This window comes from Silurus meridionalis, chromosome 16, assembly GCF_014805685.1.
Source record: "Silurus meridionalis isolate SWU-2019-XX chromosome 16, ASM1480568v1, whole genome shotgun sequence".
In the NCBI taxonomy this organism is placed as follows: Eukaryota; Metazoa; Chordata; class Actinopteri; order Siluriformes; family Siluridae; genus Silurus; species Silurus meridionalis.
Genome location: NC_060899.1, coordinates 12,296,384 through 12,422,479, shown reverse-complemented (window position 1 = coordinate 12,422,479; position 126,096 = coordinate 12,296,384). Strand labels below are relative to the sequence as shown.

Genomic DNA, 126,096 nt, shown 5'->3' with positions numbered 1-126,096 from the left:
ATTAAAATGACCCAAACTCAAGTAAAAGTGTATTTTCTTTGACTCAATGAATCCACTTATATGTTTTTAAATATAGCACTATATTATATAAATATATACTAATACAAATATAGCAATATAGTTTCTTTATTTGAAGAATGCAAAATATCTGCCTTTAAATCACACACAGAATGTAGACACTGATATAAATGTGTACCCCTTTCAACAAGAAATGTAATTGGGAAAGGTGACATAATAACAGCTTTATTGCTAATCTTGTAAATGTCAGCTAGAATGAGGATGGCATTGATACAGACTATTTGCATGCTAATAGCCAGCTATTACAATACTAATGGATTTATAGATTTACAACTGCATGTGGTGACTTTAGCTTCAGGGCTTTTTTTTTTTAATATATGATTGCAGAGAAATGTAGTGACAGTGTTTTTATTTTATTATTGGATTGTAAATAAGTGAAGTCAAAAGTATACGGTGAAAGAAAAATTCAAGTAAAGTGGAGATATTTACTAGCCCGGCTTTTTTAACCTCCCACCTCGGCAACTAGCATACCAACCTAGCATTGTTACAGTATGTGTTACTCACCAAGCAAGATTAAATATATCTATGTATTAGCCAACAAGCAAAAATTAACATAATCCATTATTAAAGACCAGCATTAATAAATATTTCAAAATAATACACATTACATAAAAACTACTTTATTATTGCTAGCTGCTAGTTAGTCAGTGTGATAGTTTCAGCAGAGACTCAACGTTGTCCACACAATTTCTCTTACTGCCTGAAGCACACATTCTGTGTTTATATTGTGTTTCATTTTAAATGATTTTAGTTAATGAAAAACAATAGAATTGTAAGCAATCAGTGTAAAACAATATGTTTAGAAAATTAATTAAAATGTAAAATGATAGGTAAAATAAGATATGATCAAATATTATGCTAAATTGTGAAGTAATTTTGGAATTAGGACAGATGGAACAAAGCACACACCAGGGCAATCCAGAATCAGCAAAGTGTTTGTCTATTGCTGTTTTCCTGAATTCTTAATGAATTACATTAGCTTAAATAAATGTAACTTCTACAGTTTTGTGTGAGAATAAATATTAAACCACATTTTGTGACAGTTGCATGCATGTTATCAGCATCTTTCATCTCCTTTTGAGATGTGAAGGTCTGTGGTGCTTCTGTGTGTCTATGTCAGCCAATCTATCAAATGCTTTGCTTCCTTTCAGCAAAAATATGCACATTAGCAATAAGCAGCAAACCTTGGCGTGTTCTATTTTAAGTGCAAAGTGGGGTAAAGACTAAACCACAACTGTTTACAACAGTATTGGTGACATTTCAGTCAAAACCACATGCGTCACTACACCTAAATAACGTGCTTAATACTTGATGCCCTTTAGGCTAGGATTGTTTATTTATATATGCTGAAACTTACATATTGGTGTCTTTTGAATTGTAATAAATGAGTAAAACAGCTTACTGTTTTGAATCTGTATAGCAGATCATTGCTTGCATACTGAGGCCAAAAAGTACCTCATTATATGCCAGATGATGGCAAAGTGAACAACCATCAATGAACAAAACAACAGTTAAAAAAACTAAGTAAATATAGATTTCTTATTTTTTTCTTAGCCATCCCTGACTTGCATAAAATGTCACAGAAATAAATGTCTGAGTCCTCTTATATTGGCTCAATGAATGCTTGGTGCTATTAAAAGCATGACCAGCTGGAGTGACGCAACCTGGTCAGTATGTAGCAGAGGCTGTTTTGAACCCAGGGGAGATGCTAACTCTCCTCAGGAAATCATCTGTGGTCTGTAAATAGAGTAAACTTTGAAAAACAAGAGAGAAAAATAAACAATGACTAAACCAACAGCTTCTGTACACCTACAAAGCATGGACTGTATTGGTGATTTTCTAGTACTATAAATGTAATTGATCAGCCATGACATTGATCATGGCTTGATCTCTGATGTCAGTTTTGCCCTGGAGCTTTGACACAAGCAAAAAAAGCATTACAAGTAATTTCAAGAGTGGTAAGAGAATTAGCCATTTAAAATAATGCGTATTAGTATCCAAATCAAATCAAATCAAATCAAATTTTATTTGTCACATACACATACATACAGGGTACGACATGCAGCGAAATGCTTTTAACAACGGTCTGGCATGAGGGAATAAAATAGGGTAAAAAGGGGAATAAAAATATAAATATAATAACAAAATTTAAAGAAAAATATAGTAAGAAAAAGAAGGCAGATAAATAAAGATATAAAGATATCTAAATATATATGTATATATACATACATATACATATATACATATATATACACCAATTGTCTGTATTTATTGCTTAGTTAATAATGAGCTATCAGTAACTACTTACAGTAGTATTTATTATAGTTAATAATAGTGCCAGCATTGTATAGTATTATATAGTTACTGGAGAGTTACTGAATATTATAGTGTTGTAAAAGTGTTACCATTTACACAAAGCAAAAAGAAATAGGATTTTGTTTAATATATATATATATATATATATATATATATATATATATATATATATATATATATATATATATATATTACATTATGTTACTCTTGATCTTAGTAAACCATCATTTAAATTCTGTGTGTCATTACTGACAAACAAAAGGCACTTTAAACAGAGTCTGGACATTATTCTATTAATTGTTACCTACTTCTAATCTTAACCGTAAAAACTACAGCAGTTGGAGACCAAACACTCCTTTAGTACGGTAGCCTTTAAGAATGGAACAATTAAAAAAATGCATTCATGTAGTACACATGCAGTTAGGTGATATTAGTGTGTCAGTGTGCTCTCTATAGGTTCACATATAGGTCATCTCGGGTCAGTCCATCTTTCTAGTCCTCACCTGTGCTGTCACAGATGGTTTGCCTATGCAACTCTGTCGGAAACACGTCCATCGTGCGAAGAAAAACTGAAAAGAATTATCCTGAAAACACCACTATGCCGTATGTATCAGATGCTCTTTTTAAACCTTAACTGAGAGGCTTTGGCTTTGGCTGAGGTTCCCACACCCTCCCGTATTACTCACAGACATATGATCTGAGCAGCCGGACCCTGGCCTTTAACATCGTCCAGAACAAGGGATCACAATATACACATATTGCACATAACAAGAGCAAAGGTCATACTGTGGCATTAGCGTTTACACACAACCTCTACCAATCACATATGGAAGAACTGTCTTTGGAGGTTTTGAATGAATCCTCTCTTTACAAATGACAAATTATGAAGTCATTCTTCAATATTTGCTGAACATTTGTGACCGTCTTCACTGAAGCTGGTTGTTTTACGAACTGAGCTAATGGAAAGATAATAGAATAGCATTTTATGTATCTTGATACAGTATCTTATTCTCAGTTCAAATGTTGCTCAATCTAGTGGATAAAATAGTACAAACAATGTAAGACTAAATTCAAATCATTTGGTTTGCAATAACAATACCTTATAATCTATGATCTAACTATATATCATAATCTAGCTATAATATTCAATTCAATTCAATTCATTTTTATTTGTATAGCGCTTTTAACAATGAACATTGTCTCAAAGCAGCTTCACACAGATAATGTGGTGATTAAACGTAAATATGTTCTTTGTAAGTAAGTTTGTCCCTGATGAGCAACTGTGGCAAGGAAAAACTCCCCGAGATAGCATAAGGAAGAAACCTTGAGAGGAACCAGACTCAAGAGGGAACCCATCCTCATCTGGGTTGCACCAAATGTCCATTTGAAGCAGATATACAAAGTTGCGGGGTACAGTGATGATGATCAGAAGCAAACTGCACTCCCGAGTCAGTGCAGCAGACCGCCGACACCAACTACAGTCCAATCCGTCCTCAAAGCACCCGTTCTACTCGAATTACATGGAACCACCCAAGGTGTTGATGAGATACCGTCCCAAGCTGCACAGAAGTGTGAAGATCCACGGAGGGGAGAGGGGCAGGAACAGTGGTCACTGGAGCCTCAGGAGCATGTTTAACTCGACCGAGAGAGAGAGAGAGAGAGAGAAGGATATGGATTATTAAGTGTCCCTATTGGTGTATGAAAGTTAATGTCACTGTGCAGTTTGGACTCCGGCAGGACTCGCTATGGCAGCATAACTAAAAGGGAGAACCAGAAGGTAACACAGACATTAGGGATCTCTGGGATAAGAGACGACCCACCACACCACCGTCAACAAACCTGAGTGAGCGTGTGAATGTGAGGGGCGACAGCATACAAATATACCAGTTCACCAAACACTCTATATCCATGCTCCTCAGATCTGAGCCTTTACCTAAGAAAAATCTACTGATAAAAGGCTTGACTAAATAAATAAGTTTTCAACCTCGACTTGAACACTGAGACTGTGTCCGAGTTCCGAACACTGGTTGGAAGGCTGTTCCATAACTGTGGGGCTTTATAAGAGAAAGATCTGCCCCCTGCTGTAGTCTTCATTATTTGAGGAACCAACAGATAGCCAGCACCTTTTGGTCATACTGGTACAGAAGTTCACTCAGATACTGCGGTGCGAGACCGTTAAGTGCTTTATACGTCAGTAGTAATATTTTATAATCAATGCGAGATTTGATTGGGAGCCAGTGTAGACTGATTAAAACAGGGGTGATGTGGTCGTATTTCCTAGATCTAGTGAGGACTCTTGCTGCTGCATTCTGGACTAACTGAAGCTTATTTATGCACTTACTCGCACACCCAGACAGTAAAGCGTTACAGTAGTCTAATCTAGAAGTAACAAAAGCATGAACTAGTTTTTCTGCATCCTGTAAGGACATCATATTTCAAATTTTAGCAATAATATATAATTTAATGAATGACAAATGAGTGGTTTTGGGCCACCAGGTCCACCAAAAGAGCTTAATAATCCTTGGCATTGATTGTACACACCTGCACATCTGTTTTGAAACATAAACAAATGTAAACTGTACACAGCAAAATCTACCTTTTTAATCAGGTAACCACTATATAAATAGGCTATTTAGCTAGAAAAGCATAAGAAGATAAAACACAATGTTGAAAAGTGTTGTTTACTTACAGATAACAAGGTCAGAAACATAAGATAAGAAACATCAAACATCACATATAGCTCATCCTACATTTATATATACAGTATATGCAGTATATGTTCTCTTTTTGCAGTCATGAGCTGCATGGTATACTAAGCAGCCCTGCACAGTAAGTGGGAGGTTTGCATCTGTGATCAGTTTTTATCACGGTATGAGTTTCAGTTCCAGTTTCTGATGTTTTCACTTCTCCTCTTTTAGAACAGCGTTATGATATCATGCTCTTATTTGCTCTTTTTGGAAGATTTGATCCTTTTAGAACATGTTTTTGATCAGTTATCCGGGTTAAAAAAAGAAAAAAAAAAGATTAATATTTTCTGGAAATGAACTGCCTAACTCATTTCTATCAACCTTTTGTTAGACGCAGTCTACAACCCTAAAGTTGGGACGGTATCCAAAATAGCAACAAAATAAATAAATAAATAAATAAATGTGTAATTTGTCAATTCTTTCACCCTGTGCTATGTCGAAAGCATAACAACACATCATTCTATGCTTTACCTTGCACATTTTATTGAAGTTTTTTAAACGTACATTTTCTGCTTACACAACTCTTGCACCGGTAATCTGGGAGGTATGTGGTTTGGTATTGTCTTCAGCATCTGGACAATAGCCTGTTGCTATAAAATTTGTACATGTCCTTTTGTATTAATGATGCCCACACACTTAGTTACCATTTACAATTTACCAATGATGTAATTATAGTAAATGGACATTTGGTGCCACCCAGATAAGGATGGGTTCCCTTCTAAATATGGTTTCTTCCTCATGCCATCTAAGGGCTTTTTCCTCGCCACAGTTGCCATTGGCTCGCTCATTAGGAATAAACTTACAATTGTACTCATCTGACAACAGATTACAGTTACACTGTTCTTCTTTCCACCCCTTAAAAACACTTGATAGCTTTGACAAATAGATTCTGCTCTGCATAGTAATACATTAACTTGCATTATCTGAGTATTCCTAAACCCATGCTAAAACATCTGGTAAAGACATGATTTCCTTTAAACTCTGAAGGATTAGAGATCATGTGCATATACATGTAGATTTCAAGCATTGTCCTTTACCCACTGAATTTTACTGGAATCGTTTAACATATTAACTCTATTGTGTACTATATAAAAATCCCTTATATCGTACAATTCTCTTATGAGGAACATTTTTGTGCTGGATGATCAGATGTTGCATCAGTTGGCAAATCCACAAACCTTGACCCATTCTTGCTCATAAAGGCTTCTTATATAGTATAACACACCTGGCTTTCCTTTTTAACATGACCTGTTTAATATCATCTTGTTTTTTTTTCATTTTGGTCCAAAATGTCCCCTATCACCTTCCTTTGGAATATGTTTAAGACATACAGTAAGTGGAAGGAAGTGGGGGAAGTGGTACTGCAGTGGTTAAGCTGTTTAACCTTCTGATTGAAAGATTGTGAGTTCGTTTTACAGTATTGCCACTGCTGGGCCCTTGAGCAAGGCTGTTAACCCTAAACTGCTCAGTATGTAAAGTATATGTAAACACTCTGGATTAGGGCATCTGCAAAAAGCTGTAAATGTAAATATGCCTTAAAAATAGTATTGCCTTTTATATACAGTACTGTTCCAGTTTTAAATCGGGTTTTATGTATAGCTGTCAGGGATCCACACCCTCACTTGAACCACACATTCCTCCTAGCAGCTCCCCGTCCTACTAATCATGCACACCTGACTTTATAAAAAAAATTTAAATAAATAAGTGATTGTGTAAATTGTGTAAAAGTGTCTGGAATATGACTGATGTGAAACCTCTCTAAATACTTTTTCCTGAATTTAATTTTTGGAAAATTATTTCTCTAGCACTTACATCACTCTCGCTATTATTATTTATCATTTTTTTAAACATTAAAAATTACCCCTAATATTTCCCCTTTATTATCATAATATAATGATTTCAACCTTCACAGCTAGAAATGTATTTTCTGGTTTTGTGCATTTTAATGTTTTTTAATACATTTAAATTTCCAGTTACTCAATGTAAAAGTTTGATAAATTAAAAGATCAAGAATTAAAAAGAGGATTTTTTTTTTACACTAAGCCATTTGAAGCTAATCAAAACGCACAATTACTCACCTTTTGACATTGTTTATAGGTTGAGCCGACTCATTGGCCGAGATATTGTGTGTTACACTACACAAATCACGCTAGAGGGAGCACAAATCTGACTCTTCAGCTGTCCCCTATCATCTGAAACCTACCAACTGGGGAAATGAAGGCTAGCTCGTGCTTGCTTTGAGATATATAAAGCCAGCCAGCTGTATCTTTTGTTCTGCTGCTCATGGCAGAAAAAGATTTCAGGAAAGTACTATTTTCACTTTTTCATATATACAAGCTTCCAGACTTCTGTGATCAGCTAGTGTCCCTTTGAGAATATAATATGAAGTCCGTTCCACCCAGAAAGTATACTTTAAGGTCCTTGGTTCTTGAATATGGATAACTGCTGGTATCAATGGGAGTTAGTTAGTTATATTTTGCTATTAACCCATTACTAACTATAATTCTGCCTCATATTAATGCATTCTTACTGCGGTCCTGATCAAAGTCTTGTAAAACTGAAAAAAAAAAAAAACGTTCCATCCATCAACCTAGCTTGAATCCTAATGGCCTCACAGGTACTCATTGGAGAGCGCCAGGGAAATTAAGGGCATCATACTATTATTACCAATCATCCATAAGCTTTTGCATGTGGAGAATGGTAGATAGCCTTTTACGTTGCTGTGTGTGACAGCAAGATTTGGAGAGAAACATGTATTAGGCCATACCTTCACTGGTTGGCATGGAAGAGCTGGCTGGTCGGGTTGATTTGGCAGGTAAAAAAAAATGCACACACATTTGCAGCACACTGAGGTCAATGAGGGACTGATTCGTAAATGCAACAAACAGGTTTTATTGACCAATGAAACATTATATCACAGAGTATGGGCAAAACAATGAATAGGTTTGTATAAATGAAGTAATCAGTGCTGTGAGAAATCAAATAATCAATAGAACTGACTATTATTAAAGCTTGTCAAGAGTAAATTTAGCCTTAATTACCATGTAGGGGTCAAATAAATGAAACAAGTTCTTTAAGAAAGAATATGAATTAAACTATTAACCCATTTCTCACTTGTGCGCTCGTTCCTGCTTCGGCACACTGCCCTTCAAAATGCCCCCCAATAAGGTTTGTGTATGCAGTTGCATACAGCACATTAGATATAATTATTAAATAATGATTTATTATTTATTAGACCTCCTACATTTTACCTAATACATTAAGCAACATCATTTGCCACATACTTAATGTTGCTGTTGTTCATGTATAAACTCACAAGTACTCACGCGTGTTGGTTTGCAGGAAATATATTTAATAAGGACAAGCATTGCAAACTAAAGGAAATATGTTCCAGAATTGAAAAATTCAAAACATTTATTATAGCAATACAAATGTCCATAGATGCAGAAATCGGGCAAGCACACATTGCTTTATTAGTACAAATGACACTTATTTTTGATTAGTTTGAATAATATATTTTTATAGAAAGTTTTTATTTTAAAAAGTTATTTAGTCAGTTATCATGCGAGTTTTTCATTATTCACCATATCTTACACAGAAAAAAAAATCACACACAAAGCAAAATTGAGGCAAGATTTCGAGAAAAAGCTCCATAAATATTCCATGAACCTGATTATAGTTAACACTCACATTGCATAAGTAACCTGACTTCTTTTCTCTGTTTGTCGTCCTTTTCGTTTGAATTTCAGACACTGCTTCAGCAGTTGGTCACTGTTCAACAGATATACTAGTGGGTTAATGGCACTGTTCAGACACGCAAGCCCATCACTTATCTGTTTCGCAATGTAGATGCTGGAGAACCATGGCTTACAGACATTATTTATTTTTGAGATGCGAGTCATCAGGTTGAGATTTCTGAAGATGTGGATGGGGATAAAGCATATGGAAAAGAGCACGGCCAGGATCACCACCAGCCTGAGGCACTTCAGCTTCAGCTTGGCATCGCCGATGCCTTTCTTAGTGGCTAGACTCACAGCCATGTGGCCGTAGCAGCACACGATGATCACCAAAGGGATTGCAAATCCAATCACTGTCTGTGTAATGCTGTACCTCAAGTAAGCCTCAGTGCTGTTGTCTGTAGTCGAGTCGTAGCATTTTGTTCTATTCTTCACTGTTTTGTCAAAAAACACATCAGGCAGGCATTGAAGCAGCACTACAGTCCAGACCAATGCAGATATTCCTATGGAGTGGTGTACTTTTATCCTGCCTCTCCCTCTCAGAGTGTGCACTATGCCCAGATACCTGTATACGCTGATGCATGTGAGAAATCCAATGCTCCCGTAGAGATTGACATTGAACAGGAATCTTGTTATCTTGCAGAAAGGCTGTCCAAAGATCCAGTTTTGTTTCTGAGCTTGATAAGTCACCAGAAAGGGCAAAGTCAGCAAGTACAAAATGTCAGCAATGCACAAGTTTAAAGCAAATATTCTAATGTTTCCCAGCTTCTTCCAGTTTCTCAAAATAGATTTTAGACCCCAGCAGTTACCAAGAAGTCCAAATATAAAAACAGCCACAAATACAACAGTTAAGAAGATTTTTGGAAAATCGAAATTAACATTCTTGCACTTATCGTAAAAAAATGGTATGCCCATTATTTGGCAGCTTGAAAAAGAGCTACTGTTTCTTGAAGGCATTCAGATTTTCTGCACATTCATTTAGCCAGGATGCATGGTGGGGCTCTGTCGCTTTTTTTTTTCTTTTCTGTCAGGCACATTAAGGCAACCCACCAAACAGGAAATTGAGTATGCAGAAGCAGGTGCTTCGAGTAGCACATGAAAATAACTATGTTAGTGTTCGAGAATGTGGTTTTACCAAAGAATGAATAAAATATTAGCAGCTACTAAGCCACTTTGATATAATATTTCCATCTGATGCCATTTTATATATGTATATACTATTACAATTTAGAAGCAGAAACTGTTTTTCTGATGACGTACTTTTACCCTATAAATTTTACATTTGAAAAACTCAGCTAAAGAGTATGTGTGGATTGATTGAAGAAACGAAAAAATGACTAACAATTTCTCTCTGTTCCCTCCCCTGGTTTCGATATGTGTGTACTGACGAGAAATGTGTGAATGTGTGAGTAACAAGCATGATCACACCTCTATGTAGCAACCCAAAGCTTTAACCATGGAGCCAGTTGTACATTACAACAAATCTATATTAAGGCAGAAAATATAATGCAAAAGTACGTTCTTAAAAAATCCACTTCAATGAAATCAATTGTTCAACGGGTTTTTGTTGCATATTTCTCTATATCATTTTCTGGTTTATGATTTTAGACTTAACAAATCAACCCCTATCCCATGTGGTTACAAATTAACAACTTAAAGCATCTACACTACTGTATATGTTGAAAAGGAGTATCTGTCCATCATACCAGTATGCAGTTCCTCTCCAAAATGTTGCTACTGATTTGGAAGCACACAATTGTATAGATTGTCTTTGTATGCAATAGTATTACGGTTTCAATTCTCTGGAAGTAAAAAGCCGATACCTATTTCAGCATGAAGAACTTCAATGTCCTGCACAGAGCCCTGGCCTCAACCTTACTGATCACCTTCACCCCAGACCTCGTCACCCAGCATCTCACTCATGCACGATAGAATAAACACAAATCCCCACAGTCACATTCCGGAAATCTAGCAGAAAGCCTTCCTCAGTCTGGAAGTATTTATTTAAAAATCATCTAACTGTTACGTTTAGATGTCCATAAACATTTTGCCATATAGAGTATTTCAGCGAAGTATTGAATTTGGACAAGGCAGTGGCAAAATTAATTTGAAAATCTGTTGATGACTCACCTGAAAATCTAAACAATTATCCTTTATCAATATCATTATCAATAACTTTGATTGATTTGGGAAACTCCCTTCATCCTTCAGCCTTGGATTACAGACAGGATGTATTTTGATCTTAAAAATAGAAAAATGCTGTTTTGTTTGAACAGATTTTTTTCGAACCACAAAAATATTTTAAGCAACAGGCTGCCATAGAGAAAAGAACAGCAGTGAGTCACTTCCTCTAATATCATTGAAAGTTTGTTATACATTCATAAGCCCTTTGAATCTGAAATGACTGTGATTAGCATTGCAAAAATGCTTTTGAAAACTTTCCCCAGAGAATCACAAAATTCACTAGTGCATCTTTATGACTGTTACTGGAACATTTTGTAAACTTACCATTTAGCAATGGTTAACATATTTTAGCATCCAGCAATATTTATCTTTTTTAGGTAGAATTTTAACTATCTGAAAATTTCAGTCTTGTTTTTATTCTCTTCTGTTACAGTCATAATTTGCAAGCAGTTCAGCATCAAGCTCAAAGCACAACCTCAGGAAAAGAGAAAATAAAAGAAGCTTGTTTAAAGTAGTAGTTTATGGACATGTAGTTTAATAATGTTGTGAAGACACATAAATTATAAACCGATATATATAATGTAATAAGTGCATTTACAAATATGTACAGGAAATAACATAAGCAAAAGGAATGGGTTTTAAAAAACAACAGTTAAGGTTTCTTTAAAAATTGGTTATACAATACTTCATCTAAGCCCTGTGTGTCGGACTGAACATAAATATCTCTGAGCCAGGTTTTATATCTTCATTGGCTTAGTATTGTGAAGGTACAGGAAACCATCTAAAGATAACTTTTCTATACGGATAAGTAATGTACTGTTAATATTTCACAGAAGAAAAGTATCTTTGTGCAATCAAATAAGAAAGACGATTCTGGTGTCTGGATGATATGAAATATCAAAATATCAAATATATTTGAAATGACATTCTACACTGCCATTACCTCTTCAGTCAATCTTAGAGAAAGTAAATGTACAAGCTTTAATCATTAAATTACACAGGAAGCTGTAAGCGCTTAAGACAAGTAGCTGCCTTCATATAAACCTTAGGAAAGTTTGTAATATCTGTAAAGCCAAACCTCTCAAAACCACATAAAAATTCTATATACACAGGGTATAAGTGAAGAATCAGGCCAGCTTACTACCTCCTTGAACAAGGCAACAATGTAAAAGTGTATATGATTGCAAACTCTTTATACAAAATGGCATCATTACAGGGTTGGATCAGCAGTAGGGTCTTAAAGGCGCCCAGGTGGTTTGCCAAATAACTTTAAACTGCATAGATTCTAAGTATATATTTTAAGTTGATTAGGCTTTTTACACTAACACAGCAGTGAGTTAACAGAACCCAAGCTGATGAGTATAAGTCACAAAATATAAAAAGAATTCTGAAATATTAATGGTGTGTCAGGCTGAATTTGTACCAGTTGAATAGCCAGGACGGTCCTAACTGTAGAGAGAAGTAGATGGAAAAAAACACACCGAGTGTGTTCCTGAAAAGAAGAAAGAAGCCAAAGAATGTTCATTTTGCTTAATGGGTTGAAATGAAAAACTAAATTCAAACTGGCCAAAAAAAAGGACCCAACATGCTTTGCCATTGAGTTGGAGCTTGTTAAAGACCTGGTGGGGTTTGGTGAAAGTGTTTGCAAGGTGAAAAGCAAGAAAGAAGCTTATGTTCTGCATAGCACCTGCCCAGTGGCCCAGGATTTACTAATTTGTCTCTGGAAATTAAAAGAAAGAAATGTATAATACTGTGGTATTTGCAAAGTGCTATTCTTCATAGGCTTTAGACAGGCGTTTTGTGTGTCTCAGTGCATTAGAGTCTCTATCCTAGTAAAGCAAGCAACCTGTGGGTTCCACTAGATGTATGTGGGCAGCTGTAATGGCAAGCACAAGACTTGATCATCATGACAGCTTGGTGAAGCAGGCGGCCCCCTGGACAGCGGAAGGTGACCTGGGCAGTGCGGGTCCGATAAGGCGTGCAACATCGGCCGTCAGTGCAGTGCCCGCAGTAACGAGGACGGTAATATTGCATGCTGTAGCAGCCTTCGTGGAACAGCCGCGTGGGAACATTCCACCTGTAGCTCGATTGACATCTTCTAGGCTGCTAATAAAAAAAAAAATCATCAACCTGCAAATATTTCGAGTGTTTGTTAGCACTGATGTTAAATAGATTATAGCTCACCATTTGTGTTTGAGGTGGCAAATGCAGGCATGGTCTGATTGTACACAGTCTGATCTGCCGCTCAAATCTGCAGGCTCTATTCCGGTTGCTCACTCGTGTGGAGATCCCTGGGCCACAGGTATGTGAACAGGCGCTCCATTCGGTGCTCTGATAGGTACAGTTTATTCTAGGGCTCCTTTGGTAACCAGAAAATGCAGGCAACACTTGGGCCTCACTGTAAGCTGTAACCATAATACATTCAATACATAATTAATCAGAGTTTATCATCTACTAACAAAAAACTGAATTGTGGCCCAGAGAATAAATCACTAATTTGACATGATCAACAACATGACATTTTATGTTTTAAGACAGTCACTGTTTAAGTGAACAAAAAAACATTGTTGCCCAATGTGTGTCACCTTAGACTGACTGTTTACACAGTAAATAACTCTGAATGTCTACTTTTGCCTGTGAAGGCTGCATTTGTTGTTAAAAAAAACAACATTAATTCATTTTGAAGCTGAGAAAAAAGGGAACATTGATCAAAGCCATCGCACAAGCATTGAGCGCAGCCAAAACAACAATTTGGCATCTTCAGGAAAAGAAAGAAACTACTGGTACACTAACAACCAGACATTAAAACAGGTCAGCCAAGGAAAACAACAATGGTTGATGATAGAAACTTTGTGAGAGCTGTGAAGACCCCAAAATCAACAGGCAGTGACATTAACAAAAGCCTTCTAAGGGCAGGGGTGAAAATATCACAGTCCAAAGAGGAGAAGACAATGAAAAGAAGCCAAGATTAACTTCTACCAAGGTGATGGAAAGGCCAAATGTGGGAAGTGTGGAGATAGTATAAGTGGAGTTAGAATCGTGGCTTGGAATTGCATGGCAGCTTTTGGAATTAGATCACAAACCTTTAGTGATATATTGACTCATGATGGTAGTAGCAATGCAGTAAGACGTCTATGCAAACAGTCTGTCTACCAAATATACAAAGAAACCCCTCTACATAAAGAACAACTCAAAGAAGCTGGCAGGAAATGTTGCAATAAAGAAGAACGCAACTGAAAGTCATTGGGCTGCCAGTTTGATAAAAATTCTGCATGCAAAAATTTAAATATTAAGTGTCATTTAGTTTAAGTCTATCAGTTTCTGTACTTTTGAATACATAAAATCGGCTGGTCTGCCACCAGTGGTGCCATGTTCTAAGATGTTTAACACATTGAGAAAGAAATTTTAATCTAATGTCTCCATTGTTGGATCACAAACCAAAATAACTTAATTGGGTAGCTAAAACAAAAGAATTGGCCAATCGAATACTTTTGGAGGGTACTGTAAATAAATAATGAAAATAAAAGATGTAGTCCGCAGCCTAAAATATACTCAGGAATGTGTTGATGTATTCAAAAGCAAAGAGTAAATTTAACTTCTGAAATGAAATGAGAATAATGTTTTCCTGTAAAAAAAAAAAAAAGTTTATTTTTTACATTATTTAAGAAAAGCTCAAATTAGATTGAACATTTGGTCAAAATTGGACAGTAAACTTAACCCATTCTTTTGTTGTAGTTTTTGCCAGAGTTAATGATTTGCATAAAGGCTAAAACATAATGTAAAAATACAAATGGATAGGGTTTTGATGTAATTCTGCATGAATACGTCCTTTCAAAACATTCATGTGTAGTGTAAAACTTCCAGAATAATGCTGGGCTGATAACTGGGATCAAAAAAGGGAGAATGGAAGGTTTATTAACCCAATCTTCCCTGCATTGCATGCAATAAAACTGTAAAATGTGCCATTGCTCTTGTCCTGACTTTGTGACACTGCTGAAATTTCCAGATGGCCCTATAATGACCAGAGTCCTGCCCGCCCCCTAATGTCCTCTCTACGGCTGGCCCGTTTTCGACATTAATTGGTGGCTTGCATAAACACAAGTATGAATCATGGAAAGTTTCTGGAAGCATTTGCTATTTGGGCGGTTCAGCTCCATCTTGGCAAAACATTTTCAACGAAAACCCTCAGATCCCACAATAAAGAAGCTCAGACTGGAATGTGTCTAACCGTTTTAACCACAGATAAACCATGCAATTGTGGTTTGTGAACCAACTGGGATAAACGAACAACATTTTATGATTTATGAAAAAAAATAAAACACCACAGAGTAAGTGTTTTGTCTCTTTGACATAAAAAAAAGGTGAAAAATAGTAAAATATGCAGCTTTAGTTCAGTGGAAGTATCTAAAACAATATATTATCAATTATCAATAATTGTATAAATTTTTTTACCAGTAAAATAAATTCTCTATTCTGATTGGTCAAAATCGGGCTGATTAATTACTTGATACAGCAAGCTGCAAATACTAATACTAATTGTTTAAGTACTATAGAAAATAGAAACTAATACTATGGTTTCTATGGTAGCTTGTACAGAAAATATTTTAATGAATAATTCACATAAACCAATTGAAAAATCCTGTAATTTTTCTCAAAAACTTTTTTAGTAACATGAAAAGCTGCCTTTTTTGTCTCAGTAATAACTAATTTATTTGTTTATTTATTTACTTATTAAATTCAATTCTGTTGCAGGATCTATCGATTCTAGTGGCTAACCCATAGCACAATATTCATCTTTATACATGATCATGGGGAAAGGACAGTAAACTAGCTTGATGTTCCCTCACCTGTTGGAGCATCCTGTAGCACATTGTTGTCCAAGTTCTCACACACCCACTCCTTACAGCACTTTCCTGGCAGCTGGACCCTTTGCGGATATGGGCAGTCTGAGCTGGGTAGACGCACATCCTCAGGGCACAGGGGCACACAGGTCACTCCTCCACCTGCACATTTGCACTGGGTGTGGCAGGATGGCTGGAACACCTCTCCTTCGTGATAAGACACACCATTCAGCTCACAGCCCAGCATGTCTTGACCTGCATATCAAAAACAAGGTGTATTATGATGCAAAATATTGAGCACAAAAACACATAATGAAATGCATCAAGTGGCAAAATTTGCACAGTCAAGCACCACTTAAATTTTTTTCAGGAAATTAAAAATTCATCTTATTTTGTAAAATGCATATAAAAATTGACTTAATACAATTCCCATTCTTAAATCTGATTGATCCAAAGGTGTGATTGAATTTCTGTAATAGCATTTAATTTCCATAGAATCTTTTTACACTCCACATAAATTGTTGCAATTGATGATGTTATTAATTGATAATGATGATTTTTTTTTGTGAGGAGACATTATTATTTTAGATTTTATACCATTTTATTATTATTTTTGGAAGGAGTCTCCAGTCAAAGGAAAAGCTGTTCTTGTAAGTATACAGGTATAGGAATCATGGAAAAATTTCAGGAGGTTTTTTTAAATTGTATTTAATAACATTATGTAAATGGTTATATGAATTGCCTTTCTGTAACTGGAAATGGGAAAAAGTATAATGCTTGCTTCTCATTATAAATAGATGGTGAGCATTGACAAATTGATTAAACAGGAATTAAACACACCCATTTTTCTATAACATCATATATTCATAAAAATCACAGACTGTATTAAGTCAAAGTCTACTTGAATTTAGAATTTATTAAATGATTTTTAAAGAATATACCAGGCATAAAAACTAGAGAGGTTTTTTGGTAAGCTGCAATTAATAAATATGATCTAATTTAATTAATGGTTCATAACCTCACTTATTTTAGCAAAATAATACAGTATAATACAATACTGCTGCTGTGGTGATATAATATATATACTTTTTTATAACCTGAATGTATTTTTTTTTTATTATATTTTTATTGCAATGTTGGATTGTATGATTATTCAGCTCATGCAGTTTTACCCTCAGTCTCAACAGTGTTTAGGAAGTAAAAGTGAGAATGTTGTTGCCAGTGCAGGTAAATCCTCACACAGTAGCCCTGTTTGTCCTCCTCCTTGTAACTATGCTCACTAATTCTGTTTACAAGTCCTGCTTTGGATGGACACTGAGACATGCTGTTCAGCACAAGGCAGGAAATCTCACTACTCACTGACACACTCGCCCGGATCTCCAGGGAAGCTGGCGCTGTAATCACATTCCAGGCCACGCTTCTTGTCACACACAAGTATGTCTGTGCAGGCTTCGCCCTTCTGCTGAGCACACACTTGGCAGCATCCACATCCATCCAGGACAAGAGCGACGCCATCAGGGCAGGCTGGAACAGAGCTGGGACACTTGCAAGGCTTGACACATTGTTGACAACATACCTGAAGCAGAAGAGAGGAAGTGGTTTGCTCTAAAAACTCAAGCAGTGTATAAAGGTCATACACAGACACAGCTTAAACAAGGTCTGTTATCTGTAAGTCAAGAGGCATGAACTTCAGAAATGCCCAAAAAGATGTTTATTACTTAAGTGTCAACCATCTGAGCTCAGTTCATCAAAAATAAACAACAACAAAAAAATTGAGAGAAACAATTAGGATGAAAAGGCAAAAAAATCTAAAAAAAAAGAAAAAAATCCAGTTTCCATCACAAGCAATACAAATATTTCATCAATTAGAAATAATAAAAAATTGGAAATAGATCCCACTAGATCTGGTGTCTAGGATTAAAGTTTAAAAGATTTACCATTTGCACTATTCTAAAAGCACACATTAAGCACTAAGCAGAATTTTTAACAACACAATTATTTATGGATAAAACAGATATCTAATTGATAAAACATAAAAGAAAGATATTTTTTTTATCATACTTCCACTGTTTAATCCCAAATGAACTGGCAAAAAATGAACCAAGCAGCATGAATGAATTACCTCAACACCTCAGACCTCCCAGATAGTGTATCAGGTGGAGAGAAAGCTTCTCACCTGGGAGCACAGGTACAACAGTGCCAGCAGAGTGTATGTGTTTTGCACTTTTTTGTCCATCCCACTGTCCCAAACGCAGTATGCTGTGCTACTAGTGCTGCTGTTTGCTCACTGGATGTCTCTGCGAACACTCACTTTTATAATGTCCACCCCCTTTCTCTGATGTCACGGCCTGTCTGTGGTGTAAACAGTGGCTGGCCAGTAATCAGAAAATGTTTCAAATTCCACATCCCTGCTGGCCAGGTCTGCTCTCCACTGCTCTCCTCCTCACAGCTACACTTAAACACCCACCAAAAAAATTGTGAAGCAAAAGCAGAGCGCAGCAACACGATTTGTCCTTGGCTGCCATACCACGTTCCTGCTAAATTAGTCTGATAAGATGGTGAGGCTTCAAAGAATCGGTCTAACGTTTGGCACTTAGCAAATGCTTCTGATTAGGCCAGGAGCATTTCCTAAGTGCTCTGGAATGTGAGTTTAAGCCAGTGTTATGCTAACAACTAACATATTTCAATCAAAAGAGCAACATTTATAAGGAGTGAAAGTGAAGACAAAGGACAACAGATGTGCACAACCAGACGAACTGTAATTTATTTCAAATGATTTCCCATCATACCGAACATGATATTTCTGCTTTACAAGAAATTCAAAACAGTTACTGTAATGTTTGAGCTGGTAAAACAAGGCGGAATGACTCAGTAGGGAACATTTATGCATTTTGGAATAGTTTCTTTTTAATGTTAGCAAGGAGGCACATTTTCCATAAGTATGCGAGTCAAATGCCAACCCTTCGATTTCCTCCCCTTCTAGAATTCTTCACACATTTTGCTCAAATTGAGTGCCCAGGCAAACAACTATCTAAAAATTTATGTTGACTGGCACAAAACACTGCTCTAAATATAGACATAGACGGCAGAAATTCACCTTACATTAATCCAGATGGGATGCATGTGGACTGCCAGTTACAGCAAAAGTCAAGAACGTGGTCTAGTCCCAAAACTTTGGTCTTCTCAGTTCTCAGGTTTATTTTGCTGTACTTTCCAAAACTCACAAGTTTGGAATGTACCAGAATAGTGGAGAGTTACTGTGAGGGGCAGTCTTGGCATTAAGACATCTTAATTCAAAAAGCAGACCATTCCTTGGGAAGCATTTTGTCCTTTTATGTTATGGAACTTTTGACTCACCGTTTAGACAGAAAAAACATACAAAGCTGAAAGACAAAGAAGTTCAAATATTATTTGTCCTATGGATTTCAACCATAGACACATTAAAACCAGAATAGACTGTGAAACATATGTTGGACCATATGTTTATACCAATGAAGTAATTTGGTATAAATGAAAAAAACACTGATCATATATGTTTTGTCATATGAACCCAGCGGAAATCCACACTGTGGTTACACACTCTCAGAAAACTTATCCTCTTGGTAATGTGTTGATGACATCAAACATGCAGGATTTGTGCTTTTAATGTCTAATCCAAAGACTATTTAAAGGCCATGAACTTTCCTACGTAGAACTTACAAGCCACAAAACATGCAACCTAGCTTGTGGAAAAGAAAAGGACAATTTGGTTTGTTTCTGGAAGTTTATTGTCCAAGTTCAAGTCCAGGACCAGCCAGATGATTATTAAATAGGGTAATGGCTAAGTCAAGATAAAATCCAAAAGAAAATGTGAAGAAAAAGTAAAGACTGGGAAACATGAAATGTTTTTTAGGCCAAGTCTTGACCTTAACTCATTAGCTTCATTCATGCTTTCCATTAATGATTAGGCTATGTGTTTGAGAAGAACATTTACAGCATAGGGCAAAAATCCTTATCCAGTGCAAGTAGTAGAGAATTAAGGGCCTTGCTTAAGAGCCCAGCAGTGGCAGCTTGGTGGTGTTGGAATTTAAAACCATAACCTCCCAATCGAAAGTCCAATGTTTTATACACTGAGCTACACAAAAGTCCATTATCAAAAAAGACAGCACAAATAGTTTTTAGCACTACTTTTAACCAGAATACTAATACTAAGACAAGTCCAAGTCAATCCAGAAAACCTCTCAAGATCAGATTTAAACCCAAGATCAGACTCAAGACTAAACTGGCGTACCTCAAATGAACAAGTTACAAGGAAAGTAAAATATGCCCAGACAGTCACTTATATCACTCTGTAGATTAAGAGTTATTAGAATAAAACAGTGATTCATTATAGTATCAGACAGTAACCTGGTTGTGATTAGAAACACTACTAGAATAAAACATTGCCTGAAGTAATGAATGAAAACCTGTGCTACCTGTGCTACAATCACAAGCAAAGAACAATGAGTTGTTATATACTAATGAACCCACCACATGTAATTTTCACATTGTTAAGACATATCAACAATACAGTGAGGAATTCTTGATCTAGATTTGCTGTAACATTCTTTATACAAAGAATGGTACAAAGTACAGTATTGTGTTGTAAGGATGTGTGCATACATGCTTTGAGTCTCATACAAAAAAATATCATGCCTTTGTATATTTTTTTTTTTACATTTTCTCAGTCTTTTTCATCAATTTTACACCCAACCCTCAGTTCCCACAACCTCTGATTAAGAGGACCACTTTGATTAATCGGTCTGTAAGACCAGACAAAATACAAGTCAGTCCTTTCTAGACACTAGCTTATTCACTCCTAAAGTATTATAAACAAGACTCTCAATTTGCGTGTGAAAACAGAAGAATGTGATTATCCTCATATTTGCAACACTTTTGTACCAAAGTTAATAAGGAGAGTTAAATTAAAAACAGATCCCTGTCCGTTATTTTTAATATAAATCTGAAGTGACAGCTTGAAGTCACAAGAAGTTCTTAGGTTACATATGAAAGCTTCAGCAGTAAGGTAATGTCAGTTAACTTACATATTTGCTGTGCAAATTTAAGCGAATATTGAATCTTGGATGCATCCCTGAAAGTGTTGCGTGAGGATCACTTTTAAAGTTTTCACATTCTGAAGGTTCACACTGTGCCTCTTTGTGCTTCCGTTGGCGAAAACTCTAAGTTAATTGTGGTGGCAGGGTACACTGGACAACTTCCTTGATTTGCCTCTTAATGTGGCTCACGATTCTTCGTTTTTCCCCTGGTGTTCTCCCCTTGAAATTCCCTTCTTCATTTTCCTATTTAAAGACAAATTTCTGATGTTTTTCCCCCAAAAGTCTGCATGAAGCTAAATAACATGACCTGATTAATAGAGGAAACCCACTTACATGCATTGTCATGCTCAATCTTCCAAAATCGTCTCTATATTTTATCAACCAACATCTGTAAAGCCCAAAATATTTGCTTTTGGAAAACTTTCCCTTTCATTGACGTCTGAAGGATGGAAAGTACCTGGGAAGGCTGCATGGCAATGCTCATATTACTGAAGTTGGATAATAAAGTAAAGTAAGCAAAGGAAGTATCTTACATATGATTTGTATGCCTTTGTTTTGTTGAATGGCAATCAGTGCTGCATTACATGATTAAGCAGATGCATTAGCTACAACTAAACATGAAAAGACTTCTAGGTGATTTCCAGCGTCTTTTTTTTCGTAAGCAAGAATTCTTTTAAAAACGCATTTAATCCCAGCTGTATCCCAGATGTGCACAGCTATGTGGACACTCCATTTTCCAATATAGTGAGATACTTGCCAAACTTTCGTCGACAACCTGTAGTGCAGACAGGAAACAGTACTGGGATTCCTCACATTCTATTAAGAGGTGTGAAAAGGCCGCAGACGCATCACAGGAAAGCCCTAGATGTGTGATTAGGACTAGTGTCTCGGGTAAGGGTCAGGTGATGACGCAGACATGCAAATGTACCTGCTCTCTGCAGGATGGCATGCACACCCAGACGCCTATCTGCATTGACAGCTTTATAGATGTGGCATCACTGCAACCAGGAAATATGGGTGTGAAAATAGGGTGTAACAATTTCCATACAAACTGTGATGTCCTCATGCCAGCCATATAGGGTGATTTCTTCTTTATTCCCTTTTTATATGATTGTTTTAGTCTGTTCATGCATTGCTAGGGTTGTGTCCATTGGATCTACAATATACATGTGGACGCCAAATTCCAACGTAGACAAGGACCGAAAAACCAGTCTGGCCGTAAATCGAGTGTATGATCATGAGTATGATGCGTTCCAACGCAGACATAAAGAGGCACTGTGAACAAATAAAAAATTTTTTTTACATAGTACAAATAAAGTAAATAAAAATAAGCGATAAATAAGAAGTAAATTAGATTACAGAAGTATTTACTCACCATCACTCCACCAAAAGTCGAGTGGTCATAGGTCTGCGTCTGACTGTATATGAGGGTCAGATCAATGACATAAAGTAACAACTGGAAAAATTTCATTTGCTGGAGAAAACCTTTTTACGTGCCAAAACATTTAAAAAAATTGGGATTACATTGGCTGATGATGTTCCTTTGTGACACCTATATATATATATATATATATATATATATATATATATACTGATGAAAAAATCCACTCCATTACCAATGAACTAATCCTTTTCTTTAGCCAGTAAGTAATGACCAATAACCACGTTTGTTAAATGACTAGTTATGGACTTGTATGCTATTGCAAACTATTTATAAGGCTATTCTTTTATTTTTGTTTATAACACCTTTACACTTGTTTGTCATAATGATTAACTTGTTAGCTAGGAATCAAAGTACTAGTAGCTTGTATAGGTCAAAATGCACACTTTATAAATTCCCAGTACACTGTGTGAATGTGTAGCTGTGTTCTAAAGTAAAGATTTGCTGTTTTTTTTTAATAAGAAACAAATGCTGTAAATGCAATAATAAAAGAGACATTAAAGACTGCATTGAAGAATTTAGTCTTTATTGTTTAATAGTTCTACAAGGAAACAGACATCTTGAATAATCACAGTTCATTTGCAAACAATTTGAATATTATGTTTTATGTGTAACAAATGTAAACATTAAGTAAAAGTTAAAGTACTCCTTCAGGTCATTTTAACAACAATGTACATAAACAGGGAACACGTTTTATATTTATTTCATACTTGTAAGCTCACACAGTAAATTAGTACCTTTTATTCCTAGCTAATAAGGTCATCATTATAAGAGAAACAAAGGGATATAAGACAAAAATAAGAGAATAACCAATAATGGCCTTTTAAATAGTTTCCAAACATCCATAACTAGTCATTAACAAAAATTTATTAATTCAATTCAATTCGAAAACTTTTTATTTGTATAGCGCTTTTAACAATGAACATTTTCTCAAAGCAAATTTAAACAGATAATGTGGTGATAAAGAATGAATCAGATGTTCTTTATAAGTGTAAGCTTGTCATTACATACTCAGATGAATCGAAATTTTAATTTCTTTTGGAAACCATGAACACCATGTTTTCCAGACTAATGAGGATAGGGACCATCTGGCAAGCTGCATCTTTAAAGGGGGAAGATTCTCAGCTTAAACATTTGATCTGTTTTTTGTTTTTGTTTTGTCCTGGAAGTTCATTTTTATTATTAAGTAAAAAAAAAAAGTGTTTTTAGGGCATTATGTGGTCAGAAATTGTAGTTATTCTAAAGGCAGGGCGTTTGTTAAGGATTGGTAAATTAAAGATTTTGTTAGATCAATAGACATTATAGAGACTTGATAAATAAATGTAAACATATTTATATTGTATTTATAACCATAAAAATTGATTGGGAAAATTGAATAACCTCTATAAAAAAAAAACATAACTTTTTTTTTTTTACTGCTTTTTGGATTCATTTTGGCCACTTGGCAAATAGTTTTTATTTCTCCATGTTTAAGAGAATACCTCTGAAGCTTTGAATTGTCAAAAATCCTCCATAAAGGTTCATAGAGATCCAAGGCAGGAGATTGGCTAGGTCATGCAAGGCCATCTTGAGTTATTTTGGCTGTATGTTTGGGCTCGTTGTCCTTTTAAAAAAAAGCCCAGCTTCCCTCCAGATTGCATTTCTTGGCTGAGAAGATTCTATTTTCCTTTAATATGACCCAGTATGTTTTCATTCATGTTTCCTTTAATGATGTGTAACTCCCCTGTACTCTTTGCAGAGAAGCAGCCCTATACTACTACTGCTCTACTGCAACATTCTTGTCTTCTTTCCAAAACAGTCTCCAGAATATGGTGCACTTGGAGTTCTCACTAACACTAACGTTTCTGCACACACTTCCACCACTCTCTTTAGGTTTCACTGGTCCATCTCCTACCATATTCAATACAAAACCCATCTTCTCACCCATAAAGGCTTACATGGCTATATCTCAGGGTATCTGACTGAACTGGAAAATACAACTCAAAACCTTTTCATTTCTCTTCACTGCTATCATTGCAACCTTTTTTTGTAACTGAGTATCTCCAACACCTTTCACCATCTCATGCGTCACCTTAATCTTAATGAAGGTGTTTTATACTTGTCACGTACTTTACAGCACAGTGAAATTCTTTCTTCGCATATCGCAGCAATGTTAGGATGCTGGGTTCAGAGCTCAGGGTCAGTCATGATTCAGCACCCCTGGATCTCAGAAGGTTAAGGGCCCCATGAATGGCTGCCGGGACTTGGGACCGAGACTTGAACTCCTGACCTTCTGATCTGTAATCCAGAGCCTTAACCACTGACCGTCGTCAAAAGCATTTCACTGCATGTCGTACCCTGTATGTATGTGTTTGTGACAAATAAAATTTGATTTGATTTGATTTGATCTAACACCTCCTGAGCTATCTTCTGATTCTTTCCATTTGGTGCATATGTTACTTAAGAATTGTTATCTATTTAATTTCCTGTATCTTCTGACTTTATATAAGTGAGATTGGATAAGAGAATAGCACCCGATAAAAAAACGTACTCCTTTCTCTTTCTTTTTCTTTTTTCCCCCTATCTTTCCTCTATTTCTTGATCTTATTTTCTGCAGTGTTGTGCTTCTTTTTTTAGCAGATGGCAGATTTGAATGGTGTATAGTAACAGAGACTGTGTAGTTCACACAAATGACACACAACTGTGTTAAAATGAACATCGTGGATCACATCATCAAGTTCGCTGACATAACACTGGTGGGTCTTATCGGAAAGAATGACAAGTCAGCATGCTGGCAGAAAGTGCAGAAATTATTAGACCGGTGTAGAAACTGGTGGTGGTTTCTCTCTTCCTTCCATTGCAGACATTTACACAACACAGTGCATATGCAAAGTAACCAGCATTGTGGTAATCCACACACACACACCCGTTAGTACAGAAGCATCCGGGTTCTCACAGCCAGATTGTGTAGCAATGTGTTTTACCACAAGACATAAGATTCCACAATAAAAGACCAGACACAAACAGATGCTAAACAGTGTTATCTTGTTTTTGTAGCACATTGGTTCGGGAGGTATGTTGTTTCTTTTCACTAAATCCACTTGACCTGAGATGATTGCAGTGCAGATAACTTCTTATTGTTCTTTTCTGTCCTGCTGCTTTCAGGTAATCCTGCAACTAATAACTGCCTTCTTCTTTTTTACCTTATTTATCATTAGTCTGTGAGTGCATTGTGTAACCCTGAATTAGACAATTAGTTGTGATTCCATTACTTTCCATCTGCACATTATAGAATCAGTTTTAATGACAGAGATGTTTTAAGTTCACAGTGGTTGTTTCATAATATTGTCTTTTGTAAACAAAAAAAAACTTTAGAAAGCTCCTACATTTTAAGCAAGATTACTGCTTGTTTTGTGAAATCTACCATTCAGTGGAAACATCTTTAATGACCAGGTGCAATTGTTTTGCAGCATTTTTATCCAGAACTTGGTGGTTTTCCATATACTTTATGTTGTGCTGTGTTAAGTACAGTGTACAGTTTTGTTTTATTAATTTTGACTATATACTCTTTTGTAAAAATACATTATATTTGTAACGGATCGCCACAGCGGACCATCCGCATGTTTGATTTGGCACGTTTTTACGCTGGATGCCCTTCCTAACACATCCCTCCCCATTTATCCGGGCTTGGGACCTGCACTAAGGCTTGTGCAACCCTAATGGCTGGGGTTGGTTCCCTGACCGGGGATCGAACCCAGGCCGCAGCGGTGAGAGCGCCGTAGCCTAACCACTAGACCACCAGGGAAAATATGTTTGTAATGGATATATGAACTGCAAATAAACTATATGAAAAAAAATATTGGGACACCTGACCTTACCTGCTATATGCAGTTCTCTCCAAACTGTTACCACAAAGTTGGAGGCAGATGATTGTATAGGATGTTTTTGGATGCGGTATATTAAAATGTTGTGCTCACTTGAACCTGAACCTGAACATCTTTGGGATGAATTGGTCAGTAAAAAATCAGTACTTGACTTTACTAACACCCTTGTGGCTGATGAGCACAAAGGTCCAGAATCACACTCCAAAGAGTGGAGGGAATTATAATAGTAGAATGTGGATGCTCAAAACCACATACCATCATTATGACCTGGTGCCTCAAACTTTTGGAAATATAGCATATATTAAATAACAAAATAGTGTCAAAATACTTACACCACCTCACTTTAATTACAAGATGGATTGCAAGAAAAGATTCTTATGAATGCAATCATATTCCTGAAGATCATTTGAAGTATAACCTGAAAAGAAACTACACATAGCTGTGATTGTCTTTAAATGCCCAACCTATCAGGTACTTCTTGCCTGATAGTAATAAGTATTTGGGACTGTGAGTTAGTCATAAGAAAGGATGGAAATGTCCAACTTAAAGTCAGTGGGTTATGTCCACCTCCTACTCATTGTACGCATCTACTTTTTTATTTGTGGATACATGACTAAAATGAGAGTATGATGTTCCATTCTAGATTGTTGTTGCTGTGTGACTCATTAGTTCAGTGTGGGTTTGTAGGAGTAAAAATAGGTTTATGGGAATTTAATTTGAACTCTTTAAAATAGTCTGGCGTCTTTAAAACACACACACACACGCACACACAAACCAAACACAAAACTTTTCTAAACCTTAAAATAAGAAGAGAACAAATAAACAGGGAACAAGAGCTGGATTCAGTGAGCAGTTACTTCCTAACATGTGGCTGAAATGTCAATATTTTGAACAGAGGATGTTCTACTGAGACGCAGAGGTCAGAGGCTTTCTGTCTGAAGCATACCAGATGAATGTGCTAAAAATGATAACAGTTACGAATACACTGGGGATTCATTTTAGTGACATTAGACGTGACATGCAGAATTGCACATGGCTTTTCAGGGGTATTTATTACCATGTTGGATTAGAGTGTGTTTCATTTTCAAGTTTATTTCTATAGAGCTTTTCACAATGGACATTGTCTCAAAGCAGCATCACAGAACTTAAGATTTAAAGTGAATTGTGTGTATTCATCCCTGATGAGCAGCCTGGGGTGACTGTGTCAAGGAAAAACTACCTTGATGTTATGAGGAAGAAACCTTGAGAGGAACCAGACTCAAAAGGGGAACCCATTCTTATTTGGGTGATATCACGAGTGTAATTATAAATCTTAACACAATACAAAACACCGGATATTGAACCCCATGAGGAATGTGTGATTATAAGTAATATCCTTTCTACAGTCTTATACAATCAGTTGACATTGTGGAACCAAGCAGATACTAAGCAACACATAAAATAGCTCAACATTTGAGATCATCATAGATCCAACACCGGCTCCTCAATACCAGAGCCTTTAGAAAAACCTTTATGCACAGGTTCATGGTTCAAGGTTGTGTACAGGTTAAGCTACACTGTACAGGTAACATAACCTAAATCGATAGAATTATATGAAATTTCTTGCAAAGGTTACTGGACATTACTGCAAATTCCCACAAGTATGCACTTAACTGGTCATTGATGAAACACCATTTGATTTGGCAAGCTATTTCAATGTTCCAGTGGAGAGCAAGGGCAACAAGCAAAAGGCTGGAAGACTGTGTTTCAGCAAGGAAAAACCACACACTAAGAGGGGAAAAAAAACACATAAATAAATGTCCGTTGGAAAAACTAATATTTTTACATCTGCTCCAAAGCTTTTAAATCTATGCCCTCACAGAGTTTTGGGGCGGGGGGGGAATGGGGGCACTTTCTCTTCAGCTCCCACATTCCGGACACCTATTAGAGCACATTCGTGACATTTAAAAGGATGTTTTTGTTGGTTGGGAAATGGAAATATTCTCACTGTGTCATTTCCATGCTTAATATAAAGCTCTGCTTTGACCAGTGTTAGGGTGTAGGACGACAGATATAAGTGTTGAAAGCAACAGCTGCTTTGAGATCAAATCTATGATGAAAGCCAGAATGCCTTCTGGTTAATGAGGCACACCTTACTTTGTATATCATGCATTTGTTTTTGTGGAGAAAGAGAAATAATTTTACTAATATACTATTTAGAGGTAGTTTATGGTGCTCTGTTTATAACCACCATGCAAACATTGATATGTCAATCAATGCTATTATCTTTTATCTATGAAATTTTACTGTACACAGTCAAATACAATATTTTGTATATAGTATTTGTCATCAGTTATGACACAGACAAACACAACCACACAGCACACTCATTTTCACTCTTTACATAACCAGTTGATTTACATGCATCTGGTTTGGTGGCCAGAAAGAAACCTAAGGACCCAGAGAAAGCCCACACAGACACTTTGCAGAGAATTTTATTATCTATTACAATAAAGATAAAGTAAAGCCATAATAGCTGGTATTTTTCTGTTGAAGCGCTTGTACTTGTTCTAACTTTTGCTGCAATGCTGTCATCTAGTGGCTACAACTTGAAGTGTCATATTTTATCTTGATGCCCACAAAGATGCCAGTGTGCCAGGTGCTGATCTAACTATGGGCCACTCACTGTGAAATGCTATTATAAGAGTATCATGATGTAAGGGAATTATAAGACACGATGGCAGGCATGAAAATGCTTTGTACTAAAGACCAAATACATAAAAGCCTTCACTAAAACACAAACATTTCTAAGTACCAAGATATTTAACACTAGCTAAAAAAATTGGCATGGAAGATCTTGAGTGACTGCACCCCAGGCCTCCTCACCTCACCTACTTCAGAATCTGACTTTACTAACACCGTTGTGGCTGAATGAATCTCTAAAATGTCCATTTTAAAATCTAGTGGAACATCTTACCTGAAAATTGGATGTTATTATAACAGCTAATGGGACTAAATGTGGAATAGGATGTCAAAAAAAGCACATAGGAATCTAATGATTAGGTGTTCACAAACTTTTCTCTTTTCTTTTCTTTATAGAGTATGCAACAGCCTTCCTTCAGCAGAGTCAAAGGCAGTATGTGATTATACCCACAGGTTAATGTATGCATTTAACATTGAGCATGAATAGTTAAATTAACACCATTCATATGCACTGCCACTTCCACTAATATTTTTGTTTCATAACTGTTGTCTGTGTTTGCACTGCGCTGCCACATGAATTTTATTGTTTCCTGCTTATATCAACAATCTTAACTTCCTCTTGCAAAAACACTGCATCTAGAGAAAAAAAACAAACGCTTGGTTGAGTTCTTCCCCAATTAACAATTTGCTGATTTAACCAACATTCTGCTGATGGCCTTCGTTTAACTGCTTATCAGTCGTGTCAGACTATTTGAACCAGCAAAAATGAGGAACATTGGAAAAACAAACAAAAATAAAAAATAAATAAATTATATATATATATATATATATATATATATATATATATATATATATATATATATATATATATATATTAGGTCTAATTATAAATCACTATCTATATATTTATATCTAATTATATAGATTTCTCTCTCTCTCTCTCTCTCTCTCTCTCTCTCTCTCTCTCTAGTAATCTATATAATTTATATTTTATGGTGTTATAATATATAAGAGATAATGTAGATAGATAGATAGATAGATAGATAGATAGATAGATAGATAGATAGACAGACAGACAGACAGACAGACAGACAGACAGACAGACAGACAGATAGATAGATAGATAGATAGATAGATAGATAGATAGATAGATAGATAGATAGATAGATAGATAGATAGATAGATAGATAGATAGATGGACAAAAATAAACATCAAACAAACAAACAAAGAAAACATCTCCCTGAACCTCCAATGGACTTAAGGTTTTGAAACCATAAGGGTTTTGCTTTAAGGCTTTGAAACGATGCGGCTTAAAGTCTACATTTGCTCTGATATCAGTTATTGGGCTGGTTGTGCTGTTGCAGTGACTCCTCCTGCTCGAGCATATAGAGGTGTTTCCTCCCTGAGCTGTTGTTGTTTCTTAAAAGATCTTAATAAGCTTAAAGTTTAATCTCCTTTCTGGCTAGTTGTTGACTAGACTCCTACTCAAAATTAAGAATATCGTCGCCATATTCCATTCCTGCCATGAACAACTAAAACAACTTGCTTTCAGCAGGTCAACTCAATAGATATCAGCCTCCATGAAGAGGCGTTGCTCATGGGCCACTTGCTCGCCACGTGACCTTCGACAGCATGAGCTATTCAAGACCTAACGGTTCTTTCTGTTCACTGTCAGACAGCATGCAAATGAGTTGCCAGCTCCACAAACAAGCCTCTATCTAGCTACATGATCAGACATCTGACACAACTGTTTCACAAATTCACTGATCTTTAGATCACCACAAATTGCCTTAAATCTTACTGCACACACCAGCAGACAGATCACCAGGTCTTCCCTTACACACTTATCCATTTATTAGTTCTGTAGGTTACACAGGGTCTCATCTACAATTTAAAGAAGATAATTTGTATATAAGATTGGAGAGGGGGTTCAGATGTAACACATTACTATTACTAAATTACTGATACTTATAACTAAAACATGTTATCAGACGATATATATATCATACCAATGTATACATTTGTGTCTTAAAGATTCATAATAGACAAAACACTTTTTGTATTACAATTTAAGAATGTATTAATATATATTAAATCATAAATCAAAGTGTCAGAACTAACTTTATTAGAAATATTGTCTGTGGGAGTTTTTACTTGGGTTTTAAATATAAAATATTATATTTGACTTATATAAATTTAAAATTGAGTTATATACATTTTTAGAAAAGTGTTATGCAGTAAATATCGATATTTGACAGAATTTCCCTGCTCCAATCTTTCAAGCAAGATGTTACAACACCTTAAGATCAAAGTTTTATAAAGATGCTAAAATTTTCTGAATGTTTTGCTACTCCTGATTACGTGTAAGAGACATCAGTGCTAAATAACTAACTATGTAGCTAAATGAACTATAGCTAGCTAGAGAAATCTAGTCTGCTGAAAACCAACAACGTTTGGCTAGTCAGCTAATGTTACATTTCTATATCTGCTGTTGGGACATAGTGTTCACTCAGCATTGCTCACTGAGCTGGTTAGCATAATTGCTTAAAAATGCTCTCCTGTCTGTACTACAGAAATATTCACTAAATATAGAACAAAAATGCACTTGAACACTTGAACAAAGTTGGTATGTAGTGACCATGCCATATATGAGAAGAGGGGAAAACCAACTGACACAGATGTTTAATATTTGATTATTTAAGAACATTTTTTATATAACATGTATAAGTGAATTTAAATTAACCCAATTTGGAAAAACCTTAATGGAGTTGCTTGATGTCCCTTGTTAGAGGTCACTCATATTATTAGCATATGGCTGTATATCTTAAAGCTTGAGTAGCTGTAATAGGTATTGAAATCTATGTAGTATAAATGAGATTGTACTATTTTAAAAGTCAGATTATAGGGTCATGTTTTCGATTTATTTATTTTATTCATCGCTAGAGTGTTTGAGATTGGATATACTGTATACATAAATCATGAAGGTTAGCCTATTATCAACAAAAGACAAGCAGGGAGGTTTTCATGATTTTTTAATGTCCCAATGTCAATAAATACCATCATTCACGCTTGCAAATGACCATGTATGCTCAATGTATTGTAATATTTAAATGTAATTTTTCAAAAATAAATACTAATATTTAACGAAGGTGCAAGCACTGGTACTATTACATTTCAAGTCAAATCAAGTTCAGTAGACTTTTATTGTCATTGCACATTTATACAATACAGTACACACTGAAATAAAACAATGTTTTCCCCAGGACCGAGGTGTTACATAAGGCAACATAAATGAACCAAAAGTATCACAAAACTACACAGAACTAGCGATACGTTATCAAGTAAGATGGTGGACACAGTGACATTGCAGCACTGACCCATGCAGAAGACTTGTGATAGTGCAAATGAATAGTCCATATAATAGTAAATACTGTCCATGTTAAGACTGGAATTGGAATTTTAGCAGCGTTTTGTGCCAAACTACAGTATATTTTATGACATTTGTCAACTGCAAATGAAAATGCAAGTGCAATACAATAGTTGTTATATTTAAAATTAGTTTTTAATGAGAGGTGGTAGCTTTGTGGTAAAGGAATTGAATGCTGGCTAAGAAGGTCACAAGTTCAAAGCTCAACAGCACCAAGCTGCTACTGCTGGGCCCTTGAGCAAGCACCTTAACCCTCAACTGCTCAGTTGTAAGTCGCTTTGGATAAGGAAACGTTTACATTTTTGCAGGTATTCAAAGTCTGCAGCCTAGTGAACCAGTGTGAATGTATTCATTGATAGAGACTTTAAAGCAATTTTGTAAGTCGCTCTGGAAAAGGGACTCTGCTAAATGCAATAAATGTAATGAAATACATGGTGTAAAAAATTATCCTGTTACATTACATGTCATTGTATAAGATTTTAATGTAACAGGCATAATAAGAGGGCCCTTCAACCTGTGTATGGGGTTTCGAAAGGGCATATTTTGAACCTGAAATAACTCAGAGGCACCGAATTTCCATTCTAATAAACAGACACAAGATGCCACCTGAAGGATGAAGGAATGGGTTTCTTTTTGAAGTCTGTCTCCTCTCAAGGTTACTTCCTCATGCCATCTCCTTGCCATTGGAATGCTCATTAGGGATAAACCTGCAAGAGATAAATTTAGAAATATATAAATGCATACTTTATAACCTGTTAATTTGTGTGTAAAGATGCTTTGAGAGAATGTTCATAGAAATAAAACTAAATTGAATTGAAGTGCAAAAACAGAATGCATAAAAATGGATTTCTGACATGTCTGGCAACCCAATCTTAAAACTGGTGGGTTACATAGGTTTTAGTCTCAGCGTGTGCAGCTGAGCAACTCGGCAACATCGTTTCGGTTTGGTCTAAAGAGTAAGCAAGTTGGTCGCTTGATTGAGAAACATGGCAGAAAATAGTGTGAACAGTGGAAAAGCTGCTTTTGACAAACCCAAGGTGAGTCCACGTGTTTTCACTTTTTTGTATCACAGCAGACGGTGTTTCCTTCTGTGCGGTTTGCATGCGAACGTTTGGTTGAGTTTGTGGCACCTGAGCCAACACTTTACAGAGCATTGCTACTGATATTACTTCTTTTTCTTTATACTTATTAACTGCTTCTATATTAGTAATAATATTATTAGTAGTGGCAGCAGTAAAAAAAAAAAAAGATCCCTGAAATCATATCTAGACATGCACACTATATACTGCATACTACTAACCATACTATACAGTAGCAGCACACCTGCATCTAGTGTGCCTTCAAATGTTCAATCTAAAAGAACTCCAGCAAATTTATTTATTTATTTATTTTTCAATATCACCCATTTCAAATTTACAATTTTTAAAAATGCAAAAAAAGTAAAAGTGACCACCCCAGAGACAAGCTATACCGCAAGGAACGAATTGTGACGTCGAAATCCATGCTCAAGTCAGACTCGCATTTAAGTCCTTAAGCTCAAGCCAAGTCCTGAAAGCCCCCCCGGGTCCCCCCATTCTCCTGTCTATTATGGGGGATGGTGAGTGCCTTGATGAATTGCATTAAGCTGTGGGCGTGTAGTTTTTAGTAGCAGTATTTAATGTTAAACAGATTTGCAAGTCAGAGCAATTTATGATTCAAGATCAATTTAGAGGTCCAGATTATTAGTGCATATATATAATATATATACAATTACAACTTGATAAAAATAAACACACACACACACACACACACACACACACACACATTATATATATTTTTTTATTTTTATTTATTTTTTTATCAAGTTGTAATTGCTTTGTACATGATACAGAGAAGCAAGTGTTTAAGTAAGCCAGATTATACATTTATATATATATATATATATGTGTGTGTGTGTGTGTGTGTGTGTGTGTGTGTGTGTGTGTGTTTGTGTATATAGATATATACACATATGCACGCACACACACACAAAAACACACTTTAAAATAATAAGTAGTACAGATAGTAAGCACATAGTGAACACAGCTGTTAAACTACTGTGGCTGTAGCGGATAAATTCTCCACTGGAATGTGGGGTTTTTCAACGGCATTTATTGACTCATAATGTGGTTAAACTATGTTTGTGTGCTTGAAGTTTATATGATCATAAATGAAACTATGTGAAATGTTCTATATATTAACATGCATTTAAAAATACGTCATGGTTTGAATTCTCTGTTCTGACTGGCTGAAAGGTGTGCATACAAACCATTGAGTGTACATGTAGATCCGGTAAGTTTATTAAGCATTTTATAGTAAAGCGTTGCCTTATAAAGTGTCACGAACAGCTAAATGTTGAATAGTTTAAATCCTACACCACCAAGCTGCCTCTGCTGGGCCTTTATGCAATGTCCTTAACCCTCAACTGCTCAGTCGTAAGTCGCTCTGGATAAGGGTGTCTGTCAAATGGCGTAAAATTAATGTAAATGTAAATGGATGATTTTGGAGTGTCAAGTAACTGAAATGGTGAATATGGCGATTTTTATTAATAGGCAGAACGACGATGAATTTGAAGAATTGGGGAAATTTAAATTAAAAAATAATGTAACGATAAACAGCACAAGGAAATAACACCAACAGCTTCATTATTAATAGATACACAGTACACATGGATACACACACACACACACACACACTCTCTCTTTCTCTCTCTGTTTCTTTCTTTCTTTCTATGAAGTAGTTATTAGTAAAAAAAAAAATTTTTTATTTAAACTCCTTCATATAAAAGTAATCATGCCACACTGTTTATATTTGTGTGGTTCTCAGCGGACAGAATTCTCCATTTATATATAAAATAAACAATAATAATGTGCTGTTCTTTGTATCCGTTCAGTCAGCTTTTCACTGCAAACATCAGTTACATCTCCAGCTTGTCAATGCTGGCAAATGACCACGTGACCATGTCTTTTTAACGTGCCCATCCACCCTGTTTTAGGCAGCCTTGAATTATCCTATGCACACACACATATATTTAATACTTAATCTGCACTTTATATAGAGACTTGGCATTTTTGGTGATGTCCTTTTCTAGAGCAACTTCGATTAGATAGCATTTAAGGGGTTAAGAACCTTCCGGTCTTACACCTTAAACACTGAGCTACTACTTCCCTGAGACATGCCTAATGCCTATATCAATCCAGTTGCAAGTCTTATGATCAAGAAGCTCGCATTTCACCACCCTTTCCTCAGAGTGCTGATTGAAAGTCATGCCCTTTGGAGCCATTTAACTTACTCAGCATGCAGCAAGCAAAGATATTGTGACCTGATACAATAGTTTTGCTGATAAGAGCTTTACGATGTCCTGTTTTACAAACGTGACCTTTTGCGCTCCTTTCATCATGCTATCGTGACCGTGTATCTGTGAGGAGAAGTCACTGCAGTCGTGCTATTAATTAGTCTTGACTGGGGAATTAAAGCAACTCCTTCTGTTACTCTTCTCATATCATACCCATACCTCGCCAAGCAGCTGGTGAAAATATGAAGCTGGTGTCTTTCACAGATAACAAATACAGGTTCGTGTTCGCCACCCACGTAGGATTATTTTCTGTCTGATGCCTCAAAGTGGCATAATTTGAAATGTTTTGAAGTCAGACATCGAGATCACTTCATCGTCAGTGATTCAAATGGTGTGTGAAATATACTCTGCTTCATTCATAACATGGTATTCGAAGGAAGGATTTGGCAATAGGCTGCCCAAAGACCTCTTTCTTTGGAGGCCCCACCGCTCAACTTATATTACTAAAGGAATCTGCTGATAATCTCTTGTTGCCAGATACCACGGCACACCTTCACTGGTCATGTCCTGGAGTCCATTCTAAGACTGAGCTGTTTTGGTAGCAGGAGGGCCTACACAACATCATGTTGGTCATGATGGTTTCAGTGTTCTGGCTGAACAGTGCAAATGAGGATGTAATGAAAGCAAATCTGGTGCATTTTGTTCTCTATTTTGAGCTTGGTAGAGCTAAAGGAAGTCACAAATGAAGCTGCCACTCTGTCTTTAAATGTTTAATAGATGGTCCCATATTGTTATTTTTAATGCCATCTTCAGATTATTGTTCAATAATAATAGTTTTATTGTTGAGCATTTGATCGATATGAATTTTAGCTCAATGGTCTAATATAATACCAGAATTAAATTTACATAGTATACATCCTTATCCATACATTTTTTCATATATTAATTACAACTCCCTGGTGGTCTAGAATGCGGGTTCTCAAAGCTGCGGCCCGGGTTCGATTCCCGGTCAAAGAACCGACCCCAGCCATTAGTTGCACAAGCCCAGATAAATGGGGGAGGGTTGTGTTAGGAAGGGCATCCAGCATAAAACGTGCCGAATGCTCATGAAGGAGACCTCTAATAGGAGAAGTCGAAAGAAAGTTTTTATATATTAATTACAACCTTTGCTTTACACAGTCACGATTACATTTGATGCATTTCCCAGCCACTGTATCACATATTTGCTCAACATATTCCCTCTGATTCCTGACATTTCTGACACTTTGAATAGAAGACATCAGAAACGCATAAGCGGTAACTAGAACTAAACTGAACTAGGAACTCTCAGGCTGTTTTATTCATTGAAGGAGACTTCAGAGCACTTTTGTACAACGGTCTAAATAAGGGCGTCTGTCGTAAATGTGTTTTAAACACTTGCAAACCGAAATAAGAATTGCAAAGTAAGGGATTTTTCCGTTTCCAGCTCTTCAATATAAACACGTTGTGGCACATTAAACAGAGATCCATAATAAACGATGCTTTGTGTGTGAATTGCTGCAGGAAAACTTGGAAAAAACAGATGTGCTTTGCACAACATGCATTCACTTTTCATCATCACCTCCATGATGGAGATATTTACACCGTGGACAGCTGGGTTTATATGTCATGTTTACAGAATACAGTGGAAAAATGCACTCTCAAAGGTCTGATCAGGAATGTTTTGTTAAAAAAATCCATATTGCATAATCTTTCTAAAAATACATATTTAATACAATTAGCTGGAAAAACTATTCTTCGCTGCAAGTAAGCATCACATGACAAAATGCTTGGTCTTCTGTTTTCGGTTCTGTTTCTCTAATTTTTTTTTAACCACGTTTGATTTCATTTCATTTATTTTTCACCACACGTGGAAAAGCGAATACAACTTTGAAGTGATTGGAAACTTTAATTCTTGAACTTCAGCATTTACAGTTCAGTGAAAAGTCAAATTTCTTTACATGTATATAGAGAAACTATTCCTACAATATTTTAATAATTGTTTTTTGGTCCATATAACGATTAGATTAAAACAGCAGCACACATGCTGCTATATTGAATGACATCATGACTTAGATATTAAAATAAATAAAATTAAACAAAAAAAAAATTTTGAGTCACCAATTTATTTCCATATTTGTATTCGCCAATTTTAATAATCTATATGTATTTGTTTACATCTCTTACATTGTTTACTTGCACTTTATATGGCGAGGACACTTACTAGTCTGTAGCTCTGTGTTTTCTGTTATGTAGCTTTATTTTGTTTAATGTAGCACCAGGGTTCTGGAGGAACGTTGTTTCATATCACTGTGTACTGCGTCAGCTATGGTTGAAATGACAATAAAAGCTTCTTGACGTCTTCTTCTTTTCTCTCTATTTCCAAACCACAACATTCGCTGTGGAACTACCATTTCAGTTGACTTTATAACGTGAGTGGAAATGCTTTGACTGTGCATATACAGCAAGTACAGATGTTTGATTAGCTGCACTTGATATCACAAAGAGAAACTGAATCTCTGTAATACATGTGACTGTAGGAACAATTGTTTTGTTGTAATAGGAACCTAAAAGAGAGGAGCCCTGATGGCTAAACACAAATGGGATGTGTAGAATCTATGTAAAACAATATACAATGGCTTAAATCAACAATGTATACTTTTGAGGGTGAGAATGAATGAAATCGAGTGATTCTAAATGACTTTCAATAATAATGATTTTAATGAAAGAGCAAAAATAATAATTAAAACAACAATTTTTCAAATACGAAATCTAGTTGGATCTGTTTCCTAAAATAGTTATATCATTTATAACACTGGAACACTGAGCAGGCAGTAACTAAGGATAAAAAAAGAAGTGCATAAAAAAATCTCTCTCAGTTCTTTCTTTTTTTTCTTGCATCCTGATGCATTTTCTTTCATTTGCTTATTGTATTACTGTTAATTTAAATACTACTTTTAGCTTTTCTTTGCTTTGTTTGGCAGACTAAAATTGTCAACAATCTAAGTATAATAGTTTGTATTATGTTTATGGACCTACAGGTTGAACTGCACGTGCATCTTGATGGCGCCATCCGGGTCGAGACCATACTTGATGTGGCCAAGTAAGAGCAAATCTTATTGCTGTTAATACTGTTTTATTTTAGGTAAAAAAAAAACAAGCATGGTTTTTAACCAGATCATTTGAATGATTGATAATAATGCTTCTTTCAATTTGTTTTTATTCAGTATTGGTTTGAAATAAACACAGATTTTTGGGAAAACAAAACTACAAAACCAGCCCACTGTACTTTCACAGCTGTGCCTGATCACATCTACTGACATGGAACGTTCACAAACAGATTAGTAATAAATAATTGATTACACAACAGGAATGTGGTTTTCCAAAAAAGCTTAAATTCAGATGCTGTTTTGTGAAAATACGTGTGAGAGAGGAAAAAAAATGTTCCACAAACAGTCATTATCAGTTGAGTCCAAACGGCAAAGATATTCAATTTCAGTTTTTCCACTACTTGATATGTGCTAGTGTGCATTCCTTTGTCTTTGTTCTTATCAGAGGTTATAAAAAATGAGAAAGATTCCAGTAATTGATGTAATATCATTAAGAATCTTCTCATTGGCCAATTGCAATAACACTGGTCTACAAAGCTTAGGAAAGTATGGACCTTCAAGATAAAAATGTGCTAATTCTTTCTTATTTTGATTAGATGAATTAGAAAACAAGATATTTCACAATAAGGGTGTATACTTATCTATACACAGGTGAGTATATTCATCTGATGACCATGATGTCTCTTAACTTCTCAACAAAGCACGGTAGAACAATGAAAATTATACTAAATAAAAATGTATACATTTATCTTTTTCTTTATCTATTTAAAACTAAAGATTACCTAACTGTGATTTATTGGTCTTTCACTGCAGAGTACATTTTTCAAGACCAGTCATGTGATATTTTCCCTCAGAAGCAAAGATGCCTCGGAACTGTGTAAAGAACGCAGATAACTTCTGTGATAACATTTGTGGCAAGGTTGCATTTGCATCTCAAAAGTGCAGTTTAAGGGTAGTGGTAAAAAAAAAAAAAAAGGCATACCACTTATATTTTGGATGCAAAATAGGTGATCAGGACAAGAGTTGGGCCCCTCATGGTGCATTACATGTGCAACTTATCTGTGTCATTGGCTAAACCAGAAGAAGTCCATACCGAATATAGATGGAACCTTCTCGTTTAATCTGGTGCTGGTGCTTGTATTCCATATTTATCTGATATTCACATTATACATTATTTCGTAAGCTTTACAACTGTATAATTTGGAGGTTGTATCTTAAAAGTCTGGGAAGCTACACAGCAATGGATCCAACCCACCCACAATGGAAAAAAAAGCATGAAAATGTTACATAAACAATAAAATGGAAAGTTATGGTATGGTAAATAACATATATAATATGTTACTTCCGATACTTCTCATTGTAGACTGGGGTAATTAGGAGTTAATTCGATTGTAAGTAAGAGTTAACCTATGGCTATATTTAAGGGTCAGTCCCTTTTTGCTCAGTGATGCCATGAAAATATATATATAAAAAAAGAAAAAACATTTAGAGTAACGTCCAAACAATTGAACGGACCACAGACATCTGTACAAACATTTGTATACAACTGTTAAAACTGCATTCTGCATTACACAGGGATGAGGCTTACATAAACACCCAGATGTAAACACATGTTGGTCCAGAATTGAGTTGATCACTACAGTATATACACAATCATAAAACAGAGTCACTTCTATATTTTACCTTCATTTTTCTTTCACCAGATTACCAAATTCTGGAGTTTTATAGACTTCAGTGTTAGGTTTTTATAGAGTATGTGAAATCTGAAATTCGGTCCTGTTTGACTGTGTCAAAAGCAGAGATATGCCATCCTAAGGTAACCTTGAATGAGCAACAACCATTATGTGTGTCAGTCATGGAAATTATTTAGAAAAATTAGTGAGTCTTGAATGACACTGGGTTTTGAAAACCATTCTTGCACCCAGTGCCTTTCTGATTCCTGTAAAAGCTGTCACATATGCATATTAACCAGTCACAGATATTGATATTGAATGGTCTGATCATTTGCCAAAGGTAACCATACACAGCTATCAAAAGAACAAATTTGGATACAGCTGTGTAAATGTGGCATGATCTTCATCAAAGCATTTCAAAGTTTGTGGCATTTCTAAGTAAAATATCCCATTGGCAAGGTTTACACACCAGTTCTATTAGGAAAATACGTTATGAGACCTCCATGAAAGCACTCAGCATGTTATTACTTATTGTTGTGTGTAATTATATCATTCTTCCTCCGGCTGTGTTTTAGGAGGCGAGGTATAACCCTCTGTGCAAACACTGTGCCTGAGTTGACCAAACTGATCACAGTGGCTAAGCCGGGAACACTCACCGAATTCTTAGTCAAGTTTAGTCTGTACATGCCTGCTATTGCGTAAGTATAACCTTATCTGATAGGTATCAGATTAATAATACATACAAATAGTGTTTTGAACATGTTTTGTTTTTAATGAAAGCATCTGCATTGAAGGTTAATATGCAGCTGGATAGTACCTTATTGTCAGGGCAGTGTGTAATATCTTTACTTGGGTAAGATCATGAAGGAAATTTTTGCGCAATGTGAAATATAGTTTATAAACCGGGTTTCCCAGTTTTCTATGCTTCCAAAACACTTGTTGGAGGCACACAATAAGTTTTTCCCTTCACTTGAACTAGGAGACCCAAACCTTTTCCAGCATGACAGTGATTCTGGGCACAATGCAAGCTCAATGAATTTGTGTCTTACATGGGTTGGAGTGGAAGATCTTGAATGGCCTGCTGTAGAGCGCCTAAATAATTATAGGCCTGCTTTCCTTTGGGAAACCTTCGCCTGACTTTGCTAATGCCCTAGTGGCTAAATAAGCACAAAACTCCACAAGCACAATCCAAAAATCATCTCAGAAGAGTGGAGGTTATTATAACAGCAAATGGGGACCAAATGTGGAATGAGATGTTCCAAAAAGCACATGCGAATCATAGTCAGATGGCCACAAACATTTGTCCTTTTAATGTATCAGCTGATCCTTGCAGTGTATTCAGCATGTACATACATGATATCAAACATGCACTGCATAAATGTTTTTCGCGGCAAAATGCCATACAGTCAGTGCAGATTGAAATAATACTCTGAACCATTGGTTTTGTACCATATTTTGCTCTCCACAATCTGCTGTGCATCTCTTTGAAATAACAATGCATTTCCCAGGCAAAGCCATTAAATTTCAAACACACAACACTTGGACTTGTTTTACTTGTGTTGGAAATTCATTTGTTTTTTTTTTTGTTTTTTTTGTTTGGGTCAAGTCAAGTAACACTGCAAGAATGTTTAAAGTGGAGCCATAAAAAGTCCAAGCATGGGAACACATTCTTCATTCCTTTTTATTTTAGGTCTGGCTATTAGAACAGGGCTGTGCAATTTGATCAGTGAAGAACTGGTTTTCCTTCCAATCAAGCAGAAGTCACACCTCAGTTCACCAGTTTAAACACCCAATCTTGACTTTTAGTAGACTATCGGGTGTGGCTTCTGATTGGTGGGAATCAAACCACTAAAACCAGTCATTTGATGGTAGAATTAGGCACCTCTGTACTGGAACCAATGCTTCAGAAGAGTGACATTTGTTCATCTGTTGTGCAGGCCTTGTGGCTTTCATGCGTTCACCTATGTGTGACATTTTTGGGTTAAGAGGCACTTCCTTTTCTGTAGTAAGAAAGTCTGTATAAAGTGCTAAAAAAAAGATCAGAGGTAAGCTAGTTTTGTGAGCTGTGAACATTCAGATTCCCCGAAGCAGTTATTTTACTAGTTTGAATTTTGTGAAAATACATTATATTGCCAAAGGTATTTAGTCCCCTGGTCATAAGTATGTTATGTGATTTCTGAGTATTGCATTCCACATTTAGTTCCAACTTGCTCTTATAATTCCCTCCACTCTTCTGGCAAGATTTTGGAATGTGTTTATTTGTGTTCACCAGCCACAAGGGTATTACGAAAGGCAGGTACTGATGTTTGTGAGGAGGCCTGAGGTGCAGTCAGCGTTCCAATTCATCCCAAAGGTGTTAAATAGGGATGAGATCAGAGCTCAATAGCAGGCCATTCAGGATTTTCCTTTCCAAAACATGTAAACCGGATCTTCAAGGAGCTCACTTTGTGCACAGGGGCATTGCCATGCTGGAACAGGTTTGGGTTTCCATGTTCGAGTTAATGCAAGATTTTATTATAGCGCATCTAAAGATGTCCTACACAATTGAATGCCTCTAGCTTTGAGGTAACAGTTTGGGAAGAAAAAAAAAACATATACTGTATAGCAGGAAAGGTCAGGTGACCCAATACTTTTGGCAATATAGTGTATCACATCTTACACTATCAAACAACAATAGTGCGATTGTACTAAAAAAGCAAACAGTAATCAAAGCATTTTTATATAGTGACATTTTGGACCCAATAAGACCAAATGTTCTGTTTATTTTTGCACCGCTAGACAAAGCAGAGTCTGAAAATGTTTGGCTCACTTTATAACATGCTGTCCAGCTTACAGTTTCTTCCTGTTCCTCTATTTTAAGTCAGAAGTAATATTCCAGAAAAATATTTCCTTGTTACGTTACACCAATTTTGTTAGCACTACTGTATTAATAGTTTTGAACTAAAACCAGCCAATCAAATTAGTGAAGGAAAACTAACAGTTGAAAAATGACAACTATGGCATGATATTGAAGAGCTAGAGATGGCTCTTAATAGTTTTAGGCCTCATCTGAAGCCGAATTAGCATAAATATGATTTGAAGAAACTCCTCCCACACAAGCTTAAAATGCCCCTGATGGTGGGACCATAGGTGTGTCTGCACAAGGAATGTGATCTAGTTCTGTTCCTTACTTATAGAATATAGTATGAACAAGCTTCAATATTTAATACTGCTGATTCGCTTTGTTACACTATATAGAGTTGGGTTTTTTGTTAATTTAATAAACTTTTAATTTGCCACATGTTTTGACTATAGAGGGAACAGAGAGGCCATCAAGAGAATTGCCTATGAGTTTGTGGAGACCAAAGCTAAAGAAGGAGTGATTTACATAGAGGCGAGGTACAGCCCTCACCTCATGGCCAACAGCAACGTGGACCCGATACAGTGGAACCAGGAAGAGTAAGGCATCCTTACCCTACTGAACACACACATTATATTCAAAAAATGTATTTTGATTGGGGCCTTGACCTTGTCCCTTGATTCCTTTGCCAGAGGTGATGTAACCCCAGATGATGTGGTGCATCTTGTGAACGAGGGCCTGAAGCAGGGAGAGAAGGACTTCAAGATCAAAGCTAGGTCCATTTTGTGCTGCATGCGGCACATGCCAAGTAACGTACCCCACTTTCACTCTCACTTTCACTTTAACTTCCTCTCTCCTGCTTCCTGCGTGCCCAATTGTGTCTCGGAGTGAAGAGAACCATAATTCGCTCCCAGTCTCTAGGAGGAATCTCTCAGCGCACTCTTAACTGTGTCCGCTTACTGGAGTCCAAAATCTGCCTGCTCTGCTTATTTGACCGAAGTCATGTTGATTTATCATCCTGCTGCTATCTACAGAGTGGCATTTCAAAAACGAGGAGGTGTGGAGAGGAAGTAAAGTCGCGTGGTGCTCAGCGTGATCTCAGCGTCTTTCCCAAACAATAAATCTTAATTTCTTTGCGTTCTCATTCCATCCAAGCTCGGATTATAAAAAACTAATCTTGAACGGTTTGTAATTTGCAAAGGGGGTGTACAAATATAGTTCTGCAGGAAAAAACTATATATATATTTTCTCTTTTATGAAAGCACATTGTCTTTGGAGCGTCTTCATATTTCTACATTTCGTTCTATAAGTTTGATTTGTACATTTAGATTTTACACTACAGTGTTGCTGATCATAATAATTACATAGCACCTGATAATAAAAGGCAATACAATGGGATGGGAAACATTTCCTAATCCGAGACTAATAATAAATGGATTTAAATAGGAATTGGCCAATTTCACAGAAGCCTTTTGATGTGGTAAAATTTTCAGTCTTCGGCGCTGAAAAAATACTACATGCAGCATGTTTTTAAGTTAGTAATGCTAGTTAGTGCTAGGTTAAGATTTACAGCAAAATAAAAACTGGTAAAAAAAAGGACAGTTCAGAGGCAGTTCACACAGACGTGTACCTCCAGTCGTTTTGTTTACTAATTCCCAGTAGTCATAATATATAACGTGACCGTGTGAGGTGTGTGTGTGTGCCTGTGTGTGAGAGATATAAATATCGGACACGCCTATGAATGTTGCATGTGAAATCCGAGTCAGTGCTCACACTACTGATGTTTGCATGAAATACACACAGTTCCTTCACCACTAATAATCCACTGTATGATCACAAAATGACTTTAGACCCTCTGTTTTAATGAACCGAAAGTCTAGAAGAACACTAGCTCTGGTCCAGCTGTTGCCTGCTTATGCACTGATAAATCATCTTTGTGTGTGTGTGTGTGTGTGTGTGTGTGTGTGTGTGTGTGTGTGTGTGTGTGTGTGTGTGTGTGTGTGTGTGTGGTTCCTCTGTGCAGAGTGGTCAATGGAAGTGGTGGAGTTGTGCAAGAAGTATCGAAACGATGGCGTAGTGGGCATAGATCTAGCAGGAGATGAATCTCTAAGCCACGAGGCCTGCCCTCTCCACTGCAAAGCCTACGAGGTACAAATTCCTCCTTTTGCTACGAATGAGAGTTTAAGGTTACATATAAATTACACAATGGAAATAATAAGAATAGTACTAATGAAAGTGATAATAAAAATTGCATTGCTATGGCAACACTACATAAAACAGGCATAGCAGATGTTCACAAGTCTGTACAAGTCAGACTGTACAAAATAATATCTATATTAACACACATGAACCATTGTAAAAGATTGCGTACCGTTTATTTCTTAATACTGTGTTGTTACCTGGTTGAGCGAACGGCTTGTTGTTTTTATGTGGTTGTGATAGTTTGTTCATGTGTCCCTTGTTTGTCCCAAGTAGGTTAAACTGCTCATTGATTAGAAGGTACCACAAATTATTTGGTTTTCCAAACTCTTTTCTCTCCAGGGGGGTGTAAGTTATTATTTTGTTCTAATTTGTGTTCAGTTACTGTTGCCCTTTCGACACTGCCTAAGATCTTTACATGTATCCTAGAAGACAAAATGCTTAATTTTTTTTTTTAATTTTACACCCCCCCAGCTATTATTTCCTGCTTGCAAAACAGGAAACGGGTGCACCTGTTGTTGATGGTTGCATTTGACTCTCTGTTACCCTAATCACAGGGGTGTGCAATACATACATACAGTATCCTGTGCGATAATATGGTAACTGTTGGATACAGTATAACAAACACCATCACCAATCACATTACCAAAAACATTGTACCAGTTCAAGCCTTTGAGAGAGATGTGTTTAAACAGCTTTTTAAATACGTTAAGGATACACATTGCCTGGGTGAAATTACTTTAATGCTTGTATAAGTCATGTTGCCAAACTCTTGCGCATGAGGTTCCAGGAGGTTTCGCATTTCGCTTGTTGCTTGTACAGCAGAGCCAGTGGTTTTTATTGTTCTTAACTGGATACTTCAGTTTTAAATAATAAATACCCTGTCCTTCAGTATAACATTCCTATAAATCCGTATCCTACTGACATTGTAAAAGGGAGTTTCTAAAACATGCAAAATATCGTCTGATTATCGGCAAAAATCCCAGAAAATATTGCAATATAATTAATTTTTTCATTATCGCACACCCTCTACCTAAGCATGAAAAAAATTTGATTTTGCAATCACTTAAAACGAGCAGTGCACGAGACTCCTGGACTACCATAGCAAATCCTTCATTCAGGTGACTAATTGTATTAAGAAGCAAGGGTATGCAAACTTTTGATCCGGTTCATGTGTGTAAAATTCAGTTATTGCGGAATATGTTTTGCATTTATGTAAACATCTGGCATGTGAAAAAGCGTATTTTAATGATGCAAGAGGTAAGTAAACTTATGATCTCAGTTATATGTAAAAATTTGCCACATAACAGTTGAATTCTCAATTCTGATTGCTCATATGAGAATGTTTATTAGGGGAGTGGTAGCTCAGTGGTTAAGGCTCTGGGTTAATGATCGAGAGGTCAGGGATTCAAGCCCCAGCATCACCAAGCTGCCACTTTTGGGCCCTTGAGCATGGCCCTTAACCCCCCATGTTCCAAGGGGCACTGTATAATGGCTGACCCTGTGCTCTGACCTCTGCTTCTTAACATTGCTGGGATATTGCTGCGAATAAAGAAATTTCACCGTGCTGTCAAGTAAATGTGACGTAAAAAACAGCTGCACCTTAAAAACAGCAGCATTTACAGCTGGCTCATATGCAATAGTGCCATAGTTCCATGGTAACAACTGATTCTCAGGGCCTGCTGAACCCAGTTTTCTGTAAGAAATGTTAGTTTGGATTTTGGACAGCATCTTCAGTAACCACTCCTCAGAGACCAAGTTCTCAGCTAACTTGTTTTGCAGATGTTTCACAACATTAAACGGAACTATAAACGGATCAAATCGTAGGACATGTTGTTCTTTGAATTGTAAGAATATATTTGAATAGGGTGTGAAATGGAATACAAATTTTAGGATGTGATCTCATTGGAAAAGAGCCCAAGTGGTATTGCTAAGCCTGGTATTGCTAAGTAATTTAATGCCTTATTGTGTTTGTACCTTACAGAATTAACATATGTTCATCCAGGGTCCATCAAGTTTCTTTACATTTGACCCCTGTGACTGCTGTTTCTATTTTGATAAGCAAGGAAAGATAGGAATTACCTGTTATTAGTGCTGTTATGAAATGCCTATGGTAGAATTGTGTAAGGTTCATTTGCTAGGAAAAGCATTTTAGCCGTTTATCACAATGCTTATCTGGAACTTGATGATTTATTCAAGGTCTCTTGTGACACTACATATCTCTTTTAGATTTTTACTCCTAACTATTAGGTGCAATATAGGATTTTAGTGACGTGGCTGGAGAGTCGGAGTTAAGCAAAACTCACAAAAAGACTGTCAAAAAATCTAAAACTCACAGGTAACACAAATCTGACAGTAGTTGTGTGATCTATTAGTAACCAGATGCACCGTTTCAAAGCTTTCTTTTTTATGGCAATTCATATAAAAGCATAGTTGGTTTCTTATATTTTTTTTAGACATTTTTTTCTTTCAAAAATTAAAGTGCGGCCTGTTAGATGGTTCAGCCATGTGCTATTGATATACTCAGGATAGAGGGGGTTGCCATTTGGAACCTTTTGTTATAGAAAGTAATGTGAGAAATATGTGCACAACTAAATAAGGAGAAAAGAATGTCAAAGGAGGAAAAACAAAAGGAAGTCCCAGGGGTACTTGTCTGGTATGATCGCTTGGAATAGCTCTGTTTATTTTTTAATTAATGTGAGGATTAAATCCCTTTAATACTTTTCTTATCATATTGGCAGCCAACATGCCTTAACACATTAAATATAAAATGCATGAGAGTATACTGCCTTTTAGAATCAGGGCATGCTGTTTTAGGAAATTAATCAGTTACTGGTTGGTGGGACTCCTTATTATTCTGACAGAGAATGTTTTTTTTCCGTTAGCAGGATCTACCAAAGTGGTTTACTCCTTTTATGCTCAAGCAGTTTTCCACTGCAAAAGCTTTTTTGTGTATCAAAGAACAACACTTTTATACCGCATAATCTGTTTACAGTTCCAGTTAATGTTTTGGAACATCTGGGTTAATACAAGAAAGTTTTTTTTCTACCTGTGGTAAAAACCGAAGTTTTTGACTAATACAATGTGCTGAAAGTGAAGACTGCCAAAAAAAAAGTTCAACATCTCACTATCGAACCCTTGAACACATTTTTATTTGTTAAATATCATCAGATAAATTTATTATTAGCACTTCATGATTATGTGGCACCTCCATGATACAAGGCCATGCATATTGAAACAAAAAACGCATCCGCATTGTAAAGTGCAGCTGCACAAATTTTACAGATACTGTAACAGAAAAAAAACGATATCTCCTGAGCAATCAGAATTGCAAATCAGTCATGAGCTTGGTGGTTTGAACGTGTGTAACAGTGTCTTGTAAACGTGTGTTGTTGACAGGAAGCCGAGAAATGTGGCATTCACAGAACGGTGCATGCGGGAGAAGTCGGCCTTCCTTCGGTCGTGAGAGAGGTGAGGCGTCGTTTCACGTTTCTTGCCTTGGACAATACGCACTACTGCCTGTGCTCACGCTGACGACTTAGAACGCAAACTCCCTGACCCTTGACTACTTTCTGTGTGAAAGACAGATAACACTTATCACGATGTGGAAGTTGTGCATGTGGTAAAAAGCCAGAACACACAGCCACTTCTTTGATGCAATACTTTTCCAGGACATTTTATTGTTCCAGAAAAATAACCTGAAGATTTTCAGCAGATCATAATTATTTATATATTTATAAATATTATTTTATTTCGAATTATATTGGCAGCACCTAATTTGAAGTGAAATGCTACGTAGATAGTATATAATAGTGAAGATCATTCTCAAAGTACTTTGATACGTAACTGCTGAAAACTAAATTTCACGATCCATATCAAGTGCAGGTATTTCCCGAGTTACGATGGTTCAATTTTAAGACGACGATGGCGATACGACAAAATTGTAAAGATTATTCACACGGTTTCACATGGCAAACGTAGCAGCATTTGCTCCACCGAAATTACCGTAATTTCCGGACTATTAAGCGCACCCAAATATAAGCCGCACCCACTGAATTTGACAAAGATTTTTATTTTAAACATAAATAAGCCGCAGTGTCAGTGCAGTTCAGTGTCTACACTGAAACTAATGAACTTTACACAGGCTTTAATGAAAGACAGTGTCTGTTACACGGCTTGTATCTAAACAGTAGCCTACCAAGAAAGTCATTGTTCACTGTCTTCCTCCTTCATTTCACAACAATTTCTCTCTAAAGATTATCTTTTGGCATCGTCGTGCGTTTAAAAATCACCATCAGTGAAGCTTTTCTCCCGATGCCGTGCAGCTCAGAACACAGGTGAAGTGTGTTTTTTCATGCCCGGTTGTTTTTAGCGTCAGAGGAACATCATCCATATTTATGATGTGGTGCGGCCCGATTCAGTGGGAGCGCATCTGATTTAATATGAAGAGTTTCATTGGTTCACCTGAACCCGTTCGGCAATTTCATTGGTTTAATGTTATGGGGCTCAGTGATTTGGCTTGAAGCTTGTGGGACCGGGAAAAACCCGAAAAAATCTATAAATTAGCCGCTTCATTGTTTAAGCCACGGGGTTCAAAGCATAGGAAAAAAGTAGCGGTTTATAGTCCGGAAAATACGGTACGTTAAAGCATTTGCAAGAATATTTTGTCTTCATGCTCGATGTTGAGTAGGTTTCACTAATAATAAACATACATTTGCATAAAATGTCCATGGCCATGTTGATTAGATCGGTTGACAGCCCTAGTAATTTGTTCAATTATTAACTATATTCAGTGTACTACCCCATACTGATCACCGTTCTTTAAGACTCCTGGGTAGGCTAGGCCATGTCCCGACCTACTAGATTTTCAAGTTATGATCGAGTCATCGGAGCACATCGACATCGTAAGTTAGGGACTATTGGAATAATACAAATATCTACTGGTGTAATGATATGATGTCACCCACCCGTAGTACAGAATTCCATTTAAATCAACACCACAGATTTGCTCAATTACACTTGTAGTGCATGTAAGATTTTTTTGTTGTGTCTGTACTGAGAACATGCTGGGGCACTCAATACAAGTTTGTGCGAAAGATGTCATTTCCGAGTACGCTTTTGTGCCGTCTAATACCTTTTGCGTACTGGATTGTTGTGTAGATGTTTAACCTGAGAGAAACCCTTACACGTATTGCACTTAGTGTCTACATAAGACTTTCTCTCAACTGTGTGAGCATAAAGCCTTTATTGTTGTACTGGAGGCTTTGTAGTTTCGAATTCACCTTGTATAGATAAATACATGCTTTTTTAAACAAAAGTTTTTTACTTGGAGGTTTGGTTGCGTGTTTTCCTCAGTATTGGGACATTCTTGCTTTTCTTATCTGTACTAGTCAGCCTTGATCAATGGATTAGGTTTCAAAAATCCTGCTGGTAAAAACAGATCATGTTTTGCAGAGGGCGTTAACAAAATACTCTAGATAGAGAGAAACCGCTGTGGTCGCTGTTTGATCATCTGTAAATAGCTTTGAAAAGCAACAGTTGATACATTTTGTGATTTTTACAGAAATAACCGGAAGTGAAGCAGACAAAGCGAAAGCTTCGCTATTCATACCCTTCCTAGTTTCACATCTACTTTGCTAATAGTTTATGCCAGTGAAATACAGCTCCATACTAAAAGTGTATTATTCCCATAGCTCCCACAGTTTTCTGTTTAAAAATGAGCTAAGCCGTGGCCCCACACCGAATGAAAAGGTCTACGTCATTTCATTTCTCGACAAATTAATCATCGGGACACACCAAGGCAAACACGCTCTGACCGAAGAGGAAACAGTGCAACAGCTCAACCCCTGCACTTACATTTCACAATGTTTCTGTCATTAAATACAATACGGATGTTTTTTGTTTTTTTTATATCCGTAACGATGAATCATCAAGTGAAATATCTTGGTGCTGCTTCATCCTTTTTTTACTAACACACGTATTCCATCTACAGGCTGTCGAGGTACTGAAAGCAGAGCGTATCGGACACGGTTATCACACAGTTGAAGATCAAGATCTGTACAAACAGCTGCTTGAACAGAATATGCATTTTGAGGTATTACAGAAAAAAGCCCTTGCTTTTGAGAAGGTTGATGTTTGTTGTTTAATTATTTATAAATGTACACCCGTTTTCAATTGTAAATGACTTTAAAATGCATTCAACAGGTTGAGCGATGTTTATTGCAGCATTCTTTTAGTCACAGATTAAATGATGGCTCACTTCACGTAATTAAGGATACAACAGAATAATTCTACACAAGATTTTTTTTTGTAAATGAGTTTTGCGTCCATATTTGTATCTATAATGTCTTATACGATGTACACCTAAAAAGGAAACAAATTTGTAATGCTCCAAAAACATTTTCTTAAACAAATCTGGTAGAAATTTGTAAATAGTGAAATTAGTGCATTTGCAGATTGTGTTTGAAGTTGTTCTTGTTTTTAGTGTGCAATGTTTTTAATTTTCAATGGTTTTTTTTTTATTTTTACAGAAAAAGTGCAATAGTCTCCAGGGTGAAGTTCTCTTTTGAAACTAGAAAAATTCAAATATCTAAAAGAGTTTTATAACATAATATTAAATGCAAAAATGTGTTATTTCATTGTGTAACTATTATTATTATTATTATTATTATTATTATTATTATTACTATTTTAAAATAGTAAAATATAGGAAAAAGTACTGCATATGCAGCTACGTGTTTTTATTCTGCTGTAGCATTTACATTTAATGGGAATTGATAATGGAGAAAAGAAAGGATGTGCCTCCCTCTGGTGGAGGCTTCAAACATCACTCTTTACATTTATTGCGTTTGGCAGACGTCTTTATTCAGAGCGACTTCCATTGATCTCATTAATACATCTGAGCAGCTGTGGGGTTAGGGGCCTTATTTAGGGGCCCAGGAGTGGCAGTTTGATGTGGCTGGGATTTGAATTCATGACCGTCTGAGCCAAAGTCCAATGATTTAACCACTAACCACCTCTCCCACTCTACTATCAAAATGCCTTATGAGAGCCTAGACAGGTTTCCAAACCTGGTACTGAAGTAACCCCCTGTCCTTGGATCCATTTTAGTAGATTCCCTTTCTCAGATACGTGTCAAGATGTGTTTCAGCAAATGTCCCCTATCAGGGTTGTGCACTAACAAAAAAAGCACTCACACAGTGAGTCTATAGAGTCACATGCATATGATTACATGCAGTATGATTTGACTCAACTTGTGTGTGCGGTTTCAGACATGCCCGATCTCCAGTAAGCTGACAGGGGCTTGTGATCCAGACTTCACTAAGCATCCAATCATCAGGTAAATCTGCCTTGTGTGACTCATGGAGTCTCAGCTCCATTGTATTTGTACAAAAGAACTGACTAATAAACTGTCTCTAATTCAAGCACTATGATATTCACCTGAGAGCAGAGGTGCTCAAAAATTTTCCTATGAAGGGCCAAAAATCAAACTTGATTTAGGGTCGTGGGTCGAAAGTAAATTTCCATTATACCAAAGTGTATTATATTGAAATGAAAGTTGCAATGGTTTCCCTCATTTACAAGTTCATAATATTTAGAAAGAAAGAAAGAAAGAAAGAGAAAGAATTGGCTTAGTTCAGGTTGTAATATCAGGGACCTCTAATGAGGGACATGAAACTCACTTACACATACTGCATTTGGCAGGTGTCCTTATCCAGAGCGACTTGCACTTATCTCATTCATAACTGAGCAGCTATGTGGTTAAGGGCCTTGCTTGAGCCCAGCCGTGTGTGACTGGGATTTGAACTCAGGACCTTCGAGCCCAAGTCCAATGCCTTAACCACTTAGCTGTTTTTCCAAATTTGGTTAATTCAGTTTTTACTTTTACTTTTCATTTCAATTTGCTGCTTTTTTTTTTTTTTTTGCAACCTAAAATTAATATAAAATGTTTAAAACATGTTATGGTTGGCCAAATCAAAAGCCACTAAGGACCACCTCTGGCCCAGGGGTCCTAGTTTGGGTGTCTCTAATCTTGAACAATGAACAAAAGCTTCCCTGATTGTTTGAAGGAAAATCTAAATTTTCCTTTTTTTTTTTTTTTTTTGTAAAGCCCTTTTCATGCCCTTAGATTTGCTCATTTAATATAACAAGTGCCAATAATTCTGAGGGCATTCTAGCAGCCATTTTCGAAATTTAAATTCTTGCAGATCATGAATACTGTGGCGACCCCTATTGGGAGAAGCCGAAAGAAAGTTTTAGTTAAGATAATTATAGAGAGTTAGTCTTCAAATTTCCAAGGTTGTTTAATTATTTATGTACATTAAAACAAATCTTTTTTTTTGTAAAAATAACCTCATGGTTTTTCATTTGCTAATGGCTTTTGCTGAAAAGAATGACTTGAAAATGAGATGTTATTGGTTGAAATGATTCACAGATCGTCTCAGTGTGTAGAAGTCTGGCACCCTGTGTCCATTTTAAACTATTTTGTTTTTTTTGTGTATTTCTCCATACTTCTCCATTTCAATGATTCCCAGAGAATCGCTTTGCACCACATGATGCATGTTTATCTTTTTGTATTCAGGTTCATGGAAGACAAAGCGAACTACTCCGTGAGCACAGATGACCCTCTGATTTTCCACTCCACCCTGGGCTCCGACTACCAGGTTTTAAAGGATTACATGGGCTTTACTGAGGAAGAATTCATGCGGCTGGTAAGAAGCTTTTTACAGCGAGAACTCTGAAAAACGTGGATTCGTTGTGGCCGAGACAATACGCACTAAACGGCTCGTGTATGAGAAAAAGATCAAGAATAAAGCATGATTCTGTACTGTTGAAAGAGACGATCCACAACAGAATGCTGTGGTGCGTCGCAAATCTCGGCCACTGCTCCTCCTTGAAGTCGATCATTTTCGAATGTTTCTACTTCCTGAAGTGTTTTTCCAGCAGTTTTCAAACATCTGAATTAAGGATGGGGCTAATACCAGAGGTGCTGTTATAGAAAAATTAAAAAAAATTCTAGAAAAAACAGTGAGGTAAAGTATTTGAGTAAATGTACTTCATTACTGTACTTGTAATTTTTTTTATTTATCAAAGTTATGAGTAACTTTTACTATTTACTAACTACATATATGATCCAATATATGTAATATGTATTAATTGACAATGACCTTTACCTGTCATGCTTTATCGGGTTTTACATTTTTTTATTTTTTCAAATTAAGCTTAATTTGCCAAGGCTTGTTTATTCAGCAGGAGAGGTGGTGTTGTTGTTGAAGAGGTTGTTGTGTTGATATTTGGTTAATGCAGTGTATGATTTGTATTTTAAAACCTCACAAATCAACTGCTTTTGGCTTTTCATGAACACATGTCTTGGAGTTGGGGACTACCGCATCTTTGAGCCTACGTTTAATATGAGTCAAATTTTCAATTGCTGTTCAAATCAGATTCTCATTGACTTTTACTCAAGTCATATTGGAATTTGTGACTTTGAACTAAATGTAATGAGTAGGTTTTAAGGTAAGGGATCTATACTTGTACACAAGTGTGTTTTTTGAGGTACTCTTTACATCTAGAGAAAAACACGACCAATTAGAGTCAAAAATTCAGCAGCACGGAGGTATAAATTAGTGGTATAACTTGAGCTGGAAAAATTGCGTTTTCATCTAAAAACAGTCCAGATTCACACTATCGATATCGTTTCCCAAAAGTTGCTAATCCACACTGAAACATCTAAAAACGTCCCTGTACCGAGCAACAGTAAAATGTAAGATGCTCCAACCTGCGCCATTTCCGCTCGGCGTTTATTTACTTTTCGGCTCTTTGAAACGTTGCAGCAATGTCGAGGAAAGGCCGATATTTTAGATTTAAAAAAAAATTTTAATAGACCCCCAGTGAGGTGGAGTGCTTGCTGCGAGTAACACATGAGTGTAAAGTTGCAAAAGCGAGCGAGAATATAGACTGGGAGACGTGATGAAATATTTTGGTGCATAGAATATTGGAAGAACAGTATCCTGCTAATGATACTGATTACACAAATACTCATAATAACAAAATTACAAAACTACTATACAATGTCTTCCACCACCTTGGCTGAATTGGTCACGTGACTGCGTCACACGACTAAAAATGTGTCAGTTTTCGAAAGCCTCCATTTTCACAGTCCACGCTGCTACAGGCTTCAGATTTATTCATTTCATTCAGATTCATCCACATTTTTGAGGAACCAAACGGAGAAAAACATGCGGTTTCAAACGGAAAACTTTAGTGTGCGTGAAATCGTATTAACACTAACATGTTAGTGTGGACATGGTCTGCTTCAAGCTTCAAATGTTTTTACACACAGTAATGATATAAGATAAATGAAGAAATGCAAAAAAGCAAATTGATTTATTCACAGTGTGGAACAAAATCTTACTGTTTAAGTTCTGTTTTGCAGAACATAAATGCAGCCAAGTCGTGCTTCCTGCCCGAGAAGGAGAAGAAGGACTTACTGAATCAGCTCTACGAGGCCTATGGCATGATCAACGACACCAGCTTCTAGGCGCAGTTCAACTAACCCAAAGCAGAGTCTTTCCAAACACTCCCGCAGGAATTCAATCCTTTTACTAAGCCCTCACTTCAATTACAGGGAGTACACCACCCTCTTTCTGCAATGAATGTGCCACATCGCACATTTTTCTTCCTATATAATAATATGTGAAATAGACGCATAAAGGCACGTATATAAATTGTGTAAGGATTAAATAGATCAAATACTAAAAATCCTTCAGCCTTTTTAGCTGCAGTGAGGACATTGTTAAACAAGCAAGGAGAGTTCATTTCATTAAAACGATCACAGGCAAAATAAATATATACAATAGAAAGGCAAGTTAAGGTATTAATTTGGATAAAATTTGGATGATTGCCCCAAGTGTTTGATTTCATGTCATTTTCATATTCTGATTAAATGCTGCCCAATCTAGGATTCACTAAACGTGAGCCAAAAGTACAACCAAATCAGTGTCAAAATCAGTTTTTTTTGCAATGACCAGCTTAGTCTCAGGATTTTAACAGTACTGGAAATCTGGACTACAATCCCTCTATCAGTGTTAAGCTTTCCAGACATTACTGACCCATTCTATGACAGCAGGCACAAAATACAAACAATAGGAACACTCTAGAAAATAGAAATTGAATTATTTGAACAAAAACAAGACATTACCCTGTATCCTAAAACAGGAAATTAGTGTGCAAATGTACAGAAGTTTAATAGTAAACAACATGGATTATTTGTACTCCACATTGTCGCGAACGCAAATCCAGGGTCCGAGCTGCAGCAGGTGCTTTCTAAAAACCACAATTAATACATTATCTAAATGTATTTTTTAAGCCTTTTTAATATTGTTTATATTGTGTGTGTTTGTGTGTGTGTGTAAGTCTGTTCCTTTTTTTTTTAACAAAAAAAACACCATTCAAACGCTGCATCATGAATCAGAAAAAAACGTGTAGAACATTTCCTTTATTTGAACGCACAGACACGGTGTGGGCCAGCCCAAGTTTACACCTTTTTATAATTTAATGGATTTTGCATAAAAAAGCTGCACTATTTATAAAGGTACACTTATTTATGCCTTTTATTTGAGAGGAAAATGGGAGATTTGGCCTCTTTGGTTGCTTTCTCTACAGGATTTATAGCTGATAATAGTCTTAATTACTACAAATTGATTTATTTTTTGAACCAGCATCTATAACTGAGTGACAGCTACGATTAATGCGTTTTTATATATAAAAAATGTCGATTTTTCCTGTAAGGCCTATTGTACCAGAAGTGTCTTTATCAACCAGCAGGCATGTCGGTGTCTAAGAAATGACATATAGGTTATGAGGTTCAATGTAACATTTATAAGCCATTTTGTCTGGAGACACTTGACATCTAGTGGGAATAAGATGCTTTATTGCCTAGTCAGTTATGGCCAAGATCATGCTTTAGGTACGGATGATGAAATGTATTGAACTATATACATGAAAAAAATAAAATACATGACAGCTGAATGCACTTGCATCATTATTGCATCATTAAATCATTATTTATGCTCCGAGATCTGTTGTCGCTTCGATTGTGGAGAAATGCTCTACAAAAACAGACCAAATCAGTGTTGTTTTTTTTTCTATTCATGCGTTCATTTTTGCTTACTAGTGTACGCATCATGAAAATGTCTTTTTTTTCTTTTTGTATTTCTTATTACCCAATCTTGACCCCAAGCCTTAAGCATTGTCCAAGAAACAACTTAATGCATTTCTCATATCTATACATGATGATGCTCACGCTGCTGTTGTTTTTCTGTAAGCTTCCAGCTGCTTTCCTGTGCAGTCATACGTATATGGGGGTTCTCAACCTTTTTGTATCCAGGGGCTTCTTTAAATGTCAAATATATTCCCTGCAGTGGAGATTTGATCTTTACATGTGTACGATGATATTTTATCTAGTGATTTTTATTAAGTAGAGATTTATATCATACGACGACTGAGCTCAAGAGCTTCACTTTGACATTGGTTATAGGATTGAAGTTGTTGAGACTGACTTCTCATGCAGAATTGTAAGACCTAAGTAATAAATATAATACGTTTTATGTTAGTGGTTTGTGATTTCCAGTACAGTAACCAAATTGAAAAATGATGGACTGCACTGTGAGAACTTCCAGTTGTGGTGTTGTACTACTTTATCTTAACAGAAGGGGGCAGTATATGACCTAGTTAATTATGTACCAACAATGTGTTCATATTATGTAATTTCCAATTTTTCTTTGGAATTAATAAAGCTATCTATCCATCTAATTGATGTGGCTAGCTATCTAACTGATTGCAACAACCAAGACATCAAAAACCTTTTTGAGGCTTAATTGGAAATCTACATGGTCATTTCAGTGAAATCTGTTTCTATAAACTGGAGATGAGAGTTTTTAGCGATTACATTAACATCATTTAAATCCATAATGAATGCTTGTGTAGACATTTGTCAAACAGGCTGCAGTAGACCTGTGTACATACAGCTTCAATTTTACACTATTTTCTAACTTAAAAACAATTTTCAATGTAAATTAAATTACTGACGCCAACTGGAGTGGAAAGGAGAATTTTTGAAATATTAAATAAGTGAATTTCACCCTTTTTTAGTATCTGGTAGTGTGCATTCGAGCTGGCACAGACTCTACAAGTTTGTGCAAAACCTCATGGTCTATCTTTAGAGCAGATCTACAGGGGTGTCATCCGATCACATGCCCAAATACAAGAGATAAGGCACAAGGAAAATTGACCTTTTGTACAAAGCAGTAAACATGATCAGTCTACCAAATTTGATTACGTAACAATAGTGCAGAATCGTAGTTCTTTTTTATTTATATTTACCTATATACACAGGAAGTTATGATAACCACCAGTTACTCAAGTCACTGTTCATTAAGCAAATTAAGATATAATCACTGATGTGTGGGGTTTTTTTGTTAGACACTGTATAGACAGAAGTTTGTCTGCTCGTCAAGAAATCGTATGTGTTTAATTAACATCCCATTCCATATTCAGTTCCCACTAAAATAACCTCCACTATTCTAGAAAGATGTTCCACTATTGTGCTTATGGAGGTTTGTGCTCATTCCCCCACGAGTGTCTTAGTAAAATCAGGCACTTATGTAGGATGAGGAGGCCTAGGGTTCAGTCTGCGCTCTTATTCATTTCCAAGGTGTTCGATAGGTTTGAGGTCAGAGCTCTGAAAGCCACTCAAGATCTCCTTCTCAAAACCATGTAGAGGATATCTTCATTGAGCTGGATGTGCACAAGGGCATTGTGATGCTGGAGCAGGTTTGGGTCTCCTAGTTGAAGAGAAGGAATAATTTAATGCTACCAAATCCAAAGGTATTTTATACAATTATGGACTTTGAGCTACAAAATTTGGGGAGGAAACACATATGGCTGGAAAATCACAGCGTCCCAATATTTTTCACCGTATAGTGTATATGTAATATTTATGACGCATATCTCAGTTGATAGATTTCCGTCATGCTGTTTTATAAAGTTCTCTTCATAGTCAAAGCACTAGTATTACTTTTGCATAGAAACTTCATAGGTACAAAGTCAAGAAATATTTTTTCCACAGTATATTACAACCTTCCACAAGCTGAAAGCTAGGGTAACAGAAGTACATATACAGTACAGACCAAAAGTTTGGACACACCTTCTCATTCAAAGATTTTTCTTTATTTTCATGACTATGAAAATTGTAGATTCACACTGAAGGCATCAAAACTATGAATTAACACATGTGGAATTATATATGGAATTATATACATAACAAAGTGTGAAACAACTGTAAAATGTCATATTCTAGGTTCTTCAAAATAGCCACCTTTTCCTTTGATTACTGCTTTGCACACTCTTGGCATTCTCTTGATGAGCTTCAAGAGGTAGTCACCTGAAATGGTCTTCCAACAGTCTTGAAGGAGTTCCCCGAGAGATGCTTGGCACTTGTTGGCCCTTTTGCCTTTACTCTACGGTCCAGCTCACCCCTAAACCATCTCGATTGGGTTCAGGTCCGGTGACTGTGGAGGCCAGGTCATCTGGCGCAGCACCCCATCACTCTCCTTGGTCAAATAGCCCTTGATGCCTTCAGTGTGACTCTACAATTTTCATAGTCATGAAAATAAAGAAAACTCTTTGAATGAGAAGGTGTGTCCAAACTTTTGGTCTGTACTGTATATATAAAACTAATACTATGTGCTTTTGTAACATGGTCAATTCAGTGTCACTTTAAATATATATACAGTATCTCATTATTATGTTATTTGATTAGTACATGTTCTCTAGATAGATAGATTGTGTGTGTGTGTGTGTGTGTGTGTGTGTGTGTGTATGTATGTATATATATATATATATATATATACAAACTGCACTGTAAGGGGAAAAAAAAAAAGAAAAAGTTTTTTTTGGTTTAGGAATTTAACCTTTTTCTGTCTGTTTTGCTGCCTGCTTTACTGAGCTGGTGGGAAAAATATGGCATTTTGGAAGTCTGTTTTTAGCAGTGGGCTGGAAAGATAAATACTCAGCTCCGGCCTGAGCAGCCTCGTGGTCTGACATTGCTGCTCGAAGCCTCTGCTTCTATTTGAGAATTTGAGAGCTGAAAGTGAATGCAAATGTGATCCTGAAGTTCCCACCCTTAACTGTCTCCATGGAGATCCAACCAGTAGGTCCAATAGGCCTTCCATAGCACTGAGACAAAAGCCACATTCTAAATCATACTAATGTCCTAAAGAGGATGTATCTTAATCACATGTAAGGTATAGGAAAGGTGCTTTATATTTGTCACTTGTGGCCCAAGAGGGGCAGCTTGGCGATACCGTATCTTGAACTTTGACCTTCTGAGCAGTAATCCAGAGCCTTAACCACTTACATTGCTAAAAAGAAAAAAACACTTTTACTTTTTTTTTCTTAAAGTTATTACTTTTAAAGTCTCAAATGTTATATTTATTTATTTAATGATTGCCTTTACTCCCTCTTTTGCTATAATTTTTTACATTTGGGAAACTAGGTATGTAAAACAATTTTAGTAAACGATCTTATTAAGTCAGGTAATATGCTTTAGTGTTGGGTTAATGAATGTTAACTAACAAGGATGTATCTGAGTTTGCAAAATATTTCACCAGTCTTTATCATTATATCTATCAATATCATAAGTGAATCCATTAATGGTGCAGAATCATAAATGACCACTAGTCACAAGAATTACGCACCGTTTTTCCAACATCATCACACATATGGCATAGTAAGTTTTGGAGACCTGATCACGTATGCAGCATAGTAAGATTTGCCAACATCATCACACTTCCTCGGTTGTAAGGTTTAAGCGACATTATCACGTATACGGCGTATATTGTCGATATTGCCGATATTGTAATGCATATGCAGCATAGAAAATTTTGGTCACTATCAACCAATGATGCGTAATAGGTTTTAGCAACATTCACGTACGAAGCGCCGTAAGTTTTGGCAACATTTTCACTTGTGCAGTGTAGTAGGTTTTGGCGACATTATCGCGTAAGGCAGCGTATTAAGTTTTGCCGCCATTATCGCGCATGTGCTGTAGTGCTGTTTGGTATAAACGTTGAATTAAACATATATTAGCTATAAGAAACTACAATCATACTAAGGCTGACTAAAAAGTCATGATTTCCGTACGCTAAAAATGAAGGCACTGTTAAAAGCAGCTAAAATTTTACCTCAAAATAAAAACTAGCGAGATTTTACTAGCAAGATTAAAAAAACAAATCCACCTGTGCAACACACATGCTATTACTTACATATAAAGTACTTTTCCCACCTCAGATTTTAAAACCCATTACCTAATTAGTATGGAGGTCCCCATTTCTGGGTTCTTCTGGCTCGGCTCCTTCCACAGCCATGTAGGTAGGTGGAAAAGCTATGCTAAATTGCCTCAGTGTGAATGAATGTGTAAGGATATGTGAATTGTGAATGCTGAGGGGGAATTCTCGTGCTTTCCTGGATAATCCTGATTCCTGACCAGAATAAAGCAGTAATTGATGAATGAATGAATGAATGAATGAATGAATAAATGATGTGATGAACTTAATGTACTTGTTTTCCTTTTAAAAATGCAGTATTTTAATTATACAGTGTCATACTGCTGGCTATTTTTAACAAAAACTATATGAAAATAACAAAATATTTTGAACATACTTAAACTATCATCACGTTAATACCAGATATGAATGCTATGATTAATAGCTTGAATATTAGCATTGAGTAATGAATTATACCACCAGCTTTGTGATGCTGTAATACAATATACGAGAACAATATGAAGCAAAACAGAACAGATAATTCAAGTGGATGGGCATCTGAATTCATGATTTCATATATATGTTTAAGTAAATAATCAACCTTGTTTATTATACACTTTAACTAGTATTTTGATGGGGTGGTGGAAAAATCCAACCCAATTGTGATTCAAATCTGGGGTACCTGTAAACAGTGGATACGATGATCACTGATACACCGTTCATACTGTGGTTTAACACAAATCTAAAAAATATCCACTTAAAGACCTTTATTAGGAGCAAATAATCATATCTTAGGCTTTGCCATTCTCATGGTTGTGAAACAGATTTTTTTTTTATGGTCGTTTGTTTAGCCGTCTTATAACATTTGCTACATTTTAAGTGTTTTTTAATTGAATTCTTTCACATTATTCCAAACTAATTGTCAATAAATGACTCATTTCATGTTTAGATTTACAGGAAAGTTTAATCCCTACCGGCTTAACTGATGATATGATAATAAAAAGAGAAACAGAGGGAGGATTTTTTTTTCCTCGCCGCATATAAAATGACACGATCACAGAAGGGATAAAGGCAAGCAGGCTCAGAAATAACTGCGAGAAAACCTTCGATATATATTTAACCGTGTCTAATTACACACACACACCGACAAATTACATTATTTAACACCACTCAAAGACTAGAAAAAAAAACCCTGGAAGGACAAATTAACATTTATCCAGAAATATAACACTATAAAAAGGTGTCAAGGCACATATTTTAAGCAAGGTGCAAGATTGATGGATGACTTGCAGTGTGATGTGAGAAAACACAAAAAAAATTGTCGTCATTCCCATTTATTGAGGTACATACAATAGAAAGAGAAAACAATGCAAACAAATTGAGTGAGCAGAAAGCTTGGACTCGTACTATATAAATATTGTTAATATTACATACACTGTAAAGTATATAATGTAGTACAGAACACAAAACTATTCACCTCAGGGAATATTAGGAAATAAATAGTTTCCCAGTTTGTTACAACTATGCCTTTTACGGTTTAAAAAAACAAACAAAAAAATCTATCAAACCAATGCAGAATCTTCAGCATGTGTGGTATTTGGTGCACTCCTTGGTTCGAGATCATACAAGTTCTAAACCAAAGGTCTTGTTTTTTTATTTTTTTTTAATTTTTTTTACATAATTCATGTTCAAGATGGAAAAGGCATCAAAAAAGTCACCGCTTCCTGTGAGGAACGGAAGGAATAACGCAACATGGAGTGTGGTGTTGTACATGGCAAATCCATTTCTGAATAGTGGTTTCTCCAGGAGTCTCAGGGACGCAAGAGCGTTCAGGCACATGAAACACGCCCAGTCTCAGAGCAGCTCCTCACCGCACACAGTGTGCTGGAATGACAGAGGAGGTGGTGCTTCTCCTCTTTTAAGCTCCTTCATCTTCTAAGACGCTCCTTCTTTACCTGGCTCCTGACTACTCGAGGCTTCCGCTTCGGCGGCAGGAGCCCCGTCAGCATCGGCTTCTGAAACACGTGGAAACAAACCGGGGGGTGGTGAAGATGCACAATAATGAGATCTAAAATAGTTTATGTATCATTTCAGTGGTGTAAAGCGTTTTAATAAATGTACTTTGTTACTGTACTTAAGTAATTTTTGTTCTACTTTTACTGATTATCAAAGATATAAGCAACATTTACTCTCGACCCAACTACATTTTTGATTCAATATATATACTTTAGACTCTGTAACTATATTTTAATTTATAATTTTATTTTTATGTCCAAAAAGAGTTAAATTCCTTTAAAAAACAGCTTTTGTTGAAGTTGAATACAAATATTTTTCTTTTCGGAGACTAGAAGGGGCATAAAATCAGTCAGCTCTGAATATAATACTTGAATTTTATTTATCCATTGAATACTAATGGTTCTTCTACTTTGTGTCATGATCCTGTAAATGTATTTGTTAATTCGAGATCCCTTATTCAAAGATTGCTTTGTTGTGTTTGGTTAACGCAGTGTTGAATTTTAGGAAATAAAACCTCACGAATCAACAGTTTTTGGCTTTTCACAAACTTGGTGTTGTGGACTAGTGGATCTTTGAGCCTACGTTTGATAGGAGTCAAATACTAAAGTATTGTTCAAATCAGATACTCAGTCTTTTACTCAGGTCATATTGGATTTGGTCAATTTTAACTGTAAGTTTTACAATAAGGTATCTATACTTTTACTCGAGAATGGTTTTCAGGTGCTGTTTACATCTCTGTATGATAATTGTTGGAGAGGTGATTACCCCTTTTTCTACACAAATTATATAAGACTGTAGAAAAGACATTACTCAACCACACACACTCATGCTAATGTTGGTTCTCAGTCTTCAGTGTTTTGTGGTTCAAAGTGCTATATAATTTCAATCTGCTGAACAAGTCGAGCTCATTTGGAGCACTTCAAAACCCTGTGGCAGCGTTACTCATGGATAATCCCAAGAATCGCATCTTAAGTAGTAAAATTGCACCCCTTACACTATTTTACATTTCCTATATACTGTTCATTAGGCCATTACATACATCAGCTCGAAGCGACTTTAAAATCCAGATTAACACCACATGTATTATGGCCTATCTGTATTCTCTCCGATTTGTAGTTATTTCAGGGCAGCAGGTTCACACAGTAGGAGTGTTGCTGCCTGACATTTCCAGGGTCCCCAGTGTCATCTTGAGCTTGTGTTTCTGTCAGTGCCTTCCATTACGGTCTTCAAGTGTCCTTTGTTTTCTTCTCACCTCTCACAAACATGCCAGTGGGTGCACTGCCTACATTCAGTTGCTCCTAGGGGTGTGTGTGTGTGTGTGTGTGTGTGTGTGTAAGGTGCCTTATGATTAACTGGCTTCCCCATGCCAGGATGTATTCCTCTCCTGTGTTTCCTAAATAGACTCTACCCACAATTACTCAAAATGATCTGATGATGAAAAGTGATTATTTAAACAACTCCAGCTATTGATCAATTGTGGTTATACAATATCTGGCCACAGCAGAAAAACAATAACCTCACTTCAGTTCTCGTCACCTTTTTGAACTCTGTGTCTGCCGCTAAATATTAGGAGGATAAAAGACTGTGAGAAAGGAATGAATATTTCCTCAGTATTTCCCTTTCTTTAGTCTGCATGCCCATGTGCAACTTCCTAGTTCCATCCGTTATGCCAAAGGGTTTCCTAGTGAAAAGTTCGATGACAAACCAAACAAAAGAAAGAGTCCGGCCTAATCTGGGCCGTTGGGCCGCACTTCATAATCGACCAGGGCGGAAACGATCCCACACAGGGAGGAAGCGGTTAAGGGAAGTGGGATTGGTTCCAAGCAGTAATGACAGAGCTATGCGTGATTGCGGTGACAGCATGTATTCGACCGCTCCTTCAACTCCTTTTGTGTTCACGCTGACAAGCACATCTGACCTTAACATAATACAAAATGGAAGCGGGCTCCAAAGAGAGCTGCTTCAATTGCTCGTAGTGACCGCAGACTTTCTTCTGGGTAGCCTGTTAAAACGCTGTCCTTCAATAGAGTATCAAGTAATTTGATTTGTAATTGGATTATCAGATCAGCAGGCACACGCACACACACATACACACACACCTGAGGGCCTGCGATACGTAAAGGCAGAACCTTGACCCTGTCAATCTGTCCTACAATACAAAGCGGTCGCACGAAACATACACACAACACACACCAACCTGCTGCCTTCAGGTCCATCTGAGCCATGTCTTTGGTCAGTTCGCTAGTGCCCACCACTGTTCCGTCGCCCTTAATGTCCGGCACTGCGTTCCTGCGGCCTGTGCGATCACAATTAATGAAATCCGAGTATGATGACTCAACGTCCATCATCTGCCCATGACCTGTCTTCTCATTCCACCTGCAAAATATAAAGATAAAGATAGATCAGTGAACCCTATTTATACATACAAATCACGTGGCACCAGTGTGGTGCATAATATCATTTTACATTTACGGCATTTAGCAGACCCCCTTATCCAGAGCGACATACAAAAGTTGTTCGAGATCTTCATCAATGAATACGTTAACACTGGTTCACTAGGTCGCAAACTTAGGATACCATCTTTCAAAACTCTGGTAAGAGGAATTATAGCACACTATTTTGTTCTGTTTTTAAAATAAAGAAATCAAACAAACAGAGAAAATACATGCTAGTTTAAGTGTTTCAGGAAGCGGTAGGTCTTCACCAGTCATTCGAAGGTAGCCAGTGACTCAGCTGTTCAAACATTTCGGAGAAGTTTATTCCACCACATCTGTGGCAGAATAGAAAATAGTCTTGATATATACCTACAGAACCTCTTACACTGAATAAAGGTGAAAATGCCTTACAGATGAGAAATCAAAGAAGAACTGCAAGACTGTCCTGAAAAGACAGGAACGCTACGATAACTCCAAAAGAATAAAATAAAAAATAAAAAAAAGACTCGTTACAACCATGTTGAGCAGAAAAGCATCTCAGCATGCACAACATGGCAAACCATGTGGCATGTAGAAGAGTTTTCTCAGTGCATATCGGGTTCCTTAATACCAAGTGCATTATAATACAATAAACATGACAAGATGATTTAAAGGCCTCCCCAGTGACCACATCACACACCAGTAGATCAAAAAATCAAGTCAACATAGACTAGAATGTTTGTATCTGGACTGTTTCCACCACATTGTGGAATCCATGAAATGAGGCTCCCCGTAAAGAAAAATGGTCCTGCTCAGAATTATGATGGTGTTTTTAGCAAAGCAGGAGTGAATTCAGCACATTTTTTGAGACTGACTGATGGAAGTGAGACCATTTTCATCCACCACACCCACAGTGCACAGCCAAATATGATCTCTTGGATCTTCTCACGATCTCCTATCGATAATTCGAATGCGACTCGAGAGGTGTGAAGTTTAAATTCCTTTAAAGAATTTACATACCTCAAATCACAACGTACAACCAGTAAAACATGAGTCTTCTACACAGATTGCTGTTAGGAGGCTTGATTCTGCCAGATTTATGAGTGTCTTACTAACATTTGATTCTGAAGATCTTTCCATTTTAGGGCTATTGTCCTTTTGCACAGTAGACTTCTTGCAAGAGCACTTAAATGGCCTTGAAGAATCGCACTGCATCAGCAAATGTCTCACAAAGGCAGCACGAGTGCCATCCTCATCGATGCGAGCAAAAACACGCCGTTATGTAACGCGGTCCTCAGCTTAATGAAACCGAGCGCTTAGTTCTTTTCTGTATTGTGAAAAGACGCGTCTCTACCCAAGACCTTCAACAAGGTTTCTTTTTTTCTTTCATCATCGGGACTTGATTACATTTTATTGTACACAAACACTGCACTGTTTTGACTGAACTGAGATGTGAAAAGAAAAGCAGTGATGCGCTTGGCGTTTCGTTCGGTGATGTTCAAAGAGCTGCGAGAGAGGAACACGTTCACTTTCCTGTCGCTGAGATCGTTAATCGTTTAGGTTGCCAGTTTTGCCAGGGAAACTTGGCAAGATAAGGTCCTCTTAAATTAAGATTATATTACACAACCACAAAATACATTGTCAGATAGTGTAGTTTTGCCGTTTCAATGTGAGCATTGTATAACTGTATTAAGATAATTAGTTTAAAAAGTACAGCTTTCACAGCCCACTAGGGGGAGTTCAGGATATGGCAACCAAGTGCTTTTTTGCAGTTACGTTTTTATCCACTCATAAATAAAAAGGAACGCGTTTCGCAAAATATAATTAAGTAAAAAGTAAGATTTGGAATTTGAAAATGTAGTGAAGTTAAAGTCTAACCAGATATTTCAAATATTTCAGTAAAGTACAGATACGTGAAAAAGCTATTTAAGTAGAGTATCAAAGTATACTTTCTTTGTTACTTTCCACCTCTGAAAACCAAAGAAAATGCCAGATTAAAAAATTCCAGAACCTTCAAACGTTTTTACTTGTAAAAAGTGGTGGTAAATTTATCACAGAAGACAGTAAGACGCTTATGATGAAAATGTTTTTAATAGAAATCTATTAAATCTCTCAGCGCTAAATAGATACATAAGGATCTAAAATGACTGACTGGCCTTGGACACCATATATCTTTAATATTCATGATGGAATGTATTAACCTGTGAATTAGTATAATTATTGCTCCCGAGGTTCGGCTTCTATATTTAATCGAGTGGCTCCTGAACTCGTTTCATGGCCTAATTACAACAGGAAGTCGAAAGCGTACATCTGAGACCATCTAGAGTCACGAAACAATTACGATCGGCTCAGTTTCACTTGATGGTTTGCAAAACTGTAAACCAGGCAAACGATGGAAGTCGCACTTTAGGCAATGAACAAAAACAAAAAAAAAAGAAACCCCAACCCTTATTGGTGCTATTCATGTTTTCAGAAAGCATCAAGCTGCTTTCATAAAATGTTGAATGAGGGTTGGGGGGGAGAGTATGGTTTCCCCCCACCAACACACACAAGCTATTCATCTCATTTCTGTCTCCTTTTTCCCAGGCTGTATTTAAGTGGGTCAGGGATCCTAGCGGCAACTACAGTGCTGTGCCAAGCTGAGGAGAGGAGACCATGGGAACAGGACACGGATAAAAGAGATGAAAGGGGTGTTCCAGAGAAATCAATGGGGAACAAGTGGGACTTAACATACACCTCTGCAATACTGGGGTGGTGGCACTCACTTTTCCTGGCTCTCTGGTTAGAACTAATTACAGCCAATAAAGCAACTGGTTAACCTTTTATTAAACATCCAATTCTGGAGGAACCATTTTAAAGAACGGGTGAATTTTGGACAATGCGTATGGCTGAAACTAGCATGTTCCCACAAACTAGGGTATTGACTGCACAGGGCAAATGAGTTCTTATGAATTGCTGAAATTTCCGCTTAAGAAGCGAAGCAAATTCACCCAGGCGTTCAGTGTTTGCGCTATGGCTAAACACTTTAGGGTTTAGATGGTGCGCAAAAATAATAATAATAATAATAATAATAATAATAATGGGTTCAATGATCAGTCAAAACCGATCGCGATGTTTCGGTGTGTGAACATGAATCATCCGTCGAGAGACAATTCGATTCCAATTATAACTCGCTGGTGCCGTGATTCATGAGCAATTGTGCTTGGATTTGATTGTCTCCAATTTGATTATGTAAACTGCTCTCGGATTCAGTCATTTCCTTGGAATGATGGGGCTGTGTGTATCTATGTGTGAGAAAAAGACAGAACGAGAGAGAGAGAGAGAGAGAGAGAGAGAGAGAGAGAGAGCAACACCTCCTGCTGAGATAAAAACCCAGCTGTCTCTGAAATATGGGGGTTTCTAACAGCGTAGCTTCTGAAAACAGCTTTCCATGTGACATTTTGTGTGTTATGTGGGCGGTATACTTGACAATATTTTCCTTGCATTCAGAGCGATCAGGCCATTTTGTCATGAAGAACATACTTTAGCGCATTGTTTGGGCTCGAACCAGCTTTACGTTTATTTCGAAGGCAGCAGAACTTCGCTCAGGAATTGCAGCAATGTCGTCTTAAATTACTCATGCGGGCCTGACATGTACATTGCAATCTTATTCCCATCTGTTTACGATCACAAAACAGCTTTCAGTTTCTTGCATCACTACAGAACCCATTTCGATGTACTGCTTTTTCAGTAAAAGAAAACGGATTATTTGATCCTCCTCCCTTCAGCCCAGCGATACATAGGCAAGACTTTCCAGCTGTTTTTTCTATTATTAATGAACACCACGGACAGACTCTAAAGCCGAATTTACATGGATACGGATCACCATATGCTTTAAAAGAAACACCTGCTCAGACATACATTTGTTTTGTGCATTCATGAAAATGTTAAAGAATCTCTAGTGCTATGGAAATCCTGAAAATACCACACATTGAGGGCATGAATGACTGAAGGATGGAGGGAACGAAGACATTTCTTTAGAAAATAAAATATTAAATGTAACACACACACACACACACACACACACACACACACACACACACACACACACACACACACACACACACACACACACACACACACACACACACACACACACACACACACACACACGTATTTACCCAAATAGGGTCTAACAAATATAAACTACTTAATTTAATTTTTCCACTTATTGAATTTTATTTGTTCCAATTGAATTCATTACTTAATCTAATCAATATAATGTGTATTGCGTTCATTCTATTATTATACCTTTATTCTATTTTATTTTAATAAAATATATTTTTTTTATATATTATTTAACAGAGCAGACATTTTATTTTAAATTGTTTTAAAAATGTAAACTGTTCAAATGCTGATCACAAATGTTAGAAATAATAAACTGCATTAATAAAAAAAAAACAAGCAATTTCATGTTTCGCATTTCTTCCCCATAACCGTACCGAAACTGAACCGAACCGTGACATAAAACCAGAGGTCCGTACCGAACCGTGAATTCTGTGTACTGTTTCACCCCTAAACTCAACAGTACGGTAATTTAAAAGCAATCATTACATCTGCGTTGAGCAGAAAAGCATCCCCAGAACACCTTTAACCTTAAAACTATGTTGTTCCTTTTGAATTATTTATTTGTTTATTTATTAAAAACACATTTCAGTGTCGGTTCTACTGCAAGCAGAATGTTTTGACAGAAATAAATGATGAAAGAAATTTATTTTTTAAGTAGTTGAAAAGAAGGTTTTGGGCTCATGACCTTTTTAATAGATATCAATCTGTGTTTAAATAATTAATATCATTCTATTAATAGATCGGTGTGCTAAGAGTAACAGGGTCTTTTTACATAAACTAATTGATTTAACAGAGTCTTGTGACAAAAATGATGACATTATAGCTATGATAAAGCATTTTAAAAGGCAAATTAGTAATATTTTACTTATTGCATCGCTACTTTAACTACGTACATGGTTTTTGTACTTCATCCACCACTTAAATATATAGACTACAACAGAAGATGATGACCCTAGGTTCAATATCTGGCAACCAAAAATGGGAATCTAGAGCTACAATTGATAAAAAAAAAGACTAAGCAACATTGATATCTGTACAATGGATTAAAAAAATCGTACCATCCACATTAACAAGAGTACAGACACTTCTGAGAATTAAAAAAAAAAAAGGTCCAAACCACTTGTCGTTGTGAGGTGATGTGCGTTCAGCAACAACAACAAGAAAAACTACTCTTTGTACAGCAGGTTTTGAGCATGTGAAGGTCACAAGTACATCAGTGAATACAAAGGGCTTTGTCTTGCCTCTTCAAATATATTGTACATGGTTCTACTCATGAGCCACTAAAATGGGGAACTCGTCTATAAGGATCTCATGACAATCAGGAACCTATCTTAATGATTCATGAGATAAAAACATGACACAAAATTACAGTAACTTTGTATATTGCATGCAGATAATGCATGTTCATGATGGACTGTGCTAAAAACGGCGAATACAAGGTGAGTACGGAAAATTATAGGTTCAAGAGACACTAATTTAGTAGTGTTGAATGCTAAACACTGTGTGGGTCAGTGAGAAAGTGCAGCAGTAGCCAATGGGAAATGCCAATGGAAAGCTGAAATGTCATATGCAGTGCAAACTTTTCTGACCTATTTTAAATGCCAAAAAAAGAAAAACAATCATAATTCACAAGCCATCCAGTTTTAGGACCACGTGCACAGCATGTGGCCTCTTCATCTCCAAGGTTTTCACCAGGACAAAACATGCCATTTGACTTTAAAATTTGTGATGCAAACAGCATCAATGGCATGCAAATGCATTCAATATTTGAAAGTAGGCATCATCTGGAGACGCACCAAGAACGCTATAACTAGAACAGAGGTACAGTGTCCCTTTAAGAGAGTCTCTGCACAAAAGAATTCTCAGTTGGCCTGGTTGTTTTTCTGAAAATTGGAGGAAGCGCGTCACAGCTCGATCCTTTTTAGAGGACAGACATATATTGCGGTTGTTTGGGTGCCTTGCATTATATGATCATTCTGTATGTTTGTCCCAGTCCAAACAATATGCAATTTTGGAGTTTGCGTGTTAAACGTCTTATAGTATGTTTCCTGAAATCCTTGGGATAACAAATAAGTTTTCTAAATATAGCTGGGGGCAGGAATGGAGTTGTTTAGTTTGGCTCCACTACGTAGACATTCGACTACTTTTCACAATACATGCTCGACAGATTTCGCCCCATGTCGTATCTTGCATTAAGGCAATCTGAAGCATTGCACATAAGGAAAAGTAGCACGTTAAACCTCTGCAAGAAATGGTACAGGTGATAGTTTCAGTGCTGAAAACACCTCGTTTACCAGAGGTAGAGTTACACAGCTAAATCTGGTGACCTTGAGAGTCATCACGATTAATATTAAATGGAGAGTGCTCTGCAACTTCCAGAAGCCCCGGGATGTTATCAAGAGAGTGGAATTCAATCAGATGTTTTTAAACATTTGTATATGAGCAGAGCATGTCTAAACAGCCTGGACAAATCCAGTTAGTGTGGGATGTATGGCCCACTTAGAGCCATCAGTTATCACCATAAAAGGCTAAATGAGATTCTCAATCATCAGCGGTTCCCTGATGTACGGCTCGGTCCAAAATCAACAGATGAATTCTTTTTTTTCTCTATTTATCAGGGAATAAAGAGTCAAGACCAGGGCCTGGAGGCTGTAATCCAATGTTCTCCTTTTACTGTGCATTCCTGATGAGACTGAAGATATGCATGTGGGCTTGCTCGGAAAAGGGACTTTGTTTTCACGAAACACGCACTTCCTCCAAGTAATGGATGTAATGGACTGAAAAGAAAAAAACTGATGAAAGAAATGCTTTGGTTTTCAACTAAGTGCTCATTCTTACGTAATTCAGTGTGGTCAGAAACAACATGTTAGCTCATGAAGCAAGACCACTGTAAGACTCAGTTTTTAGGTGTACTCCAAGCATGTATGGGAGACTACATAGTGTCCCCATACCATTTGCCCTTATCCAGGCAGTTGTCAAAAAATGTCAACATTCATTCATTGTTACTTTTAACTCCGTCTCTTTTGGGTTTGTAGATTTAAGGCAGTTTCCACTGATCATTTAAAGTATATTGCAATGACAGATAACTACCTAAACTAGCTCAACTTTATTGACAGATTAAGAAATCCTGGCTCCTTTGGTCCCTGTACAATCTCCAGACATACAAGATGTACTGGATTTCAAAAGCAAGAAAGCTGACTCAAAAGACAGAGGCTTCAGACCTCATTAACTTGTACCAGAATGTCCACAAATTTACACAGAGGTCCACAAGACTAAATGTCTAAACTGACTCATTCAGGAAGGAAAAAACTAGTCACTACAGTGTCAGAAAATTAGATACCCATTACTAGTCAATTGCTGAGAAGAAATCTGTATATAGAGATATATTTATATTAAAATGATAATGCTCAAATTAATAAAGAAAATAAATTACTTTAAAAAAAATTTGCCTTAGCGACTAAAAATGCACTAAAATTTTGGATTCATTTCAACAAAATAAATCGAGGTAGCGTTCAATAAATAAGTACATAAATTACTGCCGTGTTTCAGCTCTGTCCTTTGGGTGAGTTTGGATCAGTTTAGCGGGTCACATCTACAATAAAACATCTCTCTGGCTACCAGAAATACACTGCATGTTTTGTTCCCTTCTTTCAGCTGGGTCAATAAAGGGCAAAATTGCAATCAAATTACTAAAGTTCACATGGACCTGGAATGACACCATCTCGCTGAAATTCTTTCGGACAGCCTGTTTTGGTGCGATTGAGTGCAATTGCGGTGTTCTCGCTCTACTACACAAATCCCACCGAAGGGGGGAAATGCACCAGGATTGCATTGAAACAAACTGCATTATGTGACTGGTACAAGATTGGTACATTTCAGGACACCACAGGATCCATTAAAACCACTCCACCCTGTTGCTTATTGTTGTGTTGTAAGTGGAAGTGGGTCTCAAGCTGCAAGCTCTTAGCAAAAACATGAACAAAAGCATAAGAGCTCAGTGAAGGATTGAAATCAGCAGCCATGTTTTCATTAGGACATTAGAATGTGAATAGATAGTGGGAGGGCAAAATTTGTGCTGGAGCCCCACTGAGCCTTTTGGGGGTCTTTTGTGTATATTGAGTACACATCTTCGAGAGTTTAGAAGTACAAATTATGGGGTGTATTTAAGTTTGTCTTCTTCCCAAGTTCCCCACCCCATCTGTCATAGAAAGTCCCTGTTGTCATGGAGCACATTTATACAGCCAGAACACCTACAATGCAAACTCTAAACATTTTGTAATGTTAAATCCCCCTTGTAACCAAAAAATAAATAAATAAATCCAGGCTCTCTATAGACTCCAGGACTATTTTTAGCAAGAGCAGTTCCAGACCCACATTACTGGGTGAGAAGGCTCAATTTATCAAAAGCTGCCTGAAGACACAGCCTCTGTCTCTGTAGGAACCGAGAAGCCATTTTGATCTGCCGCTGCAATCTCTCCATGCTCCGTCGACTATTCCAAAATACCCACAAGCAGAAAGATGCCAGGCTAACGGACCGACACGGAATTAAAACACACACGGCAACTTCGTATTCGACTAGAACGGCCAATAGATGGACATTCACAAAAGCAGCAGCTTACTTTGTAATTTCTCATGACTGTAAATATGCCAGCAAATACCTACAAGAGGAAAATGTTTCAGATGGAAAAGAAGAGCAAGAGTGCATAAGAGAGCACGATAAGGCACCCACTTGGTGATTCAACAACAGCTTGATATAGAATACTGGATATAGGACAGCTAATCAAGTTAAAAGGACAGAGGTTTGATGGACGGAATATAAATGCACAAGCTACGGCAGAGGCCTCTTCAATCCTTAGAAATCACTTTCAGCTTTCAACGCCTGGCACTTTATCGCTTTATATATATATATATATATATATATATATATATATATATATATATATATATATATATATATATATATATATAAAATTATCATTTTAAAAAGGCTTTTTGGCCTGTGCTCCTTTGGAAAAACGTGCATTGTTCAGCACTGGTGTTCCTTTAAAGACGCAAATGAAGCACACTTGTTTCATGCTTCTGCCCTATCCATATCCTTCCTCTTTTTTTTTTGGACAACGGACCACTCCAGATGGCCAAACAATTCTCAAGCAATTCAAACGCCTCAAAAGAACTTCACCTAGTGGAAAAACTGAAATCGTTCACACCTCTGGCTGTTCTTCAGTATAATTATTTTAACAGGCTTCTAAAAAAATTTTAAAACCACAACCAAAAACAACTTTCTGAAAGTATTTCAAAACAGCCTCCTGTTGTGCCAGCAATTATGATGAGTTATATTACTGACAGGCTGGAAAAAAAACCTCTAATTTCTTAAAGCTTCTCTAGAAACAGTCGGCTAGTGTGTACACTGATAGTGGGTGATTAAGCAAGAGGGAAGACAAGGGCAACACCCACCAGGCTTGTGATCATGCTTTGTTCATGATGGGATTACTGAGGTTTTGCCTACTCACATGACTCACCTTTAGTCATTGTCCTTAAAAGGGACCTTTAAAAGGTCCAATGTTCAGTTCATCTTTTGTACAACACACATGGCACAGAACAGTTATGAAGGCTCAATATTGTTTAAACTGAGTAATATACTATGTTTTAAAGTTCTACAGATTCTACAAAGTGTTTAGTGTATATTTGCTTAGACATGCACTTGTGTGGTCACTGTTTAAACCAAGAAAACCAACAAGGCTAAATAAAGCTTCCAGTGATCAATATTAAAAAATTGATACTTAAAATCAGAATTAATATTGAGGATTACTTTGGCATTTGCCTAATTAAGTATCAGATTTAATACAGAATAAAATCATTAGCCTCTAATTTGCTGGGGTCATCGTCAGATCAGCCTTTTAGCTCATAAGGGCATTGATGCAGCAAGACAGATGTGCTATGTCACACTACAAAGTGTCAACCATTTAAAATCGTGGGACATCAAGGGGCGTATCACAGACGGCCTTTTTACTAATGCACAAAGCTCATAGTTCGCACAGGTGAGTGGAACCCGTAGACCTTTAATTATTAGAGCAAGTATTCAATAATAATGAGGAAGCTCCAGAGAGCATGAGGCATGTTTGAAACACTTAGCATGCTACAGCTAAACCCAGGCCCACAACACGATTTTATTAATGTTTATTCCATACCATTCAAAATCTGACCATAAAGAGCAGTACAGTATGTCAGTCTGGAGATGTTTGCGGACCCAAAAAGGCGTTGTCCTAAGACCATCCGTGAACAACCAATTTCAAGCCTTGAAAAGGTCATTAGGAATACATTAGCAGTTCCCTTTCCTCTCAGAACTGTTGTATTAGATTTAAAAGAATAAATAAATAAAAAAGCCTGTCAGAGCTACATTGTAAAACAACGCCTAGATAAAAGATAAAATAAAAGGGTGTTTTAGACTGCTAGTCAATATTATTTACAATCAATGATGCAGTGGCTTGAAGAAGAAAGCTAAGAGTTAAGCTAAGCTAAGAGGGAGTCACCCCAAATCAGCTATACAATGATGAGGAGAGAAAAAGGAATGTGGAGGTCTTGGGGGATCTCTAAATGAGTCAGCAAGTCATGAAGAGAAGACTGCACAAAGGAATGGTTTACTATTCGACCCCAACAATCAACACAATCTGACCACTTCGAATACTGCGGTATATTCCGTAGCAAGCGGACTACTTACTGACGGCAGGCCTTTGTCTCTATGAACCATGACACAAGCTGCTCTGACAGAAAATGCTACTCGGATGATGTAATAAGTTCCTTCGAATAAGTGGAACATGACTCAATATGTTCCTTATTATTTTTTGAAATAATTCCACAGAAAGAAGGTTGGAAAAAGGATTTCATTTGAAGCCTCCTGCTCACTCGGAGTCTTGAGTTGTAAAAATATCATTCAGCAAAGAGTCTCCATAAACAGCTCATGAAACATTGTGATGAGAAGAATTTTCCTGAGACGAGTTCCAAAATGCACACCGTGCACCATAAATCCGAACCTCTCACTATGAGGCTTTGCGCATTGTTTTTAACCAACATTTCGATCATCATGCTCTTTCTCCTCCATACCACCTCATGAGCCTGCATGCACTCGCGTATGCAGAAGAGGGCAGATAGCAGTTTCCTCACAGTGCTTTTCTCTGTGATGCTGCCCTGGTTCACAGTATATGATGATGAGTTATTGTTAAAATCTCATATTAAATCAATAGGAAAAAGGTGTACGAGTTGTACAAGTTGAAAATGAGTTGTAGGCTGATTTATCTCAAGTCGTAATTGAACAGGGTGTCTGCTAAATGCCGCAAATGGTGTAGGAATGTAATGCAAAATTCCCTGGACAGCTACAAATACAGCAACAGCAATGGCAAGGTTTAATTAAAACATGTTAACGGGTAGAAAAATGTCAAGCTCATAATAAATATGTCTGGTAATGAGAACCGACGTTGTGTTGATAAATGATGTGAGCAGTACATTTCTTCACAAAATGCAGGCCTGTCGTTTAGAAGCTCTTAAATGCGACAGAGACGGCTGAAACTCACACCGTCTAAAAAACAGGCTTAACATACGGTTTACCAGAGTAGCATACAAAAGCCAGAGCCTCGGCCTTCGTGTTTGTTTAATGCGGCTCTGTTGCGACAGCCACAACTATTTTAAACTCTCTGGACTTCATCATTACCACAAACAGAAGAACGGGGTCTGGCACGATAGGACTTTACACACGTGTGTTTGAGCTCATGCACAGTGCTTTAACAGGAAGCAGGTGGCCCATCTGTCCACGCTGTTTGTGTGGCTGTCGTAAAAAAAAACGCTGCATGCCAGACAGGGCTACAGACGAAAAACAGGAGGAGCACGTCCAAAGAGCAGGCAGTAAAAATGGAGAATGTGGCCAGGTGCAATTAGGGATAATCAATAATGACAAAAACTCACTAAAGTCTCATCCAGCCAAGGGTTAAGACACATTTAATCGGGTGTACACTGTGTTAAAGGCAATGTTTTAAGAGATTCTACAGTACATCAGCATGAACAAATTTACTTAATTAAAGAAAGCCTGCCAGGCATGTCAAAGCTAGCAGTAGTAAAGCAAGTACTTGCTTCCAATGTTACGTTTATCCACCAGTCCAATTGATGCAGATAAAAAAGCAGCAACTACCTTTAAAAAAAAAAAAAAAAAAAAAAAAAAGAATAACACCACACATGCTAATTGTGACCCACTATAGAAAATAAGTGAACACTTCACTCACTGGGGATGTGACTTTATCAACCAACTATCTTTACTCTCTCCTGATCTCATGTCTGGTAAGAAAGCATTGTGTTTGCTCTCTTGTTGGTGCATATGAGAAAAAAAATTGGTGTTCTGTATTTAGCTCACTCATCACTATATTTTTGATATTTTTCCGGGCTCCTTTCAAGCTAACATACACAACTAGAAAGCTGTTCCTACTAACACCTGGACCACGTCCTTGTTTTGTGTACCTACTGCAGCAGGTGGCGAGATTCGGAAATGGTTGGTGTGCAACACACTGATGTGCTTTTCAACACTGGGAAATACAGGAATCAATAGAGTCGGTTGCATTAGAGAGCCACCTCACAGTTACAGGGTGTGAGGTTTTCAAAATTTCGTTTAGTTACATACAAGATAAAACTTTAGGTTAAGTGCCTTGCTCAAGGGCCGAACAGTGGCAGCTTGGTGGTGTTCGGGTTTTAACCCCGACCTTATGATCAGTAACCCAGTGTCTTAAACACTAAACCACCACTGCCAGTCCCGGTTGTGTTATTCCAGTGTCCATGTGGGTTTCCTCATGCTTTCCAAAAACAAAGGGAAAATATGAACGAATGTATACATTGATACCGTTGAGTTTACATGGACGTGTGAACGCAGCGCTCTGGATCCAATGGAATCCTGACCAGGATAAATCAGGTTTTGAAGCTTTTTATGATCAACTGATTTGTGAACGCTTCAAGATGATGGACAGCGATCAGGGATGTGTAATGTAGACATTTAAGCCACCCAGCTATTACACGGTAGAGATAAACCAGGGATGTCAGAACCAATTCACCAGATACAGAGTGAAATGACACCAAGATAATTCAGAAACGTATCACCTAGCAAAACATGTACAAACATCTGATCTATATCCTGCCTAATGACCTGTACACATCGTTATGCTTTATTGCCCATTTACAGTCTGCTCAGTCCCCTGATGTTGGACGACTGGACATTTAAACGAAAGCACCTGCCATAGATCGGTTTACGCCTTCCCTCTCGTATCGTGCTTAGTGTCCATAACCAATGAACTATTTTGGTTCAGGTTTCACTACTTACCAGACTCATTTGAAATCCCGATCACATAAACTGGATGGAATCCGAGATCCGAGCTGGGACGATAGAAAATCTGCGAAAAAGGAATGGCGTAAACGCAGTAACCTTATGGGCGAGCACTCGTCGTCTCTCCCTCTTTCTTTCTTTCGCCGTCTGAGCACAGAGTATATCCCACACAGCTGCAGCTACAGCGCTCTTCTCCTCTCCCACTGATCTGGGAGGAAGTGGGCGTAAAGTGACTTGTGCTCAGTGTATGAACCGCATATTTATATATAGTTTTGCTCTGCCTGTACTCAGGAATTATGTACTTACCAGATGCAATAAGACAACTCTGAACAATGCACATTATGAGCTGATTATTAGGAATGGCAGTTAGTTTAGTCTTGCATAAGACTACGAGGAAATCTGTAACACGTTGGTAATATATAAAAAGATTGTATCTATTCAATCACAGCCAATTTCTCCAGAGCAAACATGAAATGGTTAAACCGTTCAGCTAAAAGCACCAGCTAAGCTGAGGAAAGTGAATTATAATGCTATAACCACAATTGAATCTCTAAGCGCACAGCCTCATTAAGGTACACCAGAGCTTCGTTTTTGAAAGCAAAGGTTACACTAGTCTTTCCAAAGCTCGAACCACATGAAGAAGCCACTTGACTACGCCTTAACGCGTCCGAGGTGTGACGCTGATGTGGTCAGAATTACTTCATGAAGTGACGGTTCACAGAAATAATGGATGTTGCAGCCCTTAGACACACAAAAAACATGGAATTTAACTGAAATCTGTTAATGGAAAGGTACAACACTGTCTGAGGTAAAACTAAAATACCCCATATATTCAAGAGACTTTTCCTGTTGGTTGTTGGGAAAAATCGATGCATGGTAAGTGTATAGTGTACATTAGCGAATCTGTGGCAGAGCTTCTGAGACTGAGACTTAGGTCGGCTTGGTAAATTGCATCGACTAGTAGCAGGAAATTGTGTGGCTTTCCAGACAACTGATAACCCTGATTACTTTCATTTTACAACTACTGTAATTTGGCTGTGGTGGACAAATCAGACCCAGAAAAAAAGAAAAAAGGTTAGCGTTGTACATCTAAACGTAGCATGCGTTCATGGTGCTGTTACGACCATCGCATTACTCATCCGCTAGCAAAATGCACCTCGTGTGTTATACAGATCAATAGGATATAAAAAGCCAGTCTTAAATATCATCTTGTGTGTGATGTGACAAGTATAAGAACACAATGGAAATGCAAATATCATCCAAAGATCCATGTAAATATATATTTCATACACTAAACTAGCTATCTAGCTACCTGTGTGTTAGTATAGCTTATTATATGTTAGCGGTCACATGTGATACATGGGACTGGGCAACACATTGGAGCTTTTACTTGCTAGCTAATACAGCTAATCCATAAATCATCCACCCTTGAATGGGGAACACTTTATGATTCTCCAAAGAGTTTTTAATTACGCAGCATTGTGTATGTGTCGCTGTTCTGTTGAATAGGACAGAAAAACCTTACATGAACATATACAAATAGAATATTTGCACAGACAAATTGTAAACACTTGGTGTAGCTTAACTGCTAAAAGCGTCTGCTAAGCTTCTTTCTAACCGCACTGCATGCATCAGTAATTATTAAAAGGTTAACGTTATTGTTAAAAGCAGAACTTCCATATTTTAAAAGGAACAGGCTTGCTGGCCTGTGTACGTCAGCCAAAGGAAAAAAAAAAAAAGCCACAAGGAATCTTGGTCACCTCACATCAATGACACTGTGTCCTTGTACCCATGAACCAACTTAAAAACCCTGATTGCTTTTACTGAGCTAGGTGCTCTGAGAGGAAAGCTGACTCTGAATAGCCAGGCTCTGTAATCAGCACCAATCAACACAATCAGAAAATGTTTCTGCAAGAAGACGGTCCTTTTTCTGTGTTAATTCTTTGACACATGTACAGGCAGATGGTACAGTCTGAAAGCACAGTGCTGGTGTAATGAAGTATAATTACAGCTAAAGTATTGATGGCTATCTTAAGGAATTAATGGCTATTCCACAGAAGATCTGGTTTAAGCTTTGCCACTACAAAATAGCTCAAGTGTTCAAGGATGCATCTAGAATAATAAGGAACTCTATACAAGACCACTCAAGATCTTCCACTCCAAACTATGTAAAGCATATCTTCATGAAGAGCACAAGGGCACTGTCATGCTGGAGCAGGTTAGGGGCTCCTAGTTCAAGTCAAGGGAATGCTATATATCTGTTTGCCTCTAACTTTGTGTACCTCTGTAAATGTGCTCTAAAGAGGCAAATGCAAACATTATGATTGAGAATTTGGTGGAACAGAAGCCTGCACGCACTTTGGAACTTTCTGGATCGGTTTGCCAAAAAACGAGGGAGGGGATCGCTGATGTCACGAAGAAGTCGTCAATGGAAAACTCTCTACAAGCTTAAATCAAGCCTGACTTGTTCATGTTGCACAAAAATCAGATGGTAATAATTAGTGTTCTGAATCTCTTTCTGAAAGGCACTCTAATGGAAAGAAAAAAAAACCAACAGTCTGATAAGAAATTTTTTTTTTCGCCTGAAAGCTGAAGCAAAACCACTTCACGAGTAGATTCCGATTCCACATTTATGTTGGTTACAAATTACTTCAAGTTAATGACTGCAATATGATTCAATGCTGTTCTTTCTGATATTGATGTAATCGGTCAGGCTCTGTTGAACTCTGCACGTTTGCTCGTAGGCTAAATTCTCAGTGGTTCTTAAACCTTTTGCCAGATGCATCTGGATAATGTAGAAGAATATAAAAACACAAAAAAATACATACACGTGCCTAAAAAACTCGCCAATGTTTTTCCAATCTTCAACCATTCAGTTTTTGTGAGCATGTGCCCACTGTAGCTTCAAGTTTCTGTTCATGGCTAACAGCAAAGGATGGTCTTTTCTTGTGCTTTTTGAGATGCTTTTCTCCTTACCATGGTTGTAGAGAGTGAATATTTGAGTTGCTATAGCCTTCCTGTCAGCTTGAATCAGTCTGCCCATTCTCCTTTGACCTCTAACCAACAATACTCCACATACTGCTCTCTGGGTGGGTTTTTTTTTTTCCTTTAGTGCACCATTCTGTTCAAAGTCTAAAGCTTGTTCGGTAACAATGGAAAGATCGAATTAATTTAAGTGACTGAATCTCGTGAATCAAAATGAACGAATCGTATTTTTTCGTTTATTTCGTTCCTTTAATCAGAGATTAAATAAAAAAATTTAAAAAGCAGATCCCCCAACATGTCTACATACAAAAAAAACTTTGACTATACTTTCAATAATTAAAAAATAAATAAATAAAAGAGACAATGCAGCTAAGGACAAATGATGCGTATACAATATAGGAGTCAAGAAATGACTCGGAGAGGACCTGGGGTTTTCATGAGACGAACTACTCAATTCTGTTTCCTGTGCAACACACTGCATTGTGTCTATGGGAGTCACATGACAAAAGAACAAACCTGCATAACCTACAGAGATTTTGTGATGCTTGGCGCATGCACGTCCATTACAAAATGAACTAATCACTCTTTGGAGGCCGCTTGTTCGTCCGAGTCACATTAGAGACTTATTTAAAATTCGTTCACAAATGGCCCATCACTACTGTTCAGCCCATCTGGCACGTACAATCTTTGTGCTTTGTGATGTGAACATTATCAAAAGCTCTTGACTTGCATCTGCATGATCGAACACATTGTGCTGCTACAAATTATTCGATAACTACTTTTAACACAAATAGGATGTGCTTTCTTCTTCTTCACAACAACTAATGTCAAATCCACATTCTACATAAAATAACCATCTTATTTTTTCACTAGATTTCTTCTCTTTGTTGGTTTTGCTGGTTGTTGTTTTTTTTTCTCAGTTAAACCAGATTTTGCATCCTTAACACCTGGTACCAGAAATTACCGCATGGCTGTTGTGTACACGATGCTCTGTTTATAGCCTGTGTGCATGCTGTAATTTTCCTGTTGTTTCCTACATTGGCCAAATCCATTATGCATATCCCTCCCCCGCCTCCTCACAAGCAAATCCTCTAGGCTGTCCAAAGAAGAGCCGCCCACAGTTTAAAAACCACTGCTGTACATCTTGCAAACATGAAATGAGTATTTATCTTTTGGTAGAATAAGAACAGTTCTGCACTTATTAAAAACAATAATAATATGTACATAGTTCAATACTGTTCCTATTGACCATGTGATTGCTCATGTTATTTAACTACCATCATTTGGTAAAGAATAAACATGTGCCAAATCAAACATGCGGAGGATCCGCTGTGGCGACCCCTAACGGGAGAAGCCGAAAGAAAGTTTATTTGGTAGAGAATTACATGTTATGTACAGGATTGTCATCAATATTATAGTGCAGATTTCACAGTGTTCTGTAATGTTGTGTTCCATGTTTCCAGCTGATGAAGTTCTCTTGCATCCTGTTTTAAAGCCACTTGTTTGATCCTCTAAGCAAAATGCTTGCTGAAGAGGTCATTAGAAAACAGACATTTTGTTTGGGCAGACGTAGAAGTTTTAAAGAGTCATAAAGGTTTTGGTGACATTTTGTGCAGATGTAATGACCAATCTCCATTTAGTGCAGGCCTCCAGAACGGTTCCCAACAACCAATCCCTTGAACCCCACTACACCAACATCAAATCTTTGACCGCCTTCGTTTCCAAGATCCAATCCCTGACCTTCCTTTTTCCAACGTCCGATCCCTGACCGCCACCGTGCCCAACGTCCAAACCCTGATCGCCACCGTGCCCAACGTCCGATCCCTGACCGCCACCGTGCCCAACGTCCGATCCCTGACCGCCACCATGCCCAACGTCCGATCCCTGACCGACACCGTGCCCAACGTCCGATCCCTGACCGACACCGTGCCCAACGTCCGATCCCTGACCGAGCAATGTAAGACTGGAACTCTAAGGAACTCTCTCTACATACCTGTATTCTTAAAAATCTGTTTACAAGCACCATAATTTTATGTATGTATTCTGTATTCTGATTTTGTAGGTATGCAAATAACCTGTATATGGTTTACTGCTGCCTCCAATGGTTACATGTTTTATAAGAAAGAAGGTATAATCCATTTTCTCATATAACAAAGCTCTGCTCTAGTTTAGTGTGGGTGCCATGTTTTGATATGCAAATAATCCTGGCAATTCAACCAACATGCAAAAGCATCTCTGACGTCAAACGGTGACTTCTTACGAGCAGGCATTAGTGACATTTCCCCCCAGGCCACTGTGTGTGTGTGTGTGTGTGTGTGTGTGTTTTTTAATGCTCTAATGTCATCTTCACTTCGGACAACCACCATGTGTTATGTATGATGCAGCCTCCTCCTCCTCCTCCTCCTTTCGCTTGAGGGTCTTTTTCAGACCTTTTCAGATTGAACACTGATTCTTAGAAATTTAGATGGGCATGTATATATTAATTCGACTATGGGGGGCACAGTGTTTAATGACAATATTTGCATTCTTGGCTACAAAGTGGCAATATAACCCTTCCATGTGATTTCAATTGAAGAATAAAATTCAGACAATGGATGAATATGGAAGATTCAAAGAAAGAGCTGAACAGTGGGTGAAATCTTTTTTTTTGAAAATCATTTACACTGAAAACAAACAAAAGATTAGAAGTTACCATGCTCAAGTGTTTTCTTCCCATAGATCAAACGGTCATAAAAACAATGAAACTGCTTTATTTGACTATTTGCACACCACTAATCCAAATACATTATATGCAGCATTTCATGGAATCTTGATCCTCGTATCCCAAATGTTATCCCACCATCCTGAATAAAGGATAAACCTCTGGTATAAAATAAAGGCTTTGGGGGCTTTATGTAGTGCCCTATAGACAGTCATAGGACGCCAAAACAGCTGGTTTTGTTTAATCTTTGAAACAAACTAAATAATTCATCAACATCGTTCGTTTTAAATAGAAATGTCGACTAGGTTTTCGGTCCTTTGTGTGTGTGTGTGTGTGTGTGTGTGTGTGTGTGTGTGTGTGAGTGTGAGAGAGGGGGGCTCAAACCCCAGAGAAGACACAACACGACCAACCTTCATTCGCCTGAAATCTCTTCCACTTGTTACCACGCAGCCGGAGCGTCTCCTCTCGGAGGGTCGATTTCGCCTCCCCTTTCCGACATGCGGCGACTCGTCGTTCCCAGCGCGCAGGATCCAGCACGTCGAGACAACCAGCGTCGTCAAGCCCGTGGTCTCTTTGACAACCCCATTGCAATCGCATGTGGGCGAGGTTACATCTCAAACAGCTGTTCGCAAAATGGAGTTTGAGACCGACCAACCAATGGCACCTCGCCTCGGCTTCCCCTCTGCTCCAATGAGAGCGCTCGCTGGCCTTGTTTCTGCCGTCAAAGCCGCCTGAACGCACACTGATGCACCCAGGACATAGCAGTATCACACACACCGTCTCAGGACTTGTTTTTTTCCTAACTCTAATGCAAACTCATGATCAACGAAGCGATTATGTGGTTTAAATGGATTTTGTGGAAACAAGTTCCCGGAACAGAGTTGATCTGGAGTCCATCACGGTGCATTGATTTTTTTTTTCCCTTTGAAAGTAGTTCCGTCTAACAGGCGAATCACAGGTTCATATCAATGCCCTTATTATTTAATGTTTTACATAATTGTTCTAGGGATGTTAAGATTTACAGATTCGCAGTAATGCATCGACACAAAAGTTAACGGATTTGGTGCATCGATTAGTAGATTGCGCTATACTTTTATTTGTAAAAAGTGACCCATAATTTGTGACCAATATTTTTGATTTTCTAAATATTTTCGTGGCCTGAGAGTCACATAGAGTATAGATTTACATGGCAGAGGTAGAGCTGCATCTTCCTGGAGACAAAAAAGAAAAAAAAAATCAGGTTTTATTTAATCTTTTTTTTGTTTTTGTTTTTTTTAAGGCCTGTTTGTAAAAGCGCAGCGTTAGAAGTCAGAAGGCGCTTAAGTAAAATTATGATTTGCTGTTTGTCCGAACCCAAAAAAAAAATCTGTACCATATTGAGTTGCAAACAATCATATTTTTTCTATTGCACCGTAATGCATTGAATCACATTTTGTTTAATCAAATCGTATCGCACTGCATCGTAATAGGGGGAATCATATAAAATCACATTAGTAGCTGCTTAATATGTATATTTAATGTATTGTATCGTTAGCTATGCTTTAACATGCGAATCGTGTTAGCTTCGGTTATGGTGGATGCACATCTCTAGTGTTTATACTAACAGCTCATTCTAACATGCACATGTATTGTGTTATATAATTCATATAATCTTAGGTTCATTCACTGTATTTTTTGTAACGTCATGATCAGGTTTATTGTAATTTAAACCTATACAGTTGGTACAGTACACAGTGGAATGAAATTAGTTTTTACAGGACCAAGGTGCTACAACATATGAGTTACAAAAAAGAACAGAGTAGACCTACATTATACACTACACCTGACTGTAAATTTTAAATGTGCTTTTTGAACATCCTATTCCATATTTAGTCACATTTGCTTCCAGGAAGATGTTCCTTGTGGAGGAGATTTGTTCTCAATTAGACACAAGAGTGTTAGAAAAGTCAGGTACTGATGTAGGTGAGGTGAGAAGGCCTGGGGTGCAGTCAGCACAAACAAAGGTGCTCAATAGGGTTGAGATCAGAGCTCTATAACGGACCACTCAAGATCTTCTACGCCAACCCATGTAAACATACCTTCATGGAGCTGGCTTTGTGAACAGGAGTATTGTCATGCTGGAACATGTTTGGGTCTCCTAGTTCAAGTAAAGGGAAAAGGTTATGTAAACGAATCCAGGCATTCTATAGAACTGTGTGCCTCTGAATCTGTGGTAACAGTTTAGGGAAAACCCACATACTGTTTGATTGGAAAATTCAGGTGTCCCAATACATTTGCCTATATAGTGTATAGTCTGTGATGTGGTGAAGTATTCTTTAAGGAGATGCTTATTAAAAAAAAAAAAGGTACTCTCACGTGCCAGCATTTTGAAATGCTCACTACATTTTCCCTCACAGTGGAAACTTCAGGACAGATGTATTTCTAATAATACTTTAAACAAGGGGGTAAAAAGGGGTTGATCTGCTAAAAGCTGCAATGACATTAGTGATTATAGGAACTAACTTGTTGCTGCCCAACTATAAACAGTTCAAATGCATGATAGGTCATGGATTAATGCATTTAAAACATGTATAAATGCTGATGTAAGAAGGGTTTACATTGCCGTCATAGAAAGCAATCCACTTCACATTTGCTTTATGTCATAGCTTTGGGCATTAAACATTAGAAAAAGCACCAGAATATCTGGGGGGGTTTCTAAACAGAAATGGTATGGAGATATAACTTTGAGACAAAACAGTATGCCTCACAGCAACAGCCTGAAGTCCACCAAAGCTGGGTGGTTACTACAGAAACAGTCCAGTCTGCAGGGTGCTCGTGTTTCGCCCTCATATTTACGCCCCCTCTTTATTCTGTCAGACTAAATGTGGCTCATGAATAAACCCTGACACCATGCCACAATATACTCGCAGCTCCTCGATCATAACACTGCCATTGATTTGATATACAAGGACTGTTATTATGGCATTATGGCCTTATTAAAGCCACTAGGTAAAGGTAAATGGAACCCTGATGGGGCCTGAAGTTCATGACTCAATCTCAGCAGAATAAATGTACTCAAAAAATCCTGACATTTTATTCAGATAGGCTGGCTCCCATTAACATCTTAGAACCTTCTAGAAATATTTCTTCATTTCTTTGATCAATATTCATCTTCCATAATCTTTCGATCAGGGACAGTGACATAGTGCTGGATCCAGAGCCCAGCCAAATACATAGAGTAACTGAATACACTCAAAGGGACACCAGTCCATTGTATGGCCCCAGCACACACACTTCTCAGAACCATTATGTTGACAAGAACAGTTAAACAAGCCACATAATTATTACTGGTTGCATTATCAATAAATCTGACATAGAATGCAAAGATGGATCCCAAACTCTGTGCGTTTACTATACAGTTCTGGGACAAAAGCAAAAACTTTTCATCAGAAGCTTGTATTTGTAGAGCTTGTAGTCTAGCTAGCTGACAGTGTAGCAGGGCTGTAAGTTAGCTATCTAGCCTAATGGTAGCTAGCAAAAATATAAGCTTGTTTGCTGTTCACACAGAATCTGAGCTCCAGCACCAATTATAGTTAGTTTAAGTTAAGCGTTTTCTCTAGCTGCATAGTTCAAGACCCAGTTAGAAAATGCATGTTGGGCTAACGTTTGGCCGGCATTGATATTTCACTAATCAAAAACTAGATGGCAACTTTGAAACTCCAGGGCCAAACGCTACGTTCAAATCCCCCTGGCTAACAATTAGTAGGTGCTTTCTAGTTTTTGTGACTTGATCCTTTTGCATTTTTTAATAAGAAAAAAAAAAAAATCAGTGAATGATTTTTGGGGTGATGGGATTGGAAATATCAAACTTCCAACTTCCAAGCTCCTACTTCATATCCCTGTATCATAAAGTACAACTCTCGCCTGTCAGAGACTTAAAAAAAAAAAAAAAAAAACGAATCAGACCTGTCCTTAATCAGCATTACAGAAACGTCAGACAGAGCAGTCGAGGAGTAACACCATCTATACATATAATTAAATAAAAATTAGAGTAAATACAACTAAAGGATTTCTTTATGGTTATAAAATAGTTATTTTTAAAAAGCCTCAATATCAACAGACTTTATTAGCGGTCAATCTGAAGCAGAACATTTAACACACAGCATTTGCCCTTTTCGAGAGCAACTCACTATCAAGCAGTTGAGGTTTAAGGGCCTTGTTAATTGCTGGGATTTGAACTCATGACCTTCTGATCCAGTGTAAAAAATACCCTGGATGCCACTAATTAAGGTGGGTTTATTGAGTTTTATGGCTGTGCTAAAGCATGTCTCAAATTGAGAGACTCGAATCTCTATTGAGTGTAACGACTACATTATAATGGCGCCATCTAGTGGTATATTAAGCAAACGTGGTTTGTACGTGGAGTACCTCTATTTTCTGCTTCCGCTAGAGGTCACTACAGAGCCTCATCCGTCTTCATAGCACTCTCCTTTACATCTGCCACTTTCACGTCTTCCCTCACCACATCCATAAACCTCCTCCTTGGCCTTCCTCTTTTCCTCCTTCCTGGTGGCTCCATCCTTGTCATTCTTTTACAAATATACTCCATGTCCCTCCTCTGTACATCTCATTCGCACCTCTTTCACCTTTTCAAGATTCACCACACACCTCCCCGTCCAAAAAAACAAAACAAGGAACACAAACTAAGCTCACAAATAAGGTAATCATTTATTTCACCTACAGGAATCTGGAATATAAACATAAAATAACAATACTCCTCCTATGCACAAAAGCTACAATTTAAGAGAATTGTTAGTTTTTTTGGGAAAAAAAAAAATCGTGTGAAATCCATAATAAAATAATAAAAAAAATGTCTAACAACAAAATACCAAAAGCAAAAATACAGCAAACAGAAATGGACTGTAAACATGACCTGCAACTTAAAGCATGCAGTTAAAGCACACACACTGACCACCCTGACATCATAATTTAAAATAAATGCATACAAAAAAAAAATAATAAAAAAAAAGCAAAGTATAAAAATGAGGTAACAAAACCAGTATTGCTTTGGATTTAAATCACATGGTCTTTTTTTTCTTTTTCTTTTTTTTTTAAATTAAGGCAACACCTCATTTGCATGGTAACATTAGTGTTAAAAGAAGCTGTTTTTATGGCTGAGTGTGAGATTTGCACAAGTAAGCATAAACCGGTTGCAAAAGAACATCTAGATTTTGTTCTTATGGCATAATATCAGATTCATATAAATAGTACGGCCAGAACCATCACCTTATGTGATAATGTTGCTTAAAAAAAAAAAATCCTGACCTTCAGACCATAGTAGTGTAAAAAAAAAAAAAGCTTCCTATAAACTGTCATTTATGCATTGATGCCTAATAAACAATGTTGCTGCAACCGTTCATTTTCATTCACACAGACCCCACGTTTCGCTGAACGATTTAGGGAAAATAAAACCCCTCTGACCCTGATTGTTAAAAATAACACATCTTAAAGAAACAGAAGTTGGCGGCTGCTATCAGTAACAGTAGTAGAGCTGCGAGCGCAGGCTCCTGTAAGAGTCCTCAGGCTGCTCGCTTTCAAACAACATTGAGTCAGGCATGAACGCTCCCTCCAGCGGCTCCGGCTGGCAAAACTCCACGACAAACTCCTCCTCAGCCTCGAGCAGAGTCCGAGTCCAAGCCGTCAAGTCCAGTCTACCGTCCACGCCTCCGTATTCCTGCGGCAGCACGGACCGCGGGATGGCGCGATGCAGAGACGACAGGTCTGATCCATGCAACACGAACTGGAATAGTGGATTATCATTAGCACACGTTAGTGGACAATTATGGCATCAGAAACAAAAGGCAGACAAGAAGAAGAATTGAAGAATCGATTACCCTCTCGGCCATCTTCTCCTTCAAGAAAGGCTTTATTATCGCAAAGATCCCTTTAAAAATTCGAGGCTCGTTTACGATATTGACTGCCTTTATTCTGATAGGAAATCCATCCTGAAACACAATAGCCAACTTGGGGCAAATAGTTACAGGAAAATGAAATGGGACAGGGGATTTTTTAAGCACACAAAGTTTATTTGCCTATAAGAACACAGCAACAACAGTGCAAAGTAATGGAGAGTGTGTTAGAGAAGTGAAGAAAAGAGTGCAGGCAGGGTGGAGTGGGTGGAGAAGAGTGATAGCAGGAGTGATTTGTGATAGAAGAGTATCTGTGTGAGTGAAAGGGAAAGTTTATGGAACTGTGGTGAGACCTGCGATGTTGTATGGTTTAGAGACAGTGGCACTGAATAAAAGACAGGAGGTGGAGCTGGAGGTAGCAGAGTTGAAGATGTTGAGGTTTTCGTTGGGAGTGACGAGGATGGACAGGATCAGAAATTAGTTTATTAGAGGGACAGCACATGTAGGACGTTTTGAAGACAAAGTGAGAGAGGCGAGATTGAGATGGTTTGGACATGTGCAGAGGAGGGACATGGGGTATATCGGTAGGAGAATGCTAAGGATGGAGCCACCAGGAGGGAGAAAAAGAGGAAGGCCAAAGGAGGAGGTTTATAGATGTGGTGAAGGAAGACATGCAGGTAGTTGGGGTGGAAGAGGCAGATTTAGAGGGCAGGGGGGTATGGAAACGGATGATCCGCTGTGGCAACCCCTAATGGGAGAAGCCGAAAGAAGAAGAAGTAGAACACAGCAAAGAATCACCTGGAGGATGCTCACGACTTTCTTTGCCAGTAGAGGGCCCGGGTTGGAGGCCTGAGACAAACCGACTCCGGTGTAATCCACCAGGATGACGATTCCATTTACTTGAGTCTCCTCAGGTTGAATGAGCTTTTCTAGCGTCAGATAGATGGCCCGAATATTGTCCACGAACGTATAGTCATTCGGGGTCCATTTCCCTGTCGCCAAACCAATTCAAAACATTCTAGTACTAGTCAGCATTCAATGGTGATATTTTTTTAATAGGGGTGTAACGGTACACGTATTCATAACATCATTTTTCAGTACAGGGCTTTCGGTTCGGTAATGCAATCCTTTTTACGTGCGGAACATAGTTACAATTTGAGTTTTCCTCAGGAAATTATTATGTGGCGGACCACAAGTTTGTTTATCCTCCGCTTCACACTTTCAGCGCATTTTTTATGTACCAGCCTCAAGAATTTCTTTTAAAAGGAGAAAACCCTGACAATTCCACATATCGAGGGGGTGAATGAATAAAGAATGGAAGGAATAAAGACATTTATTTAAGTATGCTGAAATAAATAAATAAGTAGAACATTTAAATAATAAATGTGTAAAACACACATCTGTATTACGAATCTAATCTGTATCTAACGAATGTAAACAAATTATTTTTTATTTATTTATACATTTTATTTAATCATGTTAATTTGTGCCAATTTATTTGATTACATCATTTAATCAATATAATAAATGTGTTGAATTAATTGTATTTCTTCTATTTTCTTTTTTAATAAAATATTCTTTCATTTATGAATATTAAAAATGGTTTTAAAAATGTAATATGTTTGATGTTCACACATGTTAACAATAATTAACTGCATTTAAAAAAAAAAGCAATTTCTTGTTTTGGAAACTGGGAATTCTGTGTACCTTTACACCCATAACTTGTAACTTTCTAGACAAACCATTTATCTATTTACATGTAAAGATCTCAAGTATGTCACTCTCTCAAGAATTTTTTCCACATTAAGCCTATAATCTACCAACCTGGCCGTAAGCAGAGAACGTATCGTCCTTGAGGATCAGGTCTGGGAAGGACTGTAAGGAAGCCTAACTCCAGTACGTGCTTCACCGTCGAGGGCTTCAGGTCCTGGAAGACTTCAGGCCAGGCCCTCCTGCTGCTGTGGTAGTTAAGAAGCAGCTGCAGGGCCCGGTCATAGTCGAACTTCCTGGCTCGGAGGAAGCGCAAAAGGAAGGCATCGTCCAGCCGCGTCCTCAGACCCAAATGCTCCTTCAGAATCATGTCTCGGAGCGCTTGGACGTCCCGAAGACGCCACTCAGGCTTCTCCTGTAGCTCCACTCGGGCCTTGGCCTCCAGCTCCGGGGTCAGAGTGCACACATAGATAGGTGGAGGCGCTGCAGGGAACTGGACGCCTGACATTGGGTCCAGTGTAGGGCTGGGATCAGTGTGGCCATGCTGATGTGCCATTGGCAACCTGCACGTGTCTGATATCAGGAAGTAAACTTGAAAAAGGAGTAATAAACGACAGAAGGTATCAGAGTAAGCATTTAAATCAGAGGACAGGAAAAGTTACACATGGAATGAGTTTTTCTCTCTTTTGATGTGTGGCAACAGAAAGTGAAGGTCTATAGATTAAAACAGATGTTTCCATAAAAAAAAAAAAAAAAAAAGACCTGGTACTTAGGGTTTATTAAATGCTTGTACAATAAGGATGATCAGATCATGATGGGAATAAATACAAGATGTTTCTATTAAGAGGAACCAAACAGACATTTGTATTAAGGGTGAATAAAAATAAAGTCAGGTACACTGTAGATGAGCTTTAATTAGCCTCCAAATTAAAACCAGTTCCGATTCTGAGCTCTTCCTGTCTCTATGATGGTTATGATGACGCGTATCAGGATGCACATTCATCTGATCATTAAACAAATACCATTTTTTACACCAAACCCACTGGCACTGTGTTTCCCTGCACAGCAAAACGTTCTTTAATATCAACCACAAGCACAAAATCGCAGTGATCACTGACCTGCTCAAGCAAATCCGCAATCAGTTCCGTGTACAGGAGTAGCTCGCGTCCTGATTGGCTCCGCTGTGACATCTGGTTGATTACGTCACTTGAAGCCGGGTTGCCATATTGGTTGAAACTCTTCAACCAAAGTAGGTAACATATAGCGTTATGACGTCACGGCTAGAGGAAACCAGCAATATGGTTGAATGAATGCCATTACAGTCAGACCTGGGTGTGACTGTAATGGCATTCATTCAACCATATTGACCCGATGGACTTACGACCGGTTTTTCGGTCTCTGTCTACGTCGTAAGTTGGGGTCTTCCTGTACTAAATAAAAAAACCAAAGAACACAATTCAGCAAGTTTAGTATTGATCGCACACATACATCATCTCTTGCAGAAGCATACATTTTAACATATTAAAATGACCCCAGTTTTTCAGTGCATTTTTTGTACATCATTTTTAGTGCATGGTTTTCCTGGGAATTAAAAATGAAGGTAAATTGTGTTTTGTGCAAGTTCGGGGAAGTAAAAACGCAAAAGTATCAAATGTTCATGAAAAAGCTGTTCATTGACTATTTATACTGTTTTAAACTGTTTTGACGGACCTTTTCTTGAAAAGTCTTTGAATCCACACAAATATATTTGAGCTTGAGCAGTTTGCTACAGATGCGGTTTTCTGGCTGTGAATAGTGTGCTCTCTGACCATCCAATCAAATGATGTCAAAATAATGTTATTGTACACCTGCTAGATGGCCCCGGTGCTGCACTCAAAATCTGATTGGTTTACACTTCAGGTGCTTTTGTTTCTGAAGGCCTTACTGCAGTTATCTTTGGCCCCGGCAACATGTAATTGCTGAAATATGATTGGATAGAAACTCTAAGAAAAACATACACTACGCTACTACACACTAAAGTCAGTGACGCTGATACAGTTCTGGCCAGCAAAGACGGGCATCTTGTCAAGTCTTCTGTCTTAACACACACTTTCAGTAGAAACTGTACACAGTGCTGACTCTGAAATTTTAAATAAAGGTTTTGTTTTTTTTAACCCATAAACCTTTATAATATTAGCATTCCTCTGTTTCTCCTTCTTACCCATTCACATCTGAGAAATCAACAGTTCTATGGTAGAAATGACAGCCAATAAATTGTATGAAGAAACAGTGAATAATCGATAATGTACACAATGTAAATTTGTTTCATACTTTGATTCGGTTTGGAAGTTGTTGAACGCTGTCAGGGCCAAGGGAGATGTAGTTGATATTAGTTGCGGTGCAAATATTCTCAAACCAGCCTGCTTACACCTTAAACCTGAAGTAATAATAATGATACCCATACTCATACAAAGTTTTCTTTTTGCTTTCTTTTTTCATATTTGTGCAAAAATGCTATATTTTCTAGGTAATATTTTTGTACTGAATACGTGTGACTTCCTATTATCTTTCTTTGCATATTGTCATGCTGTGCCTCTTATATCTTTGTAATAGATGCTTACATTTGTACCAAGAGCAGCAGGACCATCTACAATGTTTTTGTTAATCATGTACTGATATGCAACGCAAAAGTCTCAAAGTCATCATATGCATTTTCTCTATAAATAAACTTTGGACATTTTTTTTATACACGTCCTGGTGTCTGATGACTTTTACTGTGACTGATATTCCCAGGCCCATATTGGAAAAAAATGAACAAGAACAAGTGGGATGAGACTCTGAGTCACAGCCAGCTCAGAGACAATCAAAACATTATATAAGTATCTTCTTCTTCGTTTGGCTTCTCCCATTAGTGGTCGCCACAGCGGATCTGAGCTTCACTTTCCCTCCTTCCTTTCTTTCTTTCTTTCTTTCTTTCTTTCTTTCTTTCTTTCTTTCTTTCTTTCTTTCTTTCTTTCTTTCAGTCAACTTGGTTTGCCTGTTTCATTATCTCACCCCTTTTCTGAATCTCTCAGTATACATTATATACCTTTATATCACTTATTTCTTTACAGTGATTGGTGTCTTCTGATTAGTCAAGAACTTTATTGCTATAATATTGCTGCTTATGATGACAGAATACCACTGATTTATTAGCCATTAAAGTGTAAGCTCATTAATGCACCACAGATAAGGCTGACGTTATCCCCTTGCATTCACTATGCAGATTTCAGGAAATAAGGCGTCTGATTCTTCCTCGGGCTACTTGGAATTTGGTTTATGACATTTATCAGTTTCTACATACACACCCTAGCACTAGAATCCTTGACCATGATCTGCCACGTAGGCCACCACTTTATCGTCCTGTTTTAAACCCTTTTTTACTGCCCTGAAAAAGATTAGGAGATTAGATGACTTCTTGTGTGTCAGTATGTTCCAAATTGGACTAAAATTGGACATGGATAAGACATTTATAGAACAAATTCTTCCTTTACAAAGCAAAACGCTCGGTTGCTTAAGGTGTCTCTGGTGACAATAATTTAGAAACGTGTGAATAAATTAACAAACACCTAATGGCAATAAATAAACAGGCTTGATGTGTTTATGTAAAAATATAACCGTGACCTTTAATATAAGTCTGCAAGGCACAAGTCAGCTTTCGTTTCAAGCTAGGAAGGTGCAGCATGGAACTTTTTCTCCAGACTGCATGTTTTGTCCTAACACACTGTTTCAGTTAAACACTTACACACTTATACACTCGTATGGCTGTCAGGTTCATTGACGAACATTAATGTAGGTAAACTGTGAAAGCCTCATGAATAAATCTCGCTTAGTGTAAAGGGGAAAAACAGAACATTTAAGCATTTTTTTTTTCTTTGAACAATCTTAAATACTAGAATAATGTGTGTGTGTGTGTGTGTGTGTGTGTGTGTGTGTGTGTGTGTGTGTGTGTGTGTGTGTGTGTGTAATCAAAAAAGCTAAAACATTTACATTTTCTATTGAGAAAAAACCCCAGCTCATTAAAAGTGAATTGTAAGCTTGTAAGGCACAAATGGTGTACCCTATACTTAAAAAAAATCATTCATATTACCTCAGTCATTAAAATACTGTACAACATACACATCTGATTTTTTTTTGCCAGATGGAAGGCGTGTTGTAACATTTATTTCATCTTCATATAATAATATGAATATAAACTTTTCTAATTCTTTTTGTTGACACATTGATATATGAATTTCTCCTAGGGGAAAATAAATATGTACACAAAAAAAAGCCTATAAGTCAGGTCGACTGAATACATTAAAAAAAAAAGCCTCTTTCACAGTACTTTCTACTGTACAAACCTGAGGTTTCTGCTTGGTCTACATGTCATTATCTATAATGGGACAAGGGTGTTCATTTGTTTCTTCTTTAAACAAAAATAAAAACTTACTTTATATTACACCACTTGTGAATGTGCTTTCCTAGAGCAAATGGTTTACCAATAGACCACTGGACATTTAATGGCTGCCTCAAAATCATAACTAGCAACAACATGCCGTACTACATTTTCCAGGAATCTCCGAAGCAAACCCATTGTCCATGACTAATTTGTTTAATGTTGTTAGATGTTGGTGAGTTTTTTGTTTGGTTGTTTTTTTATTCTGGAGATGGTCAGATGCTCTCCTGTTTAGTGATTGTGGGTTGAGGAATGGCTGTTGGCTGTTTAGGCACTGTGGCTATTACACCCTGGGCCAATTTGTAATGCTCAGAGCTGGAAGCTGATGGAGGAGATGGGATTGGAGTTTCAGGTGTGGCTGTGAACAGAGAAAATATACGATCCATTAAAGACATGCTGGAGGTTCCACAGAACAGCATTACAAACGTGCAGTAATAGCTCATACATTTCTGAAGGCATTAGAAGCATAAAAGAGAATAACAAGGGCTGTTTTGGGCCAAGTAAGCTTTTAGTGATTAGTTCACTAAAAGGATTATTACAGGAAGCCTGTTTGGCTCCACTGTACACTGGAGGGTGAAGAGGAAAAACATGCTAGGGAACCTAATAGCAATGGTATAGCATCAAGATCTTACACATCTGTCCGTTGTGAATTGGAGTAGCCATGTTGTTGGTAACAATTACATTGTTGCTGAGGTGCTCGTGGACTAGATGTGGGTGTAGAGAGGGGGGGGCATGGGGAGCTTCATTAGCAGAACCTGAAACATGAAAATGTCATGGGTCATCCATCTTGCTTTTGTGGCCACTCCAAAAAATGTACAAATACGTCTGACAGATATGCTTTTTATTTCCAGCAATCTTATTCCTACCTCCGAGAAGCATCTCCTGCAGAAGGTTGTCAATCTTGGCCATCCCGAAGAGTTTGACAAACTGGATTTGCTCAATCATTTGCCAAGTGATGCTCTGTAGTGTGGGTAAAAGAAGCAGTAGTTCGCCGAATCTTCCCCGCGAGTCATACTGCCGGTCGTTGATGTAGTCCTCTAAACTGACCTGTACCTGGTAACGCATCCGCTTGATCTTGCTTGGATCACTCAGACCTTTGGCATCTATCAGTGACAAGAGAACATGAATTTAGGATCTGGTTAGATCTAGGTTAATATGATTTCTAAATCATGTACATTCTTGGGATCTCTTAGTTACCTGGATCGAAGAATACAATGGCCTTCAAGCAGGCATATTCATTATCATCTATTTGGAGCTCCTGGAAAGAAAGGACCAGTTCATCAAGGATCCTCACTGCTACGCGACTCACTTCCAGTTCGGGGCAATTCCGAGGAATTATATAGTCATTACCTAGGGGAAGGAGAATCGCACAGAACTATTAAAAATGTGACAAAACATCCAGTACCAAAAGAAACAATTCAGTGGTTAAATGCTAAACCTTTACCTAATAGTAAAAGGTCCTTGTAAAGCATGGAACGCTTGGCAACTCCCAGCAGGAGATGTTCTCCAGCATGAGCTCGTAGCAAAGCCACCTGAAATTCAGACAAAACACAAAGATGTCTGGTTCATATAGAATACACACCTTCTTTGAACATTGTAGGTACACTTTTAATGAGAATAGTCAGAAACCTTGTGTCTGTGAAAAAAAAATCAGAGGTTCTCACAGGAGAAAGTTTGTTTGCAAGAAGATGCAGTGTCATTCATGAACAATGTCCACAAATCAGTTACCACATCCTGGTGCCTACATTGTTAATGATTCTGTAGGTCTTAAGGAGCATGTCAGTTTTCAAACCAGCTCATCACTTTCTAACCAGAGAAATCAAAACACATTAACCACTAGCACTACAGATCCCCAGCCACCCCCACCCAATCTCCTTACTCCTCCTATCTCACTTTCAGCCCTGGACCTATTAAACATTTTAGACATATTTTTGGTTAAAAAATGACAAAGACTCTTCTGAAAGAATGTTCATTACAGTGCCGGGTTATTTCTTCAGCAGTGTTGCACACATTACATTACTGTCAATTGGATCTTCATTAAAGAATCCCCACTTTGCCTTGAAGACACACCAAATGATTTGAAGGCTTTTTTTCCCTTATGTTGTACCTGATCATCCAGTGGTAGGTCACAAAAGGCTGGGATATATTTAGCCCACTCTACTAGGACCAACAGCTGCTGCTTCATAGATTCACACACATCTGTAATAGTGGCCATCTTTTTTGTCCTGATGTCACCGTTCATGATCGGACCTGGAGAGGAGATCTACAGCATAGCAAAGGTTCCTGTTAAAACTTGCATTTAATCATGGAAACAACACAAAGATTTTGATATATTGTCTCTTTTAAACCCAGTGCACAAACCTGTCTGGAGAGGACATCAGCTTGGATGAGTGCATTGATAGAGGGAAAGCTGCTGTCCTCGTAGCTGGACCTTCTGGTACTGATTCGGTCTCTTTCGTTCTGTACAGCTATGCCAAAGAAAACAAATGAGTGAGCAACTCAAGTCTTCAATGGCTATTTGGAGTGCATTAGCATTGCCTCTATTAGTTGAGGTGTAAAAAATGCTCAAGGTTGGCCTGTTTATCAGTGTGCAATTATGATGCCTCTGAACTGTTTGCTCAGCACAAGTTGGCCATAGACTTCAGTGCATTGTCGAGTGAACATTAACAAGTTGTCTGTCTCACTCTGATGTTGCAATACACTCTGCATAGAGGGTTTCTCTCAGACCCACAAGGCATGCTTGCAGTCTTGTTTTGCTATCTGAGCTTTTATTCATATGTCACGAAACACCATGAAAGTTGCACATACCTTCTTTTTTCATTCCGGCACGAAAGCATTTCTTGAGCCTACAGTATCTGCACTGGTTTCTCTTGTCTTTATCCACTATGCATTGTCTGTTGAACCTGCAAACACAAAAAGCACTAGGTTTAATAGCCTTATTTTAATGATAGAACTTAAAGACATCTGAAAAAGATTCTGGGACATGCAAAGGTAATCTATTCCCGACCTGCAGGAGTACATGTGGTTCTTGCGAACGCTGCGTCTGAAAAAACCTTTGCAGCCATCACAGCTAGAGGCTCCATAGTGTTTTCCTGTTGCCCGGTCGCCACAGATAGCACACAGAGTCCCTGTGCCCAGGTGGTTGGCAGCATTCAAGTTGGCACCCTCAGCTGGTGAGGAGTCTGAAAGACAAGACTGATTGCTTATTCGCAATATATAGATATATGTATATAGAAATGTATAGTTTGGTTACGAAAAAAAGATGTGGGCTTAATACTTTCCGTATATACACTACTAGCATTGCTTATGGTGGAGCACAATTTTACTTTATTTTATTCATAAATATTATTTATAAAATAAAAAAATATATATATATTATTTCTAAAATGTTATTTTATGCATGCTGAAATACAAGTCATTCACAATCGGTGCGTTTTAGACTGCCAGATGAGTTTCAATCTTTCAGATACCAGGTTAAGGAAAGGTTTAGAAATAAAACTGTGCTACAATTAATTAGATGCAAATGATTCTGGTGAACAGAAACTATAAAAGAGTGTTTGCACTAGTCATCCAGCAGTGATTATAGCTGAAATCTGAACCAAGCAATAAAAATATCTATCTAATAATATACTTTGAATGTACAAGAGGCCTGTTAACCTGATATGGAAGTTTTTAAAACATTTAGGATTTTTTTTTTTAAGAAAAATTTAATAAAGAAAATTTTTTTTCTAACAAACAAAAAATAATAAATGTATTTAGAACCACCCCAAATGATTAAAAAAAGGCATTCTGTAGTTTACTTTTGCATCAAATGCACAAAAGAGCACTGATTGATTGCATTAAGGTGAAACAAGGCAAACAAATTTCTCCAGCTGATCAAAGGGAACCATGCTGTGTGATAGCTCTGTTAATTGACTCCTTTTGAACAGATTCAGGATCTGAATAGGATAGAATGGGTGACCGATTTGGAAATCATATTTGTGACTATTTAAATAATAATCTCGTAAATAAAAATAAATGCAGAAATATGTACTGTTAAAAAGCTATTTAAATATACTAATTAGTGTATTCGATTAAAGTCGAGGAAAGCTGGTTATACATGACCCAAAAATTAATACATACATTAAACCAAGATGTCGGATCGGGTTAATGGAATCAGTTAGATTTCTCATAGAAGACACGCCATGGGAGACTAAACCACTAAATGGTTCAGTGACATCTTCTTCAGTCTGGGTCCATTTATCTTTGTATGTCAAACATCCCTGGAAATACTACGCTGAACAGACACCTTATCCTTAACCGACCAACTTTAGGTAAGAAGACCTGGATGGAATCACATTGGGATTTCTGGTCATGCAACCTTTGGGATGAAACGCAATACTAGCTTGCCTACAAGACAGAGCTTGTATCTTTAATCTCTCTCAAAGCTCCTTGGGTCTCAGTCTCATGTGTGCTGCCCTGCTGTCACAATCACAATCAGAGTGAAACATGCAAAATAAGCCACTGTAGGCATGCAGCACACCTTCGAGTCATCCTCAAAAGTCTATAAAAGAGTGTGAAACTCATTAAACATCATCATGCCACACTTGACCAAACATTCACTAACTGATATAAACTCAGAGGACTCAAAGTTCAGCTGGGAGGAGGACTCACCTGTGCTCATGGCGAGCACTTGCATGTTCTCAAACTCCAGTGTGGTGTAGGCCGGGTCCAGGGCCTCGCTATAGTCTGCCATCTCCATGTCTGCTAGTGCTTTGGACAAACGCATTCTCAGCTACCTGACACTGGGGGCAAAGACTTGTGCTCTTCAGTGGAGTTTGAACCCCCCTTCACTTAGATCAGACCCCGCCCCCTTAGAGAGGTAGACACCTCTGGGTGACATCGGCCATGTTCTTTAGAGCAAAGATGAAACTGACTTTGATTGACAAGTCAGACCTTCCCACACAAGGCCACGGACCGATCTGGAGTGGGGTGGCCCTTCGGTTAATCATTTTCTTGCTTTTCGAGTGCTAAATCAGAATTGTTTTTTAGATATGCACAAGTTCTCTCTCTCTCTCACTCTCTTTCTCTCTCTCTCTCTCTCTCTCTCTCTCTCTCTCTCTCTCTCTCTCTCTCTCTCTATCAATATCCATAATGGTTTAGCAATTTCATGACTGCTTGCAAGTACATTCTGTCCCTTTCATTTTGCTCTAGTTACATTTATTGGCCTATTATACCAGTCTGGTCCTGTTTTTGAATATATAACTTTTTTTTTTTCACCTTAACGTGGTCTTCAACAAATTCACAGAATCACAGTTAAAGCTGATGCATTATATTCTGATTTAGTGAACTAGAAAGGTTTAGAGTTGTATTCTAGTACATTAAACTATTACAAATGTTCTAACTATAAATATAATTTCACAAAATTCCAACTGAGAGTTTCGTGAATCCGGTCTCGTTTGCAGTGTTTGGTAAGTCTGTGTTAATTCTTACACAATAAACAACAGCAGTGACTCTTGCAAGCAGCAAATTGTGATCTTTATGTCAAAGAACTCATTGTTTGCCGAAAATCCATATGCACATGATTAGTCATTTTGGGTCCAACTGTGGAGAACAGTATGCTCAACATTATGCATTAATTAGTAGTGTTCTAATGGGGTTCATTGTTTAAGTCTAAATTACTGGACAAATGACTAGTCAATTTGTCTTTCTGTTGGGGGACATCAACTGGTGGACCATAGTCTGGATGTAAACACAGTAAATTACAAAATATTAGCTCAGAGTTGTAAAAAAAATTCTTTAAAGCCTTTAGGTTATTCATATAGTTTTATAAACATGAAACAACATGATCCTTTGTTGCATTTTATTCAATAGCAATCATTTATATGAATTATTTAGCCGAAGGTAGCACACTGAACCAGAGACCAGAGTCTCATAGATTTCTAATTTCATTTACCTTGATTCATGGTCTGATTAGTGACCTGACAACATGGTTGATGCTAATAAAAAACAACAACAACAAATAAGCAGAAAGGTAATGTATGTGTTAATTGTCTACTTCAAGTTCAAAACATATGTGTCTCACTCATCATCATGCTGTTCAAAAGAAGTAACATCAAGCAGGAATAGGAAACAAAATTGAACCACTCTTTCGAATGGTCTTATATACAACCATGATCGAACTGCTATTAACTAAGTATTACAAGTTGTAGTGGTTCAAATAATTACCTCTTGTCTAAATGGTCTTGTATTGGTTCTTATTCTTTGTCAGTTTGAATCTAAACTAACCATAGGAACATAACAAGGCCATAGAAGGATTGCTCACTTGATACAATTAGGCCACACTTTTTTTCTCTTAACCATTATATAATATGTTATCTTATGTAGATTATATTGAGCTAAAAAAGCATCACTCAAATAAACAATGATGCAATCTTGACAATTGTGTGCTAATCGTATAATAAAAATATATGATAACAAATATGATAAAAACCAGCAAATAACGTCATCTTTTTGAAATACAGTGCAAAGGATTATCATTATATTTGACATGCATTAATGCAGAGGGGGTTTTAATCCAAAGAAGAGACTATTGGTTGGGCAAACAAGCACAGCAAGTGCATAAGTGTAAGGGCATGGGCAAACACAGGGGAGGACATATTTGTAGAAGGAAAAGTGACAGTACAAAGCAATGGGTCAATGTTCCCCAGATCAGAGAGTGAACAAGGGCAGTAAATGTACCCTCATGAATCTCATCACCTTGTCCACACAAACACACACACACACACAGAAATGTCACAAAGCCCACAGTCCACTCACGTGCTAACCAAGTGAGCTTACAAAATACACAGTGAAACTGGGACCGATTTTGAGACTCCTCAATCATACTACACAAAAATTATACGTCACTGTTTGTTCAATGTCATGAGGCATATGCAAATATCCATATTGTTCTTAGGTACCTAAATTCACTAATGACTGGTTTGACGGTATAAAAGAGGAATTTTAGATTTCCTTTACAAAATTTGAGTGAAAACGATGCCGAAATAGGGCAGACTAAATAGCTGTTGTTTGGAGTAGCCTGGAAAACACCTAAACTTACTAGCAAACCTCCAATTTAGATATGGACAAGGAACACATTATGTGGTAGGTAGTGTATAGGCAGAATCATACTGTGGGTTAGGTATTTGAAAAAACAACTGCTGGCTGATATCTTGTAGTATACAATATACGATATTAGTAATAAAGTAACATTTATTACTTTAATCAGTCCATTTGACATTTCGGAATGCATATATCATGCTTTGTTCTAACCACACTGACAAGTAACCTGATGTGGAGAAATAACGCAGCAAATCAGTGACTCACACTGTGCAAATCTTATCTGGCTTACCATTACAGACTTTATCACATCTCACATCTTCCATCATTGTGTGATCCCTTCCTGATGGCCCTGAACGCCTCTATAAAACCTAATCCACAAAGTTATGGCTTTCTCTGTCACATGCAAAGTCAGTGTGTTCTAACCCAGCATGTCTCCATCAATATCATTAGCTGCTCACTTGAGGTGGGAAGTAAATATATTACATTTACAATTTTTGTTGAAATTATTATTATTATTATCCCTCACATGGAGAGCATACACTTAAAGTAACCGGAGTTAAGGATCGAACCAAAGACCCTGTGAGGAAACTTAATATATAATATAAAATATAAGATAAATATAATATTCACAATTGATATATTTGGTACCTTAAGTATTTGTATTCTGAAACTGGTGACAAGTGCTGCTCCATGTAATAACAAAAAAGAAACATTTTTATTGTTACTGCCATGTTTCCTGATTGGGGCTTTAAAAGAATAATTAAGCTACTTTTTAACTAGACACTTAACTAGATATGTCACTTTCTTATGTATCTAAAACACTACAGCAAGATACCTGCTAAAGGAACCTTTTGTAAACCTTGTGTAAAATAGATTCCTTGGACACACTCACAGAAATGTATGCAACTTTCTTTTTTAAAAGAACAATTAGTCGAACTATGTACTTCAATATTTTGTCTATTTATTAGACCCATGGATCTTTCATACCTCATTAGTATAAAAACAGGTATACTGGACATATACCTGTTTTTATACTAATGAGGTATAAAATAAACCCATTTAATTCAAATGATCAGTTAGAGAGACTAATAAACTAGGACCTCAATAATAAATCTAACTTAGTATTGAGTTGTGGCTGCTGATCTAACAAGATAAATACATTTTTATTTTTTGACAAGATACTGACTGATACCTTGATGAATATGTCATTAACCAATTAACAAGTGAATCATCTGCTCTTTCAGGAATTACTTGAGCGTTCCCCATTCTCATTCATTAAGCAGCCAAAGACCCTTGAGTGAACGTAACTGATTTAACTTTCACCTCATACTTCAGTGATCACATCAATTCCACCTGAAATCTCCAAAAGATACTGACTCCATTACTTTGCATATTCTATCTAAAATATAATGCTCCAAGACTGACCAATATAATTCTCCAAGACTGACCAATATAATGCTCCAAGACTGACCAATATAATGCTCCAAGACTGACCAATATAATGCTCCAAGACTGACCAAACCGACAAACAATAGATTTCACATATAACAACATCCAAAAACATCACAATGCATAACATAATAGATTTTCTGTTCCCATTAAATTTGATGGATGCCCACAAACAGCATGGAAGATGTACTTTAAAACTGAACACGGAGGACATCCAGAGAATCTCTCTATCCCTAATAGCTCCCTGAGTGTGATACGAGACAGCTATGTCATGTCCATGTCCTATAATCAGTCACCCATGCAGCCCGGGGCTAAAAGTCAAAGGACTGCTCCAAACTGATGTAACTCAGCTGCCTATTTCCCCCTTCGAAACTTCAAACTCCAGTTTGTGAACAAAGTCCTGTCTATCTTCACAATAGAGATCTCCGACCACTGACCAAACTCCATTTGTAACCACTGCCTATTTGTACCTTCTCTTGAATGAGTCCTTTTCATTTCCACTGAACAGGGCATGGCAGCAATGCCACGGTCTGTGTCGCCTACATGGAATTACATGCTCTTTGAATAATTGTGGATGACTTTGGGAATATATCGGTTTCTCTCTCGATACTTGGAAAGTTTTTATGATGCTTGGCTGCCTTGATAAGAATGACAAGCGAGTGGAAGAGAAAAGGATATACACATGCTCCAGCACATCAGGCCAGTTACAAAAAAGCCAGCATGGACTCATTGGGGTAGATGGCACAGGTACGTAAGACTAGTGACATAGAGAAGACTTTGTCAACAGACTGCTATCTGTAAACCACACAGCTTGTGCAAGCCCCCATGATGAACTACTGGCTGTCAAAGTGACTGACAGCCTTTACTTTACTTTGTTTAAAACCATAGGATGTGTATAAACTAATTTGATTTCAGTTCGGATCCATTTTCTCATGTGTTATGAGGCTAAAAGAAATCATGATGATATCATTCCTATCACTGTGTATGCTATGAGGGCTGATAAGCATGGGCTATGCCCCTCCTCTATATTAAAACCAGATTAGGGCCCTTCAAAGCAGTCAGAGAGTTTAAGTAGTAAAATCAATGATGGTGAAAGGGAAAAAGAGCAGACTCGGCAAGTATTCAGGTCAGAATAGGTGTCGGGGTGATATGACTTCTGCATGTAATCCTATCTGTTAGACAATTACTCTGTCTAATTAGTGACATCTGGATTTTCTGTGGACAAGTTTATACACAAGTTGTTTCTTTCAGATGCAAAATTTTTTTTTTATGCCAAAAGCTCTTTTAGTAGTATTGGAAGAAAGATGTAACTAAATATAAATTTGGGATGAACTAATAAACAAGTCACAAACATAGATACATGCACTATTTGCTTTTTTCCAAGGTAAAACGTTAACATGACAAACGGAAAACCTTTATTTTCTTGGGGTCTTATATTTAATTTACTGTACATTCAAGCTGTGGAAGCATATAAGCGGGCATATGGGACACTCACGGGACAAAGAAAGATGACATTCATTAACATGAGCAATTCATTTATAGCGATTCAATTAGTGTTCAAATTTGTTCATCTTTAGTGCATGCCTGGACACAGTCCATTCACTGTGGTTTAAATTTGACTACTAGTATATATAAATTCTAAAAATATCAGGTACTTTAAAACAGGTATTAAAAAAAACAGAACAAAACCCTTCCGGTTGGGTCACCTGTACTTAAATGTGTATATAGAAAAAGGTACAAAGACCTACAAATAAAGATCATTGAAATACACTAATTAGACTAGTCTGCTATAGAAGCTGTCTTTCTTGCCTATAAAATGTTTTTCATTGGACAGGGTAAATTGGAGCCTGGACACTAATTCAAACTGTTAAATCATAAATCCATATTAACACTATTTTTTATTTTATTATATATACAGGGAGTGCAGAATTATTAGGCAAATGAGTATTTTGACCACATCATCCTCGTTATGCATGTTGTCTTACTCCAAGCTGTATAGGCTGGAAAGCCTACTACCAATTAAGCATATTAGGTGATGTGCATCTCTGTAATGAGAAGGGGTGTGGTCTAATGACATCAACACCCTATATCAGGTGTGCATAATTATTAGGCAACTTCCTTTCCTTTGGCAAAATGGGTCAAAAGAAGGACTTGACAGGCTCAGAAAAGTCAAAAATAGTGAGATATATTGCAGAGGGATGCAGCAGTCTTAAAATAGCCAAGCTTCTGAAGCGTGATCATCGAACAATCAAGCGTTTCATTCAAAATAGTCGACAGGGTCGCAAGAAGCGTGTGGAAAAACCAAGGCGCAAAATAACTGCCCGTGAACTGAGAAAAGTCAAGCGTGCAGCTGCCAAGATGCCACTTGCCACCAGTTTGGCCATATTTCAGAGCTGCAACATCACTGAGTGCCCAAAAGCACAAGGTGTGCAATACTCAGAGACATGGCCAAGGTAAGAAAGGCAGAAAGTCGACCACCACTGAACAAGACACACAAGCTGAAACGTCAAGACTGGGCCAAGAAATATCTCAAGACTGATTTTTCTAAGGTTTTATGGACTGATGAAATGAGAGTGAGTCTTGATGGGCCAGATGGATGGGCCCGTGGCTGGATTGGTAAAGGGCAGAGAGCTCCAGTCCGACTCAGACGCCAGCAAGGTGGAGGTGGAGTACTGGTTTGGGCTGGTATCATCAAAGATGAGCTTGTGGGGCCTTTTCGGGTTGAGGATGGAGTCAAGCTGAACTCCCAGTCCTACTGCCAGTTTCTGGAAGACACCTTCTTCAAGCAGTGGTACAGGAAGAAGTCTGCATCCTTCAAGAAAAACATGATTTTCATGCAGGACAATGCTCCATCACACACGCCCAAGTACTCCACAGCGTGGCTGGCAAGAAAGGGTATAAAAGAAGAAAATCTAATGATATGGCCTCCTTGTTCACCTGATCTGAACCCCATTGAGAACCTGTGGTCCATCATCAAATGTGCGATTTACAAGGAGGAAAACAGTACACCTCTGAACAGTGTCTGGGAGGTTGTGGTTGCTGCTGCACGCAATGTTGATGGTGAACAGATCAAAACACTGACAGAATCCATGGATGGCAGGCTTTTGAGTGTCCTTGCAAAGAAAGGTGGCTATATTGGTCACTGATTTGTTTTTGTTTGGTTTTGAATGTCAGAAATGTATATTTGTGAATGTTGAGATGTTATATTGGTTTCACTGGTAAAATAAATAATTGAAATGGGTATGAATTTGTTTTTGTTGTTGCCTAATAATTATGCACAGTAATAGTCACCTGCACACACAGATATCCCCTAAAATAGCTAAAACTAAAACTACTTCCAAAAATATTCAGCTTTGATATTAATGAGTTTTTGTGTTCATTGAGAACATGGTTGTTGTTCAAATTAAATCCTCAAATAAAATTAATCCTCAAAATACAACTTGCCTAATAATTCTGCACTCCTGTATATATATATATATATATATATATATATATATATATATATATATATATATATATATATATATATATATATATAATAAAAATTCCTTAGACTTTCATAGTGTTAATGTTCATTTATTGGTCATTGGAGACATTTGACATGCAAAATAAAACTCCTTTGATTATCTCTGCCCAGGTTTCTTAATAAAATATAAATATAATGTGTGAAAAAATAATATCAGGCACAGACATAATATGGTCCCTGCCTAGCCATAACATCAGGTATCGTCAGTGACCTTTCAATTCAAAGTATGACCTTTTAATACCAGTACAAATACCAGCTTTTTACTAGTTTGGTGAAGCGAGTGAAATTGGTTTATATCATATAACGCATATAATGAAGAATTTTATCATTGGTGATATTTCTAGCATGAGAAATTATATATATATATATATATATATATATATATATATATATATATATATATATATATATATATATATATATATATATTTTTTTTTTTTTTTTTTTTTCAAGAAAGAAACATACTCTTCCATAACAATTAACAGTTATCTATGAAACTCCGAAAGCCCCTACACATATTATTTGGGGTCTGGATAATCATAAACCTCTAGGACCTAATACAGCACCGTAAAGTATTTCTGTTTAAACCTCATCATTGTAGGGTAATAAAGAGATTTGCAGGTGTTGGGGGAAGGAAGGTGAAAATCTCAGGATTGTCCTTCCCCATAATGTCTCTGGAATTTAACAGAGATTTGTTTTTTATTTTAATATCAGTCAGATCTATCGAATGTTAAGCTCCTTTAAAAAATGCTGAACACAAGTTGTTAACTATTTTGGTAATATGATTTGTCCCTAAACCTGAACCGTTTTAGTGGCATTCAAAATACAAATAAAAGCCATCCACTCTATGTTTTTTTTTTTTCTCATAAAACTATAAAAACCCAAGAAGCTACCTGAACATCAAATAAGTAAACAATTGCATCAATACACATTTAACGCAATGCTCTTCGTAAATCAATCATGGCCTCAGATAAGGTTCTTTCAATTATTAACCATTGTTTTGCTGAGAATTGAGTTGGCTAAATCCAATTTGCTGGCTCAGGGATACTGAGTGGAGGACACATCACTTTTTTTTTCAAGTCATCAATGAAACAATAATCTTTTCATCAGAACCTTTCAATAACCAACCTTTGAAAATAAGTTTGTATGTTTGTACACTGTGGTTGCTGTTGACAATTTGAATGATTGAGTCATTAAAATGCATGATACATACATTTTATACATAAGTCTGATTCTGCTTATTCAAGTTAATTATTATTAACTTCATCAATTATGCTGAGCATTTTTGACAGTAGATATCTAATACAGCTGCTGGGTACTTCAAACAACATGTTGCGAAAGATCTACACCAACAAGTCCTGTGTCATGCTCTCCAATCACATTATGCAATGATATTTACAACAACAACAAAAAATTTGCTTGACCTTTTTTACTGAATTTTTGCTCATATGTTTGCTTAATATGTTAAATGCACATTATTTACTATAGTACTTAGAATGAACAAACCCCAAACAGTAGTATTAATGGAATAATGTTAATAAACATCTGCATTAATTAATATTGCAATAGTTAATAAATAAATAATTGTAGTTATACCTAAAGACCCCCCACAAACAGGTCAAAATATGGGTTGTTATGAAATAGGAAATATTTTATTTTAACTTATGTTTACATTTATTTTCTAGCTTATTGGGTCAATCAAAAAAGAATAATGATAAACTAAAGAAAAAAAACTTAAAATGGACAATAAATGATCATTTAATTATTATTAAATTAATATAAATCAAGCATATATTGATTCAGCATATTTGTTACATTCTTGTCTTGCTCTCAGAGAAATAAAGGCTTAAACACCCCCCAATTTAAGTAAGATTAGATTTAGAATTAAATTACTTATATTTTTTTATCATTATACTGTATATATTCCTTTTTTTGTAATCTATAACAGGAAATATTAGCCAAATTGAACTTCTATACTCAAGATAGCTAATATGCAATGCTTTGTGAACATATTATGTGCAGTTACTAATACAGCATTGAATATGTAGTGTACCTCGAAAAAAATTCAGCAGGCCATATAAAGTAATGTTTTCAACTAAAAGGAGATGCATTCAGAATGGAAAGGAATTGTTAGAGATCATTAGAGACTTTATGTTGTGTGCAGTCGGAGTCAAGCAGCTCCACCGTGTGGTCTTCATGTATGCGTGTGTGTCGTTACAGGAAAAAACTCAATGAGCACTACCTTGACATTAAAAAATGTCAGCAGTAAATTTGTAAGAACTGAGTAATTCAAACAAAGTTTGATATCTAGAACCCTTTGTCTTGTTTGGTTAGTCCTTCAGGATAAACCCTGGTTGATTATATTCTTATTAAACAATGGGAACTGATTGATTAAAAGACTAATCCAACAATACTCCAGAATATACTCCATACAGCACAAAGACAGATAATAACGACAGAATCTAGATATCCCAAAAACCCTTAATAACAAAATATTCATGCGTTAAAGCTTACACAAAGTCATAAATAGTTAAAGTAACACCTCAGCAATAACACTGGCCAATAAAAGATTGTAAATTCCTTTGGACCAATATGGAAATAGTATGTAAAAGCTGCATTATTATTACCATTATTACAACAACACTACTAGACAACAGAACTCTATAATAGATGGTTTCACTTTTTATATAGATGACAAAAATATTCCTTAAGATATTGAGAACATAGTGATTTTTATAATAAATGGTAAAATGGTAAATGGTTATCCAAGGCGCCCCTGCATATTTATATTTTAAAAATAGAAAGTGTATGAAATATTCATTATTTTGGAATACATTCACACATTTGAACACCTTTTCGCATTAATCCAGCACCACACACTTTTCCTTAAACTTATATGGCAATGAAATGTCTTAGAAAGAAATCTAGAAATACAACAGCCTGTAAACCCACATTTCTGGCATCCCTCATTATGCGGTGAGTTTCAGCAGGGTCAGTACCTGGATTCATCGAAATGCCATGTTCTCCATACATCCTGGGCTCTAAATCAGCAGATGCGGGCCCAGCGACTTCAGGCTCCTCAGCCTTCCCAATGGAACAGATTGGCCATTCAGGCCTTGCTGTTTTGTGTTTGTGTGCAGCTGAATGTGTTTGAGAGACGCTGCCTCCCTGCAGCACAAGCACACTGAACGCCAGCGATACTAATCCCTTAATGCCTGTCACATTGAGATTTCATACAAGTCTTGGGTTCACAGCTAATACTATCAATTGTGTGGAGGTTATAATGCTACTTTACACATCTCCACTTCCAGTTCAAATGCCAGTATATACCATCAGTCTACAAGCATTTCTTTATGTCGATTTACTCATTTAACATTTTAAAATAAACATATTTTAAAAGTTGTTCAGCAAAGAAAAAGCATAAGCATTCTTAAGCAATGGAAGGAGTCTCCAGTGTCAGAGCTTTTTTGATGATCAGTAAGTTTTCTGCCATTAGAAAGGCAGAAAAAATGGAAAAAGGCACCCAGGAATAAAGAAGAGAGTGATTTCTAGCAGTTAAAATATATATGGCAATGACTAGTTCCTCTTGTGAATGTCCCACATTATTAAATATTGAACTTTCTTTCGGCTTCTCCCATTAGGGGTCGTCACAGCGGACCATCTGCATGTTTGATTTGGCACATGTTTTTACGCTGGATGTCCTTCCTAACACAACCCTCCCCATTTATCTGGGCTTGGGACCAGCACTAAGGCTTGTGCAAACCTAATGGCTGGGGTTGGTTCCCTGACCGGGGATCACATTATTAAATATTAATATAGAAAATTATGACATCAACCTCAACATCGACTGATCAATCTATCTATCTATCTATCTATCTATCTATCTATCTATCTATCTATCTATCTATCTATCTATCTATCTATGATTCAATTAATTAATATTAATAAGATTTTTTCATACATGCCATAGGATTATTATCTTATTATCTTATTATTATTATTAGTCTTAAAGCAGACTTTCATATATTTTGCAGTGAAATTAATCAGGTAAGAGCATACAGTATTAATAGGCAGTAATGTATAATGAGTCCTGGAAAGTTAATGTGTTAAGAAAGTGTTTTAAGGAATACCCATTATAGGTGACACCTTCTTACACACATCATGCCCTATAATGAATCACAAAAAAAAAAGCAGATTAAAGTTTCTACCTTAAAAGCAGCAATAAATTATTCATTAATAAAAACGAGACTGCTTACTTGTCATCAGTTAATCAAATAGAGACAGTTAAAAAGTAGTAAACAATGCAAGTTTCATCTGCCTTATCAACTAGCATGCATTTAGCATTAATTAGCAGACTAGCAAAGATTGATATTTCCTTATAGACATTATATCTACACATTACATATACACAAATTAAACAGCATTGCTTTCACATACATGTCTGTATTGTAACATTATCATTTATATATTAAACGTTTGTAACAGACAGGGTCTCGGTTTTGTAGAACAGCTAATATGCTATGTCCTTTTCTTATGACTATAATGAACATTGTTTTACATTGTTATGATGGTTATTTTTACATCAGCATCAATGCTCTATGCTAGAACTGATAATTCTGTTGTCTCTATTAAAAATTATGAATACCCTCAAACTTAAACCCAAAACAGTTAATGGATTTTACAGTTAATAGACTTACACAGTGCTTTTTAAGTGACACTTTCACTTTTGTATGTGTACTTCAGTTTCAGGTTGCATGCTTAGCACAAAAAAACCCTCTAAACTGTACTTTTCATTGTCACTGGTGTCTTTTGTACCATTTTGCACCTTAAATAACCAAGAGATGAAGATTTTAATGTTCTCGACTACAAACACTGAAAATTAGCAAGAATTAAACAAATAAATAATGCAAGAATGGGATACATTTTCTCTTTGATTTTGTAATATTTAATAAACTTGTAGGCAGCTTTATTATTATTTTATTTTTATTTTCTTTACAAAAAAAGAGCGAGCCAGTGTCGTTCCATTTACTGTTGATGAGCTTAATAGTTGATGACGAGTTTTCTAATCTTGTATTTTCTAATCTTAGATATCTGATGAATTTTACTTCAAACATTTAAAAATAGCTAAATTAGCGAATTATGTTTCTTGCTTTTCCCTCAAACACTTCACATAAGTTCTCAGGAGTGCATTTGTTTCATTTTTGCTTATTAACTGACTGATGCTTTGTTGTTAAAAAGAATAAAAGCTTTATAGAATTAGATTTTAGACTATATGGATTCTTTAGCAAAAAAAAGTAACAAAAAATAAAAAGTACAATTTAGTACTCTGACTGAGACTGTACCTGTAACATAACCTTTTGACAGTTTCTGTTAGACCTGCTCAATAGGTTTTGCTACAGGAACTGCTATGAAAATTCAATTCAATTCATTTTTATTTGTATAGAGCTTTTAACAATGAACATTGTCTCAAAGCAGCTTTACACAGATAATGTGGTGATAAAAATTGAATATGTTCTTTATAAGTGTAAGCCAAGCAAGCCGGTGGTGACTGTGGCAAGGAAAAACTGCCCGAGATGGCATAAGGAAGAAACCTTGAGAGAAACCAGACAGAAATTACAGATTTATAACTTAAAATTACCTTTAAAAACATTTCCTAATCCTAGAAGCAAGGCATTGCATGGGATCAACATTGCCCAGGCTTGAAATCTGGCATTTTGGTTACTTCGTCTCCAGGCCTCATGACTACAGGCGTCCCATGAAGAATCGAGTGCTGGACCTTCTCTCAGAGTAATATGGCTTTTTCAGTGTAAACAGAACTCCTCGCTGCAGACCTGTTCAATTGCTTGTGTTTTGTTTACTTTTAACCAGGCATCCTGCTCACTTCTCAGGGTAGTTATTTGCCCAGGTTGTAACGGCTAGACAGTTCATAGCTTCAAAATTGAAAACTGGTCCTTGTTTTTTGTAGTTAACGTGTTGTAAAAGAAATAACTGTGTTAGGTGCTGTTTTGTGTTTTTTATGGTGTTACTAACCATAAAAAAGCAAATGACACAATTGTATTATTAAATTAATTATTTATTCATTTCAATTGAGTCAAGTACATTTTCATTGGTGTTTTTTAGGAAAAATACCAAATATATCAAAACCATGTTAATTCTTTTACATAAAAAATTATACCGTATTTTTTAGACTATAAGCCTCTACTTTTTTCCCACGTTTTGAACCCAGCGGCTTAAACAACGAAGCGGCTTATTTATGAATTTTTTTTTTCCTGTTTTCACAAACTTCAAGCCAAAAAACTGAACCCCATAACATTAGACCAATGAAATTTCCGAACGGAAACAAAAAAACGCACCAAACCTGTGTTCTGAGCTGCACGGCATTGGGAGAAAAAACGTTTTTTTTAAATGCACGGCGATGCCAAAAGATAAACTCCCAAGAGAAATAGTCGTGAAAGGAAGGAGGAAGACAGTGAACAATGACTTTCTTGGTAGGCTACTGTTTAGATACAAGCTGTTGTAGCGTGTTGAGTCTGGGTGAAGGGAGAGCTCGCTAACTCCAGTTGCAACAGAAATCATATAAGCACAGACAGGTTTCCAAAACTCGTGCTTTTTTATTTTTCTTGGCAACAGCGTTACGGGTTAGTCAAAGAAACTTATAAGGACATAATCCTCATCTTAAACACATGCAGTAATACCGGAAAATGCAGTGGCATGCTATTCCCAAAATACCGCTATGCTCCTAAAGGAAGCGCAACATATTTCACCCGTTACACCGTGTGTAACGTGTCTTTCGTTAAAGCCTGTGTAAAGTTCATTAGTGTAGACTAATGAACTAATGCGGCTTATAGACAGGTGCGGCTTATTTATGTTCAAAATAAAAATCTTTGTAAAATTCAGTGGCTTATATATGGGTGCGCTTTATAGTCCGGAAATTACGGTAATTATAAATATTTATTATTTGAAAAAAGGTTTTCTCAAATTATTATCTTATTTTCACATGACTTTTTTTACCTGGTTAAATTAGTTTGTGATTTTGACATGGTAATTTGTGCGTGATTTAATGTGATTTGTTTTTAACAATTTATATTTACATGTGATTTTTACACAATGAATTTATTTCCAGATGTCATTTTTTTTTACATAATTATTTTATTTTCGCTGTATTTTAAAACATTTATTTGTTTGATGAATTAATTGATTTAACATATTTTCTATTTAATTTAATGTGCTCCTCTGTACGTTGTAGGGCATATTTGTATTCCTTCTTGGTGACCATAAAAGAGTGACAATTTTATTACATTGTTTATTGGATATAGGTGTCAGAAAGGAACATCAACAGCCAATGTAATCCCAATCTTTTTTAATGTTTTGGCACGTAAAAAGTTTTAGGTTTTGTCCAGCAAATGAATTTTTCCAGTTGTTACTTTATGTCATTGAACTGACCCTCATATACAATCAGACCCCGACTCATATTATGGTGAGTAAATAATTCTGTAATCTTATTTACTTCTTATGTATATATTCTTTTTCATTTACTTTATTTGTACTATGTAAAAAAATTAAATGTGTTTACAGTGCCTCTTTATGTCTGCGATGGAACGCATCATAGAGTACACTATTTTCGACTTACGACTTGATGGACTTACAACTGGTGTTTCGGTCCCAGTCTACCTCGTAAGTTGGGGTCTACCTGTACTTTTTTTTTTTTACATGAGACCACATAACATGGTTATTTATTATATATTTTTCACATAAAATCTAATGTTCAGCAATAAATCATCATATATAAAAATTCTATTGTTATTCTAAAAGTTTCATACCAGGAACTGGCACTAACACTAAGCTGAAGCATTCTTTGATTGTGAAACCATCAGTACAGTACAATGCAATTGTTTCTTAGTTACCAAAAGAGGCTTAAAGGGCATTTAGCCAAAATGTAAATGTTACAATTATTTATTAAGCAGACTTTTTTGTATGAAAGGGCTTACAAGTGAAGCAGAAAGGCTTCAAAGCCTTTAAAGGCTTCACTCAATGGCCTCAAAAGCAGCTCCTGGATTTTAAAACCCAGTATCCTTCCTGATAACGTGACATGTACTTGAATAAGCATGAAAACAAATGTATTATGCATTCTACATGCTCATTGTAATCTCAGTTTCCTGTTCTTGGCTGACAGACATGGACCCGAATTTGTTTTTTTGCTCACCACATTTGTCAAGATCAATTATATGAGTTACTGTAGTGTTTGCCTCTGGCCTCTCTCTCTCAGCTTGGCATTTCCACCTGGGAAAAGTGTCACTTTTCGCACCATTCAAGATCAACTAAAATCATTAATTTTTCCCCTTCCTCATGTTTGACATGACAATGAAGATCAACCGAGGTTCTTGATGTTTCTGATTTTGACAGTAACATTGCGCTCCTGCTATACCATTGCATTAATAACTGAGTGAACGAGCAGGTGAATAGGTACTCCTAATAAACTGGATGGTGAATATATTGTGTCAAATGACACAAATTAGATAATGTGTTAAGAAGGAAGCATATAACAAAAATATTTGAAATATTTATGTGTCTCAGTGTTTAAATGGCTCTTATCTACTTTTACTAATTAATTTTAAGCGTCTGATGTTGGTTATGGTGGTGTATCCTGAAGCATACAGGACAAATGGAATAGCAAGATGTCAAAGTTTTGTCCTGACTCACTAATGACAGCATATGGTGATGTGATCTGGCACGGTTGCAACAGATACAGATATGGCAGCTATGACAACAGAATGGGAAGACCAATGAGTATGCAAACTTTTGCACCCAAATTCCACTCAAGCTTGTAATACAAGTACATTTGTCATTATCTTGGATATTCAAAGGCAGGATTTGAGTCACAACACTGTTTTCTTAAAGGTGAGATGTAATAATCCATGTTAGTTCAAAGCAAAATGTTTTAACCGACATAATGAACACTCGTGGCCGTTAGGTTCAAGTGCCATGACTTGTACGAAATACATTTTTCTTAGAGTAAAATTTGTTCATTGTGTTTGCTTAAATATAAAACGTCATTTCGCACGTATTATTCGCCGATCTGGCATATTGACTTTGCACAAATATCTTCCACCCAGCGCTTTGTTAAAATGTTACAGTTCCTTACACAAAAGAGGAAGTTCTCCCAGCATCATTTACCTGTAGCTACATGTAGGCCCTGTTTACCAGCCGTCATGGCTCTGCCACACCTCCCAAACACAACAAGACTCTACGAAAAAACTCTCACGACGCCAATGGCGGCTTTCACACCGACTCAGACAAGTCCCGCTTAACTACGTTTGTCTCCCTGAAGTCGGCAGAGAAACATCTGGACTCGTTCACAAATCCGCCAGATTCTCCCCCCCCAAGCTGGCTTTAGAAAGGACAACAGAGGACAGAGTGAGAGAAAGTGAGAGAAAGTGTCTCTACTTACCATACGGAAGCTCCATATTAGTGTTGGCCTGAGTGTTAACATTGACCATGCCGTTCCTCGGGTTCTTCACCTGTCCTCGGTGTTGTTAGTCTTCCTTATTTGAGTAAGAACAAAAGTGTAAGATGTGAATGGAAGAGTTTGGTGCAGCGTACTGCTTTTCTTTCTTTCTTTCTTTCTTTTTTTAGAGGAAGGTGCTGTTGGCTCTCTGTAAGGCCGGTACTCCTGTTATCTTATTGATTCTCCTAATCTGGGCAAATGTGGGTGGGGAGGTTAAACAGTAACCAAGCTCATATAGAGGAGCGATCTATATGACAGATGTAGCCATAGCAACAGGATGATAGAAACTCAAATAGACAATGTGTGTAGATTTCTGTCCATTATTCTCTCAATGTGCATAATTTTTCTTGAAATGTGCAAAATTGCATAACTATTGATCAAGAGAAAGAATGCCTTGGCACGATATTATTGTGCATAGAGATATACCTTGTGTATAGTGTGTTACTGTGTATGGACATTTAGAAAACATCTCTGGTAATTTTGAGCAGGTGTTCTCAAATTTTTGTAGTCTGGGACCTCTGTAACTGTATACAGTATATCAATTTGGGAAAACTTTATGTTCTACCTTCAGAATGCATTACATCCAGCTGATATTATGTATAGACCCGCAAGTTTGTGATACATTATTTAATAAACCATGTGACCAGTCATGCAGGCTATTAAAACTAAAAATATAATACATATATAAATGTAATTACCTTACAATAATAGGGTGTGGTTTCCACCAATAAACGTTAAAATGTATTTGCAAATTTTTTTTTAAAGCAGCATATGTACTTTTGCATTATGTTTCCTGCAGGGATTTGTATTAGGTTCTGGGTTTTTTTTTCTCTGAAGAATCTTCTATTTTCACCTGACATTTAGAAACTAGGAAACCATACTTTTACAATATTCCCTCTCAGTGATATCGCATGAAGCATGGGGGAAAATGATTCAGTGTTTAGTTTCCCATGGCTATAAAATGATGTACTCAGCTAAAAGCTTTATATTACACAACAGCAGCAGGGGTTTTCACTTTTGAGTGTCCTTATGAAACTCACTACGACTTCACACAAACACAAACACACACACACACACACACACACACACACACACACACACACACGTTCTCACACACTGTCACGGTGAGAGTGATGAATGATGAAGTTGACAGATTAATCATCTTTATTCATAGGCAACACTACCCAACACTGACTTCTGCTTACTACACAATATGGACTTACAGCTTATGTGATAGCAAATAATTCTTCAGCAATTATTAATGGCACGAATCTATCCTTCTAATGATGCTGTACGTTGTTTGTTTCTCCTTGCCACACAGTATAACACTGCTGTAAAACAATACTGTAGCCAATTCCCTGTATGAACAGGAAGTGGTCCTGTTCTCGCAGTTTATGGTTTTAAAAGCCATTTTGCTCCTGTTTTATAGCACAAGTGGTCCTGATGGATGAACAGAAAACAGTATGGAGGTGATAAAAGGCTGTTTTTACCCTCTCACTAACCGCAGGTCAAGGATCAGAAGCTAAATTTGAACAAAACGAAAGTGTCAGGTGCACAGTAATCAGAAACTGATGTAATATAATGGAAAAAGTATATGGAAATCATATTCTAGTTCTTCTTATCTTGATCAATGTAATATTAATTATTATTATTAATATTAATAATAAAAATAATTAATTATATATATATATATATATATATATATATATATATATATATATATATATATATATATATATATATATATAATATTTTTTATTTTTATTTTTTAATTTTTTTAAGAATTTGAAGACATGACTGTATTTTATTTTTTATTTTATTTATTTATTTTTTTATTTTTTATAATCCCCATTCCCAAACACAACTACGTCCTTGCAACGAGTCTGGTACCTATGTGTAGAAGATAATAACTCGAATATGGCGAAACAACAACTAAACTCTAAATAAGCTTATGCCATAAGGTTAGAAACTTTATTGGGTGTACACAAACCATAAAAGTGCTTAACTCTCAACGTGAACCTAACGGCAATTCCACTCTTACAGTAATGCAAATATACAAAACAGTGCAAACAGTCCAGGGACAGGACGAGAGACAACGGCAGAGTCACAGGACTGACTCTTGGGAAGACTATGACAATTACAATAGTGGGGCAGTGTGTGTTATAATTTGTTAGTTAGAGTGTGGTGTAAAAAAGTGTAAAATAGGCTATATTTTACAAAACACACAATCAAATTTAATAGTGGTGCAACACAAAAAATGTGCTTCCAAATTCTTGGGTCAATCACAATTCATTCGCTTTAATCAGTGTGACTAAAACCTCTTAAGCTTCTTCCTGTGTTTTGATGTGGAGCACTGATTCTTGTTACACGATCCACCATAAACAGAAGGACAAGCTGAACATGGCTTTCCTGTCTTGTATGGAGCTACTCCGACCCAGTTACCTCTGCAAAACAAGCAACAACATGGTTATAATAACTTACAATACTTAACATAAAGGCTGTGTAAATGCTACAGGTTTTGAGACTATTTGTATTGAATCTTACTTGATGGAGTAGTTGCAGACTAGCAAGGTGGCTTGTTTCCATTTTGTACCAAACACATACATATTTGAACACCTGTTGATGGCACACCCAATCCTATTGGTGCTGGCCCATACCATCTGCAATCCAAAATTAACATGGTTTAAAGACACACATCAATTTGGCTTGGTTTCATCGATGATATTGTTTTTTGGTTAAAAAGTCTCATTCACAAATCATTTTGAGCACTGTTTTTACCTGTGTATGAAATTACAAGGTTTTTTTATGTAACTTTATAGAAAACTGAAGAAATTTCTATAAATATTTCCCCATGCAAACACAAGTGTAAATTGCAGGACATCAATGTGCTGCTACTCTGATGGGACACAAGCATTTTGTTTTATTGTATTTTATTTGCACACTGTTAATATTTTCATGGTAATAAACTAGTGTGTAGCAGAAATAAAAATGGTGGTGCCATTTCAAATGCATCACCACAGTGGGATTTTTTAAATGCGTGCATCGGGGCATAGAAATTGAACCATTCCCTATTGTAATTTCAAAAGAAATGTTTTGTTACTAAAATAATATAGCAAATACTGTGTATGTACATAAGACTCAGCGATATCAATCCTATCTAAAACCAATAGTGTTTATTGTCAATTCTGACAGGTCACGTCATCACTCTCTTTTTTACATTCTTCTATTTATGTTTCTATGTTGGATTTGTCAACAGATCCTATGGTTGAGTATGTATATACAGTAGCATATATAGTATGTATACAGTATATGTCAAGATGAAGCTCATGTCTGTTAAATTCCTTTCACAGTTGAAAAAAGGTTCTTCTCAATCCCCACAAACAGAAAGAAAGTAAGTAATTTGGCCTTTATTTGGCCTAAAATGTGAAAATGTCTGTGGCATCCCAAATCCTTCACCACAGTGGGAATGTAAATCCATTTCAGTTCATGTTCATGTGCATGTGTTACTTTACCTGAGGCAGACTGTATCATTTCATTACATCAAGCCCTGTCCCATTTCTTCAATGCAGCTTAAAAGATGTTCATTATCCATAAATTGACTACATGTATTATCTACCTGAGGCAGGTGTATGTGTGTATGTGGGTGTATCTGTCCATGACACCATTAATAAAGATGAATGAATAAACCATGTGTTTGCTTGCAATGTGATCAGACATACATTGTAGTGCCAAAGATCATTCTAAGTGTATACTAATTAATATAGCAGGAGTCTTACATTAATTTTATGCCTTATAATGGAAATCCACACAGAGGGAAGAAAGATTTGCTCTTATCCCCTGACCACAGAGTGTTGTTTCTGAAATTTGCTCTTTTATTTAGTTTTTTCTTTTTCTCTTTTTCGTAAGGCATACCTGTGTGTAATGGGTGCAGACAGAGCCGGTGCATCTGTTGGGGTAGGAGAAGGAATACTTCTCATCATGCCATGACTTTACCAGCTCAATGACTGATCTATACCTACAGGAAAATAAAAAAAAAGACCACATTGTTAGGTCTTCTTTTTGGGGTGAATCCTAAGAAGGTCTTTGTAGAAAACAGGGTTTTGATCAGAAAATGTTCTGAACACTCTAGGTTGTCAAAAACTATTTAAAAAGAGTTTAGAAGTCAGTCATACAATCTGAGGTGATATAAGAGTTAAAAAAATTATTATCATTTACAAATATAAGCCCTGAAAACAGCCATGCTGATGCATAAATGGTTTATAGAGGCGTCATTATTAAGTCTTTATAAGGTTTGAATGATTAAAAAAGAAACAGATGTGTATCAATGTTTGCAATACACATATTATATTGCCAATGGAATTTTTGCCTTCAAGAAATGTCTTGATATACTGTATGTTAATAATAATATATATATTTTTCTAAATAATTGTCCCTTTTTTTTAATCATTTGATCAAATCAATAATATTTTTTTGGTCCCAGACTGAGAAATTTGGACCAGTCCAAAGATGTTGTCCTGAACTTGCTCATTTTATTCAATAGCGGACTCAATTATCATGCAAAACATGCTGTTTAAAGAATGTAAAGTATTAAATGATGCTATATAATAATAAAACAAGCCATATTATAAATATAAGAGTAATCATAATTCAACCCAGCAAAGTTTTAATACCTTCCGGTGGTGATGGACAGGTTCTGGCCTGTGTACCTCATGACATGTGATGGCCCATGATCCCATTTGCACTGCAAGGCCCAGGATTCAGCCAATTTAGCAAGTCTGTCATTCCACACCTTTTCAAAAAAATAATGAGAAGCCTCTTTAAATAAAACTGTCAATGGAGTCAGTTGTTAGACACACTTTAAATGATTTCATAACTAAATAGGAGGCACAATACCATGTACTCCATGTTCGCAGCAGGTGGGAAAACCTGAGATCTCACACTGTTGTGGTAGTCCAACAAAGCCATCATATCCTGGGAGGAAATGTAGCGCTTCCTCCGGATATGAGGCACATCGATGCTGCTTGTGTTGTTCCAGCTCAGGTCAATTCCAGACACAGCAATGATGGGAGAGAGTTCTGTGGTGTTGGTCAGAGTCATAGCCACTCTGGTGCATGGCATCACCCACAAGATGGCAGCCAAGACCAGATGACTGGAGGACACACTCATGGTGTTGCTGTGTAAGGAGCATCCAGGATCAAATCTTTCCACTGTGCAGGAGTGGATTCATTTATTTAGATTAAGATTTTTTAAGTAGACAAGGCATTCTTGTAAATGATGGCATAATGGACAAATGATGGCATAATGGACAACATGCACATGGACACAAAGATGCAATTGTAAATATATAAATATTGTGAGGAAAATATTTGGTTCATTTTGAATGAATGAATTCTGCATTAAATGTATTTTAAATATAAAGTTTCTAATTAATATTAATATCAGTATCAGTATTAGTATTCATTCAACTTAAGCTTTATATATATATATATATATATATATATATATATATATATATATATATATATATATATATATATATATATATGTGTGTGTGTGTGTGTGTGTGTGTGTGTGTGTGTATGAAAAAAAAGATAAAAAAGTGTGTTTTCAGACCAAGAAAAGCACATTATTCGCAAACAAATTAAGAAAAGTCATAAAATTAAGAAGGATTTTCTGTAAAAAAAATAAATGCACAAATGGAGCTAGTTGAGCAGATGCACAGATGCACACATCATCTTAAAACACATACAAATTGAACACCAGCTTTTGGTTTACCTTGTATTTAAGCCCTACAGTCCCTCTAGCGAAAGCATGAAAGCTCCTCACTATGCATACCTTCAGTCAGGAATCCAGCACTTTGGTGCAGCTGAGCCTGGAATCGAGAAGTGATCTGCACTTAAACGCCAGCCTTTGCAAACGACACGCTTTAACAGTACTTAACAGGACTTGCGGTGACTGAAGCCATCTGACGTCGAAGAGCAGACGCTCTGTGCTTCTTCAGCCCTCACAGGGATGGTCCTTGGGTTCACGAAACACATTGATGCGAGTTTTTGCTTTTTCAGCACACATTCTCGGCATGAGTGCCAGGCATCTTCAGCCAAAACCCACAAATGATCCTTTTCTTCTAAACAGAAATAATCAATAGGAATGTAAAACTTCACCTGGGGGGTTGGAACTTGTTCTTCAGGGTTGTTTTATTAATTTTTAACTGCTGGGTTTAAATGATTTGTATTTTTAAAAAAAGAATCACATCATTTGTTACTTACCAGTGCACCAAGATCCACACATACTGAAGTCTAAGAAAACCAGCATTAATTAATGAATTGCCTGAACTACTGTAGATCTAATCATATTTAGAGAAAAAAAATTTTGAGCTACCAAGTCATAATCATCTTTTATTTAAACAAAACTATGGCAAAGTGTCTTATAATTGAGCAACCAAGTCATAAGTAAGAGAATAATCTGATTATTGTGATTATTATCTGATTATTATATGATTATTGTGATTTTTGACAGATACATATAACATATGCTTTGAGTTAAGTTTTTAAAAACAATGATATGATCATCAAATGGTTCATGTTTGCATCCTTTAGTTGATTTGTTTACATTTTATTGCCTAGAAGCTGCTATAGTAAGAAAATATTAACCAATCAGAATGATGTATTTTTCTCTGGTTATATTTGAATGCTACCTACACTTTGAGTTCAGGGATATTGAGATGACAGCTGATGAAGTAATGGAGGTTTATTAAAAGATTCATGGATTTACTTTGGATTACTAGCATTTATTCAGTATTTGTCAGTAAAAATGTTATACAGATATTTTATGGCAACTATTTTAATTAGAAGAATAAATGGCAAATATATTTCTGCTAGCACTGCTGCTACATCCACCAGTGATCTTTATTTAGTATTTTGTTTTATTTATTTTTTGTTTAGTATATTTCTTATATTTCATTTATTACTAGCTAATGTCACTTACCATGTATGTGTGTCACTCTAACATTGTTTAAACACTTGATCCTCATCT

The 126,096-nt window shown here is 36.9% G+C and overlaps 7 protein-coding genes across 14 annotated transcripts; 1 reads left to right on the top strand and 6 right to left on the bottom strand.

Moving 5' to 3' along the window:
- Nucleotides 1-8,013: 8,013 nt before the first annotated feature.
- Nucleotides 8,014-9,890, bottom strand: si:dkey-78k11.9 (P2Y purinoceptor 1). The gene has a single exon (XM_046869262.1). The coding sequence runs from the start codon at nucleotides 9,833-9,835 to the stop codon at nucleotides 8,828-8,830; it is 1,008 nt and encodes a 335-aa protein (XP_046725218.1). The 5' UTR covers nucleotides 9,836-9,890; the 3' UTR covers nucleotides 8,014-8,827.
- A 1,683-nt stretch (nucleotides 9,891-11,573) lies between these two features.
- On the bottom strand, nucleotides 11,574-18,182 carry ccn5 (cellular communication network factor 5). Of its 2 annotated transcripts, none has more exons than XM_046869260.1 (5): nucleotides 18,080-18,182; nucleotides 17,263-17,479; nucleotides 15,910-16,158; nucleotides 13,247-13,467; nucleotides 11,574-13,168 (listed from the first exon to the last, which is right to left on the bottom strand). In XM_046869260.1, exons 1-5 carry the CDS (start codon nucleotides 18,137-18,139, stop codon nucleotides 12,887-12,889), a joined length of 1,029 nt encoding a protein of 342 aa, XP_046725216.1. In that variant the 5' UTR covers nucleotides 18,140-18,182; the 3' UTR covers nucleotides 11,574-12,886. The 2 variants fall into 2 exon arrangements, with proteins under 2 accessions (XP_046725216.1, XP_046725217.1); XM_046869261.1 differs by having other exon boundaries at nucleotides 11,574-13,165.
- A 15,098-nt stretch (nucleotides 18,183-33,280) lies between these two features.
- ada (adenosine deaminase) lies at nucleotides 33,281-58,357 on the top strand. Its single transcript, XM_046869246.1, has 11 exons — nucleotides 33,281-33,429; nucleotides 38,765-38,826; nucleotides 41,082-41,204; nucleotides 43,801-43,944; nucleotides 44,038-44,153; nucleotides 45,369-45,493; nucleotides 48,944-49,015; nucleotides 51,537-51,638; nucleotides 52,816-52,883; nucleotides 54,126-54,255; nucleotides 55,980-58,357. Exons 1-11 carry the CDS (start codon nucleotides 33,379-33,381, stop codon nucleotides 56,082-56,084), a joined length of 1,098 nt encoding a protein of 365 aa, XP_046725202.1. The 5' UTR covers nucleotides 33,281-33,378; the 3' UTR covers nucleotides 56,085-58,357.
- A 4,830-nt stretch (nucleotides 58,358-63,187) lies between these two features.
- On the bottom strand, nucleotides 63,188-86,215 carry pkig (protein kinase (cAMP-dependent, catalytic) inhibitor gamma). 2 transcript variants are annotated; one of them, XM_046869275.1, is made up of 3 exons: nucleotides 85,858-86,215; nucleotides 66,083-66,261; nucleotides 63,188-63,884 (listed from the first exon to the last, which is right to left on the bottom strand). In XM_046869275.1, exons 2-3 carry the CDS (start codon nucleotides 66,231-66,233, stop codon nucleotides 63,805-63,807), a joined length of 231 nt encoding a protein of 76 aa, XP_046725231.1. In that variant the 5' UTR covers nucleotides 66,234-66,261; nucleotides 85,858-86,215; the 3' UTR covers nucleotides 63,188-63,804. The 2 variants fall into 2 exon arrangements, with proteins under 2 accessions (XP_046725231.1, XP_046725233.1); XM_046869277.1 differs by lacking the exon at nucleotides 85,858-86,215 and adding an exon at nucleotides 79,759-79,948.
- Nucleotides 86,216-90,130: 3,915 nt separating this feature from the next.
- Nucleotides 90,131-94,279, bottom strand: ttpal (tocopherol (alpha) transfer protein-like). 3 transcript variants are annotated; one of them, XM_046869256.1, is made up of 5 exons: nucleotides 94,164-94,279; nucleotides 93,160-93,636; nucleotides 92,134-92,327; nucleotides 91,321-91,449; nucleotides 90,131-91,226 (listed from the first exon to the last, which is right to left on the bottom strand). In XM_046869256.1, exons 2-5 carry the CDS (start codon nucleotides 93,599-93,601, stop codon nucleotides 90,960-90,962), a joined length of 1,032 nt encoding a protein of 343 aa, XP_046725212.1. In that variant the 5' UTR covers nucleotides 93,602-93,636; nucleotides 94,164-94,279; the 3' UTR covers nucleotides 90,131-90,959. The 3 variants fall into 3 exon arrangements, with proteins under 3 accessions (XP_046725212.1, XP_046725214.1, XP_046725213.1); XM_046869258.1 differs by having other exon boundaries at nucleotides 91,321-91,431; XM_046869257.1 differs by having other exon boundaries at nucleotides 93,160-93,618; nucleotides 94,164-94,249.
- Nucleotides 94,280-97,161: 2,882 nt separating this feature from the next.
- On the bottom strand, nucleotides 97,162-119,356 carry hnf4a (hepatocyte nuclear factor 4, alpha). Of its 3 annotated transcripts, none has more exons than XM_046869236.1 (10): nucleotides 119,008-119,356; nucleotides 100,509-100,683; nucleotides 100,310-100,404; nucleotides 99,863-99,969; nucleotides 99,609-99,764; nucleotides 98,946-99,033; nucleotides 98,699-98,851; nucleotides 98,368-98,604; nucleotides 98,134-98,256; nucleotides 97,162-97,859 (listed from the first exon to the last, which is right to left on the bottom strand). In XM_046869236.1, exons 1-10 carry the CDS (start codon nucleotides 119,054-119,056, stop codon nucleotides 97,717-97,719), a joined length of 1,326 nt encoding a protein of 441 aa, XP_046725192.1. In that variant the 5' UTR covers nucleotides 119,057-119,356; the 3' UTR covers nucleotides 97,162-97,716. The 3 variants fall into 3 exon arrangements, with proteins under 3 accessions (XP_046725192.1, XP_046725193.1, XP_046725190.1); XM_046869237.1 differs by lacking the exon at nucleotides 119,008-119,356 and adding an exon at nucleotides 112,559-112,808; XM_046869234.1 differs by lacking the exon at nucleotides 119,008-119,356 and adding an exon at nucleotides 102,155-102,423.
- Nucleotides 119,357-120,878: 1,522 nt separating this feature from the next.
- On the bottom strand, nucleotides 120,879-125,060 carry r3hdml (R3H domain containing-like). Of its 2 annotated transcripts, none has more exons than XM_046869273.1 (6): nucleotides 124,840-125,060; nucleotides 123,958-124,237; nucleotides 123,735-123,853; nucleotides 122,977-123,079; nucleotides 121,609-121,724; nucleotides 120,879-121,508 (listed from the first exon to the last, which is right to left on the bottom strand). In XM_046869273.1, the coding sequence occupies exons 2-6, from the start codon at nucleotides 124,228-124,230 to the stop codon at nucleotides 121,376-121,378; spliced, it is 744 nt and encodes a 247-aa protein (XP_046725229.1). In that variant the 5' UTR covers nucleotides 124,231-124,237; nucleotides 124,840-125,060; the 3' UTR covers nucleotides 120,879-121,375. The 2 variants fall into 2 exon arrangements, with proteins under 2 accessions (XP_046725229.1, XP_046725228.1); XM_046869272.1 differs by having other exon boundaries at nucleotides 123,958-124,271; nucleotides 124,900-125,060.
- Nucleotides 125,061-126,096: the final 1,036 nt, after the last annotated feature.

Coding starts and splice junctions, on each gene's coding strand:
- si:dkey-78k11.9 (XM_046869262.1), bottom strand. CDS start 9,835: ATGCCTTCAAGAAACAGTAGCTCTTTTTCAAGCTGCCAAATAATGGGC.
- ccn5 (XM_046869260.1), bottom strand. CDS start 18,139: ATGGACAAAAAAGTGCAAAACACATACACTCTGCTGGCACTGTTGTAC. Junction 17,480..18,079: donor TGTTGTACCTGTGCTCCCAG/GTGAGAAGCTTT, acceptor CTTCTGCTTCAG/GTATGTTGTCAACAATGTGT. Junction 16,159..17,262: donor AGATCCGGGCGAGTGTGTCA/GTGAGTAGTGAG, acceptor TTTGATATGCAG/GTCAAGACATGCTGGGCTGT.
- ada (XM_046869246.1), top strand. CDS start 33,379: ATGGCAGAAAATAGTGTGAACAGTGGAAAAGCTGCTTTTGACAAACCC. Junction 33,430..38,764: donor CTGCTTTTGACAAACCCAAG/GTGAGTCCACGT, acceptor ATGGACCTACAG/GTTGAACTGCACGTGCATCT. Junction 49,016..51,536: donor TTCCTTCGGTCGTGAGAGAG/GTGAGGCGTCGT, acceptor TTCCATCTACAG/GCTGTCGAGGTACTGAAAGC.
- pkig (XM_046869275.1), bottom strand. CDS start 66,233: ATGATGGACGTTGAGTCATCATACTCGGATTTCATTAATTGTGATCGC. Junction 63,885..66,082: donor GATGGACCTGAAGGCAGCAG/GTTGGTGTGTGT, acceptor CACGTGTTTCAG/AAGCCGATGCTGACGGGGCT.
- ttpal (XM_046869256.1), bottom strand. CDS start 93,601: ATGGCACATCAGCATGGCCACACTGATCCCAGCCCTACACTGGACCCA. Junction 92,328..93,159: donor CGTTCTCTGCTTACGGCCAG/GTTGGTAGATTA, acceptor GTTTGGCGACAG/GGAAATGGACCCCGAATGAC. Junction 91,227..91,320: donor AGGAGAAGATGGCCGAGAGG/GTAATCGATTCT, acceptor CCACTATTCCAG/TTCGTGTTGCATGGATCAGA.
- hnf4a (XM_046869234.1), bottom strand. CDS start 102,269: ATGCGTTTGTCCAAAGCACTAGCAGACATGGAGATGGCAGACTATAGC. Junction 99,970..100,309: donor TGCCGGAATGAAAAAAGAAG/GTATGTGCAACT, acceptor TCTTTGGCATAG/CTGTACAGAACGAAAGAGAC. Junction 98,852..98,945: donor CAAGGACCTTTTACTATTAG/GTAAAGGTTTAG, acceptor TCCTTCCCCTAG/GTAATGACTATATAATTCCT.
- r3hdml (XM_046869273.1), bottom strand. CDS start 124,230: ATGAGTGTGTCCTCCAGTCATCTGGTCTTGGCTGCCATCTTGTGGGTG. Junction 121,725..122,976: donor TCTGCACCCATTACACACAG/GTATGCCTTACG, acceptor TTTGGATTGCAG/ATGGTATGGGCCAGCACCAA. Junction 121,509..121,608: donor GTCTGCAACTACTCCATCAA/GTAAGATTCAAT, acceptor CTTGTTTTGCAG/AGGTAACTGGGTCGGAGTAG.